General features: G+C 36.3%; 2 protein-coding genes across 5 annotated transcripts; both read left to right on the top strand.

The window, feature by feature from the left end:
* The first annotated feature begins 27858 nt into the window (after positions 1-27858).
* On the top strand, positions 27859-117404 carry PGAP1 (post-GPI attachment to proteins inositol deacylase 1). 4 transcript variants are annotated; one of them, XM_034654903.1, is made up of 27 exons: positions 27859-27962; positions 50060-50213; positions 56300-56475; positions 65844-66015; positions 68953-69110; positions 71755-71807; positions 72644-72710; positions 76069-76174; positions 76859-76914; positions 78471-78554; positions 82459-82505; positions 83340-83391; positions 86946-87023; positions 90303-90378; positions 92303-92376; positions 92483-92534; positions 93013-93079; positions 93485-93593; positions 95241-95279; positions 101008-101101; positions 102889-102979; positions 103624-103821; positions 105033-105168; positions 106433-106483; positions 107225-107412; positions 108667-108771; positions 109795-117404. In XM_034654903.1, exons 4-27 carry the CDS (start codon positions 65889-65891, stop codon positions 109931-109933), a joined length of 2247 nt encoding a protein of 748 aa, XP_034510794.1. In that variant the 5' UTR covers positions 27859-27962; positions 50060-50213; positions 56300-56475; positions 65844-65888; the 3' UTR covers positions 109934-117404. The 4 variants fall into 4 exon arrangements, with proteins under 4 accessions (XP_034510794.1, XP_002920074.1, XP_034510793.1 ...); XM_002920028.4 differs by lacking the exon at positions 27859-27962 and adding an exon at positions 43088-43266 and having other exon boundaries at positions 109795-109933; XM_034654902.1 differs by lacking the exons at positions 27859-27962; positions 50060-50213 and adding an exon at positions 63756-64031 and having other exon boundaries at positions 56358-56475.
* Positions 117405-136525: 19121 nt separating this feature from the next.
* Positions 136526-143406, top strand: C2H2orf66 (chromosome 2 C2orf66 homolog). Its single transcript, XM_034654892.1, has 4 exons — positions 136526-137394; positions 138252-138383; positions 140211-140409; positions 142466-143406. Exons 1-3 carry the CDS (start codon positions 137332-137334, stop codon positions 140388-140390), a joined length of 375 nt encoding a protein of 124 aa, XP_034510783.1. The 5' UTR covers positions 136526-137331; the 3' UTR covers positions 140391-140409; positions 142466-143406.
* Positions 143407-144179: the final 773 nt, after the last annotated feature.

Here is a 144179-nt window from a genome sequence, read left to right as displayed (position 1 = left end):
GCCCATATACTTCCCTGAACTACAAGTTGAATATTAGTCCTTCAGAAAAGCAGTGACATGAATGCCAAAATGTTTATTGCATTCTTTTAAGGTTTCATTTTTAACTACTTTCTGCACCCAATGTGGGGCTCAAACTAACAACCCCGAGATCAAGAGTCCCATGTCCTACTGATTGAGCCAGACAGGCGCCCCTGTTTATTGCATTTTTTGTTAGTGGGAAAGAAAAAAACTGGAGAAAATTTAAATGTCATTCTGTTATATCCCTACTATGGAATGGTATGAAGCTATTAAAAATAATAAATGTGGTTGAGTGATATTAAGTATGGTTAAAAAAAGGGCAAATTTCAATGAAATGTTTATAGTTACAATCCCAAACATCAACGAAAAATCCATATATATGCTTATAGGTATTTGTCTGCTGCATGATCATGGACAAAGATATGACAGGACTTACCCTATAATATTAAAGGAGGAGGGTGTGGGAGAGTGGTGAAATTGTAGTTAAATGGGAAAATGTGCCTGGCATAACGTTAAGTGAAAATATAAAATGTAGAATATAAAATTGTTTTATATCACAAAATTAGATAAAAATTTAATATGTTTATGAATAAAGACTAGAATGTAACAGATAAATTAAGACAGTGATTTAATTATGGAACAGAATTGTGGGCAACTTTTGTTCTGAATTTATGTTCATGTTTACGTTTATTGTTTTTGGAGTAAGGTTTTTAAAAAGAAAAGAGTCTGGAATGCATAAACAGGAGCTGGCAGGTAAATCAGTCATTCTGTTTAGTGGTAAGTTAATACTGTTCATTAGAACTAGCTCCAAACTCCATAGTTAGAGAGGAATGAGGAAAACTTGGAGATGCTCTGGTAAAAAGCCACAGATATATTAACGAATTGAAGAACACATCCTTTTTGGAAGAGTAAAAGGAACTCAACTTAAATAGCTTAAAGTTTCCTTGAACTGTAAAATAGGGAGATTCGAGTCAAGAATTTCTCATATCCTTTCAGCTCTAACAAATTTGTTCTTAGTCTAGATCTGTTAGTCAACAGAATAACTGCCAAGTGCCTGAAGCATCCAAAGGAAAGAACTAGGCATTTGCATATGTAGGAAATAAAAACATGGTTGGAGGCTGACTGCACTGTTAGTCCTTCCACCAGAAGAATTTTTCCCAAAGAGATTAAGATGTGCTCTTCCTCTTCTGAGCAAGAAAATAAATGGGATTTAACTGCAGCATGACAAATCCAACATCATGAAAAATTACTGGAGAAAATGTCGAGTTAATATAGAAGTGGTTGATACAAGACTGATTGTAAAGTCCCTTAAATGGAGACTTTCAAAATTAAAGTTAGTCACTCATCATTAGGGGATGGTGTTAAAGAGATGTCAGTTGGCCAATGTGCTCCATAGCTCAGAGCTCTTTCAGGAGCTATATATACAGCTATCTCTACCAGCTTGTTGTTTCATAGATACTCTCAACACATTTCTTCTCTCCCTTGAACAACCTAGGGTAGCTATTATATTCAGTAGCATCAAAATTCATCCTGTGTCTCCAGGCCGAAAAATGAGACAGACATTTCCACAGTTGCTCCCTCTCCTTTGCTATAATTATCCAATAGGTTATGAAGTCCTGTTTCTTCTGTGCCTTTTTTTTTCTTTCTTTTTAAGTAGACTCCATGCCCAGTGTGGAGGCCAATGTGGAGCCCAACGTAGGGCTTGAATTCACAACGCTGAGCTCAAGACCTGAGGAGAGATCAAGTCAGATGCTTAACTAACGGAGCCACCCAGGTACTCCTCCTTCTGTGTCTTTTAAATGTCTTTTGGATCAATGACCTCATTTCCTTATCCGCTACTCCTATTTCAGACCCTCATCTTAGGATACCTAGATTCCCGCGATAGCATGCTAATAATCTCCTTGCCTGCAGTCTTGCACTGCTTCAATCTTTTTTCAAAATCGGTGCCAAAACCTATATGTTTTAAAAGTCAAGCTCTTTGGCCTGCAAAACCTACCCCTCTCTTCATCTTCATTTCCCATGACTTGTACCACTCACCCACCCTAAACTACAGATAGTTTAGAAAGGACTGACGTCCCCCTCTCTCACATGTATTGCTGCCTTTAGATATGTCAGTCCTCCAATCTAGAACACACCTCCTCCCCTTTTATGTCTGTTGAACTCAACTCTCCAAACCTAGGTCAAATGTCACTTCTTCTCAAGTGTTTCCTGAAGTTCTACCTAAAAAAAAAAAGGCAGAAACAATTATTTCTTCCTCTATGTTTCCAAGGCACCATGCATATGCTAGTAGCAACAGTGATTGTATCACTTACCATTGTAATTATTTGATTATATGTGTGATGAAGATGAAATATTCTTGTGTCTATGCTCCTTAATCCCCATCTCCTCCCCATCACATGCCAGAGGACAGTTTGCATTGACCTAATTCTGGATCTTTTCTAGGTGGTTTAAAAACAGGCATGGAAAGGACTTGGGAGGATTAGCATACGGGAGCCTCTGGGTAATCAAAATCTCTAAATATGGGGAACTGAATTGAGACTCCTTTAGTAATCTTCAAGAAACATAAATAAATATGAAATATGTTTAATTACTTCTTGGAAATTAGACTGTGTTTCCCACACGGAGATAGGACTCATAGAGCCCTGGGATTTATTTAGGTTACACATGGATCTGTTGTCTCCTTTTCTGCTTCATGTATATTTCTCCAGTACCTCAGAGAGCGCCTGCATGACCTAATAGTGAATGTATGAATGTGTATGAGTACGTCGTGTTTGACCCCTTCCAATAAAATGTCCCAGTTTTCCAAATTAGCATTAATGAACATTTCCAGATGGTGTCACTTTGCTTATGCTCAGACACTAGTAGTCCTTGAGGCCAGGCCAACAGCTGAGAGGAGGGCCCACAGGTTGGAACATAAGCAGAGGGGCCTGTGCTCTGAATGGAAGGACAAATCAAAGTGAGGGAAATGTGGCAGTGGTCAAGAGAATAGCTATTTATGTGATGCCAAGAGAGAAGCAAGACAAAGGCTTAAGAGTAACACGAGCTGTGAGATCAGTGGCCAGGAGAGTCCAAAGAATGGTGTCCAATTCAAGGTGCCAAACAAATGACATATGTTCAGAGATCTGAGAAGGGGAAATTCATCAGAATGTGTCTTTGATTGGGACAGGTGCAGCTCTTTAAAGACATTGGAGGGGCGCCTGGCTGGCTCAGTCGTTTAAGCCTCTGCCTTCGGCTCAGGTCATGATCCCAGGGTCCTGGAATAGAGCCCCAAGTTGGGCTCCCTGTTCAGTGGGGAATCTACTTCTCTCTCTCCCTCTGCCCCTCACTCCCCCCCCATGCTCTCTCTCAAATAAATAAATAAAATTTTTAAAAACAATTAAAGACACTGGAACACGGGAGGCATCGTCCTCCTCAGACTCCTCCTCGCACACCGAGCAGCGTGGTCCACAGTACATCATTGGTAACACTGCTGGTGGCCTAGGATGCATCACGTTTTGTATCCTGCTATTGTGCGGGTGGTCACCGTGTTCACTGTCACACACTTGCAGAAGAAGATAATGATGCACCAGAAGCTATCTCTGAAGGAAGACACATGCTCCCTGGTTTTCCACTTTTCCAGCCACTGACCCTTTGTGGGACCAGTTCCTGGAACAATTGCAGTAGGAACCTTGAAGAAAATTAAATGTTCTCAGTCAACGAACTCCATTTCTCCATTTGGTCTTCTCTATTCTTCCATTGTCACTTTTGCTCTTGGGATAAGTCTTTTAAGCTGCTATTGACGTGACGTAAGAAACAACATAAAACTGTGAGAATTATTTTTCAGATTCCTTAATTTCAGCACTTATTATCTATTAAATTCTTTTTCAATGTAGATAATTCTCTTGTAGGATCAGCTTTTGTTGCCATTGCATAAAATTGAGTCCTATATTGTTTACTGCATATAATTATCTTTGTAGTTTTTAAAGATCTAATTTTTACCAATTTAAATCAGGCACTGGTAACCTATTTCAGCAATTTTTTTTTCCTAGAATACTCTCCATCCCCCACTTAGAGAAAATTAACATAATTGCACATTTTCTTTGTCTTTTCTTTCTCTTTTTGTAAACAGCAAGCCAGGCTGTTAACCCTTCAGGACCCGAGAACATAGGTCAGCTTCATCACAAGAGCCCCGAGGCAGTGGTTAGGAATCAGAACGTGCTTTATCCCAGCCACTGAATGCAAAGGGTTGCCTTCTGCTGGAAGCTACAAGGGCTGTGGTGGTGGTGGCAGTGGTAGCAGTGTGGAAGGGAGAGGTTTTCCTCACCCTACCTTAATATAGCTTCACTATATCTTCTTACTGGGAGCAAGGTACTGGAAATTCCCCTTCCACCTACAAATAGAAGAAAAGGGTGCTTGCTGTAGGAATGAGAACTAGATAGTATTTCTAGAGGTCTTGGAATTCTTTCAGGGAAAAGGTTATAAAAACACAAACTATTTCTTTTATTGTTAAATTAAGTTCCTATCACCAATAACTCTCCAAGGGGAGCTTTTTTTTTTAAATTAAAAGTCCCAATACTGTAAATCACTAAGTACCAAGAGAACTTTGCCGTGCAAAGAGGGAGGTGTCAAAATCATGCAAAATCAGCCTCTGAATCAATTACCACTGTCCCCCACTTCCTATCACATATTATGATCTAACTGCCTGCTAGACAAAAGTCAGAGGGGTGAGGGCGGATGGAAAGGTAGGAGAAAACATCCTAAATGTAAGCCCCAAAGTGCTCATTGAAAGGGAAGGGAGAAACCATGTGTGTTGTGGAGACAGAGAGACATCCCTGATGGAAGTGAAGTCTACTAATGTGGGAAGGAAAAATAAATCCTGTTCTGAGTTATAAGACAGGGAGGAAGTCAGGAAGTGGAAACTCAGGAATGAATGTGAAAAGAATTTAGTCATATTTTGAAATGAGCTCTGGGCTGTACAAAATTACAGTACCACTCTTTGCAGACCAATACCAAGGACATAGTGTTCTAGCTTTCTCTTGTTTCATTATCCAGTTTATGTCATCCGTAAAGAATTAGCTCTAGGAACCTTCCTATGTGGACTAATTTATACTATTCGGTTGTTCTTAAGCAAATAACTAATAGTCAGTTGTGGGGATATGATGATTGATACCTCCTTTAATTGCTACAACTACCTGCTTCCAAAGATAGATTCTATTTGGACCTCTCTGTGTCCCTCTAACCTAAGTGTGTGTGATAAACAGGACACTCACCAGTTTTCTCATCAATCTCAGTTAAAGACCCAGGTTCTGGGATTTTATCTTCTCCTGCCCACCCTCCCCCACCTTATTCTTTCTCTATACCAGCTTTTCTCAAAATATGGTCTACAGACCCTTGGCATCCCAGGCATCCTTTTGAGGACTTCATGAGTTAAAAACTTTTTCATAATAATTCTAAGATTACCTGCCTATTTCATTGATGGTACAAAGGCAAGTTTTATAGCTGGTAAAACTGTCGTTGCCGTAGCACAAATGTCAGTGAGCTGGAACTGTACTGGCTGGCGCTGTGCATACACTTGCAGTAAATAAAAAATTATGATGAAGTAAAAATTATCCATTTTATTAAACCTCAGTCCTTAAAGGTATGAAAATAGGCAGAGAGCACTTGTGCCACATGCTGAAATATGGTTAGAGCACTGTTGCATTGAGCTGCTAGCTGAATCAGCTTTTTTGTGGAATATCATTTTTACTTGAAAATACGACTGATGAGATGACTGTGATTACTCAGACTTGCCTATCTGGCAGTGATTTTCTTGAAAATAAATGAAGTAAGCCTGTCACTTCAAGGAAAACAACCGATGGTGTTTTTTTAAAGAATTTATTTATTTTTTTTTAAAGATTTTATTTATTTATTTAACAGAGATAGAGACAGCCAGCGAGAGAGGGAACACAAGCAGGGGGAGTGGGAGAGGAAGAAGCAGGCCCACAGCGGAGGAGCCTGACGTGGGGCTCGATCCCACAACTCCGGGATCACGCCCTGAGCCGAAGGCAGACGCCCAACCGCTGTGCCACCCAGGCGCCCCTAAAGAATTTATTTTTAAGTAATCTCTACACCCAGCGTGGGGCTCAAACTCACAACCCCAAGATCAAGAGTTGCCTGCTCCACTGAGTGAGCCAGCCAGGGGCCCTGATGGATGGTATTTTTAAATGAATTAGTGAATAAATGTTTTTTAAATCTCTCAAAGTTCATTTCCAATATGGTTAATATGGATGGATATAACCTATAAAACAAAAGCTCTTTGGGGTCCTCACTGATTTTTAAGAGTGTTAAGAGATACTGGGGTACCTGGCTGGCTCAGTCAGTGGAGCATGGGACTCTTGACCTTGGGGTTGTGAGTTCGAGCCCCACGTGGGGTGTAGAGATTACTTGAAAATAAAATCTTTTTTTTTAAGATTTTTATTTATGCATTTGAGAGAGAGAGACAGAGATAGAAAGAGAGAGCGTGAGTGGGAAGGAGAGGGAGGAGAGCTTAGCAGGGAGCCTGATGTGAGGCTCAATCCCAGGATGCTGGGATCATGACCTAAGCTGAAGGCAGACGCTTAACTGACTGAGCCACTCAGGTGCCCCCAAAATAAAATCTTTTTAAAAAAGTGTCAAGAGATCCTGAGACCAAAAGTTTGAAAAGGGTTGCTCTATATAAATGCTTCCTAGAGTACATTTGGAAGGCTGACCTTTGGGATGCTCTAATTCTGTGCTATCCAATATATCCAATATGGTAGCCAGGAGCCACATGTGGTTACTTAAATTTGTGTTAAATAAAATTAAAGCTTCAGTTCCTCAGCTGCATTAGCTACATTTTAGGGACTCAACAATCAAATGTGGCTAGCAGATTATAGAACATTCTCAGCATCACAGAAAGCATGCTCTAATCAGGGAGACTTGCATACACCTTATTGCTCCTGTTCATTCACCATGGTCATTAGCATCAAAGCCTCTGCAAAGTTCTGAAAAGAGGCATTACTGTTTCATTTTGTTAAAGCATTTCTCAAGCATATTCGAATACAAAACTTTATTTTTCACATGACACCTAGTCCCTTTCTGTGAAACACACTTTAAAAAATGCTATTCTGCCTTTCTCCAATATTTTTATTTTAACTCTTCCACTGATATGAGGTTTCATTATAAGCAATTGTTATAACTCGTTTGGAAGTAAGTGGATATAAATAACATATTACATTATAAAACCTGTCATCTAAATCTAAATTCCTTTCCTTTGCTAGTTCACAACTGGAATTTCCCTCTATTCAGGTGTATTCCAGTTCAGATCACTTTAATGATTATTTCTGAATTTTTAGTCTATGTCATATCTAGTCTATGTCATATTATAGTCTCAAAGCTCTGGAGATTTTTACATTGCTAATGCAGCATAAATTAGCTTACCCTGACTAACAGAAAAGATAAATAGATAACTGCATGTATGCGTATGTAAATGCAACTCTGTGTGTGTGTGTGTGTGTGTGCAAGTGCAGAAAGAAAAACCTACAAAAATATATGAAATTCATTTGCTACTATGAAAGTGGGTTTATAGTATATATCTATTTTATATATTCCTTTTTTGACTTAATGTAATATTATAAATATTTTCCCACCTTACCATATAGTTTTTGGAAATAAGATTTTAATGCAAGATGTTACATTATGATTTATTACAGTAATGGTTGTGTATTATTCCATTTCTTGGACTTATCATCATGTATTATGTAATTTATCTCCTGTGCGAGGACGTTTAGGTTGTTTCCAAATTTGATTCTTGTGAATTATCAATAAATGTATTTGTTCACAGCTCTGACCTAGGATAAATTTCATACTTAGGGTAAATACCAAAAAATGGGGTTACTGTTAATTCTAGAGCTGACTCCGACTCACCCTCCTGGCTTCCTATACCCACCCCATCTCCACAGGGTTCATGGAGGTCAACAAGGTGAAACGTTTCAGCTGCCAACCCACAGAGACAGAGGCACCAAGTCTCTTGCCAATTTTGATAGATGAGATCATAATCTCCTTATCTTTCCCAGCTTCCCTCGATTCAGCAAAGACAAGGTTGAGATTTTTTTTCACTCAAGAATTTTCATTTAAAAACTAAGAGTAAAGCAAAACTATATATATATGAAATGTACCTTTCTGCAGCTAACATAACTGCTAGTCGAAGATTACCCTCCAGGGTGCCCAGTCGCCAGCCTTTTCCTGACTTCCTCCCTGACTGGGTTAGTTATGATAGTTACCTGGGCCCTCCCAGAACCATATTCCTGGTCTTTTCTGCAGCCCTTACCTTCAGGTGTGTACTCACCCCACTCTATCACTCCTGGGGCGGCTTGCACTAACGTGAAAGAAGCACTTTTTCACTCGATTACACCTGTTGGTTTCCTTTTCTATTTTTTCATTAGGCTAGAGTGTGGTCTTCTTGAAGGCAGAGACTGTATTTCATTCCCATAGCCACAGTGATTAGCATAGTACCCAGAACTGAGAAGACTTAGAGTAAATATTGGGTGAATGCATGCTTGCAAGTAGGAACTAATGCATGGATTCGTGCATGCATGAGCAAATGAGCAGTTCATAAGGAGACATGGGGAATGTAATTTTCCATCTCTAGGGTCTGAAAGGGAGCATCTTCCTGCCTCAGGGTGGTTCCCTTTTGCATCTAGATGAGTGGTTTATCTGTAATATGTAGGTAATTATAAGATAGGTGTTCATAATTTGGAGAATGCCTGGATCTTTGAGGAACACCCTGAAAACCAAACAGGCATATTCTTTTTTTCCTGTCTTAGGACTAAACCTCAGTTATGAAAAGTAAAAAAGAAAATAAAAGAAAAGAAGAGCATGAGACAAGACCTTCGTCACCATTTCTTTTTGAAGCAAGAGACACGTTCTCTAGTTCGCCAGTCAATGCCTGGATACACTGTATGGAGAGCAGGTAGGGAAACAGGCACACTTCGTCATCATTGGTGGGAGTGTAAATTGATGCAAACATTTTATTTTATTTATTTTTAAAGATTTTATTTATTTATTTGAGATAGAGCGAGAGTGAGAGAGAGAGAGAGGACAAAAGCAGGGGGAGCAGCAGGCAGAGGGAGAAGCAGGCTCTCACTGAGCAGGGAGCCCGACGCGGGGCTCAATCCCAGGACTCCCGGATCATGACCTGAGCCGAAGGCAGACACCTAACTGACTGAGCCACTCAGGCGCCCCTGATGCAAACATTTTAGAGGTAATTTGGGGATATTTATCAAAATTCTAAATGCTGATACCATCTGACCAAGCAATTCTATTTCCAGGAATTTATCTCCCAAAATGCTTCCATAAGTATGTAGATATGAATGTATAAGGATGCTAACTGCAGCACTATTTATAATAATAAAAAATTGGAAATAATCCAAATGCCCATCAAAAGGGGATTAGATAAATAAATAATGTTACATCAATATAGTGGAATGTGATATATTTTTATCCTTTAAAAAAAAGGATATAGCCCTTTATTTACTGACATGCAAAGATATCCAATTTAAATTATTTAGTGATGAAAGCTGTTTATGTAGTATGAATCCATAGTCTGAAAGAAGATGTATGTGCAAAGGAGAAAGACAAGAAGGATATGCTCCAAATTTATCAATGCCTCCCTCTGCTAAGTGGGAATTGCTATAGGAGAGGAAGACACATTTTTTTTTAATTTTGTAAACTTACTTCTGTGTTTTAAAAAATTATTTATAAAAATACACATTACCTTTTAATGTAAACATTTTTAAAGTAAAAACAATAATTAATTGCTGCTTTTTCAAGTCCTAGGCTGAAAATTTACCCATTCTTGAGTCCTAGAAAACTTTAATAATTATAAACATTCCCTTCTGAGGTAATTTAAATGGTAGAAGGAACAACACCAAGCAAAATACCAGAAATTTGAAAATCTGAGCTACCTGATCCACACGCCAGTTTAAATAATACCTGGTGTCAGGTGTTATACATCCTACATCATTGCCCCCTGTTGGATTCTTTTTTAGAGTAGTTTAGAAACTTTTGAATAAGACCATTCTTAAAACATGCAAAGTGACAGTAGATACTCACCCACAAAGCAGGTCAGACTTGGTATTGATTGAATTTTATTTTAATTTATTCTTAGTAGTCCCAGGGCTGACCCCTCAGTAACAGTTTTGATTGGTCTAGTGTCTGCTTTTTTTGGTTGGTTGGTTGGTGGGTGGGTGAGTGGGTGGGTTGGTTGGTTTTATTTTGTTGTGTTTTGGTGGGTGGTTTTTTCTTTTTTTTTTTTGTCCTTAGAGGTTGTCATGCGTTCTCCCTGACAACATGATTTCTCAGTATTTCAGGGCTGAATCCTTTTCCCGACCACATTACCCACTTTGCTTTGGATCTTCTGGAGATAACTATACCAAACTCTCGTCAGTTCCTACAAGAACTGGTTGCCACTCTCAACCTAATAACACATCTAGCTCTAGATAAGTTGTTCACTGAAAAAAGGCATGTGTTTTTTTGCTGTAGCTCTGGGCAAAATCTTTAAGTGGTTACACTTTATGTGTTAGATTGCTGGCCAAGCATTTGAATTATGCTACGTAATGCAACAGGCCATTTCAGCTGGGGTCCAGACATTCCTAATATAAACACAACCACCGACACCTGGAAAATATTTGCTCTCATTGATGTGCCTGGGGGCCATAGTTCAGTAACTGGGTTTGGGGCAGGCAAGAGGGATGATGAAGATGAAAACATACACTGAGCCTCTTCAGGACAGGTTTTGAACCCCAAGAACTACAGAAAATTTTTTTCATGAAGAAGCAGCCCTGATTTGGAACCTAGACATCAAAGAGGAGCACAGAATTGAGGAGGCCCATTTTCTCCACCTCTGCATGGAATCCAGCATTGTTCCAGCACATAAGATTGAAGACTTCAGGAACATTGAAAGATAGCATTCTCGGTATATTCTTGTTCAAGTGTTTCACAGACTTCCTCAGCAGAGACAGTGATAAAAATTTCATCCAGCTGCTTGCTGGCAATAAATGTTGACAAATGATAACTGGAACTTTCCAGGAAAAATACTATGAATCCCCCAAGAGGGCCAGGACTGAGATATCTGTAAGACTCTGCCAAATCCCCTCACACAGTAAGCACTCAGTACATATTAACTGCATGAATGAATTAATTAATGGTACCATATAGTGATGAAAACTGAATGATTTGTGAGTATGGGGAAGGCACTTGTTTGGGGAATCCTAGAAATAACCAGGATCATTTTGGAACAACAGAGCTCCTGTTTAAAAAGGATAGAATTTGGATCCTTTGTAATTTATGAATAGCTATAGTATGATCTCCAGGCTGGTAAAGACAGGTGAAAATTGGGTTAGGATTATTTTCTGAACCACAACTGCTGAAATAACTTTTATTAAACAGATGATTATAGGCTTCCCCCCACCAGGAATAATATCATTTCTAAAATTGGGCAGTATCCATGATGGTAGTCCTGATTAGATTTTTTCATAGGCAGTAGGATCTGTGACTCCAAACTGAAATTACCCTGCTTTCAGAAATGTAAATATGCTTAAGCGACAGTTCTGTGGACACAATATAGCGTGCTTCATGTTTTTGTCCTCCCTCTGGATTAGTTGACACCGAAGTCAAATTCAGGACAACTTGTGAGTATGAGGGCTTAGATATAAAGTCTTGGATGAGTCACAGCATCTGTTAAACCCTAACAAGCTCCCTTCTAATTCTCAGACCTGATTTATCACAGAACTTGCTGTTTGCATTTTGAGATTTATTTCCAGACCAGGTCTCTGATAAGGAGGAGAAGGAAGGAAAGAAAGGTAAATCTGTTTGGCTTTTAAGGTTAGGCAGTCAATTTGCCAGCTGAGCTTAAATAACCTTTAACTTCTCCTAATTAGAAATTTTCAGAGAACCTGGCTCTCCCCAGGATGCCAATTTGCTAGAGAATCTGCTTACACCTTCCTTGTGAGAAGTCAATTTGAAGCCTTAACCACCAAAAACAACAAAATTTTCATCTCCATGAAATAAGTTATCCTCCATTGTTTGCCAGACTCATTGTGAGGTTGAAGTTTTCAATTTGACTTAATTTTAAACTCATTCATCTTAATTAATGGACACCTTTTTCAAACACATCTGTTCTCCTACAAATAGGTCAAACTTCCATATGCCCATAAGGAAAGACAGTCACAGAGATGTTTTTTTTTCTCTCACCAGTGTCAGAAGGTGACTCTTTTAACGCTAATTTCCAGATAAATGTTTTAAAAATATTTAAACTTTGCTACTCTCTTAGTATCTGGTAATGACCGTTATATTGAATTCAAGTTAACATTCCATTGAATATTGGTTGTAATAAACTAATTATGTATCTTCTAACAATAAAATGGAAAGCAAAGGGACATTTCAGCTAGTATTAAAAAACTTGAGAGTCTGGAGGTTAAGATGGCGGAGGAGTAGGGGACACCTTTTTCAGCCGGTCCCCTGAGTTGAGCTGGATAGGTACCAGACCAGCAGGAATATCCACGGAATCAGCCTGAGACGCAGGAAGATACATCTGGATCTCTACAAATGAACATCTCCAGCGCTGAGTATCGAGGTACGAAGCGGGGAGCCGTGAAACCGCGCACAGATATCGGAAGCTAAACAGAAGGGGGAGGGAGCCGCCGTGTCAGGGCGCCGGGAAGCGGTAGCCACCTGCAAGGGGGAGTGGACAGACCGCGGACCCGCACGCTTGAGACAGCAGGCTGAGAAGGGAGCTCCGGGAGCGTACGCGAGAAGGCTGGCGGTTGGCGGGCCACCTGCACGGGGGAGCAGGCAGACTCGCGGACGGCACCCGCGAGACAACAGACTTAGAACGCGAACTCCAGGAGCGCGCGCAGGGCGGCTGGCGGGCCACCTGCACCGGGGAGCGGGCGGACCGCGGACCCGCACTCTGGAAACGGCAGACTGAGTCCGTGAGCCGGGAGCGTGCACCACCAAGCATCTCACGGAGCTCCGGAGCTCCGGTGTGCTCACTGGATCGAGGCTGAGACCGGGAGCTCCGGGAGCGTCCGCGGGGCGGCTGGCGGCTGGAGGGCCACCTGCACGGGGGAGCAGGCGGACTCGCGGTCAGCACCCGTGAGACACCAGACTGAGACGGGGAGCTCCGGGAGCCCGCGCGGGGCGGCTGGCGGCGGGCGGGGTTGGAAACACAAAGGACAGAGACGTGCCGGCCCTGGAAGTGAGGGCTGGGACGCCGGGTGTGGGGCGCACAGCCCGGGATGCTGCAGGGTTGAGCAGCACCAACAGAAACAGAGTTAAAGTGGCCAGAACATCAGTGGAGAACGATCCGCGATCCCTCTGTTCTGAGACAGAGGCTGAATTTCAGCCGCTGCTGCTCTCTCAGAAGAGGCATAGCAAACCGCCAGGGAAAGCCGCCAGAGAACAAAAGCCCGGAAATACCGGCTCACAGGGTGCCCATCCCCATCCCCCCTCGCAAGGGACACAGAGACTCTACCCAAACAGGGTTTTCTGAGTACCTGCAGGCAGGCCCCTCCCCCAGAAGGCAGGCTGAAAAATCAAGAAGCCCACAACCCGGAGCGCCTGAGTGGCGCAGTCACCAAGCACCTGTCTTCGGATTAGGGTGTGATCACAACGCTCCGTAAGGAGTCCTTCATCGGGCTTCTCCACCGGGAACCTGCTTCTTCCTCTCCCACTCCTCTGCTTGGGTTCCCTTTCTTGCTGACTGTCTCTCTCTCTCTCAAATAAATAAATAAACTCTTTAAGGAAGAAGCCCACATCCCTAAGATCTCTATAAAACAAGGGCGCACGGCCTGGGTCCCAGTCAACACTTGGGCTCTGGACAACCCTGCAATCTCTCTTCATCAGAATGACGAGAAGGAGAAGTCCCCCCCAGCAAAGAAAAGATAATGAGTCTGTGGCCTCTGCCACAGAATTGGCCTCGGCCACAGAATTAATACATATGGATGTATCCCAATTATCAGAAATGGAATTCAGAGCAACAATGGTCAAGATGATGAGTAAACTTGAAAAAAGCATCAGAGAAAGCGTTGCTGAGAATATAGAATCCCTAAGGGCAGAAATGAGAGCGAATCTGACAGAAATTAAAAATTCTATGAGCCAAATGCAGTCAAAACTAGAGGCTCTGACGGCCAGGGTCACCGAGGCAGAGGAACGCGTTAGCGAATTGGAGGATGGGTTAGTAGAAGAAAAAACGAAAATAGAAGCTGGTCTTAAAAAAATCCACGCCCACGAATGTAGATTACGGGAGATTACTGACTCTATGAAACGATCCAATGTCAGAATCATCGGCATCCCTGAAGGGGTGGAGAAAAACAGAGGTCTAGAAGAGATATTTGAACAAATTGTAGCTGAAAACTTCCCTAATCTAGCAAGGGAAACAAGCATTCGTGTCCAAGAGGCAGAGAGGACCCCATCCAAGCTCAACCAGGACAAACCTACGCCACGGCATGTCATAGTGCAATTCGCAAATATTAGATCCAAGGATACAGTATTGAAAGCGGCCAGGGCAAAGAAATTTCTCACGTACCAAGGCAAAGGTATCAGGATTACGTCAGACCTGTCTACAGAGACCTGGAATGAGAGAAAGGCTTGGGGGGGCATTTTTAAAGCTCTTTCAGAGAAAAACATGCAGCCAAGGATCCTTTATCCAGCAAAGCTGTCATTCAGAATTGATGGAGAAATAAAGACGTTCCAAAATCGCCAATCATTAACCAATTTCGTAACCACGAAACCAGCCCTACAGGAGATATTAAGGGGGGCTCTATAAAGGTAAAAAGGCCCCAAGAGTGATACAGAGCAGCAAGTCACAACCGATACAAAGACTTTAAAGAGAAATGGCATCATTAAAATCATATCTGTCAATAATCTCTATCAATCTAAATGGCTTAAACTCTCCCATAAAACGCCACAGGGTTGCAGATTGGATAAAAAGACATGACCCATCCATTTGCTGTCTACAAGAGACTCATTTTGAACCCAAAGATGCATTCAGACTTAGAGTAAGGGGATGGAGTACCATCTTCCACGCAAATGGACCTCAAAAGAAAGCTGGAGTAGCAATTCTCATATCAGATAGACTGGATTTTAAACTAGAGGCCATAGAGAGAGATACAGAAGGGCACTATATTATTCTTAAAGGAAGTATTCAACAAGTGGATATGACAATTATTAATATATATGCCCCCAACAGGGGAGCAGCAAGATACACAAGCCAACTCTTAACCAAAATAAAGAGACATATAGATAAGAACACAGTAATAGTAGGGGACCTCAACACCCCACTATCAGAAATAGACAGAACACCCTGGCAAAAACTAAGCAAAGAATCAAAGGCTTTGAATGCCATACTCGACGAGTTGGACCTCATAGATATATATAGAACACTACACCCCAGAACCAAAGAATACTCATTCTATTCAAATGCCCATGGAACATTCTCAAGAATAGATCATGCTCTGGGACACAAAACAGGTCTCAGCCAATACCAAAAGATTGAAATTATCCCCTGCATATTCTCAGACCACAACGCTCTGAAATTGGAACTCAACCACAAGGAAAAACCTGGAAGAAACTCAAACACTTGGAGGCTAAGAACCATCCTGCTCAAGAATGACTCGATAAACCAGGAAATCAAAAAACAAATTAAACAATTTATGGAGACCAACGAGAATGAATACACAACGGTCCAAAACCTATGGGATACTGCAAAGGCAGTCCTAAGGGGGAAATACATAGCCATCCAAGCCTCACTCAAAAGAATAGAAAAATCTAAAATGCAGTTTCTATATTCTCACCTCAAGAAACTGGAACAGCAACAGAGGGACAGGCCTAACCCACTGACAAGGAAGGAGTTGACCAAGATTAGAGCAGAAATCAATGAATTAGAAACCAGAAGCACAGTAGAGCAGATCAACAGGACTAGAAGCTGGTTCTTTGAGAGAATCCATAAAATTGATAGACCACTGGCAAAACTTGTCCAAAAACAAAGAGAAAGGACTGAGATTATTAAAATTATGACTGAAAAGGGAGAGGTCACGACCAGCACCATTGAAATTGCAAGGATTATTAGAAACTTTTATCAACAGCTATATGCCAAAAAACTAAACAATCTGGAAGAGATGGAGGCCTTCCTGGAAACCTATAAACTACCAAGACTGAAACAGGAAGAAATAGATTTCTTAAATAGGCCAATTAACTATGAAGAAATTGAGTCAGTGATAAACAACCTTCCAAATAATAAAACTCCAGGCCCAGACGGTTTTCCTGGGGAATTCTACCAAACATTCAAAGAAGAAATAATACCTATTCTCCTAAAGCTATTTCAAAAAATAGAAACAGAAGGAAAGCTACCAAACTCATTCTATGAGGCTAATATTACCTTGATCCCCAAACCAGGCAAAGACCCCCTCAAAAAGGAGAATTACAGACCGATTTCTCTAATGAATATGGATGCCAAAATCCTCAACAAGATCCTTGCTAATAGAATCCAACAGTACATTAAAAGGATTATCCATCATGACCAAGTGGGATTCATACCTGGGATGCAAGCATGGTTCAACACTCGCAAATCAATCAATGTGATACATCATATCAACAAGAAAAGACTCAAGAACCATATGATCCTCTCAATTGATGCAGAAAAAGCATTTGACAAAATACAGCATCCTTTCCTGATTAAAACCCTTCAGAGTGTAGGAATAGAGGGTACATTTCTCAATCTCATAAAAGCCATCTATGAAAAGCCTACTGCAAGCATTATTCTCAATGGGGAAAAGCTGGAAGCCTTTCCCTTAAGATCAGGAACACGACAAGGATGCCCACTCTCGCCACTATTATTCAACATAGTACTAGAAGTCCTTGCAACAGCAATCAGAAGACAAAAAGGGATCAAAGGTATCCAAATCGGCAAAGAAGAAGTCAAACTGTCTCTCTTTGCAGATGACATGATACTCTATATGGAAAACCCAAAGGAATCCACTCCCAAACTATTAGAAGTTATAGAACAATTCAGTAAGGTGGCAGGATACAAAATCAATGCCCAGAAATCAGTTGCATTTCTATACACGAATAACGAGACTGAAGAAAGAGAAATTAGGGAATCCATCCCATTTACAATAACACCAAAAACCATACGTTACCTTGGAATTAACTTAACCAGAGACGTAAAGGACCTATATCCTAGAAACTATAGATCACTTTTGAAAGATATTGAGGAAGACATAAAAAGATGGAAAAATATTCCATGCTCATGGATTGGAAGAATTAACATAGTTAAAATGTCCATACTACCCAGAGCAATCTACACTTTCAATGCTATCCCGATCAAAATACCGAGGACATTTTTCAAAGAACTGGAACAAATAGTCCTTAAATTTGTATGGAACCAGAAAAGGCCCCGAATCTCCAAGGAACTGTTGAAAAGGAAAAACAAAGCTGGGGGCATCACAATGCCGGATTTCGAGCTGTACTACAAAGCTGTGATCACAAAGACAGCATGGTACTGGCACAAAAACAGACACATCGACCAATGGAACAGAATAGAGAACCCAGAAATGGACCCTCGGCTCTTTGGGCAACTAATCTTTGATAAAGCAGGAAAAAACATCCGGTGGAAAAAAGACAGTCTCTTCAATAAATGGTGCTGGGAAAATTGGACAGCTACATGCAAAAGAATGAAACTTGACCACTCTCTCACACCATACACAAAAATAAACTCCAAATGGATGAAAGACCTCAATGTGAGACAGGAATCCATCAAAATTCTAGAGGAGAACATAGGCAACAACTTCTATGACATCGGCCAGAGCAACCTTTTTCACGACACATCGCCAAAGGCAAGAGAAATAAAAGATAAAATGAACTTATGGGACTTTATCAGGATAAAGAGCTTCTGCACAGCCAAGGAAACAGTCAAAAAAACTAAGAGACAGCCCACGGAATGGGAGAATATATTTGCAAAGGACACCACAGATAAAGGACTGGTATCCAAGATCTACAAAGAACTTCTCAAACTCAATACACGAGAAACAAATAAACAAATCATAAAATGGGCAGAAGATATGAACAGACACTTTTCCAATGAAGACATACAAATGGCTAACAGACACATGAAAAAATGTTCAAAATCATTAGCCATCAGGGAAATTCAAATCAAAACCACACTGAGATACCACCTTACGCCAGTTAGAATGGCAAAGATAGACAAGGCAAGAAACAACAATTGTTGGAGAGGATGTGGAGAAAGGGGATCCCTCCTACATTGTTGGTGGGAATGCAAGTTGGTACAGCCACTCTGGAAAACAGTGTGGAGGTCCCTTAAAAAGTTAAAAATTGAACTACCCTATGACCCAGCCATTGCACTACTGGGTGTTTACCCCAAAGATACAGACGTAGTAAAGAGAAGGGCCATATGCACCCCAATGTTCATAGCTGCATTGTCCACAATAGCCAAATCATGGAAGGAGCCGAGATGCCCTTCAACAGATGACTGGATTAAGAAGCTGTGGTCCATATATACAATGGAATATTACTCAGCTATCAGAAAGAACGAATTCTCAACATTTGCTGCAACATGGACGGCACTGGAGGAGATAATGCTAAGTGAAATAAGTCAAGCAGAGAAAGACAATTATCATATGATTTCTCTCATCTATGGAACATAAGAACTAGGATGATCGGTAGGGGAAGAAAGGGATAAAGAAAAGGGGGGTAATCAGAAGGGGGAATGAAACATGAGAGACTATGGACTATGAGAAACAAACTGAAGACTTCAGAGGGGAGGGGGTGGGGGAATGGGATAGACTGGTGATGGGTAGTAAGGAGGGCACGTATTGCATGGTGCACTGGGTGTTATACGCAACTAATGAAGCATCAAACTTTACATCGGAATCTGGGGATGTACTGTATGGTGATTAACACAATATAATAAAATAAAATTAAAAAAAAAAAACTTGAAAACTCAAGTTCTTTCCATATAGAATTTCAGGATTATATGCAGGAAAATGAGTATACCCTTGATTCTACTTTATGAGCTTCTCTTTATCTTCTGTAACTTTATCGCCTTCCATAGCTTCAGTTACAATTTTACAGCCTGTCTGAAGCTGAACTCAGCAGCTTTCCTTCCAAAGCTATTCATCTTTCTCTACTTCTAGTATTAGTAAGTGGCACTATCATTCAGTCCCCTAGGTGAGATATTCAGGAATCATTGTATAGTAATCTTTCTTCTTAAAAAGAAAAAAAAAAAAGCTCTATTGAGATATAGTTCACATAACCTATTTAAAGTATAGAATTCAGTGATTTTTAGTATATTCACAGAATAAATGAGATTGGTCTATAATTTTCTTTTTGTGTGATCTTTGTTAGGTTTGGTATTAATATTACATTCAATTCTTGGAAGATTCATCATCCCCAAATCCTATAGTGGTTCCAAAATGCAAAATCCATGGGTGAGTGTCACTGGCAGTAGGTGTACGAGAAGAGGGCCCACACTCTGGGTCCCAAAATCTGTAGAACTAAGGTGGAGCTAAGGAATCTGATATTAAAAAAAAAAAAAAAAGATTCACGGGGGAATTCTATCAAACCATAGAAGATGAGATCATCCCAATGCTATTTAATCCAGTCCAGAGCACAGGAGAAGAAAGAAAACCAGTCCCACTTATGGAATGTTAAAAAAAAAAAAAAAAAAATCTTAAATGTTAGCACAGAGAACCAACAGCATATTTAAAAATAATATATATTTACAAAGTGCATTTCCAAGGATACAAGAGTTTTTCCATAATAGGACATCAGTTAATCTGACTTATCATATTAATAAAGATAGGGAGAAAAATCAGATTATTGCCTTCATAAATGCCAAAAAAGACATTTAATAAAATTTAATATTCATTCATATTAAAACTATTTGATTAACTAGGAATTGAGGGATAATTCAGTCTATTACCCAGCTTCTTATTGAATGGGAAAACATTACTAAAAGTAGAAAGAAGACAAAGATGACCACCATGTCCATTACTATTTATCATTGGAAACAGAGGTATTAGCCAATGCAATTAGATAAGAAAAAGCATTTAATTGTACAAGAATTGGAAGGAAGACAAAAAGAAACTACTTCTTTCTGCAGGTAACTTGAATATATATCTGGAAAACAAAAAAATGGAAAAATTAATAGAAATTATAAGAGAATTTAGTAAAGAAGTAGCATATAAAATTAGTATAAATAAGTCAATAGCTTTGTGTAAACAAACAATAAACAGAAGAAATAATGGAAGAGCAACCCTATATCAAAGAGCAAATATATAATACTGGGGCATAAATTTAATAAGAAATAGGAAAAACTATATAAGAAAAATGATGAAACACTCCTGCTGACACAAAAATAGATTTGAAAAAATTAAAAGATGCATTATATTCATGGACAGGAAGCTTTATGTCATAAAGATGTATATTTTCCCTAAGTTAATTTATAAATTTAATAAAATTACCATCAGATTTTTTTCTAAATCTAGACAAGTTGATTACAAAATTTGTCTGAAAATACAATTAAAAAGAATAGTCAGAAAAGCCCCAAGAAAAGAAATGAGGGTGGAAAAAGTACTACTAAGTATTAAAACATATAAATCTGCATAATTGAAACAATGTTGTATTGGTACATGATTAGATAGAAAGACCATGGAAATGAGAAGCAAATCCAGAAATAGATGCAAGTGAAGATACAGAATTAATAAATGATAGAAGTTGTGTCTCAAATCAATGCAATATGTAGATATTATTTGGATCCTAATCCAAACAAATCAAGGTAAAAGACATTTTTTAGTTAGTGGTAAAAATAATGCACACAGAATAAATATTATAATAAGTGTTAATTTTGCTATGTATGAGAGTGGTATTGTAAATGTATTTAAAATACTTATCTGTGAAAGATATGAGTTGAAGTCCTTATTAGCACTTATTATTTATCTGTAATAGATGTAAATTGAAGATTTAAATTGAAATCAGTGTTTAAAACTCCAGCAAAAAAAAGGGAGGTGTAGATTGTAGAATTAAGAAAGGAAAATATTACTAGTCATTGTAGCTGGATGATTAGAATTTAGAAGTTCCCTATATTATTATCTCCACTTTTGTATGGGTTTGAAAAATTCCACCGTCCATAATTGATAAATTACTTGTATGTATTATATGTACACAGAAAAAAGTTACCAGATTCCTGAAGATATAAGACAGATCTGTTTCTGATTTTCCAAATCTCAAATAAATTTTAAAGAAATAGTTAATACCCATATATCTTGGTATTGCTAAGATCTTATAATATATTCTACCAATGAAAAAAAACATGCCACAAGTTGAACAGGGCTCAGTTTAGGTATGAAGTTGGAGAGAGCAACTTTTGACTTTTTATCTTATAATCTTCTGTTTATTAACAATAAGTATATAAAGCTTTTTAGTAATAGGAGTTAGTAATAGGAGTAACAATAACTAAAAATGTGTGCGTGTGTGTTTTAAGATTTCAGAGGAGTGTTGATGGACAAGATAATATGCAAGGCATTTGCGTATGTAACTGGATGGTCTGGAGCCTCCTGGCTCACCTCATGCCACATTCCATCATACATCCCTTACGTCAGTGAAGCTCCACCTAATTGTAGCTCCCTGGCAAAGCTCTGTCCCTTTGCTCTGTGCATGACATGCTCTTTACAGGAAATAGAAGGTTGTTTTCCTTTCAAGTGCCACACTCACTGAAGTCTCCTGAGTGCCCTCCTCTTTGCAACCTCCACTCCCAGCTCCAGATAGAATTTGCTACTTCCTTCTTTGTATCACTTTGCGAACCTTGCTCATTTCCAGGTCTGCTTCATTCCACCAGACTATGTGACTGCTTTCTAAGCATATTCCCTGCCCTAATGTATCTGGTCAATGCACTGAGTGAGTGAGAAAAGAAAATGTTTGGCTTCATTACTTGACAGTTCTATCTCAATTTCTGGAGTAAGAGACTGTAAATATGTATACTCTGGATTTCCTAACCAAAACAGTTGTCTTACATCATGATGGTCAGTTGGTTTTGTAACATACTATAAAAGAAATAATCATACTTTGAAGTACGTAAAAAAAAATGAGTATGAAAAATATTTCCTTTTCAAGTTGTGTACATTAAAATTAAGAGGTAGGAAAGGAACCGTTTGTGTATGATTAAAAGATGGTCAATATTTTCCATTGTCTCTTTAAGATACTTATATGCATGACAGTGGTTGCTACTTCTGACCTGATACTCCAGAACAAAATTACAGCTTGTGGGACTCATGAGTGCTGTGTCTCCTGCCCCTGCAGTGCTATCAGTGACACTGTGGTCCAATTACCAAATCTTCATTTGGCAAGTGGTTCCCATGGTGTATATTGTTACCCGCCCAGAAGTTGCATTACTACCCTGTCCACCACCATACATACATCTTTTGCCCCCCACTTCCCAGAGGATTAGCTTGAAAGTTCTATCTAGTATAGAGAGTAGGAGAGAAGAGGGATGGTCTCTGCTGGGATTTTGGAGTAAGTCTCATTAGAACTTGGAACACAATTTCATATAGAAACCATGTGATTAAATGCATTAGGTGTTACAGTATTTCATGTTCTACATTTGAGGTGTAATTAAAAGCTAGTGAGCGTCCTTAAAGAAACTAGAAACAGAAATTTACTATGTAGTCTGAATTTTAAAAGCCTTGAAAGCAAATTATGCTCCAAAATTTCATTGAATTTTAAAAGCCTTGAAAGCAAATTATGCTCCAAAATTTCATTGCTCCAAAATTGAGGACTTTGTGTTCATCAAATCAAGAGGAAAGAGCAAATGAAATAAAACACATCTCTGATGATATATAATTAGAAAAACAACTTTTAAGAATAATTGCCAGGGCAGGGGAAAGATTTCACTGTACACACTTTATACCCTTTGAATTTTGTGCCACATGCATTGTGATAATTATTCCCCTAGTAAGATTTTCTAATTAAAAAATTATTAAAAGTAACTGCCAAATTATATATTTAGAATGGTTCTCTAAAGTGCAAGGGAATATATACTGTTTCTTTAAATTCTGGTGTCTCCTTAGTCTTTTGAACTTGATGGTACTTGGTTATGGTGCTGATAAACCTCAACTAATCAACTGTTGCTGTAGAATTACTCTACATGCTGGCTACCTATCCCTGTAAAAATAACTATACCATTGTGGGGGTAACTTGGGGTTTTTTGTTTTTGTTTTTTAAAGATTTTATTTATTTGAAGAGAGAGAGAGATCACAAGCAGGCAGAGCGGCAGGCAGGAGGAAAGGGAGAGGGGAAAGGAGAGGGAGGCTCCCCACTGAGCAGAGAGCCCGATGGAGGGCTCGATCTCAGGACTCTGGGATCATGACCTGAGCCAAAGGCAGCCACTTAACTGACAGAGCCACCCAGGTGTCCCAGGGGAAACTTGTTTTGCCTTAACAATAACATGGCTATCTTTAGTAGTAGCATTTATTCCCTAGCCCGGAGTTTTCTTCTAGTTGAAGGGGGGTCAATTAACATAATCCTCCTGACTCTTTTCTATCCCCGTACTCTACCATGGGAAAGAGAAGTGACCTACCTGATCATGAACTTAGGAGCAGAAACTGGGCAATCAGAGCCCTGGCCTTCCTCCTTTCTTCCTCTTAGGGGCCAGCCGGCCACAGGAAGAACCCATATCTCCAAATCACAGTGTTACATGTAGGCCACCAGTGGTGGTCCATGCCTGAGTGGGTCAGTCTAATTCTGGAGTTTGATATTGCTCACAGACATAAGCCACGTTTAGGAATATGGTAGATGTTCAGTGGTGTTTCATTGTGATTTCATCTTACATTTCCCAGATTTCTAAAAAGTTGAGTATCTTTAGATATATTTGCATTCCATTTGTGTTCTCACTTCTTATATTGTTTTTTTTTAAAATCCATGAGCATCATGTGTTATCATTCCATTTTACTTAGACGTTACTTAAGGTTTTTCAATAAAATTTCTTAATTTTCCCATGAAGGACTTGGACATCTATTATCAAGATTTACTCCTAGGGAAAGGGGAGCTCTCTTACACTGTTGGTGGGAATGCAAACTGGTGCAGCCACTCTGGAAGACAGTGTGGAGGTTCGCCAAAAAGGTAAAAATAAAGCTACTGTATGACCCAGCAATTGTACTATTAGGTATTTATCCAAAGGATACAAACATAGTGATTCAAAGGGGCACATGCACCCCAATGTTTCTAACAGCAATGTCCACAATAGCCAAAATATCGAAAGAGTCCAGATGTCCGTCAACAGATGAATGGATAAAGAAGATGCGGTATACATATACAATGAAATATTACTCAGCCATCAAGAAGAATGAAATCTTGCCATTTGCAGTGATGTGGATGGAACTGGAGGGTATTATGCTAAGCAAAATAAGTCAGTCAGAGAAAGACAAATATCATATGATTTCACTCATATGTAGAATTTAAGAAACAGAACAGATGAACATAGGGGAAAGGAAGGAAACAAGACAAAAACAGAGAGGTAGAGAACTGTAAGAGACTCAACTCTAAGAAACAAACTGAGGGTTACTGGAGGGGAGGTAGGTGGCGGGATGAGGTAACTGGGTGATGGGCATTAAGGAGGGCACTTGATGCAGTGAAAACTGGGTGTTATATGCAACTGATGAATCACTAAATTCTATCTCTGAAACTAATAATACACTATATGTTAATTAAATAGAATTTTAAAAAATAAATAAAAACTAAAAAAAAGATTTACTCCTAGGTATTTAGGTATTTTGTCTTATTGCTATTGTAAATGGTACTTTTAAAATTATTTTTTCTAACTTGTTTCTGATATTTAGAAATGCAATTCACTTTTGTTTGTTGATTTTTTAATCCAGAAACCTTATTAATTAAATCCAATAGTTTGTCTAGAGATCTTTTAAGTTATTCCATGTTGGAAATTATATTATCTTCAAACGAAAGTTTTGTTTTTTCCTTTTTAATGCTTATGCCATTTCTTTTATTTTCTTTTCTTTATTCATTTAATTCTTTTTTCGGGGGGTGGAGAGGGTATATATATATTTATTTATTTATTTATTTTCTTCCAAGTTTTTGTTTAAATCCCAGTTAGCATATGGTGTAATATCAGTTTCAGGTGTAGAATTTAGTGATTCAATACTTCCATATACCACTGGGTGCTCATCACAAGTGCACTCCTTAATCCCCGTCACCTATTTCATCCATCCCCATACCCACCTCCCCTCTGATAACCATCAGTTTTTCTCTACAATTAAGAGTCTGTTTCTTGGTTTTCCTCTCTCCCCTGCCCCCCACCATGTTCATTTGTTTTGTTTCTTAAATTCCACATTCGAGTAAAATCATACGGTATTTATCTTTCTCTGACTGACTTATTTCGCTTAGCAAATTACTCTCTAGCTCCATCCACATCATTACAAATGTCTCTGTTTTATTCTTATCACACTAGTTATGATCTCTCGTTCAATATTGAATAGTCATGATAGTGAATATCTTTGTCATAAAATAGAGAATATAATAAAAGTCATGGTAGTGGATATCCTTGTTCCTGATCTTACAGGGATTGTGTTTGACATTTTGGCATTAATTATATCATATGTATATATCTCTAAACAATATGTTATAATACATATGACGATGTTAGATCAAATTTTTATTTCTTTTTTTTTATGGTGAAAAAATTTAGATTGAGATTTAGCCAGCTAGACTCAGTTTTGATGATCCCAATTTTGTTGGCAACATCCAAAGCATCATAGTCAGGATCCAGTCAAACATACGCCTTTTTATCTCCATCAGGCCTGATCAGGGTATTGACTTTGGCCACATCAATGTTATTAGAGCTTCTTCACAGCCTGTTTGATCTGGTGCTTGTTGGCCTTGACATCCACAATGAAAACAAGTGTGTTGTTGTCTTCTATTTTCTTCATAGCTGACTCCATAGTCAGGGGGAACTTGATGATGGCATAGTGGTCACACTTGTTGCTCCTGGGGACACTCTTTCAAGAAAACTTGGGTTGCCTTTGAAGATGCAGTGTCTTGGACCCTCGGAATGTAGGTGACATCTGGATTTTTTTGTATGACTGTGGACACCTTTCAGCACTGCTTTCTTGGCCTTCAAAGCTTTTGCTTTGGCTTCACCTTTGGGAGGGGGAGGGGCTTCCTTCTTTACCTTAGTCACCATCTTCATGAGAGGGATTTCCTAGGCTCATTTCCAGGGGTGTATAGAGCCAAGTCTCCTCAATCTTTTATTTCTGAAAAAAAAATCCTAATAAATTTTATGCATTGACAGGTTTGTAGTCATTGTTGTTCAGGATTTTTGCATCTATGTCCATGGATGAGATTGATCTGGAATTTTTTCTTTTTTGTGACAGATCTCCTATCAAGGTATTTTAGCATCATCAAATGAGATGAGAGTTTTATTTCTATTTCCTGAAAATAGTTGTCTTAAGGATTGAAGTTATTGTTTAAGTCATCATTATCCTTATTGATTTTTTCTGCTTTATCTATCAATTATTGAGGTAATTATGATACTCTTCCACTAAGATTGGATTTTTTCCTCTTAATTGCTGAGTTAGTGTGTTTTATATATATAGTGAGTATTGAGTATATGGCTTTATTCTTAGTTTGTTATATTTTGCTTTTTATTTATTCTACTTTGAATATTGGCTAAAATATGGCTATAAAAATTTGGGGGGCACAGTACATTTTTTTGAGAGAGAGATAGAGAGGGAGTGGCGAGAGACATAGGGAGAAGGAGAGGATCCCAAGCAGGCCCCACACCCAGCAGGAGCCGGATTTGGGGCTGAATCTCACAACCCTGAAATCATGACCTGAGCAGAAATCAAGAGTCAGCCATTTAACTGACTGAGCCATCTAGGCACCCCAGCACTTTTCTTTTTGAAACAGTTCTTAAATTCTGCTTTACTTCTTTAAAGGATATAATCACAGTTTTCCTCCTTTTTCTTGAGTTGATTTTGTAAGTTACATATCTCTAGGAATTCATCTACTTCATATAAATTTTCAAATTTATTGTATAAAGTTATTTATATGAAAAAACTAATAAATATTTATTAAGGATATATTATGAACTATTACATGTACTATACTTTTGTGTTCTAGATTCCATTTTTAAAGTTTTTTAACAGCTTTTTTGAGATATAATTAACAGACAATAAACTGCACATATAAAAGTGTAAAATTTGTGTTTTTTTCAATTTGATAAGTTTTAACATTTGCAAACACCCCTGAGACCATCACCACAATCAAGATAGTGAACATTACCCATTATCCCCAGAAGTTTTCTCATTTTCCTTTGCAGTCCTTTCAGAGTATTCTACCCAGTGCCCGTGAATTATGAGATTTTTTTCTGAACCGGCTAGTGGTAACAGGCACTATGCCTTTGTGAGCTCCAGGCACTCTTCCCTTAAATGCCTTCAGATGTTCCTTTCTCTGGCCTCAGGTGGTTTCCTCCATGCATGTGCAGACACCCTAAGCTTTCTCTGTGAAACTCTCTTGAGTCAGACACTCCATCCTGCAAACTGTAGCTTCTTTGGTCTCCCAGGACTCTCAGTTCTGTATTCTTTTTTTTTTTTTTAAGATTTTTATTTATTTATTTGAGAGAGAGAGAGTGAGTGAGAGAGCACATGCCTAGGGAGAGGCAGAGGGAAAAGCAGACTCCTCGCTGAGCAGGGAGCCTGATGTGGGGCTCAATCTCAGGACCCTGGGATCATGACCTGAGCTGAAGGCAGACACTTAACTGACTGAGCCACCCAGGCACCCCTCAGCTCTTTATTCTTGAAGAATCAACTCAGCAACTTGAGGAATCTGCTGGACTCCACCTTGATTCCCCCTCCCTGCATCATGGCCTGGAAACTCTCAAGATAGTAAGTTGGGGCTATCACAGGGCTCTCCTCATTTCTGTATTTGTCATCTCTGTTCTGTCTCTTGTTTTCTGTCTCTTAGGAAACACTGCCCTTTTTCTTTGATGTCCAGTGTCTTGAAAACTGTTTTTTCATATGTTTTGTCTGGTTTTTTGCTTGTTTTAGGAAGGATCATAAATCTGGTCCCTGTTACTCCATCTTGGCCAGAGTGGATCATAATATCCTTTTATGTTTTTAATATCTACAGCATCTTGTTTCCTTTTTCAATTCTTTTATTTTTTCCTCTTTTCTCCCCTTGATTAAACTTGCCAGAGGTTTGTCTAATTAGTCATTTTAAGGAACCAACTCTTGCTTCCTGATTTTTCCTTTTATATGTATATTTTCCATTTCATTAATTTCTGTTTTTTCTAAGTTCGATTTTAAAATCAAGTCCTCATTTTCTTTTGTAAGCACTTAAGACAATAATCAGTGACACTTTAGCTGCATCTGATAAAGTTTGCTGTATACTGTTTTCATTGTTCAATTCTAAAGAATTTTAAAATTTTATCACAATTCTTTTCTTTGACTCATGAATTTTTAGAAATGTTTTAATGGGTTTTTCCTTTCTTTTTATTATAAATTTCTAACTTAATTGCATCGTAGCCAGAGAAATTTATCTTTGAGATATAGTTGATAGACAATCAACTGTGCATATTTAAAGAATATAATTTGACAAGTTGTAGCATATGTGAACACCCATGGCACCATTACCATAATCAAAATAATTAAGTTATCCATCACTCAGAAGATTCCTGTTGTTCCTTTGTTCTTTGATCAGGCTTCTAATAGATCAGGCTGAATAACAGAATTTTTTTCTTATTAAACTTTGTTTCAATGAGTCTCAAAATTCTGTGAAAGATTTTAGGTCAAGTTGTTTCCATTAAAAATTACTGATAGTTTTAAAATTGCCACACACACAGAGCACCTGGGTGGCTCAGTCGTTAAGCGTCTGCCTTCAGTCCAGGGCGTGATCCTGGGGTCCTGGGATTGAGCCCGCAATCGGGCTCCCTGCTCTGCTAGGAGCCTGCTTCTTCCTCTCCCACTCCCCCTGCTTGTGTTCCCTCTCTCGCTGGCTGTCTCTCTGTCAAATAAATAAATAAAATCTTTAAAAAAAAAAAAAAGATTCTTTCTCCCTCTGTCCCTCCCTCCTGTGAATTCTCTCTCTCTCTCTCAAATAAATAAATAAATCTTTTTTTTTTTAAGATTTTATTTATTTATTTGACAGAGAGACAGCCAGCGAGAGAGGGAACACAAGCAGGGGGGGTGGGAGAGGAAGAAGCAGGCTCCCAGCAGAGGAGCCTGATGTGGGGCTCGATCCCAGACCACCGGGATCACGCCCTGAGCTGAAGTCAGACGCTTAACAACTGAGCCACCCAGGCGCCCCTAAATAAATAAATCTTAAAAAAAAATTGCCACACACACACATACACACACACAAATGGCCCGCGAAACATTCTGATGCACACAGAAGTTGAAGCACTATTCTAGAGAGAGTACCTGTATGTTGGTTAGACTTCCTTTCTCCTACCGCAGATTACATAAACTCACAGGTCTAGGGTGGCTGTGTTTCAGTTTTTCTTTCTAATCCTGTTTTGTTCCACAGTGTCTTCTCCACTGAGCTCTTCAGCTGACAGATTATTGTTTCATAGTCCTCATTGCTAATGCTTTGCTAGGGATTCACTTTAGCAGAGAGCTATTGCTACATTTTCTTCTTTTTCCTCCAATTTTATGTTGCTTTCTACTTTTCACTCCTGTTATCTCCATTTCCCCCTTTTGTCATTTTTCTTTCCAGATTTTTCCTGAGTACACTGTGCTTTGCATGACACACTATCCTAACCTACCACCTTTTCCTCTCATAGCGGGACTGACTATTAATTACTCTCCAGGAAACTATAATTTCGGCACAAGAGTACTGGCTTCTTGGTGGTGTCAGAAGGAAGACACTTCCACTTGTGAGCAATTCATAAAAATACTTTTGTATACCTTCTTTTTCCTGAGAAGAATCATTGGATTTCTCACTAAATTAAAATGTTTGGGGAAGAGGAATTGTGCTATGAAAAGTGACAGTCCCCAAGGCAAACATCCGCTTTTTTAAAATTGTGGTAAAACGCATGTAACATAAAATTTACCATTTTAACCATTTTTTAGTGTACAGTTCAGTGGCACTAAGTTCATTCATATTGTTGTGCAACCATCACCACCATTCATCTCCAGAACGCTTCCTCCTGCAAAACAGAAACATAGTACTCATCAAAAAAATAATTCCCTACTCTTTCTTCCAGCCTCCATTCTATTTTCTGTCTCTACAAATTTGACTACTCTAGGTACCTCATGTAAATGGAATCATGTAGTATATATCTTTTTGTGACTGGGTTATTTCACTTAATGTCCTCAAGTTTCACCTATGCTGTAGCACATGTCAGAATTTCCTTCCTTTTTCAGGCTGAATAATATTCAACACTAATAAGTGGAATGCTCTATTATCAGACCTAACTACAAGTGTATTTTCAGTTTCCTTGTTCTTGTCTCTCTGCCAGCACCCACTAGAAATCATCTTCATTTTGTTCCTTAGACTCTTGTTCTTTTTCTTTTGCCCAGATGTAGAGTCTCTGTTGTTGTCTTAGTTCCTGATTTTATTCTGCTCCTCATTCTGCTTTCATTGACTAAACCCTGGCAACTTGTCGCCTCCTCATTTTTTTTTTAAGACTTTATTTATTTATTTGACAGAGAGAGAGACAGCCAGTGAGAGAGGGAACACAAGCAGTGGGAGAGGAAGAAGCAGGCTCCCAGCAGAGCAGGGAGCCTGATGCGGGGCTGGATCCCAGGACTCTGGCATCACGCCCTGAGCCAAAGGCAGACGCTTAATGACTGAACCACCCAGGAGCCCCGCCTCTTCAGTTTCTGACTTCAATCTAGTGACTACATTTTGGATTCTTTCACTGATTGCTCACCAGTTATGAGAAAGAAGGAAGATGCATCATCGTCCATCCCGCTAGGCAGCAGAGTAAGTCAGGAGCACTGCGGTAGGAGCTATTGTGTTAGACTGAACAGACATGGGCACCAGCACATACCCATGGCATGTGACCCCCCTACAAGATACAGGAAAAGAAATAATAGGTTGAAAATCAGGCTAACTCCTCTCAGACAGACTCTGCTGGCTCGCTGTCTCTCAAAGAACCAAATGAGTATTGTCACGCAGAACCACTCAATGGAGAGAGAGTTCCTAGAGCCTTTGTAGTGTGACTCAATAGATTGAGGGTTTTGAGACAGAGCCAGGGACCTTTCTGTGTACCCATCTTGACATTGGCCTGTGCAACATCCAGCAAGTGACCCTGAAATCTCCCCATCTGTTTCATTTCTTGGGGGCTTTGAAACAGTGCTTTAGCAGCATGCAACTGCCTAGAAGAGAGGCCTAAGAAGCATAACAGCAGCTGGAGGTTTGCAGTAGGCCTTGTGGTAGCAAAGGGAAGTGTCACACAGCTTTAGGAAGAGCCACTGAACAGAAAAACAGAAACATGCTGAAAAGCTGCATCAGACCATAAGAGTGACAGGGATTCAAATCAACTGTCCACAGAAACTCTTTGTCTTCACTGAAATGTGCTTCCCTTGGAGGGATTCCTTAGTTCCTAAAAACAGAAAACAAAAACAAGCAAAAACTTCCACCATCTTTCTGCTGGCTGTAAGTGTACTAATCTCTCCGCTTAAGAACTTCCTACATTAAGTCAGTATTTCTGAATGACAATTTTGGGCCATAAATCATGTTCGCTTCTTTGACAGATAGAAAGATGATGGTCCTTGTGTTCAATAAACTTTCATCTTTCCTTTTTCTTTCCCTTCTGGTACCAGGATAGGCTCTTCAACAGGAAGCAAGTGCTATGAAGCTCTTGGTAATAATAGCTACTTTTTTTTAAGTGCCTATTATATATCGGACACTTTACACAGATATTGATAATCTTCCCAGCGACCCCCAAGGTAGAATTATTCTTTCTATTTTGGAGATAAGGAAACCAAGACTCAAAGAAATTAAATAATTTCCCAAATCATAAAAATAGTGAGAGGTAAAACTGAAACAGGTCTTCTTATATTATGCTGTTAGTTGAGAAAAGTTCATTTTGGAGTTGGAACTCCTTGGAAACTCACTGTGCTTTTTACCAAGTCATAAGTAATTCAACATTAAAAAGCTAATTAAGGAATGAAAACAAGATGCCCATAACAATTCTTTTTAGAAATGTCAATTTGCTTTTACCATTATCCCCCTTTTACTGTGTTTTAAACAGGCATTTGTCCCTCTAATACAATAGAAACCCTCTGCTAACCTTGTTTTAGCATTAAAAAAGTTTAAACATAATTTGTTTTTTGTTTTTTGGGTTTTTTTTTTTTTTGGTGGCCTAGCACCAGGATTAGGGAAGACACACATTAATAATTTTGTAGGGGAGGCACTGATGTGATAATAAAGGCAACTTTAGAATATTGTGCAAGCTTGGCTTTCTGGTACTGCTTTATAAATGGACCCTGGGATCATGACCTGAGCCAAAGGCAGATGCTTAACCGACTGAGCTACCTGGGTGCCCATGTTAATCACATTACTTGACCGATGTCTGAGCTTAGAAAATCAGAAAAGCCAGGTGGGCTAATGTTAACGTTCACAGATATAAAATTTTGAGTCTGGAATATTGAATAAGGGATCTACTAGTACAGGGGTAAGCAGACTATGAATAACAGGTCAAATCTGGCCTGCTATCTGTTTACATAAATAATGTTTTATTGGAATACAACCGCACTTATTTGTTTACCTATTTTCTATAGTGCCTTTCATATTACAACAGCAGAGTTGAGTAGTTATAAGAGAGACCTTATGGTTCACAAGGCTGAAATATTTATTATCTGGTCTTTTACAAAAAGTCTGTTAACTCCCCATTTAGTCAATCTTCTCAATATGTAGATAAGCACCTCTTTCTTTCTTTCTTTCTTTCTTCTTTCTTCTTTCTTTCTTTCTTTCTTTTTTTCTTTCTTTCTTCTTTTTCTTTTTTTTTAGATTTATTTATTTGAGAGAGACAGAGACTGAGTGCGGGGAAGGGCAGAGGGAGAGAATCTTCAAGCAGACTCCCCCACACAGGGCTTGATCCTAGGACCCTGAGATCATGACCTGAGCTGAAATCAAGAGTGGGGCGCTCAACTGACTGAGCCATCCAGGTGCCCCAATAAGGACCTATTTCCAGATCGTTTGATAATATTTTCATAGATCTTAATAAGTGTCATGTTTTGTTAAATATATGAATGTGTTCTTTAAACAAAACTCACCATTTTTTCCTACATGCCTTACCATTCTCAAGACAAGTACATATTTGTCACACATATTATTGGTATTCTCTTTTAACAGAAAGTCTTTTGTGTTAGCTAATTTTCTGAATTAATATTTTATTCTCACATCTTTTTCAAAACCTTTTTCAAATATTAAGAGTTGTTTTACAATAAATAATCTATCTTGGCTATTAGTGTTTACAATGGAAATATGTTTAAATATCACAAGTTTTGCATTTCATAGTAAAAGACCCAAAGGTAGCTAAAACCTTTAATTAAAGAGTATTACAGGCATATCTCAAAGACATATTGAGGGTTTAGTTCCAAACCACCACAGTAAAGCAAATATTGCAATTAAGCAAGTCAAATGAATTTTTTGGCTTCTCAGTGCATATAAAAGTTATGTTTACAACATACTGTAGTATATTAAGTGTACAATAACATTATATCTAAAAAATGTGCATACCTTAATTTTAAAATATTGTTAAAAACGCTGAGCATCATCTGAACTTTCAGCGAGTCATCTTTTTGCTGGTGGAAGGTCTTGCCTTGATGTTGATGGCTGCTGACTGATCAGGGTGGTAGTTGCTGAAGGTTGGGGTGGCAGTGGCAGTTTCTTTAAGACAAAAATGAAGTTTATCACATCAATTGACTCTTCCTTTCATGAACGATTTCCTTATAGCATGCAATGCTATTTGATAGCATTTTACCCACTTCTCAAGTTTTATAATGAGATTGCAAATCAGTCCCATCTTCAGGCTCCACTGCTAATTCTTGTTCTCTTGCTATTTCCACCACATCTGCAGTAATTTTCCCCCTGAAGTTTTGAACCCCTTAAGGTCATCCATGAGGTTTGGAATCAACTTCTCCCAAACTCCTATGAATGTTGATACTTTGACCTCTTCCCATGAATCACGAATGTTGTTAATGACATCTAGGATGGTGAATCCTTTCCAGAAGGTTTTCCATTTATTTTGCCCAGATCCATCAGAGGAATCACTATCTATGGCAGCTATAGCCTTACGAAATGTATTTCCTTGACCCATGGGCTCCAGAATAGATGTATTAGTAGGTATGAAAACAATGTTAATCTTATTGTACATCTCTTTCAGAGCTCTTAGGAGACCAAGTACATTGCCAAGGAGCAGTAATATTTTGAAAGGAATCTTTTTTTCTGAATGGTAGTTCTCAACAGTGGGCTTAAAATATTCAGTAAACCATGTTATAAACAGATATACTGTCATTGGGCTTTGTTGTTCCATTTATAGAACACAGGCAGAGTAGATTTGGTGTTAATGTTAAAGACCCTCATTTTTTTCAAAATGCTCAATGAGCATTGGCTTCAACTTAAAATCACCAGTTGTATTAGGCTGTAACAAGAGAGTCAGCCTGTCCTTTGAAACTTTGAAGCTAGCATCTAGTTATGGAAGTCGCAGATGGCATCTTCTTCCTATGGAAGGCTGTTTTGTCTACATTGAAAATCTGTTGTTTAGTGTGGCCACCTTGATTAATTATTTTAGCTCGATCTTCTGGATAATTTGTGCAGTTCCTACATCAGCTTTTGCTGCTTCACTTTGTCCTTTTAGATACTAGAGATGGCTTCTTCCCTAAAACCTCGTGAAGTAATCTCTGCTAGCTTCAAATTTCTTATTCAGCTTCCTCACCTCTCTCAGCCTTCACAAAATTGAAGAGAATTAGGGTCTTGTCCTAGATTAGGCTTTGGCTTAAGGGAATGTTGTGGCTGGTTTTATCTTCTATCCAGACCACTAAAACTTTCTCCATATCAGCAATATGTCTATTTTGCTTATCATTCATGTGTTCACTGGAGTAGTACTTTTATTTTCCTTCAAGAACTTTTCCTTTGGGTTTGCAATTTGGCTAACCAGCACATGAAACTTAGCTTTTGGCCTCCCTCAGCTTTCAGCATGCCTTATTCACTAAGCTTAATCATTTCTAGCTTTTGATTTAAAGTGAATGATGTGTGACTCTTCCTTACACTTGAACAGTTAGAGGCCACTGTAGTGTTATTAGTGGGCCTAATTTCAATATTATTGTGTCTCAGGGAATAAGGAGGCCTGAGAGGGAACGGGACGGAAATTGCTGGTTGATAAAGCAGTCAAAACATGCATATTTATCTATTAAGTTTGCCATCTTATATGGGTGTAGTTTGTGGTGCCCCAAAACAATTGCAATAGTAACACTGAAGATTACTAATCACAGATCACTGTAACAAATATAGTAGTAATGAAAAAAGTTTGAAATATTGCAAGAATTACTGAAATGTGACACACAGGCATGAAGTGAGCAAATGTTTAGAAAAATAGTGCTGATAGACTTGCTTGATGCAGGGTTGCCGAAAACCTTTACTTTCCAAAAAATACAATGTCTGTGAAGCAAGATAAAGTGAAGCATAATAAAACAAGATATGCCTGTACTAAAGAAATAAAGAACATTTATTTAAGAACACTGATTGAGGGGCGCCTGGGTGGCACAGCGGTTAAGCGTCTGCCTTCGGCTCAGGGCGTGATCCCGGCGCTCTGGGATCGAGCCCCACATCAGGCTCTTCTGCTATGAGCCTGCTTCTTCCTCTCCCACTCCCCCTGCTTGTGTTGCCTCTCTCGCTGGCTGTCTCTATCTCTGTCAAATAAAAAAAAAAAAATCTTTAAAAGAAAAAAAAAAGAACACTGATTTAATACCTCCAATACAAGGTCCTATAGTGGACCTACATATTAAAAATGACTAAGACCTCTTTACAGCTTTTGCCTTTGAAAAGCTAGAATCCTGTGGGGGTAAACAGACATACAAGCAGGAAACTGATATAAGGAAGACCCCAAATAATGATTACATTAATTATTCTTTCCCATTAGAGTTATCTGAATTTCAGTATTCATTATCTGAACATATTAATATGCCATCTAAATCTTCAACTGTACTTCCATTAAAGCAAATTACTATTATGCACTTCACCCTGAAGAGAATCCTCTGGCTTTAACTACATTTTTAAAATATAGAAATACTGGCTTTTTCCCCAGCTTTACTGAAATATAATTGACACATAACATTTTGTAAGTTTAGGGTGTACAGCATGTTAATTTGAGAGGAATACTGCTTTTATAAAACATAGTATCACTAGGTAATATAATAATGCTAAAGCAAGCTTTTGTTGTCTGTAGCTGTTTTTATTGGGATAATGATTTTATTCATGGTAGATATAAATCTGTGGAACAAACCAACAATGTTTGATGGTATTTGCTCTCTTGAATGGTAATCCAATTATTTTCCCCTTGACTCCTACTCTTTTTTCATCCTGTTCCCTTTCCTTACTTCTTTAAATAAAACATTTCATTCTAGAAGTCTTTATCCTTTTCTTATAAATTCCCATTACTTTTTTATTATTCCCAAGAAATGTTAAATCTGAGATTCAGGAATTTAAATACTTGACAGTTCTAAGGTTAAAACATACTAGGTTATTCAGCAAATGTACATAGTACTTTATATTCAAAAGATATTCTTTATCCTTGTGGATAAGTTTAATTCTCTCTATAAGAAAACCAACATAACCCAAAAGATTTTTGCCTGGTTTTAATGGTGAGAGACAGCACAAACAGAACTGAAAATCTGGATTGCAAGGCCGAGGTTATGTTGCCTTTCATTTTGCAGTGATGGAGACTGAGCTGGTGAAAAAAGGGTAATCAGGTTGAAAATCCTTATTTTGTTTTTGATGATCTACTCTCTGTTTCCTTGGAAACAGAGCTGGCAGCCACAGAATTGCTGGCATTATGTTTTATTTTTAAGCTTTGAAACATCCAACAGAAGGTGAGGTTTTATGGCTATAATCTGTAGAATCTGACTTAATTTCAATAAATTAAAAACAAATATTTATTGAATGCCTACTACATATAAGGTACAGGAGGTAAAACTAACGAGTTTGAGAAGGAGCTTTAAACCAGTTGAGTGGAATAAACATTAGTTTCTTAGAGCCAGTTATTACATATTTGGGTTTTGGTTTGGTTTGGTTTTAAGAAAAAGGGGGAGGAAATAGACCTTATTTTTAAAAACCCTATAGTATTAGAGTAATACGCTGAGACTAGTGAAATTAATTTTAGAAAACAACTAGATTCCCATGCCAGACAGCATTATTCTGTCTTCCTGTGTACAAAAGCTGGGTAACATGAGGGTGGTTACTATGTGTTGAGAAAACAGTTTTTGCTTCCAGGAAATAAACAAAAATTAAAGGGAACTTAAATAAACCTAAAATGCTCTCTGAATAACTGATATATTAATGAATTTACTAAATATTCAGTTGAGGGGTGACTATCAAATGATTATAATATGGTCTTTTTCTTTATGAAAGTTTGTATTAAGTTTTAAAAGCCTTAATTCAATTAAAATACCATAAACTTTCAGAAATCGTTTGTCAAATATCTTCATTTTACATATGAAAAAACTGAAGCCTGAGGAGATGGAGACATTTGTCCTAAATCATACCTGGGTGGCAGAACTGGAAGTTCTAGAACTGAGATTTCTTGATTACCAGTGTTCTTTAGTGCTCCATTAATAATAAAGTTCATTGAGGTTTCATTTTGCAAGTATTTTAATTTTACACAATTCTTAGCAACTCATCTATTGTTTAAAAACAAGATACCCACCATAAGAAATAAAAATACTATATGAACATATAACCAAATGAAATAACCAACAAATGTGACCTCAGCAGCCACATTTAAGTTCTGAGTGAACTATGAAGCTGGATGTTTTTCAGAAAGTGTCAGAAGTAGGCTTTATCAGAATGACCTTATTACTTTGAATTGTGGGTATCCCACCTTCTTAATTATTCTAATCACAGCATCTAGCCATCTATTAACTCAATCACTAATATTGTGTATATAAATCATTTTTGTCTGGGATCCCTTTCTCCCTAAACAGTTAAGTATTTCCTCTTTTGCCCTCCAATACTCCATGTTCATATCCCTGTAACACTTACCATACTATAGTACAATTATATTATGTACTTACTTTTAGACTCCTTGATATTAGTGACTCATTTATCTCTTAAAAATCAGATTCAGTGGTCTCATTTAACTCCGCTTCCTAATCTCTGTTGTAGAGCTTGGCATATGATAGTCAATTTAATGTTTAATCACTATATAATATCTGTTTTTATTTTTCCCTTGATGAGAGAGATACAGGAAAGCAAGAGATCTATGTTAGCTGAGAAGACCAGAAAAATTGGAAGAGCAAGAGTTTGAAACACTAGGTCCTCACTATTGATCACCTCTTGCTGACTGCCAGGTTCAATTCTTTTTTTTCTTTTTAAGATTTTTAAAATTTATTTATGTTAGAGAGAGAGGAGGGGGAGGAGCAGAGGGACAGGGACAAGGAGACAACACACAGAGTCTGGTCCCATGACAATGACCTGAGCCGAAACCAAGAACTGACTGGGCTACCCAGGCTCCCCTGCCACGTTCATTTCTTAAAACAGTAATTCCCAAGTATTTCCACTCTCTTTAAGTATCACCGTGCTCCAATCCCCTATTTCAATCTAATGGATTTTGTTCTTACATAAAGATTAAGATCATCCAGTGAGAGGTCCCTCATCTTAACCCTCTCCATCTCAATATTTTCTTTCTTCTCATGTTTCTTCATATTTTCTTCTTCTCAAGGTATATTTCTCCTCCTTCTCCTCTTCATTTAAGATCATTATTTTTTTTTTCAGAGAGGGAAAAGGGCAAAGGGAGAGAGCAAGTATTAAGCAACTCCCATTGTGGAGTCCAACGTGGGTCTTGATCTCACAAATCTGAGATCATAACTTGAGCCAAAATCAAGAGTTGGATGAGCCACCCGGGAGCCCTAAGATCATTCTTTACCAGCTCTTATTTATCCACTTAAAAATGTATTTTTGGTGTCTTTCTAGCCTAAAAAAGTTTTAGTGAACATACTACTTAAACTATTTTCATATATATAAGAAAAGGCAGGGAGAACTGCCTGTATTTACAGTCTCTATTTTCTTCTAATTTTTTCTTAAAATACTTTAATCTGCTTTTTCTCCTCACTACTCAAGTGAAATAACATTCTTGAAGTGACTTTTCCTTTATGATTTAAAATTTGTACAAGGAGTGCTAGGTAAAATTACCCAAAAAACTAATTTAAAAGAAACTTGTCACCCACACCCTTTATCTGCCTTCATTCTAAACACACAGAAATTCTAGATATTTTACTACATTATTGAACCCTATAGAAAGAAATGAAAATCTTTAAATCCTATAGCAAGAAATCTAGAACAGTATGGAACCTCTGTAGCTCATAGTGATCACTGAATAGGATTAAAAATAATAATTAAAAAAAAAACAGCATCCCAGACCACATAATTTGTGGGGGTGATTCTAATTATTCATGCTGCTTTCATTATGCAGAAACTGGAAAAAAAAAAAAGCCAAGAATTAATGTAAGCAGGCCCAGCCTCAGAAATGTCTCTACAACCTAGGAGAGGCACAGGACACTAAAGTATATAATTGAGGCGAAGGATGAGTTTACAAACCAAAATTACAAAGCAGTTGAGGAAATCTGACGTGAGAGACAGCATATACTAAATATGGGAGAAATAAAAATGAGGGATTTTAGATAACACATAAATGGTCTTTAGAATGAGGATGTTTAAAATATGTTTAAAGAGATTTTTAAAATACAAATGAACTCCAGAAAAAGGACAGATGAGTTTGAATTAAAAAAATAGAAACTTTAGACATAAGAAATGTAATAATTGAAATAAGACACTTCTCAGTGTATAGGATAAATAAACATTTAAGACCATGAATTGGGCGAACTAGCAAGGGAGAAAGACTGAGAGGCCAGATGAGTGGGAGAAAACCCAGTGGAAAATAGTGTTAAGACAACAGAGAACAGTGTTTTAAGTAAATAGCAGAAAGATCAAGTATGACTGAAAAACGTCATTTGGATTTAGTAATTAGGTCAGTGGTTACCTTTGCAAAAGCAGTTGCCTTGGAGTAATGGTGAGGGAGACAAAAATTATGGTGTGTTGAGGCATGGATGCGAGGTGAAGAATTAGAGATAAGTAGGAACCATGACTGAAATAAGAAGGCAAGAGCTACAGGTGATAGTTGCAGGGAGGATTTTCTTTTTTGAAATTAATGAGATCTAAGCATATGTATATGCTTTGGGGAAGGGAGGATAGACTGGGAAAGACTGACAGAGATTTTAACTTGATAGAACTAATTTCCTGAAGAGAAAGGAGCAGGGGATGGGAACTAAAACACAACTAAAGGGATTTGCTTTTGATATCTTCTAAGGACAGCAAAGTACCATAATAATTCTTGCTTAGTGCCAGGTATTATTCCAAGCATCTTATGTATATTTTATTTTATTTTTTTGAAGATTTTATTTATTTATTTGAAAGAGAGCTAGAGAGAGTAAGGGAAGGGACAGAGGGAGAGGGAGAAGCAGATTTCCTGCTGAACAGGAAGCCTGATGCAGGGCTTGATCCCAGCACCCTGGGATCGTGACCTGAGCCAAAGGCAGACACTTAACCAATTGAGCCACCCAGGCGTCCCTGTTCCAAGCGTTTTAGATGTATTGACTGAACCGGATGAAGATAATGAACTTGAGAATGCAGAGTTGAAGGAATGTTCATCTGAAAATCAAAATGATCTTTATGAACATGAAGCTAAAATTATGTACTAATAATTTACTAAAAGAGATGGTGAAAGGAGCTTAAAAAGTGGCTGTTTGAAGAATAGGAGAGGAAGTTGACCAGAAACATATAAAAGTATTTCTGAACAGTAATTCAAATGATTGTGTCATTTTCTCCAGCAGTGCTCAGATATACTGGTGTCAGAGCTCAGAGACAGATTATATTGATCTGTGGTTGATAGTCTGTAAACAGACTAGGATGGAAAGACAAGAGTTCAGGAAGTTGACAGCACTGGCAGAGGGTGGTTAAGTAATGTTCACTAGGGTTAGGTTAGATATGAAAGGAAGTGAAGCCAGGAGGGGGAAAATGATGGATAGGTAAAAAAAAAATAAAAAAAGTAAAAAAAAGTAGAAATAGGAAGATTACAAACATAAAAAGTCCATTGACTATCCCACTCCTTTCTGAGGTTGCCACAACTCATGAAGGCCACCAGAAGAGTAAGTTCTGTCGTCTTCAAGTTCAGGGTTTTCTCCAGGCAGCAGTATAGTCTACTGACCAACATCACTGGCATCACCTAGGAGCTTGTTAGAAATGTAGAATCTGAAGCCCCAGTCCAGAAATACTGAATCAGAATCTGCTTCTTAAGAGAATCTCCAAGTGATTATCACATTAAATTTAAGAAGCGCTGGGATAGAGAGTATAGATTCACCCTTGGTTTATGTGTACTGGTCATGATATGCTAGGAGAAGCAAGGGGCAGACATTCTGAGTTCCCAGACTCAATGAATTTATTACTTTTTATGTATAACTTAAATCCTTTTCCAAATGATTTGTCATCCTGTACACTAAGTCGTCCCTAATTCCACCCCACGCCCCAGGTGCTCTTATATCTGGATATCATGGGATTGCACAAGAAACCATAAGCTTCCTTTCAGTTTTAAAATTCTTTCATATTATCATAGCCAAACCTCCTCTACACAGAAAAAAATACATGAAAATCAGTAAAACTGAAATGAAGTGAAATGAAATTTAGTCAGGGCGAAAATTCTAAGGAAAATTTTGCAATTAGCTACACACAAACACACACCCCATCTGTTCTTGGGTCAGCTTTAAAGTGATACACTTTCTTCTCATAACATTCTAGTGTTTTGAAGTCGCTATTTTCTCCTCTCCTTTGTGCAATACCAAACCGAAATTCTTTTAAATGTATTAAGTCACTTGACAGTCTGAGTGGAAGCTCGAGCGAAATTGCCTCCTCACATTAATGTGGAACCAGTTTCCGAAGAGGTAGTCTGGAGAGCAAGACAGGACAGCGTCAAACTGGTCACCGAGATAACTGTTGGAAGCCTTAGTGTTAAGGGAAATTTTAATATAGTTTTTTAAAGACTAGCAATGTTTTTTGTTACTCAGGCTTTTATCCTAGACGAAGAACTGAATGTTGTCGACCTCCTAGTGATTTTTTTATGTGCCGGTTCTTTTAAGCGCTGATACCTATTGGGCCAACTTCTGCAGTCAGAGAGGGGGGAAAACCCCATTTGTTCCCTCCTCAAACTGGTCCAGAGGGCTGTGGATGTGCTTTACTACTGCTGGGAGAACCAGAATTGCAGAGGCCTGAGGCGTTTCAAAAATGAACGGGAAGGGTTTTTAAACTGCGCAGGGAGAGATGTTTGCGACGTGACAGCTGATGGCCTCCCTCCCGCGCCGGGTCAGCTCCCCACCAGTAATCGCCTCTCCCTCCCCAGGTTAACCCATCACACGCCCACCCTCCTCCCGCCCTTCCCTCTCCTCGCTTCCAAGGCTCCCGCGCCCTCCTCTTCTTTCCTTCCGCCTGCCTTTCATTGACTTTCCCTCCCCCTTCCTCCTTTTCCTTCTCCTCGCCCCCTCCCTTTTCTCCCCTTTGTCTCTCGCGCAGCCCACCCCGCTTTGTCCCGTTCTCTTTTTCCTCAGACTCGCGCTCCCGCTGCAAACGCCGACTACTCTCTAAACGAGACGCCGGGCGGGAGGCGCAGCAAGCCGACTGCACGCAGGCGCACTGCGCGGCGGGCGCGCGGGCAGGCTGGGCGTCTGCGCAGGCGCGCGCTGCTCTGGCTTCGCTCCGGCGCTGGGCGCTAGGCGCTAGGCGTTCTTCGGCTCTTTCAGTCGGGGCTTGGGGTCGCGCGCCGACGGCGGCACCATGTTTCTTCAGTCGGTCAGTCTCTGGAACCTGGCGTTTTATGTCCTTATGGTTTTCATGGCGACCCTGGGGCTGTGGGACGTCTTCTTCGGCTTCGAGGAGAACAAGTGCAGTATGAGCTATATGTTTGAGTACCCGGAGTATCAGGTGAGGTTCGGGTGTCTCACCTGGGCGCTCCGGGACTCGGGCCCCTTCCGCCGGGTTTCTCCTGCTTTGGCTCCCGCGCCTCTCTAGTCCCCGTATGCCAACCTTGTCTCTCTGTTTTTTTCGCCCTGGAAGACTCTGCAGACACCCTCCCCCCTTGCTTCCCTCACTTACCCTTTGTGTCCTCTCAGCAGTGGGGTGTCAGGTACGATGGTTACCTGAAGCATCCTCCCGGCCCCCCTCGTAGTTGCTCCCCTGACCCTCCGCCCCTTCCCGGTCCCAAATCCCGGGTACAGATTCTTTTGACTGCCCGGGCCCACCCTCACCCTCACCCTCACCCTCCATTCTTAGAGACGCAACCTCAGACCCTCTCCCTAAACCCAAACCCCATTTTCCTTGCGTTCCTGCCTTACCAGGTGCCCCTGGAACCTTCTTTGCTTTTCACGCGCCTAAATTCTCACCACCCGCGCAGTGATTTGTACGTCAGCTTTCGCCTTTCTAGAAGGGGACTGGCTTCTGCAGAGTATGTATTGGCTGGATCCCAAGACTGCCTTTGCGACTCCAGGATTTTACTCTTGTGTTAAAGGCTAACCCGATAAGTAATTAAGTGGAAAACTATTGAATTTCCTTCCTGTAAAGTTTGCGGAGCCTCCCGTTTTGTAGGTTATGGGTCCATGCAAGTGCATACATGCCTGTGTTTATTCATGTCGTTTCTTACCAGTTGCATACAAAATCTGTTTCATAGTGTTTGTTTTCTCACTGTGTTTGCAATTTGAGAGAGACCCGGTCTTCGTGGCTCGCGCAGTCGCGCGCTGCCCCCACCTCTCAGTTCCATTTTGAGTATTTTCAATCACAATTGCTTTATCAGGTCAGCACAGTAGAATCTAGAATTTCATTCATGACCAGCTGTGGTGATAAGTTACACAACTGTCCAAAGAAATTTCTCCAGAATGATTCTTTTATTTCTAAACACATCTCCTAGTTATGGAATACATGTTATAATGGTAACTCCCTACCATAAAAAGTATATATACTGTATTACTGATAAAACGCATTTTAAGTATACTTTTAAAACCGTAGCAGATTTTTTTTTTTAGATTTTTTTTTTAAGGTGAAGAATGCAGGTCGTGATTGTCTCTGTATACAGGTCATTATGGAGGAGCATATTACTTTATCAATGCTATTATTTAGATTCTAAAACCACCTAAGGTTTATATTGCTGAAGAACATCTTTTCCCCGTGGGCAAAATTCTAGTTAAGATTTCATTTGCTTTGAGATCCTTATCTTGGTTCTGCATCAGTGGTTATGAGGGAGTGGAACTTGATATCAAATGCTATTGAAGGAGATTTTAACGTGTTACTGTTGTCTCCGTTTCTAAGCACATATGCTGGTTTATGTTTATCAGAAGCTATGCATAGTTAAGTATATGGGCTTTTAGTTTAGTTTTTTTTTAACTGAAAACAGAGCCCTTATAATCTTTTATTTTTCTGTGGTTTAATAATTGGGAAACTCTCAATAGGTTGAAGTAGGTCACTTTTGTATTGCATTGAAGAGTTTGATTAAAACGAAATTATCTGGAACAATACAGAACTAATTCCCATTTACTTTGAGATTGTCTACAGTTATTGAAGCTATTTTAATATCTGCAGTTGTGGGAATTGCTTAGTGTTGAAAACAAAGCATACGGACTCACAGATCCATTTCTTGCCTCATAAAGTTAACTGGAAGGACAGAAAATTAGCTAGTGCAAAAGAGCTATTTGGCTTTTTTTTTGGTCAAGTAGTCTGTAGTTACTTATTTTGACTTTGATTCCCTTTTTGAGGTTTTATACTTCCGTTACTGTTAATAATTTGTCAGTACAGTAATAATTACAGTGCTCAGAGTTTCTGATACACATTTTCAGTAGATTTTTATTTTATGATGTAAAAAGATGTGTTAATTCACTACAGAATTTATATTTGATGCTTAGACCTTTTATTGTGCACATCAGGTCGTGTTATTTTAGAAATACAGTTAAAACCTATCTATAGAAATGAGTCATTTTGAAATATAGTGAGATTTCTGGGTTACTGAGGTAATTCTATTAAGAACTAGTGGTTTTTAGTGAATATATATTCTTTTTTTTTTTTTTTAAGATTTTATTTATTTATTCGACAGAGATAGAGACAGCCAGCGAGAGAGGGAACACAAACAGGGGGAGAGGGAGAGGAAGAAGCAGGCTCATAGCAGAAGAGCCTGATGTGGGGCTCGATCCCAGAATGCCGGGATCACGCCCTGAGCCGAAGGCAGAGGCTTAACCGCTGTGCCACCCAGGCGCCCCGTTTAGTGAATATATATTCTAAATATATTTTATATTTATTGTTTATTTTTAGTTATATTTTATAGTAAGCTTTCTAATTGTTCACAGATTGATGTCCAGCATTTGAGATGACATAGCTGTTGGGTTTTCTCCTTCTTAATGTATTTTTCTTTTTTACTGCTAATTTTCATATTCTTTAGCCGAATTTTAGAGGAAATGAAAGGTAGTTGAAACACATTCAACTTTATTCTCCATTTTAAAAATTAAAGGCGGAACAGGAATTTGAACGTATTTGTAAAAATGAAGTGTTGAATTTAAAATTGAGCAGAGGCGCCTGAGTGGCTCAGTCTGTTAAGCGTCTGCCTTCGCCTCAGGTTGTGATTCCGGGGTCCTGGGATCAGAGCCCCTGCATTGGGCTTCCTGCTCAGCAGGGAGTTCTCTCTCTTTCTTTCTCTCTCAAATAAATAAATCTTAAAAAAATACGAAAAATTTGAGTATTCACTTTCTACCTTTGGTTTTCCAAAATTTCCTTATTCAGAGTTAAGTGAACATCTCACAAACCTACCAGACAAAATACACATTATCCTTTAAAGCTTCTTGCTTTATTATGATAGCAAGGCAGAGCTTTTATTTGATGGCAACTGTTTTAGGCAAATTGTATAATTGGAGAAGAACTGTGTTGTTTTCTCCCATACAGTAATTTATTTGGCTGTCCTCAGATATGTGACATAACAGTTGTCTGAAAAAAAATGTTGGTATTGGAAGATACGAATCATACTTTTGTTATTACGTGTGAGGTTTGCTTAGCAAATAATTTATTGAATAACTCTGTCAGGTATATTCTAGATACTAGATACTGGGTATGGGTGAGAGGGAATTAGAGATGAATCAGACCTCGTGCCTTTATGTCTTTATAATTTTTATGTCTTTATAATACAATGGGGGAGATAGGAATGTAATGGACAGTTAAAATATGTGCTAAATGATAATTTCACTATAAGAGTGCAAATGAGGCTCTTCACAGAAGAGAGCATTCAAGTTCATCTTCACTAGTCAAAGGTTGTAGACAAGTTGTGGCTAATTAGAGTGTATATATATAGTTCATGAAGTGCAGAAACAAGAAAACTGCAGGAATAAAGAATAGCATTTGTGAAGGTGGGAAGGCACCAGGACACATTGTATAAGCAGTATGGATAGTATATAAACTGCTAATATTGGTTGCCTTCTGGGTAGGGAATTAGATGGCTAACGGACTAAGGGTAGGAGAGAGCCTTTTCATTGTATATCCTTTGAGTCCTGAATTTTGAAGCATATTAAAAAATTTAAAACATGTCATGTATAAGTTATAAGAACGGTAAGAATAATTAGAGACAGATTTTGGAGGATCTCTTTCAGGCCTTTATCATCTATAAATGTAATCAGGAAACACAGGAGGTGTATGTTTTAACATGGTGTTTCTTATTTTATATTTTAACTTATTTTATTTTAGGGGTGGGGTGGGGTAGGGTGGGGTGGAGGGACAAGAGGGAAAGGGAGAGAGAGAATCTTTTTTATTTATATATTTTTTATTATATTAGTCACCATACAGTACATCCCTGGTGTTTTCTTTTGTTTGTTTTTTTTTTTTTTAAGATTTCATTTATTTATTCAACAGAGATAGAGACAGCCAGTGAGAGAGGGAACACAAGCAGGGGGAGAGGGAGAGGAAGAAGCAGGCTCATAGCAGAGGAACCTGACGTGGGGCTTGATCTCATAACGCCGGGATCACGCCCTGAGCCGAAGGCAGACGCCTAACTGCTGTGCCACCCAGGCGCCCCACATCCCTGGTTTTTGATGTAAAGTTCGATGATTCATTTGTTGCGTATAACACCCAGTGCACCATGCAATACGTGCCCTCCTTACTACCCATCACCAGCCTATCCCATTCCCCCACCCTCCTCCCCTCTGAAGCCCTCAGTTTGTTTCTCAGAGTCTATAGTCGGGAGAGAATCTTAAGCAGGGTCCACACCCAGCCTGGAGGTCGACTCAGGGCTCGGCTCTCCTGACCCTGAGATCCTGCCCAGAGTTGGATGCTTAACTGACTGAGCCACCCAGGTGCCCCACAAGGTATTTCTTGACAGCATTTTGGACTATGGATTGGAGCAGGGAGGTTATGACAGGAAGAAAGACCAGTCTGAAAGATTCACCTTTCCCTAGGTCTTTTTATTAAGCTGAAGTCCTTAGGGGTGGGATGGGCAAAGGGCTGAGAGCTCTTTGTAAGATCTTTAAAACTGTATTCATTTTGATAAAAATCTTTTTTCTTCTTTTTTACTAATTATGGAGCTCACATTTTAATTTTCCAGTTTTAAATCACAAGTAGAAGATATATATCATAAAATAAAGACATTAGTTTCTTTAATCAGTATTTTTCTAGCACTTGGGAACTTGTTAGAATTTTTGTCTTTTGAAGGGCTGTGGGTTAGAGATTAGAAGGACCTGTACTAAGGCAGAATCAAGAGAGGATGAGCAGCAGGGGCAGGATTGTGGAGATATTAAGTATAAAGGTAATTGATTTTGATTAAAGGTCTATATTGAGGAGAGGTGCTCATTTAAAATAATCTATATAGGTAATTTAAAATATATGGGAGTCTTGTTGCTATAAAAGTTTTCTTTTTAAATCCCTTGACCCTCTTCTTTTTCTTCATCATCCTTTTCATACACCTATACTTTTTCTATCTTCAATCTGGTCAAAAACCTCCTGTTTCTTCCTGCCACTCCCAACTTGTATTCTGGAATACAGTTTTGCCATTTGCTAATAGTTTCCTAGTCTTCTGAGTTAATTTTCAACTAGTTCAAAACTTTGTTTAGCTAATGTACTGAAAAGAATGATCTAATACTCATGTACTGTCATATCCAAAGGTGTACTAAATTGGGAGGAATTAAGAATAATGGTTTACCTGTTCTCACATGTTTTCTTTTTGCTTAATGTGTACTTAAAATATTGCATAATTTTCATTTTTGATTATATATTGTGCATAGTCAATATTGGGACAAATTTGAGTTGAAGTCCATATATATGATACATATATATATAGCAAATCGCGGGATTGGTATTTCTGCATTTTGAATATTTGAGGAGATAAAATTGCTAATATATATATATATTTTTTTTTTAAAGATTTTATTTATTTATTTGACAGAGACAGCCAGCGAGAGAGAGGGAACACAAGCAGGGGGAGTGGGAGAGGAAGAAGCAGGCTCCTAGTGGAGAAGCCTGATGTGGGGCTCGATCCCAGAACCCTGGGATCATGCCCTGAGCCGAAGGCAGATGCTTAACGACTGTGCCACCCAGGCGCCCCAAAATTGCTAATATATTAAACAATAAGCTCACAGCTTCTAAAGATGTTTTCAGTTGTTATTAACACAGATTGTTTATGGTAATATTTTTAAAAGAATATTCAGGAATATGCATGAATGATCAGAATTCTGCTTTTTAGAACAGTGAGGTTTTTCAGTGTTATTGCCATTTACATAAAGGCTTTAAAATTCTTTCAGTATTTAAAATTTTTATCAAGCCCATGTACAGTGCTGCTAGATCATTAAATCTATTTATGTCTACTTAAATAAAATCTGTTCAATGTAACTGGCTTCATTTTTAATGATTTTTATAGTTTAAAAAGGAGCAGAAGGTGGCCTTATACCACAGCTTTTATAGATGCCTACCTTTTGGGGATGACATTAAGACCTAATTTGTATTTTGTTGAAAAAAAGTGTATATGAATTACTGGCTCATTTGTTATAAAATAATATTAATTATAGAGTAGTCTAAGGCTTGCTGACAAACCATACACCTGGTCCATGAAAACCAAAACAGATGCTAACTCATTGGAATGTTTACAGTGAGGAGAGTGTACATGTCTTGACCCAAGACATGAGTGTAAGGTTCAGGTTAACTTGTGAAGCTCATTGAAGGTCAGAGCATATTGAGAGGTCAGAAAGTTGCATTGTAAAACAAGCTTAACTTTCCTTTGAATGATGTAACAACTGGACTATATAGTTGGGCCTAAGTAAAAGGAGAGGCATTACAAAACAGTTTAAAATAGCAAAAAAGAATTGATTTGATAATGGAAAGCATTTATCATTTCTAAGTATAATTGATACTGATACTATATTAAGTACATTTCCAATTATATTAACAAGTAATTTGATGACATACATACCCCAGTGTTTTTCTTTTGTCAGTGGCTATTTTGAGTAATTTGTATTCATTAGAATTTGAGGTAGTTTCCATTTTATGCATTACTGAAGACTGCATGGTTCAAAACTCACACAATTCAAGATGAATTCTACATATGAATAAACTAAAAGTAAAACTTATTTTGGGCATTAAGTGCAGTTTTATCATCAGTAATATTTTTATATTGTTTCAAATGTGTGTAATTCAGAATTGGGCACAGTGGACTGAATTGTATTAATACAACTGATTAAAGTGAAATTGCCTTTTTTTCTTCCTGCAGAAAATAGAACTTCCAAAGAAACTGGCAAAACGCTATCCTGCATATGAATTATATCTTTATGGAGAAGGCTCCTATGCTGAAGAACACAAAATTCTCCCTTTGACTGGTATCCCAGTTGTCTTTCTTCCTGGTAATGCTGGAAGTTATAAGCAAGGTAAGTCTTGGAAGTAAATTTTGAAAGCTATAAAATTCAATCAAAGAATTTATCAGATACATACTCTGTTAAATACTGTGCTAGGCATACTAGAAGACACAAATATGTGACATTTTTGTCTGAGAGGAAAAACAATGTGAGTACAAAGAATAATTGAAGACCACTTAGAAAAGAGGAAGACGGAGAAAAAGAACAGGATAGTGTAGGTAGGATAAATGATACAGGGATTCAGGAATCAGCAGAAGAAAGATTTATGTTGGAAATGGAACGTGTAGAAAACATAATCTAGAATACTGATAGAGAAGTAAATTGGCATATGTTTTGCTAATCAAGAGAGAAGATTGGTTTCCTTCTTTTGGAGCTATTTAAATTAGATCTAGAAATACTGATGGAAACACAAAGATGAAGGTAGGGAAGCTTTATGTATAGATCCAAATTGAATGTTGGGCTGGAGATAATATTTATTTCTGGCATAACAGTCAAGTGATCTGGAAGTAATTTCATTTCAGATGTGCTTTTGGGTTATTAACTGACATATTCTTTTATGAAATAAGAATAGAATTCTTTCAGGGACACCTGTGTGGCTCAGTCGTTAAGCATCTGCCTTGGGCTCCTGTCATGATCCCAGGGTCCTGGGATCGAGTCCCATATCGGGCTCCTTGCTCAGTGGGGAGCCTGCTTCTCCCTCAGCCTGCTGCTCCCCCGCTTGTGCATACACACGCTCCCTCTCTCAAAAAATAAATAAACTCTTAAAAAAAAAAATTCTTTCAACATTTGGTGTAATTATTTACATATTATGTATTTATCTAATGAATATTTGTATTTTAGGTATTAGGGATCCAAAACAGACCAAGATAGATAAAATCCCTCCCCCTCATTAAACTTATATTCGTGTTGGGAAGACAGTCATCAAATAAATATGTCAGTAATGTTAAAAGTTAGAAAAATAAAACAGAGGGATAGAGGAGCAATAGGGTCAGGAAGTGACTAATTTAATTGAAGTGGCCGGATAAGGCCAGGATAAGGAGGTAGCATTTGCGCAGAGGCTTGAATGTAGCAAGAGACTGGGTATGTGACTGTTTGAGGAAAGATCCTGAGGCAGGAACATGCTTGGTACATTCAAGGCCATGAAACCTAGAGAAAGTGACAAGAAATAAGGATGGAAATGTAGCCACAAGCTATATCATATAAGCTGTGGAAAAGACTGCATTTTGGTCCAAGTGTGATGAGAAACTTTTAGAGGGTTTAAGGTAGGAAATGATATAGTCCAATCTTTTTGTTAATTGTGAATTGTTTGAAATATAACATATACAGAGAAATGTATAGAATATAGATATTAATTAAAAATTATTATAAAGCAAATACCCATAGAACCAAAATCTAAGTCAAGAAGTAGAAGATTGCCAGTTCTGTGGAAATGCCCTGTGTGCTCCTTCCTGATAAAACTTTCTCCCCTCTTTCTAGATGTAACCACAATCCTAACTTAAAGGTAGTAAATTTCATTGACTTTTATTTTTTAAGTATCTAAATATGAATCTCTAATACAATCCACTTCTGGGGGGTTATTTTTAAATTTGTAACATAAACATAATCATTCAGTATGTATTCTTTTGTGTCTGCTTCTTCCACTCAATATTTGAAAAATTTATCAAAGTCTGGAACACCTAGATGACTCAGTTGGTTAAGCGTCTGCCTAAAGCTCGGGTCATGATACCAGGGTCCTGGGATTGGATCCCACATAGGGCTTCCTGCTTAGCGGGGATTGTGCTTCTCCCTCTGCCCCTCCCCCGCTCGTTCTTTTTCTCTCTCTCTAATAAATAAATAAATAAAATCTTTTTAAAAAATTATCCAAATTGTTGTATGACCTGTGATTCATTTATTTTCTTCACTCTGTATTATCCCATTATATGACTATGCCATAGTTTAAACATTGTCTTTGGACCCTTGTGTTGTTTATATTTATTGGCAACTACAAGTAAAGAACATTGTTCTTTCCTTGGATCACATAAGCCCATGTTTCTGTAAGATGTATGCCATAACGTAATTCCATGTCATAGGTTTTATGTATCCTTCTATTTTTACTGGTTGTGCTAACTTATACTCCCAGAAATACTGCGTTATACTTCCCTTGCTCCACATCCTTGACAACGTTGGAATTGTCAGATTTTTTAATTCTATGCAGTATGGTAGGTGTGATTTATTTTTAAAAAATGATTACTCTAGCTTTGCTGTGTAGAGAATATGCTGTAAAGGGGCAAGAGTGTAAGAAGGAAAGATAATATCATTAATTATCAGGGAAATGCAAATCAAAACCATAAGGATAGATGTAATTTCATACCCACTAGGGTAGCTATAATCTAAAAGATAATAGCAAGTGTCATTGAAGATATGAAGAAATTGAAACCCTCATCCGTCGCTGGTGGGAATATAAAATGTTAGAGCCACTTTGGAAAAACAGTTTGGCAGTTCTACAGAATGTTAAACGCAGAGTTTATGCTTAGCCATTCCACTATAGGTATCTACCTAAAAAAAAAGAAAATGAACATTCACACAAAAACTTGTTTACAGGGGCGCCTGGGTGGCACAGCGGTTAAGCGTCTGCCTTCGGCTCAGGGCGTGATCCCGGCGTTACGGGATCGAGCCCCACATCAGGCTCCTCTGCTGTGAGCCTGCTTCTTCCTCTCCACTCCCCCTGCTTGTGTTCCCTCTCTCACTGGCTGTCTCTATCTCTGTCAAATAAATAAATAAAATCTTTAAAAAAAAAAAAAAAAACCTTGTTTACAAGTTATAGCAACACTATTCAGAATATCTAAAATGTAGAAACAACTCAGTATCAACTACAGAATGGGTAAATAAAATATATCCATATAATGGAATAGTATTCAGCAATAAAAAGGAATGAACCATAAAAGAAGAAAATTACAGGCCAATATCTTGATGAACATAGATGCAGAAATCCTTAGCAAAATATTATCAAACCAAATCCAACAGTACATGATCAAGTGGGATTTATTCCAGAGATGCAAAGAGGTTCGGCATCCACAAATCAATCAACACAATACAACTGCATTAATACAATGAAAGATAAAAGTCATATGATCATCTCAATAGATGTAGCAAAAGCATTCAAAAACATTCAGTATTTATGATAAAAATTCAACAAAGTGGGTATAGAGGGGATATACCTCAACATAACAAAGGCCATATATGACAGTCTTATAGCTAAAATCATGCTGAATGGTGAAAAGCTGGAAGCTTTTCCTCTCATTTCAGGAACAAGACAAGGATGCCCACTCTCACCACTTTTATTCAACATGGTATTGGAAGTCCTAGCCACAGCAATAATGCAAGAAAAATTTTAAAAAGCCATCCAAATTGGAAAGGAAGAAGTAAAATAGTCACTATTTGCAGATGACATATGTAGAAGACCCTTAAGACTCCACAAAAAGCTGTTAGAATTAATAAATGAATTCAGTAAAATGCAGGGTACAAAATCAGTATACAGAAATCTGTGGTGTTTATGTATATTAATAAATAACAAGAAATTAGGAAAGCAATCCCATTTACAATTGCATTGAAAAAGAGTAAAATACCTCGGAATGAATTTAACAAAGGGGGGAAAGATCTCTACACTGAAAACTATAAGACATTGATGAAAGAAATTTAAAAAAAAACATAAATGGAAAGATATTCTGTGCTTATGGATTGGAAGCATTAATATTGTTAAAATGTCCATACTGCAAAAAGCAATCTACAGATTCTGTGTAATACCTATCAAAATTCCAATGGTGTACTTCATAGAATTAGAACAAATAATTCTAAAATTTATATGGAACCACAGAAGATCCCAAGTAGCCAGAGCAATCTTGAGAAAGAACAGGCTGGAAGTATTACACTTCCTGATTTCAAACTGTACTACAGAGCTGTAGTAATCAAAACAGTACAGTGTTGAAAAAAAAAAAAAAAGAAGAAAACAACCCCACACATAGACCAGTGGAAGAGAATTGAGAGCCCAGAAGTAAACCCACACATATATGGTCAATTTATTTTTGATAAAAGAGTCAAGAACATACAGTGGTGAAAGGAGAGTCTCTACAGTAAATAGTGTTGGGAAAACTGGACAGTCGCAAGCAAAAGAATGAAACTAGGCCACTATCTTCCACCATACACAAAAATTAAAACAAGATGGATTAAAGACTTGTGTATATAAGACCTGAGTCCTTAAAACTGCTGAAAGAAAATATTGGCAGTAAGCTCCTTGACCTCGGTCTTAGCAACATCGTTGTGAATCTCGCTCCAAAGTAAGGGTCCCACATAGGGCTAAATAAAACTAAAAATAAATAAATAAATAAAAATAAATAAATGGGACTACATCAAACTGAAAAGCTTCTGCACAGCAAAGGAAACTATTAAAGTGAAAAGGTAGCTTACTCAATGGAAGAAGAGACTTGTAAACCATAGATTAAATAGGTTAATATCCAAAATATATTAAGAACCAGTATAACTCAACAAAAAACAACCCGATTGAAAAATGGATGTAGGATCTGAATAGACATTGCTCCAAAGAAGACATAAAGGTTGCTAACAGGCACATGAAAAGATACTCAATATCACTATTAGGGAAATGCAAATCAAAACTACATATCATCTCATACTTGTCAGAATGGCTACTATCAGACAAGAAATAACAGGAGTGAAATCTTGCCATTTGCAATAAGATGGATGGACCTTGAGGGTATTATGCGAAATGAAATAAATCAGACTAGAAAAGACAAATACCATACCATTTGATTTCACTGAAATGTGGAATTTAAAATATATAAATAAATAAAAAATCAACAAGACAAACTCAGAGATAAAGAGAACAGACTGGTGATTACCGGAAGGCAAGGGGGTTGGGAGTGAGCAAAATGAGTGAAGGGAGCCAGTTGTATGGTGATGGATGGTAAGTAGATCTGTGGTGATGATCACTTTGTAGTGTATACAGGTGTTGAATTATAAAACTGCACACCTGAAGCTTATATAATAAAAAGGAATTAACTGATAACATGAATTACATGTTACAATGTGGATAAACCTTGAAAACATTTTAAGTGAAAGAAGCCAGTCATAAAAACCTGTATTTATGATCTCATTTATAGAAATGTCCAGAGTAGGCAAATCTGTAGGGACAGAAAGTAAATTAGTACTTATCAGGATTGGGAGGGGAAGAGGAATGAGAAATAACTGCTCATGAGTACAGGGTTTTCTTTTTGGGGTAATTAAAAAATACCTAAAGTTAGATGAGTAGAATTTTGTGAATATTCTAAAAATCATTGAATTGTACTTTTTACATAAGTTGTATGTGAATTGTGTATGTTAAAAAATGGAATGGCAAATAGGTATTTTGTTTGCTAACCCATACACTGTGACTTTTAATGCCAATTAATGCAATCAATTCACAAATTCTATGGAAGGGTTTACAGAGCAAAACCTAAAACTGGAAGCAGGTAGACCAGTGAAGAAACTATTAGAGTAGTTAAGGCAAGAGGTGATGGTGCTTAGATTAGGAAGACAGTGGTGGAAATGGTGAGAAGTGTTGATTGGGCATATATTTAGAAAGTAAAGGATGATACGATTTACTGATGGATTGGATGTCATGTGTAAGAAAAAGACAAATCAAGCATAAGTATCTAAACCAAGTGAGGCGCATACATTTCTTGTAGGAATTTTCTCATTCTTAAAATCCTCAAGCGTGACTTATTCATACAGATGGCTAACATTTCTTATTCAAAGAATTCCCCCCCCCCTTTAGCTGTTTTCCCTAATCAAGTAGAAGCAGGTAAAGAATGTTTACTTTTTATTTATTTATTTTACCTGTTTACTTTTTATTTAATTTAAATTTAAAAAACATTTAGGGCACAAGACATACAATACAAACAATGGTTTGTTCTTCTAAATTGATACTATTGAAGGATGTCATCCTGAAGTAGGTTGTTTATATTCAGAGTGTAGGTTAAAGTTATTTGTTAAGAGACTTTGAAGCAAGAATGGTTGCAACTTTTAAAAATTTTGCTTAATGTACACTTTGCATTTTTCCTCTGCAGTTCGTTCTGTTGGTTCTATTGCACTTAGAAAAGCAGAAGACATTGACTTCAGGTACCACTTTGACTTCTTTAGTGTGAATTTCAATGAAGAACTGGTGGCACTGTATGGTGGAAGTCTTCAGAAACAGACCAAGTTTGTACATGAATGCATTAAAACAATTCTCAAACTCTATAAGGTAAGGGATAGGCATGCAAATCAATAGTGATCACCTGCTAGCATTTTTTTAAGGGATTCAGCATATTTTAAATCATTTTATTTGTTTATATGGAAGTTGAAGTGAAGATGGCACAAAGGGTTTGAGGTTTTTTTGTTCTTTTTGTGTGTTTGGGGGGGGAGTCTGTTGTTTTGAATTCAGTGGTTTTTGAAGTTTAAATTGAATTTACAAGAAACCTCTCATTTAGGGGAAATTTTTTTTTAACTTTATAAAATTAGAAGTGCATTGAATTTCTTAAAGACCATTAGTATGGATTTCTGCTTCTAGTTGTGAATAACTGGTATTAGGGTAGACTACTTCCATATGTAAGCAACTGTAAAACTAGTCAAAATATCTGAAGCACATGTTTTCAGGTATTGGACAACCAAGTAGTAAAGGACCATGATCCCTGAAAGAAGGAAAACATGTGAGATGAGCTTCATGATTGTTCTGATTTTCTGCCTGAAAGCATTTCCCAGTCCATAGGATAAGTAGGTGGAGGTCAAGCAGAATACATTGATATAACTGAGCTGAAGAAGGCAGAGATCAGAATTTGGGGCTACTGAAGTGGTTAGATTTGTGGGCAGGGTATGAGAAAAAGGAGAACTAGGCAGAGATAGAAGCTCTAGAAATTTGCATCTTTCAGCTTTGAATGAAGTGCTGCATATACACAGGGCAAGAAGCTACAAGGCAATAGCACACCAGGGAAGAGGTGATGGGGTGTATGCACCTCAGGTGCAAGGAATAAAGGGCAATAAATATCTTTAGAGAAATTTAAAAGAGTGGTAAAACAGTCTAAAAATCATTCTGTGCCAACAATTCTAAGCAGTATCAGGGATAAAATACTACTATACTACCTACTGAGGTGACCTACTGCCTCCCACAATATGCTGCAGTGAAACTCCTGGCAAAAGAAAGCTATGGGGTATTATGACCTGAATTGAGATTCCGGAGGTCACATGTGTTGGGAAATAGCAGTTCTGATCAGCTAGAACAGAAAGACCTATCCAAACACACTGGACATTTATTTGAGATCCCAGAAAAGATGCAATTTACGTATAAGACTACTCTAGCTCTCAAGAGCTAGAGCTCTTCTGGGATCCACCTTCATATTTAACTATAAGCCTCAAAAATACTAAAGTTATAGATTTAAAGTAAAAGATGCGCATAACAAGAGAACAGATGGAGAATCCCAGCAGAGACATGGAAACTAGTAAAAGAACAAAAGAAAAATCTAGAACTGAAACAATATATATCAGAAATGGAAGATTCGGGGGGTACATAGGTAGCTCCGTCAGTTAAGCATCCGACTCTTGGTTTCTGCTCAGGTCGTGATCTCAGGGTTGTGAGAGTGAGCCCCGTGTCGGGATCAGTGCTGGGTGTGGAGCCTGCTTAAGATTCTCTCTCTGCCTTTCCCCCCTCAAAAGTAAAAAATTCAGTAGATAGGCTTCAAGCAGATTGAATACTACAGAATAAGAGATCAGTGAATTTGAGATAGGACAATAGAAACTATTTGATATAAAACATAGGACAAAAGGATGAAAAGGAAAGAGCCTCGATAATCAAGAAGTCTAACATTAATGTAATTGGAACTCTATGAGAAGAGAAAGAAATTGGGGAGAAAAAAATATTTAACTAATGGCCCCCAATTGTCCAATTTTGATTCAAAATTTTCAGCCTTAAAGCAGCCAAAGGAGAAAGATCCTTTATCTACATAACAGGGTAAACAATAAAAATTACCACTGCATTTACATCAGAAATAGTGAAAGCCAAAAACAACAGTACAGACCTTAAAGGTCTCGGGGATGGGGTTAGGAAGGGTACTCTCAACCTAAAATTACATATCCAGCAAAAATACCCTTCCAAAATGAGGGTGAAATAAAGATATTGTCAGCGTTAGAAAAACTGGCAGTTTGTCATTAGTAGACAGAGGGAAATAGAAGAATACTACTAGGTGAACAGCACAGTAATAATTGCTGCAGGCAAGATTGATCTGTGGATGCTAAAATTAGTTGGTGAAAGTTTGAGGAGGACAGGGATATTTACATGGTCTCGAAGTATCTTTTCTAAAATATTCATTAGCTGCGAAGGAAAGGAGTAACTTCATAGTAGAGAAACTTGGCAGATAACATCTTAAAGAAGATTAACATTACTAGTAAGAAGACATATTGGCATAAACCTCCTTGACATGATGCACTGAGGATGCAGCATAATTTCTGTGGCATTGTGGCATGCCGCAATAATGCCACAGAAATATATACACACACACACACACACACACACACACACACACCACATCTCTTTATCCATTTATTCAGTCAATGGACATTTGGGCTCTTTCCGTAGTTTGGCTATTGTTGATAAGGCTGCTATAAACATTGGGATGCATGTGCCCCTTCAAATCAGGATTTTTGTATCCTTTGGGTAAATACCTAATAGTGCAATTGCTGGGTCATAGGATAGTTCTATTTTTAACTTTTTCAGGAACCTCTATACTGTTTTCCAGAGTTGCTGCACCAGTTTGCATTCCTGCCAACATTGTGTAAGAGGTTTCCCCTTTCTCTGTGTCCTTGCCAACATTCATTGTTTATGGTGTTAATTTTATCCATTCTCACAGGTGTGAGGTGGTAGCTCATTGTGGTTTTGATTTGTATTTCCCTTATGATGAGTGATGTTGAGCATCTTTTTATGTGTCTGTCGGCCGTCTATATGTCTTCTTTGGAAAAATGTCTGGTTCATGTCTTCTGCCCACTCTTAACTGGATTATTTTTTTGGGTATTGAGTTTGTTAAGTTCTTTATAGATTTTGGATCCTAACCCTTTATCACATATGTCATTTGCAAATATCGTCTCTTATTCCATAGGTTGCCTTTTAGTTTTGTTGTTTCCTTTGCTGTGCAGAAGCTTTTTATCTTGATGACATTCAAGTAGTTCATTTTTGTCATTAGTAGAGGGAAATAAAAGAGCATTGGTATTATATGTAAGTGATAAATCACTAGATTCTACTCCTGAAACCAATATCGTTCTGTATGTTAACTAGAATTTAAATAAAAACTTCAAACAAACAAACAAACAAAAAACAAAATAGAAAACACATCATCAGAGTTTGTAAGATGAAAGTAGTGGTTAGAAGAAATACTGTAATCTTACATGCTTACATTAGAAAAGAACAAGATTTAAAAACAATGATCAAACCTTTCTTTTTTTTTTTTTTTAAGATTTTATTTATTTGAGGGGCGCCTGGGTGGCGCAGCCGTTAAGCGTCTGCCTTCGGCTCAGGGCGTGATCCCGGCGTTATGGGATCGAGCCCCACATCAGGCTCCTCCACTATGAGCCTGCTTCTTCCTGTCCCACTCCCCCTGCTTGTGTTCCCTCTCTTGCTGGCTGTCTCTGTCAAATAAATAAAATCTTAAAAAAAAAAAAGATTTTATTTATTTGAGAGAGAGCTTGAGCGGGGGGAGGGGCAAAAGGAGAGGGAGAAGCAGGCTCCCCACTGATCAGGGAGCCCGATGTGGGACTCAGTCCCAGGACCCTGGGATCATGACCCGAGCCGAAGGCGGATGCTTAACCAACTGAACCACTCAAGCACCCCTGATCCCAATCTTTCAAGATAAGAAGCTTAGAGAAAGAAGAACAAAGTAAACGCAGAGTAGATGTAAGGACACAATAAAGATGAGAATGGAAATCAAGGAAACAGAAAATAGACAAACAGTAGAGGGGAAAAAGTGATACCAATGACTGATTCCTCTTAGATATCTAAAAATTGGTAAACCCATATCTAGATTGATTAAGGAAAAAGGGGAAATATAAATCAGCAATAATAGGAATGAAAGAAGGGACATCTCTACAGAGCCTACAGATACTAAGAGGCTATTAAAGGATTATTATGAACAACATTATGCCAATAAATGTGACAACTCAGATGAAATTCTCAAATCCCTTGAAACATAAATTACAAAACAGACACAAGAAGAAATAATGTCTAGTCCTATATCTGTTTAAGATTTTTTGAGTTTGTAACTAAAAATCTTACTGCCAGGAAAACTCTACACCTAAATGAGTTCAGTGGTGAATTCTGTGACACATTTAAGGAAGAAATAATACCCATCTTATACAAACTCAGAAGGTAGAGGAAAAGACAATATGTATAGTTCATTTTAAGAAACCTGCAAACCAAGATTATCAAAATCAGACGTTGACATTGTTTGAAAAGAAAATAGAGATCTAGTACTCCTCATGAACATAGATGTAAGATTCTCAACAAAAAATTAGGCTGTCAAATCCAGCAATATTTTAAAGTATAATATGACCTGATAGAATCTATCCCAAGAATGGAAAGTTGGTTTAATACTCAAGTATCAGTCAATGTAATTCATTATAGGATCATCTCAATGGATGAAGGAAACTCATTCGGCTACATTCAGCACTCACTCATGATTTAAGATAAAAACACAAAACTCAGTGCATTAGCAATAGAAACAAAGGTTAAGAACTATTTCTGTATCTGATAAGATACTTATTGGATAAGATAGATGTGATCACAAAGTGAAATTTCCATGTTATTCACAATAAATGCCTTTAATGTTTTATACCAGGTAGTTTTTTTCTTTCTCCATTTTTCAACTTCTTTCTATTTCTATCATCCCTAGGACAGAGGGTCCTAGTTGGTGCAATAAGGCCAGGAAAAGAAATAAAATTAATAAAGATCAAAAAGGAAGAATTAAAACTGTCTATATTTACAAATTACATAAATATACAGAAACATTTAAAGGAATTTACAGAAAATTATTAGAATTCATGAGTGAATTTAGCCAGATCACAGGGAAAATGGTCAATATTCAAAAATCAGTGAACAAATGGAAAGTGAAATTTTAAAATGTATTTACAATATTATAAAAAATGCAATTCTTATGGATAAATTTAATGAAAGATGTGCAAGATCTGTATACTGAAAAATGAAAAACTTGCTGAGAGAAAGGAATCCAAATAAATGGACCAACTTTATGGATTAGAAGACTTAAAATTAAGATGTAAATTCTCACCAAATTGACCAATAGGGTTAATGTACTACAAATCAAAATACCAGCAGGTGTTTTTGTAAAAGTTGACAAGCTTATGTGGAAATGCAAAGCACCTAAAAAAGCCAAACTATCTTGAAAAAGAATAAAATTGGAGGACCTGCACTGCCTGGTTTGAAGACTTAGCTGTGTAGCTATAGTAATCCAGGGAGTGTGATATTCCTATGCATCTTGAAAATGAAATTTAGACACGATTCTTTGCATTAGCCAGCATTTAAGTTATTTCAATAGCAAGTATTTTTTGAGCTTAAGTGTACGAAATATTATAGGAGGAGACAAGCCAAATTAGATACAGGACCTTTTATGTATCTGATATTTATTGGATAAGATAAATATGATGTGATTACAAAGTGAGATTTAACTCCATCAATGTCATTCACAGTAAATAATTGTGTCTTTAATGTGTTATGCTGGGTAGTTTTTTCCCTTTTGTATTTTTTGTTTTCATATTTTCCCTAATGACTACATATTCAATTTATAATAGAACTAATAAACTTTCTCTTAAATTGAGTCTTTTAGAAAGTAAGAGTCCTGTTATAACTAGGTAGAGTAGGAGTTCAATACAACTTGAATCTTGTTGAATGGACAGGATTTGAGTATGGGAAAGTGAGAGGACATAGATGGAGAAAAACTTCACTTACTCATCGCATGAATCTGCATGAAGTTTTAGCAGTGAATAAAACAGAAATCCAACCCCTCATGAACCTTATGTTCTGGTTGGGAGAGGCAGAGAGTAAACAGCATAAATAAATATACTGTTTTATATAGTGACAAATACTAGGAAGAAAAAATAAGAAAAGGGCATAAGGAGCAAAGGGTAGAAGACTACAATTATAAATAAGGATGCCCAGTGAAGACCTCTTTTGAGAAGCAGACAATTTAATATAAATTAAAGGACATGAGGGTATCTAGGAAAAGAATACTCCAAACAGAGGAAACATATGAAACAAGCACACATGTGCTATATTGGAAAAAAAACAAGGACACTAGTATGGCTGAAGCAGACACAATAAGTTAGTAAAGGAAAAGTTGGGGAGGGCAAATTATAGAGCCTTGTAGGCAATTTTAAGAATTTTCCCTTTTATTTGAAATGATATGGAAAGCCACTGCTGATTTTTGAGCAAATGAGTGACATGTTCTGATTTAGGTTTTAATGATATTGTTCTTTGGCTGGTTTCGAGAATAAACTGAAGGGACGTGAAAGTGGAATTTAAAGAGACCAGTTAGGCTATTGCAGTAATTCAGGCAAGAAATAATGGTGGTTTAGATCAAGTTGGTAGCATTGGAGGTGTTAAGAAATGGTAAGATTGGTATAAATCTTTTTTTTTTTTTGCCTTTTTTTTTTTAATGATTTTTTTTATATTATGTTAATCACCATACAGTACATCCCCGGATTGCGATGTAAAGTTCGATGCTTCATTAGTTGCGTATAACACCCAGTGCACCATGCAATACGTGCCCTCCTTACTACCCATCACCAGACTATCCCATTCCCCCACCCCCCTCCCCTCTGAAGTCTTCAGTTTGTTTCTCATAGTCTATAGTCTCTCATGTTTCATTCCCCCTTCTGATTACCCCCCTTTTCTTTATCCCTTTCTTCCCCTACCGATCATCCTAGTTCTTATGTTCCATAGATGAGAGAAATCATATGATAATTGTCTTTCTCTGCTTGACTTATTTCACTTAGCATTATCTCCTCCAGTGCCGTCCATGTTGCAGCAAATGTTGAGAATTCGTTCTTTCTGATAGCTGAGTAATATTCCATTGTATATATGGACCACAGCTTCTTAATCCAGTCATCTGTTGAAGGGCATCTCGGCTCCTTCCACGATTTAGCTATTGTGGACAATGCAGCTATGAACATTGGGGTGCATATGGCCCTTTGGTATAAATCTTAAAGGCAAGAAGATTTGCTGGCAGATCAGATATGGAGAGACAATGTGAAACAAAAAGTTGAGGATGACCCAGAGTTTTTGGCTGAACAACTAGAAGGATTGAAATGCCATTAACTAAGTTGGGGGAAAATGTAGGAGGAACAGATTTGGAGGAGTTTAAGAGTTTTGTTTTAGGGGTGCCTGGCTGGCTCAGTAGGTAGAGCATGCCACTCTAGATCTCAGGGTTATGAATTCAAGCCCCACACTGGATGTGGAGTCTACTTAAAAAAAAAAAGTTTTATTTTTGACAGGTTTGATTTGAGATGCACTTTGGACATCCCAGGTGTAGTTGGTATGCAGTTGGAGTTTAAGGTAAGAGTTTAAGAGAAGAGGTCCAGTCTGGAGATGATAATATGAGGGTTGACAGGATATGGATATATTTAAAGCCACAAGACTGGATGTGATCGTTATGGAGTCAAGATATGAAAGAAGAGACCAAAGGACTGAGGCCTGAGTCATTCCCATATTAAGAGATGAGGAGAGATGAGAAGGAAACAGCAAGAAACTAAGAAGGAGCAGCCAGTGAGGTAAGAGGAGAACCAGGAGAATTAAGGAAACCAAATAAATAATTTCAAAGAAGAAGAAGTAATCTATGTCAAATCCTGCTGATAGTTCAAGTAAGATGAGGATTGAGAATTGGCAGTTAGATACCTTGGTGACTTGATAACAGTTTCAAAGGAGTGTTGAGATGAAAGCCTGATTGGAATGAGTTTAAGAGTATGGAAGTTGAGAAATTGAAGACAGCAAGTACTGTATATGCAGCTTTTTTGTTGAGTTATGCTATAGGTATATAGAGAAAGATGTGGTCACTAAGGACAAAGTGGGAGTAGAGTTTCTTTTTTAAGTGAGAATGGTATTATATTTATATACTAGCATGAATGATCTGGTAGAGAGGGAGAAATAACAAAGCAAGAAAAAAGTGAGAAGAATTGCTGGAGTGATATACTTGAGAAGGGCAAAGGGGATGGGTTTTAGAGCACATGGAGAGTTTGGCTTTTTCTAAAATCAGGTCTGTGTTGGGGATCACCAGGACCATTCCCAGGCTTGATGATTGTCCGGAGAGACTCATAGGACTCAGCATATAGTTGTACTCATGGTTATGATTTATTACAGTGAAAGGCTATAAAGCAAAATCAGCAAAGAAAAGGTGCATGGGGTGGGGTGCCTGACTGACTTGGTTGGTGGAGCATGTGACTCTTGATCTCTGGTTGTGAGTTCAAGCCCCACATTGGGTGTAGGGATTACTCAAAAATAAAATCTTTAAAAAAGAAAAAAGAAAAGCTAGATGGGTGAAGTCCAGAGGAAACCAGGTGCAAGCTTCTAAATGTCCTTCCAGGGGAGTCACACCAGATGCATTTAATTCCGATAGCAATGAATGGTGATGTGTGAAGTGTTGTCTACAAGAGAAGCTCATGAGTGCCCAAATTTTTTATTGGGGGCAGGTCACGTAGACACCGTGTGCCTAGCATGTATCAAAATCCCAACCAGAAGGACAGCAGGTGTTCAGCGTAAGCCATATTGTTTGCAAAAAGAGACTCAACATAGTGATCTATTTTTACCATTTAGGAAATGATGGGAATATCCCAGAATCTAAGTTCCCAGCCTACAGCCCTGAGCCAAAGTATACGCAGTCCATTATAAGGATAGCAGTTTCAGGCTTACTGTGTTAACTCTTTTCTGCATAAGGTCCAATTTGTTCATAGTAATAGGAGAGAGAGCATAGATGAAGGATCAATGTGGAGGACGATAAGCAAAAGTTTGGTAGTGGAACTGAGGATACTACATGGAGACAAAAGATTTTTTAAAAAGCAATGCTTATTTTAAGAATATGTTATTGTCAGTGAATAAATGTTATGGAATGCTGGTTTCTTTCTAAACCCAGGGGCACAATAGAGAAGTAACTTGGTAAGATATATCAATATGATGAGGTACTGTATTGCTATGGTAACTGTAATTGTTCTGAGTTTTTGTGATGATTTCAATTTCAAATGATCTTACTTATATCCTATAAAATCTAATATTCTGGTATACACCAAATATAATTACACCTCTAATATCCAATATAGCAAATGGTAAGGCATGATATACTAAACCAACTGTTCTGATTTGGGTTTAGAAAACCAAAGTGTAGCTATTAAAAGTATTTGGCAGAATACAAAATAGTGTGTATATACTAATTACAAGTAAATGAAAATGTATTTCTGTATCTTATGCAGAGTTATATAATAGTTAAATTTTCTTTTTCCTATAAAATTGCTTATATGTAGAGGGAAGTGTTTAGAATTTTTGTTATGATACCAAGACTTCATTATGCCTGTTGATTTTTTTTTTTTTAATAGGGTCAAGAATTTGCTCCAAAAAGTGTGGCAATAATTGGTCATTCTATGGGTGGCCTTGTTGCAAGAGCATTGCTTACATTGAAAAATTTTAAACAAGATCTGATAAATCTTCTTATCACACAAGCCACCCCTCATGTTGCTCCTGTGATGCCATTAGATCGTTTCATAACCGGTAAGTACTATTGCATAAACACTAACTGACCTCCCCATTGTTGTTTAAGATTAAACAGATTCTTGCATCTACTTCCTTTAAGAATATGCTGCAGATTTATCCATGTATGAAGCAGCTCAGTTTCAAATTAACACCTCCATTTCTGAGCATCTTTCTTTGTGACTTTCAACTTAGGCTAATAATTGAAACTGCTGTTAGTTTTCTCTGTCCATAGCGTCTTACCATGGAGAACGTGTGTCTTATAATCCCTACATACTTGGGAATCAGTTTAATTACTCTTGGGATGACTTTCTGTCTCTTAAAGTATGTTTAAACTTCTGTGTTTTGTTAACTCTTCCAGTACTCTATTCAAAATAAGCTTATATTTAAGTAAAGCGGTAGAAATGCCTTGTTTTTAAATAAATAAATCTGCTAACACTTTCTATGGTGAGATAGAATTGGTAATATTTATTACTGTATTTTGGTGTTGTATTAAAAACTTTACATAATGTATTATTATTTCACTTGTTGTTTAGAGCAGTCCTTTGAGATAGGTACCATTATTACTTGCATCTTTAAAGAAAGTCAGGTATTACCTTCACTGTTCATTGAAATATTGTATGATAGAAGAAAGTCTTTGAAAACAAAGAATTATTTCCTGATTAGTAAATTTACACCACTTCTTACCCTATCAAAATTTGCATTATCTTAATTTTGATGAAAATGAGAAATATACCTTATTGACTCCAAAGCACCCATTTTAACATAACATTGTCAAGGAGTAGTTTATTTGCTGGGATATCTGGTACAATAGTACCAACAGTGAAGTTTAATTTTTTTCCTTACTACATTTAAAACTTTGCCTGTAGAAATTTTTCAGTAAAAATTTAATTTTAGTCAAGTTGCTTAAATTTGCTTTACTAATTCTAATAATTACAAATGACCTGTAGGTTTAGAAAAAAAATCAAAGGCATAGACAAGTCATAATACTTGTCATGATAATCAAGAACTGTTTTTATTACATTTTATATGGATGAGTTATGTATGTTAAATTAGAATTGCTCAGAATATATCTTTAAGAACTCTTTGAGAAAAGAGCTCTCAGGAGAGTCTGATTTTATTGTTTTTGAAAGGTAGTGATGGTCTGTCTCTAAAATGCTCGGGCGAAAAGTAATTCTTAGGGTCGGGTGCCTTTCTGGTAATTAGCAAGCCTCTTTTTTTTCTTTCTTTTTTTTTTTTTTTTTAAAGATTTTTTACTTATTTATTTGACAGAGAGAGAGACCGTGAGAGAGGGAACACAGGCAAGGGGAGTGTGAGAGGGAGAAGCAGGCTTCCCACCAAGCAGGGAGCCCGATGCGGGGCTCGATCCCAGGACCCCACTGGGATCATGACCTGAGCCGAAGGCAGATGCTCAATGGCTGAGCTACCCAGGCACCCCCTTATTTATTCTGTATTTATTTCAGATTTCATTAAGCCAGAATTAGAATAAAAAAACAAAAGTTCAAGGTGTGGAAGATCTTAGGTTTTTAGGAGAACTAAAAACCTTCAGCAGTACATTCCCTGTTTATACTTGATGGAAATGCTGCCCTTACATAGGGGGAAGGAAGCTGTGCACTGGGCTCCTCACTTTAGAGGGCTCTGCTCTGGCACTGCCATTCTCCACAAGGTGAGGAGTATATAGGCCAAGCAGCCTTCCCACTTGCAGGCTGTGCCTTTACTTCCAGGTGATGATCTAGGTAACCAGGACTTCAGACTTTTCTTCCATGGCCTGTGTGGGCTTCTTACCTGAATCTGTCCCGAGGGCAGGTTTGTAAGTAAGGTTGAGTTGTGGCTAAGGAATGTCTGTGCATGAGGTACACATAGAGCTTTGATATCCTGCATCCTTATAATGCAGGATGGAATTAGGATGGGAAGAAACGACAATAGTTCAATGATGGGTTAGAGATCTTCCCTTCCTATGCTGCCATAATCTAGTGTCCATCTCTGAGGTATCCTGGAATTTGTAATTTGAACTTTGCCTTCCAGGTTATTTCAATGATATATTTGTCAAGGTAGGCAGAGAAAATATGTTTAACAGTTTGTTAGCTGGAATTTTTACTTTTAAATATTTAGACATAAGGCCATGTGTACCCCATTGGTACTCTTGTCTCAGGACCTGCAGATGTTAGGATTGGGTCTCCTTAATCACATTCTAAGTAAATACTGCTGAGATCTTCAGTGGGAGGAGTTTCCTGTTCCAAAATGTTTGAAGCTCTCAATGGGATCAAATGCCAGAATGAAAGTACATTAAGTTTTGATAATCAGAAAAGGAAATGAAAACTCCTCTGCCCTCTCCTCAAATTTTGATACTCTTTTTCTCATCTTCCATAGATAAAGTAGAAAAATTGCAGATTCTTCCTGTTGAGTTACCTGTTAATTACTCTAAATGGGTAGAATCTTCTTAACCCTAAGATTTTCCACAACAGCATTGAGTCCTAAGACTAAAGTGATTGTTGTTCTAATTGTATTTTAAGAACTTAAATAGTACTTTGTGTGGTGTGGCTGGCCATAGTAGAGAGCTGCTAAGCTCTCACACTGCCATTATTAGGAAGATCTACAATTATTTAGCATAGTGAACATGTTTCTTTGGAAGAATTTTAGGGTTTCTACTTGCTACACTGCGTGGCTCATGATCTAGCAGCATCCTGTGGGATGTAGAGAACTGTTTGTGTATGGACTTATCAAAGCTATTAAAGTTTGGTATTGATAACTTCAGTAACTCTTAGTATTTATAGTCTTATTTAATGGGACAACAGACTCGGTAAAGATGTTGATTTTACTCAGAATAGAGAAATGTGAATAACATTGTAGACAGTTCAGTATGGCTTAAACAGAAATTCCATTTAATATTAGTATCATAGATACCTTATTGTTGCAGGGAATGACTAATTTTTAATGTGTGTCTTTATTTCCTACCAGATTTTTATATGACTGTAAACAACTATTGGATTCTAAATGCTAGACACATAAATTTAACCACACTTTCTGTAGCTGGAGGATTCCGGGATTACCAAGTTCGTTCAGGACTGACTTTTCTACCAAAATTAAGCCATCATACCAGTGCCTTATCCGTTGTGGTAATCTTTTTAAGATTCTACTGAAATATTAACAGAATGGATATAGTAGGGTATGAAAGGAGAAATATGTAGTTGCTTGAAAATGACTACTGAGTTATTGTAGTACTGCTGTGTGTGTATGTGCACGTGTGTGAGAGAGATTTTATGAAAGAATGAATATGAATATGTTGGGAAGGCAGAGGCATGGGTCCACAGAAAGTGAAAAGGATCTTAGAAACTTTGTGAAAATGACTTATTTGTGAAAGTGACTCTTATGAATAGTTGTTCCTTGTTTAAAATAAGTACCTACCCATTCATGAGAGTTTTAACTATAAGAAAGTGTGGACTGAACTCCAAGGGCCCCTTGTTATATCTGAGTGGTATATAGAATAGAAATGGAATATCAAACTCGAGTGCTGAACTTGAATAAAGGTTTACCAATTTTGAAATTTAAAAATTAGCTTTGATAATATAACAAAACCCTGATTGATTAATCTGCTAATTATTCTTCCCTGCTAGGACATCAAGTATTTGGTCTTTAACTGGGATACATAGCCTCTGTAAAGTGAGTTCATGTTTCCTTTTAGGACTTACATTATTTCTTATATTTTTAACCTTGAAGTCTTCAGTTAAGATCTGAACTTTTTAACTCTACACAGTATGTAGATATTGTATATAGTATGTATACATGTGTATACTGCACATCATCTCCAAATATAACTTAATTTCTAAAAAAAAATCCGAAGTTCCTTTTGCTTTTTAGGAGACAGTGCTTTATTTCATGGTTATTCTTTTCCTAAATACTCCCTTGCTCAGTTCATCTATTGCCCCACCTTAGATTACTATTCATTTATTAAACAAGTATTATTAAATGCTTGCCACACATAGAACAAAAATTGTTGAGCCATTCTGCTATTACCCACTATTTTCTTGTTATTGGAGGAGTTGTGATATAACCGTAATAGTTTTGAAACTAAATTGATAAATCTCTCAAACCTCATTATTGGTATGAATCATTTTATTTGATGTTGAATATTTGGGGCAGATATTTGTTGGAAGTCCTCAAAACACTAAAGATCAATTCTTTAGTAAACACAGATATTTTAGTCATATAAAATTGGATGTAATTATTTCTAGACTTGGCCTGGAGCTTGTTGCTATATTGATGCCCCTTCCTGCAGCTTATCTCTTAAAGAACTTTGGTTTCTTTAAGTGTGTGTGTGTGTGTGTGTGTGTGTGTGTGTGTGTATGCGTGTGCGCACGCGTCTGCGTGCTCAACCTGTGCACATGCGTCTGTGTCCCTCTTTCCTAATCCATTTGATAATTTGTTGCCTTCAAGGCAGCTTGTATTTCTGTATCTCTGATGAAAATATTTTACCTCTTAATGGAATTTTCTCAAAGCTGGTTATTGTCTGAATTTTATTTAGTATTTTAGCCCCCAAATAGCTTATTGCTTTTCATATATCTACATATGATTACTTTAAGAAAGTATTAAGAAGTAACAATTTTTTGATAATTCTCAAGAATAGTTAATTGACATTTAGATACATTCGGACTAGAAAAGTTAAGAGACCTCGGTTGTATTAGTATTAGTAAAGTAGGCAGAACTGCTGTAATATATTATACTCATATAGATAATGGCACTTAAACATTTTGCTCCTATACCTGCCCTAGGTATGTACTTAAATTGGTGGGTAGTTTTTGAAGGAGTCCCATTAAGGGACCCAGGCTCACAGTAAGCAACCCTTTCTTGAATGCAAAGAGAGGCGCTGTGAAAAATAATATCAGATTTACTTAACGTTTTCTGTTGTATGTAAGATGCTATTCACAGGAAAGTCATTGCCTGGTGTGAAAACTAGTCTCTAGTTCTTGCAGGGTGCTGGGCCGTTGTAAGGAAGCCTTCTTCAAACAGTTACATTTTTTAGGAGCCTTTGCTGTTATGTCTCTAACTAGTAGTTTATATCCTAATCTAGGTATTTTTTTCAAAATCAGTAACCCTGGACCATACTTGTAAGAGTCTGATTTGGGGGCACCTGGGTGGATCAAGCATCTTACTCTTGATTTTGGCTCATGTCATGATCTCAGGGTCGTGAGATCCAGCCCTGCATTGGACTCTGTGCTGAGGTTGGGGCCTGCTTAAGATTCTCTGTGTCCCTCTCTTTAAAAAAAAAAGAGAGAGAGAGTCTGATTTGATAGCTTTGGAATTGTGATCAGGCATATTTATTTTGAAAAAGATCCCTAAGGCTGGGTATTTCTCAGGGGCACCAGATTATAGAAGTAACATCTTAAAATTTATCAAAGGGTAAACTAAAATTATTAAAATAATTGTGATTTATTTAAAGAGTCATAAACTCATCCTCTTAAAAGAGTAATAAAGAGTTAGATATTAAACTTCAGTAAGGAATCTGTAGATGCTTTAATAATTTTCAAAGGGTAATTTAAGCTTGACTAAGCAGTGATGATACTGATTTTATGCAGGAACTACCTTAATATTTTTGGATCACCTTTCTAAGAATGCATCATTTAAATATGTCTATGTATCATAAAATAGTGAAACTAAAGTTACATGTTTCTAAGTATTAGCTTATGAGAATTTCAAACCTTTGGGAGAATAACAAATGTGCTTTTCTTAAGTTGGATTTTTTTTCTTTTCTTGTCCTTTTAGAGTTCAGCAGTGCCTAAGACCTGGGTCTCAACAGACCACCTTTCCATTGTATGGTAAGTTAATATATAATAGGCTTATTTTGGTGGTTTGTGTGGTCCTCTTTTCTTATCAGTGCATTGATTGGTTTGTTAGCTTTGTTAGCACTTTATCCATAAATGAATAAAGATTTGGGAGATTGACTTAAGGGCTTAGAACTCTTAACCTTGGTTTTTGTCTCAATTTGACGAAGGTTCCCTTGATAACTTATAAAATCATCTCTTGAAGAACCACTAGCATGAGTCTCAAATGAAGCTAGAGTCAAATATCAAAATTTTAGAGTTTGTCATAGTTAGGTAGAATCAAAGGTACCTGTGATAGGACCTTCTGAGTTCTTGGCCAGTCACCGAACTCAGGGACTTGATTAATATAGCATTAAATATTGTAGAACAGCACATGAAAAACCAAGTAGGAGTTAGATTTACCCTTAATATAAATAGATTAAATAAGGGTCAAGAAATACATAGACCTTGTATCTTATTGCTATATATTTTGGCTTAAAGATTCTTTTTTCACTTTCCTCTAGCTGTGCAGTCAGTGGTTGCAAAAAGCACAAGTTTAGGCATATAAAGATGGGGCAAACAGTTGTCTATAGCTGGGGTGGACAAGGAGACTTAGAACAGAAGGACCCTGATAGTTCCATTGTTAAACGTCCAGGAAGATTTAATTTGCTTTATTTTTATATGTTTCAACTCTAAGATATATGCTTAATAATAATAATGATTCCTTAAATACTTTTAGAGTTTAGAGCAGTAAAGAAAACACACATATTCCATTAAGTAATAGAATTGTGCAGGTTTATATCAAAAGTATATTTTAAATAAAGTTTCATTTGTAACATTTTATTCTTTAGGTGTAAACAATTGCAGTTGACTACAATTCGAGCATTCTTTGATCTTATTGATGCTGATACTAAACAAGTATGTATTTTTAAGCTAAAAATTACTTCAGTAAAGTAAAAGCTTTTGTTATGGCAGGGATGGATTTAGTACCTTTTTTTTTTTTACTGTCATAAAAGTAGAAGACATGTTATATCAACTGGAATTAGTTTCAAAATAGAAATATATTTTTATCTGATAATACTTTGATCACAATTAATAGAATGCAATGAAAATGAAAAAGTGAAAAGATGCTTTAAATCTTCCCCCAATTCTTCCCCTTTACTTGTTTAAAATTCGATATATATCCTTTTAATTTTTTTTTAACTTAAGGAAAATACTACAAGCTATTTTATTCTTTTTTTAGTAATATGTTGTAAACTTCATGATGTAACTTAATAGACATTTTTGCTTAAAGCACCTTTATCTTTCTGGTAGGATCAAAATATCTTCATTCATTGACTAACACAAGCTTACCAGAAACTTACATTATGTACTTTTAGTAGTTGAATGTTTTTTGCAATGAGATTTCACTTATAAACTCTACAAACTAGTGATTTTCCAAGTTATTCAATTAGCGGGACACTTGGAAATTTCTAGTGCCATTTATAGAACATCATATTACTCTTTCGTTTCTTTCATGTCTGCCAGCAGATATATAGTAGTGAGCACCAAGGGTTTCAGCAAAATGCAGGGCATTTTATCCATGAATTTACATTTTTTTTCTGTGAATTGGGAACAGATTGCTATTTTTCATCTTAAGTAGCCTTTTTTTTTTTTAACCTCAGGTCATCTTGTAGTCCTTCACTGTTTCATAGAAACATGTTTTGAGAACTGTGGCTGTAGTTTCTCCTTTTGGAGAAAAAGTTCCTTGTGTATTAGGTAATTTTCTTCATTATGACAAAGTGTTTAGCTTAGATATTTTTGGATTCTTTTTCTTGAAGGCCCCAATTTCTTTGAGAGACTAGTATGTGTGGCCTCTTTCTCAATAGATCTCTAGGTAATGCTTTCCTTATTTTGTCTTAGAACTTAGAAAAGCCTCTTATAAGGCTTTTCACTCTTGGAAGTGGGATAGTGTTTGTGTTTTTTTCCTTAACCCTTCAGAAATCTGCAGAACTACTATTAGAATCATAGATACTTTCCTCTCTACTGAAGAATAAGATAAAGGAGAGACCCCCCCAAAAAGAGAGAGAGACCCAAATTGTGTTTTACCACATTTTAAGCCACAAGATGCCATTTTTAAGTTAGTATATTTATTAAAGTAAATCAGCTTTATAGAGTTAACACTATGAATTGGTCATGGAATGCAAACGTTTTTCAGTTTTTCAATCTTGTTTCAATTGTGAGTCTTAACTATGGCAAATGTTTTTTAGTCAGTTTGAGAGAGTGCAACTAGATGCAAGAGTAGAATCAATTAAAATTGTAAGACCATTGTATTTGGAATGACATTTGGTGGGCTTAGTAAAAAACCCCATTTCAACCCATGAAGAACAGTTGTATCACAGACAGGTATATTCTTTAAAAATTGTACAGAAAGCTAATTTTTTTTATTGAGGTATAGTTGACACACTACATAAAACTAATTTTAATAAATCTTGTTTTTCCATTAAATCCTGAGATGAGAAAATTTGTAATACTAGTATATAATAAATTATAATTCTGGATAGATAAGTAATTTATAGACACATTTTAAGGGACAAATGAGAAATTTTGGTAACTAATATTGCTAAGAATCAAAATATGAAACTGAGTTCTGTTTTACAAACTCACTAATATAATTAACTAGACTAAATATTAGACAATAAAATGTTAGTATGTGATTGGTATCCCTCAAGAAGATATTAGGAAGAGAAGCGAACATATATACAGGGAAACTATAACTCAAAGCATAATTAGTCCCAAATATGTGGTACAGAGGAATCAGAATTAGAGAATAATTTCTGATGGTTATCAGCATAAAAGACGTAGCTGAGAAACTTATGAGTGGATGGATTCCCTAGAGTAAGGATGGGAGAGTCCTGAGTTAACTAAAATTTTTGGCAAAAAGGCCTATGACTTTTAATTGATTGTGAACAGATGTGACTGCTTTTTTAAAAAAAAAAGGTCAAAAATAGTTTTATATCAGATTGAGTTGATTGAAGTATTGAGTTTGCATCAATGAAGATAAAATTTTCCCTGCCTTCTATAGTTACACGATATCTAAGGAACTATATTCTGTTTCATATGTTGTATTATAAGGAGGACATTAACAAACTTGAGTTTATCCAGGGAAGGCAGTCAGGGTGATAAAGGATTTGAAACAGTTCTATGAAAAACAGTTAATGTTTTTGAAGTTGTTTAGTCTGTAAAGAAATGTTTTATTGGATGGAGGATGTAACAGTCTTCAGTTCCTTAAAGGGCTAGCCCCTAACTTAATATATCAAAGTAACAGGGAGTCAGGTATTTGCTCTAAATATGGCAGGGCATTCTCCTCATAAGAACTGTTAAAACTGGAATGTATTATCTTCCACAATAGCAAGTTAGAAATAAATGTTCAAGCAAATTTTGGGTGACTTCCTAAGGAATTGAAAAGATTTACTAGACCTGGGTCCTCACTGTCATTTCTTTGTCATTCTCTCATTATGTTGTTGAGAAAATCACTTAGCTGTCAGGGCCTCAGTGCTTAAACTAGAGAGTTGAATAGTGGTAGATTTTGAATGGATTTTAGACCCAAGTCCTTTTTTTTTTCTTTAAGGGAGGAACTGATATAAAGTTGCAGACATTTATTGTGCTAGGGTATTTTAAAACAGACAACAAAAAATCCTGTTGTCTGCTCTCATTTTCATTTCATGAAAGAAAGGATGTTTAGACACAATGCAAGTAAGTAAAACAGGGTAAAGCAAAGTAGTTTCCAAGGAAGGGCAGTTGGCAATTCATATTTTCTCTAACGACCAGCGAATTCTTTGTTGTTAGACTGGTATTGGTCTGAGTTTGTAAAGTAGTGTGTTGGAATCACTAGACTGGAGGATCTCTTAAGTTCTCGTCTGACTCTATACACCTTTGTATGTTTTATTCTTAACTGTTACTTGAGAGGCACTAGTTGAATAATAATTAAAAGCATGGGCTCTGGAGCCAGACTGCCTGAGTTTGAATCCTGGCCCAGACTGTAAATAGGAGTATGACCTTGGGCAAGTTCCTTAATTTCTCTGTTCTTTAGTTTCTTAGTAAAAATGCAGATGAAAGGATTATTATCTCCTAGAGCTCTTGTGATGGTTAAATGGGTTAATAACATGTTAAGTACGCAGAGCAGTGCCTGGCCCAGAGTAACTGTTGGCTCTTATCATTATTACTTGATGCAGAGTTTCATTGAACTATCACAATGGATATAAAAAGATACAAAATGTATCATTATTCTTTCTAGATAACTCAAAATCCCAAGAAGAAATTGTCAGTTTTGAATCACCACTTTATAAGACACCCAGCAAAACACTTTGAGGAAAATCCAGCAATAATTTCTGACTTAACAGGTTGGTGGTAATAACATGTTTTTATTTTAAATTGAGTTCTATTTTTAGGTAAATTTTTATTAGCGAAGTCTTTGAAACTATGGTACTTAGCTACTATAATCCTATTATGTTTTATTAATTTCTCTGTGATGGTTTCTTATGATGTTCTTGATTAAGGAAGGGAAAAAGGAGAAAAACAGTTTATAAGATGTTGCTGATAAAAATTTTGTTCTGAAAATAACATGAGAAGTACAAAGTTTTAAAGATAGAGTTAAATGTCTATTACCTGACAGTCATGTAAAATACTATAATTATTTTTTACTTCAGTTTTCAGTATCAGTCATTTTTCAGTCTTCTTTTGGTTTAACAGTATATCATTTGCTGTTAATGTACCATTTTCATGTTAATATAATAACATTTTCAGTTTGGAAAATAAAATAATCCATTTGTTTTTTATTGATACTTCCTTAGAGGAAAGATACCAAATAAATTTAAAATACTTTACTTGATACAAACGCTAGTTGAGCACAGATGATGAGCACAGATAGCATCTTACTAGATTTCTTATTTTAAATAGCCATTGTTCAGGAAACCACTTCTTTTTCAATTCCTGTTGTAATTGAGAAGTATTTCGTGAACATTAAGTAAAAGGAATGGTTTAATATTTAAAAAGCAAGCCAAACAAATTAATTTCCTTTACTTTAGGGACATCTATGTGGGTTCCAGTGAAAGTGTCCAAGTGGACCTATGTGGCTTACAATGTAAGTATACCATCAATGGATTTTTTTTTACTTTTTTTCAAAAACATTTTGGTATTTATCCTTAAAAGTTAAAGACTCTTGGGGCACCTGGGTAGCTCAGTTGGTTGAGCGTCTGACTTTTGATCTCAACTCAGGTCTTGATTTCGGGGTTGTGAGTTCAAGCCCTGCACTGGGCTCCACACTGGGCATAGAGCCTACTTTAAAAATATAAAATAAAATAAAAATAAATAAAATAAAAGTTAAAGACGCTTTTAAAAAGATAACTACGTATATTTTCCCATATTAAAACAATTTAATGATAATTCCTTAATAATATCTAGTTAGTATTCAATTTTCCTGTTTTATCATAACTTAAATTTTGTTTCTTTCTCAGTTTGAGAATACAAATAATGTCCATATATTTGTTGATATGTCTCTTATTCCTCTTTTGATCTCTCATACTTCCTCTACTTCTTTTCTTTCCTTATAGCTTATTTGTTGAAAAAACAAGTCATTTGTCCTATAGTTTCATACAGTCTTGATTTTGCTGATTGCAGTCCTTCAGTGCCATTTAGTATATTCCTTTGTTTACTCTTTTCCTGGAACTTAGTACTTGGATCAGATGCAGTTGTTGATCAGATTCAGTTTTTGTTTTGGCTAGACTATCTGTGATGTTAGCAGCTGTTGAAGCATGCCTAGAGTCATTAATTCATTTAGGGGGATGCAAAAATGTGGTGGTACTATAATTCAGTTATTTTTTTCTTTATTAACTGGAACACTGTATTGGGAAATTTCTTATCTACTAAATTTATCAAAAGTGGAACATATCAGAAAAGGAGAAAATTAATAGTTGCTTTGGATCTTTGGATCTTATATTTACTGGTTTTCAGAAATAGCGAGTTGGCTCACGGACCTCCTCCAATCAGTGATCCATAAGTGGTTTTGGGGGATTTTTCTTCTAGTATTATTATGAACTCGTCTTTTAAACATATTTGTATTTCCATCTAAAATATTAAAATTCTTCTGTCTTTGACCAGTGGAAGTCATTTCAAGTTAGGCTCCTGAATCTTTTTGGTAAAGCTACTCTTCAGTTGTCTTTCTTTGATAGTTTCTTTACTACCTAGTATGAGAAGATGTTTGAGCTCATTTTGTACATTTCCTGCTGCAGACCTTGAATCAGCTTTTTCTCTAAGGAGCTCTTCCTGTTATTTGGGAAATGGTGTCTAAAAAGCATAATTTGGGCACTAGAGATGTTTATGGCTAGGGGGTTAGCATTTCTAGGCCTTTTCAGTGGACAGAGCTAAGGAATGTATTTTATGTTGATCATTAGGCCAAAACTCAAACCCAAACAAAAAACATGTATTTATAATGCTATTTCTAAGACATATTCGGGACTGTAGGGTACCTAATATCCCTGACTTACATCTGTATCTTCTTCCCACTCCTAGAATATTGGTTCTCAACAACACCAAGAATGATGAAATTAGAATAATTTTTGCTTTATCTGGATATTTAAATGATGAAATTATCCACTCTCTTAATTGTTTTATTATGTTTTCCCTCTTTTTTTTTTTTAGGAATCTGATAAGATATATTTTACATTTCCTCTTGCAAATCATAGAAAAATCTACACTCATGTCTATTGTCAGAGCACCATGCTGGTAAGATAATTGGTACATTTTATATAAATCTAAAAGTCTACTTTATTTTTAAGATTCAACTAATATCTAATCTCTTCTTTAGCTGTGAACTATTATTAAATCTAATAAGTTGAAAAATATTTGACACAGAGTTTTGATTGAAAAGTATTAGTCAAAATGTTTCTATAACTGATAATTTACTATTAAATTATACTTTTGGCTCTAGTTCAGGTCTTTCACCCTGTTTTTTTTACCTTACTTAAAATGTGTTTAGGATGAAGGAATTTAGTTCTTATATCCTTTAATTCTAAAATTCTGTTAGTACTTTTAAGAACAGATATATTTAAACAAAGCTATTCTGTAGGAATTTTATGAAGTAAATACTGTTTTTCTGTTGGTTTCTATACTAAAATTTGCAGGGCTTTTTATGCCAAACATTCTCTAAAATAGTAACTTTTTGTTACAGTGTTATCTAGACTCAGAGTTACCAAAGTGATGATTTTACATATTTCTTTCTTTTTTTTTTTAAAGATTTTATTTATTTATTCGTCAGAGATAGAGACAGCCAGCGAGAGAGGGAACACAAGCAGGGGAGTGGGAGAGGAAGAAGCAGGCTCATAGCAGAGGAGCCTGATGTGGGGCTCGATCCCATAACGCCGGGATCATGCCCTGAGCCGAAGGCAGACGCTTAACTGCTGTGCCACCCAGGCGCCCCTACATATTTCTTTTTAATGAATACCTACTATCAGGCATTGTCAAAAAATGTGTTACATGCTATAGCATGTAAATTATTAAATTATTAATAAAAAATAATTTAATAATTTGTCACTTCTTACTTTCAGGAACTTGTTTCCCAATTTGGGTTCTTTTCCCTCTTTTTGGATTTTTTTTTCCTGCATTTCCCGAGCTTCTTCACTTTATATTTGCATTTTTCATAATTTCTTTCCTCTTCTCCGTTTTGTTAGGTTATTTGTATTTAGAACTGGAATCTAATATGTCACTTAGTTGGTAGATACTGCCATTTGATATATAGTACAGTCTTCAGAAATGATAGGCAGGCATTGTGGGCTAGGTGCTAATGAATACTAATTTTAGTGGTCTGACCAGAGTTTTGCATCTCTCACAGAGACTAGCATCTCTCAGCTTAAAATCTGGATGGGCAGTTTATCTCAGAATCTGGCTCTACACTGCTGGCTTAAAATATTCAAACTCACTTAATACTAAATTCCAAATCAGAATGTCAGTATTATAGTGAGATAAGTCCTTGCCAAAGTTCAAATTCTCCATTTGGCTAATTGGAGGATCCCTTTTCTGTAATGAAGGTCCATGGGTATTAATTAGCATAAAGTTATGCAGTAAATTTTTAAACTCTTTTCAATTTGTATTATAGAAGTGTTCAGTCATATAAAAGTAGAATATAATAATGAAATCTCACATAGCTATCACATAGCTTTAACAGTTATCAACACTGCCATTTTTATTTATCCCTTTTTCACTTTTTTTTTGACTGAAGCATTTTTAAAGCAAATTCTAGGCATTTTATCATTTCATCCTTAAATACTTCAATATGTTTTCTAGCAGATAAGAATTGTGCATGTTAACTATAATATCATTATTTCACCCAACAAAAATTAATTATTAATTCCTTAATATCATGTGATATCCAATGTTCAGTTGCCTTTCTTCAAATTCTAAGTTGGTTTATTTGAATCAGAACCCAAAAAGTATACATGTTATATTTGATTCATGGATCCTAAGTTTCTTTTATAATGGCCCCTCCACTTCCCACCCCCCATGCCATTTATTTGTTCAAGCAACTGGATTATATGTTCTACAGAATTTCCCACATTCTAGGTTTAGGTGACTATTCTCATGGTATCTTTTTTTTTTCTTTTTAAGATTTATTTATTAGAGCATGTGCGAGAGAGAGACAGAAAGAGAGAGCATGGGGGTGGGGAGGGGCAGAGGGAGAGGGAGAAGCAGGCTCCCCACTGAGCAGGGGGCCTGACAGCGCTCTATCCCAGGACCCCAGGTTCAGGACCTGAGCCAGAGGCAGATACTTAACTGACTAAGCCACCTACATGCCCCTCTTGTGGTGTCTCTTAACATGTATTTCCTTTATGTTTTCTGTAAACTGGTTGTTAGGTTTAGAATCTTGATTAATTTTTAATTAATTACCATTAATTTTTTGCAGCAAGAATGTTTTATAAGTAGAACTGTGTACTTAACCAGAAGATATACAGTATCTGGTTGTCCCACTTTAGTGACCTAAATAAAGACTTATAAGTAGACTCAGGTGGTATTACCATGGTCTATCCTATATAGAGTTCCTAATCAGTTCCTAACAATTTTAGCAGCCATTGAGAGCATCATTTTTTACTCTATATAGGTTTCTCTTTAGATCTATTATATAAATTTCATGATCAAGTAGCATTTTCTTTTCTGTATACTTTAGGAATTATTATTATTATTACTTTAGGAATTAGTTGGCAATTCTTGAGTAACTTTTTCTAAGATTTTCAGTACAGTTTTTATAATTAGTTAGGGATGCTTGCTAGATGACCTGAAATTGTTCCTTTGACACCTTATAGATTATATCAACATGGTGTTTTAGGGTGGGCTTGAATAATATTTTTTCAATTTGTTGATGAATAAGTCAGAATTCCCTATACACAGAAGTAAGTAGTATAAAATATTGGCAACTTTCATGTTAAGGCCTATCTTTGAAAATAGCTTCTGTTAATAGCTGTAAAAACCCATTACAAAAGTAGGGTGAATCTTGAGAGCTCAGTAGATTTTCCTTGTCTAAGCTATGCAGATCTTTTCTTTTGCCTTGCTTTATAATGTCATGTTATTCTGGGAAACACAGTTAACTGATAGAAGTCACGTAAGTATTTTGCCAGCAGTAAAGAGCAGACATATTCCACACTATTTTTGTTTGTTTCCTTTCAGCTTTCTTTTCTGTATTCTTGGAAAATGTCTTCAAATTGTATTTAAGCTCCATGAGGGCAAAGACCATGTCTGCCTCATTCATCATTTTTTCCTTGAAGGCTTAGCATAATTACATGGCCCTAGAATAGACTTTATAAATATTAGTTGGATGAAAGGATTGATTTCTTTTTCATTATCCTCTCTATTAAGGAAAATTTTTTGTAGCTATCTGAGGAGTGTTTCTTACCCTCTTATAAATTGGTGGAGAATTTTAGTAGTTGGATCATCAGGTCTTGGAACATCGCTTTTACTACTTCCTTAAAAGTTTCAGTGAAGGTCTTTGGTCATACTGCTCCTAAATGACTGGAGATAAATACATAATATTGTTAAAATATCCCTACCATCTCTGTGGCGTTCCAGTGGTACCCTGATAAAGTAAAACTAGCTTTTGTCTTGAGCCCTTGCAATTGTGCTTCAATCCAAACACATTCTCAGAAGTTTTGCCTGATAATCAAATGAGAACTCAAATGATAAACTAACAAGCTATACTTAGATTATTGGTATTTTTAATTACTTGGCTCTAGATTTTTTTTTCTGTTTGTATAAAAGTTGACCTCTAAGTATTCATTCTTCTATATTTACTTAAAATGTAGTTACTTATTATGTAACTACCTAATTAAAGCATGGGCGTTGCTGAACTCTGAAAGCATTGGTTCAGAAATTAAAATTGCTTACACAGTATGCTGTGGAGAGGTCACTCTTTCTCTTGCTGCTCTAGGTTACTTGCTATCTATATTGATATTAGACTTCTTTACCTTCCCTTGACCTCTATGACTTTTGAGAACAGCTTGGAAATGTTTCTAAATAACAGGTTGCTATTTTATGTTTCTATCATGCCTACTAACCCTATCATACAACAGTAAAATGTTAAGCTGCCTATTTTATGTAATTATATTCTATAATATTTAGTGTGCTTTGTGTTATTAATCAACAGGATACAAATAGTTGGATTTTTGGCTGCATAAACAGCACTTCTATGTGGTAAGTTTTTTGAACCTAAGGGCCTCAGTGGTTCATTTTTCTCAATATAAATAATATAAATCATACTTATTAAACATTTATTTATTTTAGGGGCACCTGGGTAGTGCAGTCGTTAAGCGTCTGCCTTCGGCTCAGGGTGTGATCCTGGAGTTCCAAGATCGAGTCCCACATTGGGCTCCTCCGCTGGGAGCCTGCTTCTTCCTCTCCCACTCCCCTGCTGTGTTCCCTCTCTCGCTGGCTGTCTGTCACATAAATAAATAAAATCTTTAAAAAAAAAAAAGATTTATTTATTTTAGAGAGAGAGAGAAAGAGGGAGCCAGGGGTACTGGGGAGGGGCAAAGAGAGAAGGAGAGGGAGAGAATCTCAAGCAGACTCCTTGCTGTGCGTGGAACATGATGTGGGGCTCGATCCCATGACCCGGAGATCATGACCTGAGCCAAAATCAAGACCTGATTTTGGCTCAAGACTCATATGCTTAAATGACTGAGTCACCCAGGCACTCTCACATCACACTTTTTAGAATAGCTTCATACATTCTTAAGCTCATTGTGCTGCTACATTACATTGTAGTATTGATTTTAAAATGAAAAATAGAGGAAATTAACGTATCAGCAGTATTTGCAAACATTGAAATGGTTGCTAGGAAATACAATTTTTTTGTACCCAAAGTACTGTTTGGATAAGAGTATATTGGATTAGACTTACTGGACTTGTTTCATTAGAACTTTCTCTGATAGATCGGTAACTGGCTTCTTTTTCCTCTGAAGCTTATTTATAATTTATTATATTTTAATATATTTGTCCTTTAATTATATTTTCATATTCATTTCAAAGCCGGCAGGGAATTGATTTATCATGGAAAGCTGAACTACTGCCAACAATTAAGGTAAATTATGATTTTAGAATTTTAATATCCAGGTGAAAAAATACTAAAAATTTCTTGAGTCTATAGGCATTTTAGAATATGATCTTTTATTAATTCATCTAAGTATTAAATGAATTTGAGATTTGCTAATATACAGTTTAGAAATATTTTCTCTGGAAATACATTTTAATGGAGAATAACATGCAATTTTTTTTTTTAATTTGCAGAGATTAAAACTGTAAGTTAACAATCCTCTAAATAAAATTAAATCTATATATTATAGCATCATACCAAGAGCTGGATAAATTTTTAAAAGTTAATTTGAGGCTATGTTTGGGATGGTGTATCTTAAAATGGAAGCTGAGTAGTAGTTTGAGTTTTTGGGAGAGGACCTACAGTAGGAAAGTGAGCATCTCAGAGATGCAAAGTGATTTTCCAGATCTACTTCAGTATCACTTTGTGGTCAAGCACTTGGGTAACTCTACTTTATGTAGTACTCCATGGAATTTATTTAATAATTGTTTGTGATTTCCTTAAATAACTCTGATAGGTCAGCAAGTCTTTTTACAAAAGGTTAATATTGTTGAGAAGAATAAAACAGTTCTAAAATTTGATGAAAATACCTGTTCTAATTTCTAAATTGTGTTTATTTTAACTCATAATCTTATACCAGGAGTAACAATTTTCAGTCTTCAAGTATTTTTTCATAATGAATACTAGCCTCATAAACTTGAAAGTGAAGCCATCTCGGTGATCCCAATCATCTCCCAGTGCAGTTCAGTTATTTGTTATTTATCTGTATAGTTAACTCTGTACTATACTAATAGAGAGGAATGATGATAGAATGAATAATTGCAAGTTACTTCACACTTGACTTTGGAACGGTTGCAGTTATTTTTTTCTGTCACCTCAGTCATCCTTATTTTGTGTATATTCATTCCTATGGTGTTGTATTCAAGAGTTAAATATTGTAGGAAAGTGAATAGACTCATATGAACATTTTTAATGTCTTTCACTGGTTCTATCCTAGCCTTTTAGGCAGGAGCAAAACAAACAAAAGTAGTAGGATATACTTAATGATAATCATTGATAAATCTTTCCTTGAATTTCCAATTTTGATAGTATATCCTATCTAACCTGTAATTTAAGAGTTAGGAAGAAATAAGTGATTGAAATCCTGATAGAATGTTACTTTGCTCCTATTTTTAAAAAGTTACTTCTAAAATAATAAAATCCTTATATATATTTTTAATCTCGAAGATTCAACAATGTATTCATCTAGTTCTAGACCCTGTGTTGTTTCTTCTAAATTTAAGAAACAGCGGGCAGAAGAGCAGGAGAACAAGCCTTTTTTTTTTCAAGATTTATTTATTTCAGAGAGAGAGTCTCAAGTAGGTTCCCCACTGAGTGGGAGCCTGATACAGGGCTCTATCTCACAACCCTGCAATCATGACCTGAGCCAAAACCAACAGTCGTATGTTCAGATCATGACCTGAGCCAAAAGCAAAAGTTGGACGTTCAACTGACTGAGCCACCCAGGCACCCCAGACTGCTTGCTTGCTTTTTATAGTTGAATGCTAAAGGAAATTGCCAGATAGCATTAAATGCCTACTGAAATTTAAAGAGGGAAAATGGGAGAAAGAGGTTTAGAATTCTCTTCTAAATAATTCTTCTAAATCCTTATCGGATAACAGTATTCTGCAACTTTAGGTGTTCTCAGTTGAAGAGGATTATAATTATTAAACATAAATAAACTTATCTATTGTAATGAAAATCAAAATTATATGTTAGCCACTTCTAAAAAGGACACAAAGTCATTTTGCCATCAAGTTGAAAAGAAAGAAAAGATTAAAGTGAAAAGATTTCATGAATTTTATTCCTATTTATATCATTTTAACAATAAGTAATGTCAGATGAGAATCATATCACTTTCAGCATTGCTGCTAGCTAAACTGTTAATAAATAGAAGACTCCAGCAAAGCACCTGTAAATTCAGTTTTTAAATACCAGTCATATGGAATTTTTCTGTCATGGGTACAATGAAGAAGTTTCTAAAAACAAAAAGCACAGCAGACAGCAGGCCAAGAATTTGGTAAGCCAAAATGGATCTATTGTTAAAAACAAACAAAAAGCTAACTTTCTAAAGATAACTAACTTGTATGAGAAAACTACCTTGTTACCATTTTGCCTTAATCATACTTTAGCACCATAGCTTTGCTCTGCACATCAAACCCTGGTGTTTGATTTCCTGTGTGTGTTGTTTCACCATTAAGGGCATTTTACCCTTAAAACACTGAAAAATTTCCAAACTTCATATTAATCTTACCTGTCAACCTAACAATTTCATGAATATGATTATATTGTCAAGTTCCTACTGACATTATAACTATATAGGAACTTTATAAGGAAATTTTTTTTGACACTGTTACCTTTTGAAAGTATTCTGATCCAAAAAAAAAAAATTCTTGAGAAAAAAATTATTCTTGAGAATAAGTAGCAAAGGATAGCCACACAGAATAGCCATGATTCTTTCTAATTATCTTTCATACTGTCTACCATCTATTTGGTTGGTCTCAATTGTATGTCAGTATGGTTTGTGAGGCCCTTTTAAGGCCTTTTCATTTACATTAGAACGGATTAAGTCTATTGCTGAGACTTTGGCAAGTAAGTTGAGGTTAAAAAACACACTCACAGGTGAATCTGGTCAGGTTGTTAGCCACTTATTCACAGTTCTTCAGCTTCAGAGCGTCTGTTCAACTTGCCCACGTAAGTGCTTCTGAAGAAAACTGGAGAAAGTTAATTGTCTGCAGATATTTCTTAATACATATGAATTGTTACCACATATACTTCCAGAAAAAAACCTGGATTTAAAAACTGTATTTGGTGCTGTAGATTTTCATTAAATAGACCAGTCTCTTATCTATTTATTCCTCAAAATACAGACTATAGGATCTGGTCTTAATTTTGAAAATAGATGTTCATGTGATAAGGTGCATTATTAGTCTTATTGTGTCTCCATGTCATTTACTGAATAAGTTCCAGAGGATGATATTCATATGTATCATTAGACTGAGACTCTTTACTGCTTGACTACATCAGAATCATTTGAGATTAAGTTGCAACTCTTCCATTTTTTTTAGCATTCATTCATTTATCAGCTATTGAATGCTCTTGTCATATGCTAGCTACCAAAATAAATCTAGAATTCATATTGTAATGTTATAAAAAACAAATGGACAAATTATAAAAGATACCAAATCTGGAAATAATTATGTAAAATAATTACATTTAGTATTAAATGTCATTTGTTTTACATGAAGGGATACAGTTCAAGTAATATTTTTGGCAGTTCATATTTACAAAATATTTGGAATTTGAGTTCAGGATTATTGACCTGAAAATGTAAACATGGGTGTTTTATGAGGTACTGGATGTAAAGTTTGGAATCAGTTTTTTATAACCAATTAAGTAAGAAATAAGTGTTTATAATTTCTTGTAACATGTTTTAAGTTCTGTATACCCTCAAAAAGAAAATCAGCTTTTTATGTTTATTTTTTGTTTTTTTTTTTTTTTAGTCTCTGATGTTAAGACTTCAAGACTATCCATCTTTGTCTCATCTTGTTGTTTATGTACCATCTATTCATGGAAGTAAGGTAACAAATGGATTAAGGTTGTTATGAGAATGTTTAGTGGATACTCATGCTAAATATTTAAGTTATTTTTTGATGAATTCTTCGGCATGGTGCTTATCTAAAACAATGACCAGTTTGGTGATCCACCTAAGACTGTTAAATCATTAGGATCATCTACTCTAACTTGAACTAAGCAGAATAAACCCAAGTCTCTGTGTTCAAAGTGGGAACGTACTTTATGTATTAGTCTTTCAAAATCTATTTGTTATTGGTACCCTTTTATGTGAAAGGCTCTGTGCCAGGAATTATAGGAGGCACACAAATGAGGAAGACATGAATCCAATTCTCAGAAAGCTACCTACTGTTGGATAGGGGGAGAGAAATATTTGGAAACAGAGGGAAGAGTGAGAGTAGAAGAGGTACCCAAAAATATAATACAAATCAGAATATAGCAAATAAATGAAAGGTATAAGAAGGGGAGATATCTCTGATGATGGAATGAGGAAAGGCTTTATTATGAGGTGATATATAAAATTTCCTTAAAGGATAGTTCATGTTTTTATGGGTAGCATGAACATTGTAGACCTGTGCTGTCCCATATGGCACATGTGGCTATTTAAATTAAAAACAATTAAAACTAATAAAAATTCAGTTCCTTGGTTATACTAGCCATATTCCAGATGCTCAATAGTAACATCATTGCAGAAAGTTAAAATAAACAGCACTGCTGGGACAAAGAAACGATGAGATCCAAACATGGAAGTGTGAAAGTGTGAGATATGTTTGGAAACAGTGAATACGTAAGTAGTAATTTTGAAAAGTTGGCCACCATGGGTAGGATAGTAGTGGAAGAAAAGTCTGGGAAAGTAGTTTGTGGCCAAACTCTAGAGGACCTCGATTGGAAAATTCAGGACTTCATAGAATTCAGGAGTTAGTAGGCAGCTGAAAGATTTTCACTGTACTAGAAATGGGATCAGAGCCATTTTGGAGGATGAATCTGTTTATGGTGTGCATGGATTAGAAACAGACGAGCTGCTGCATAAGGGGTTATGAGGGCTCGAACTAGGGAAGTGGGAGTAGACATAAAAGGATGATGATTTTTGAAGAAGTTGGGGGAGGAGGAAGCAAGAAGATAGAGGTAAAAGACCCTCTGCTTCCCTTTCCCCATTTCACCCAATAAGCTTATCCTTCAGTATCCATCCTAAGTGTTCCTAGTCTCCTTTTCATGACTCATCCAGATAACTTCTTTCTTCTGTGACACTTTGTTTATAACTTCTTTGAGAAATTATGCTGAATTATAATTGATTTGTTTATCTCTGTTACCATCACCATGTCGTGAATTCTTTGGGAGTAAGATCAGATAGATTTTATCCTACTTTGCATCCTTATCCTTTAGCAACTCACTACCATATATATGCTCAAGAAAATAGTTCTTTAATGAGAAAATTGTTGAGATTTGAGGCCAAAATCATTAGGAAAATTTTAAAGACAAAAAAGGGGATGTAGTTGGGAGTTAACTCAAAGACTGAGTCTCACAAGTACCTTATAATGAATTCATTGTTTTGTTTTGCTTAGCTCAGGTGAGAGGTAATTCAACATCTTCAATTCTAAAAGCTTTCTTTAGGGGTTTTTCTGTCAGGTAAGTTGGTTTTGAATGCATTTAAACATCTTTCCCAAACTTGAAAAGGCCCTGGCTGGTTATTCCAAGAAATTAATGAGCCCTTCACAAATAACCAGCCTTAGCAGCCTAATGAATATTTAATATATCTTAATGCTCTTTGGAAAGTAACACTTGCTGACTCTTCTGTTGCATACCCAGTCTCATAAGGATGTTAATTTAGGCCTTTTATAATTTCTACATATCTGTTATAACCCATCATCAGAATATATATATTTAAATAGCTTGAAAATTTTTTGCGGTCAACTGATAATATAGTTTTCAAAATGCCAATGTGGAATTACATGCATTTTTTGATGACAGAAAACAAAATAATTCCATTAGAAAGAGGCCCTCGAATTCTTTTCTTGGGTATGGGTTTATTTCATAAAGGGAATAGCCAGATTTTTAAGGCAATAATAAAAATTGTATCATTTTAAATACCTGTACAAAGTGATTTAAAATAGATTCTGTCTCAGGCAATGTCTCACCCAAAAGTGCTTTGTAAAAATATAATGAATAATCTTGTTCAGTAGATGATTGTTCTAACCTTGTAACAGTTGTTTTCTTTAAGGAAAATGTCTGTTGGTATAGTTGGCCTTATAAGTAAAGAAGGGGGGAAAAAGCAAAGCCCCTTAACAAGTTTTTCCTTTTATTCCTAACATGTGTACTGTAGTCAGATAGCTTTTCCCACATCTATTTTTAACTTTCAGAAACAAAATAACATTGCTTCAAGTACAGTCCAAGGTGTACTTCTTAGAAAAGCCTAGGATAGACCTCACTGGTTTTCTGCTTCCTATAGACAGCAAACTACTTGCTAGCTACAATTAGGCATCAGATTAATTTGTTCTTCAGCTCCTTTAGATCAAAGTAATTTGGTTTCTTTGTGGAGATTATTTTAATGAAACCATTCTTATTGCAGACAGCTTAGGGCAAAGTTCCTTATGTCATTGTAGAAATGTTATTACATACGAAATGTCATTACAAAACATTGTAATTATACAGATGTCACATTTTAGTTTTACTTTTTTTGAGATAGCGTTTCTTTTTCTTGCTTCATACATAGTAAACCTTTTTTTTCCATTTAATCGAATCACTGTTCAGCTTGAAATAATTGTATACAAATAAATTTAGCCATCTGTAGATGAATGGCAGTATGTCCATCTCCAAGTCTTTTGTAGTCTAATTAGAGTGTTGGAGATACATAATTAATATGGGATTTTTAAAAGTAAATGTAACAAAATTGTATTTCTTTTTGACTGTAAAAGTATTGAGAGATTTTAAATCTCTAATCTTGAGTTAACTTTGATTCTTAATGCTTTGATCCATCCTTTAAGGTTCCTCTTCTACAAACACCTAAAACTAGCTGGAAGGAAATTGGACTGTGCATCAGCTGTTGTACAAACAATCCTCCAATAATTTGTCTATTAGGTTAAGCCCTTTCATCAAATTTTCTTAGCTTAGCATCTCTCTTTGAGTAATTGCCATCTAAGTATAGCCAGAGTTAGAATATGATAGGTAATAACTTCTGCAAGGCTGAAGTTTGTTTATAGACTTTTATTTTCCACTCAGACATCAAGTGAAGATATTTTACTATAAATGTAATTCTATTTTTTCCTAAAAATCAATGTTTTATATTTTAGTTTGTTGTAGATTGTGAATTCTTTAAAAAAGAGACAAGATCCATTCAGCTTCCTGTAACTCATCTTTTTTCCTTTGGTAAGTGCTTTGATTTTGGAAGTCTTAAGAATTCCTTTTCTTCTTTTTTTTTTTTTTTCCTTTCTTTTCTTTTTTTTTAAAGTAAGCTCCACACCAAGTGCAGAGCCCAGAACAGGGCTTGAACTCAGGACCCAGAAATTAAGACCTGAGCTGAGATCAACAGTCGGACAGTCAATTGACAGAGCCACCCAGGAATCCCAAGAATTGCTTTTATTTTTAATAGAGTGCTTATTTATTTTGCCAGTCAGTTGCATTAATGAAAAGCCTATAACATTAAAAATTGTGTATTTCAAGTATAGTTCTTAGAATAACCATATAATGTAGTCCAGTGGTTTAATTGTTATTTAATACTGGGCCAGATGTCACTTTCTGAGAAGTGAACTTTAACTTTCTCCCTGGTCATATACATTTGCAAGTAATTGTGTGTGTGTGTGTGTGTGTGTGTGTGTGTGTGTGGTGTGTTCTTCCATGAATTTATACTACATGTTGGCCCTTTCAATAAAATGTTTATTATAAGGTATAAATTGCTGTCTGCCCCATGGAAATTTCAAGATTTCTCTAAATATTTTTCCCATTTTTTTATTGTGGTAAAATACATGTAACTAAATATGCCTTTACATTTTATTTTGAAATATTTTTGAGCACTCAGAACAGTTACAGAAAGAGCACAGGGTTCTATATCCTTCACTCACCTTAACATAACCAATGCAGTGTCAAAACTAAGAAATTAGTATTCATACAACACTATTAAGTAAATTACAGGCTTTATTTGGTTTTCACCAGTTTTTCCACCAGTGTTCCCCAGGTTCCCACATTGCATTCAGTTGTCATGTCATCTCCTCTAATCATTGATAGTTCCTCAGTTTTTCCTTGTCTTTCATAACTTTGGCATCTTTGGAAAGTACTTGTCAGTTATTTTGTAGAATATCAAATACTGGATATGTCTTATGCTTTCTTATGATTTGATTAATGTTGTACATTTTTAGCAAGAATATTGCCAGAATTATGCATACTTCTCATTGTATCCTGTGGTTGGACACATGATATCACTATGTCTAATCACTACCAGTGTGAACTTGATTACTTGGTTAAGGTAGTGTCTTCTAGGTTTCTCCACTGTAAATTTATTTGTTTCCTTTTTGTATTTAATAAATGTCTTGGGAGAGCTACTTTGAGAATGTTTAAGTATCCTTTTATCTTCAAAATAACCCACTAATGTTATCATCCATTGGTTCCTCTAGTCTGAGGCAGTTATTACTGGTATTCTGTATTTATTGGAATTCTTGTGAAAGGAAAGTTGTCCCTTCTCCATTTATTTACTTAATTTTTATTTATGTCAGTATGACTCATGGATATTTATTTTATTCATTGGATTATAATTTAATATCATTACACTTTTTTTCTTAAGTTGTTCCAGCTTTGGATATTGGGAGCTCATTTTAGGTTGGCTCCTTGACCTTTTGACATGGCCTATCATTAAAATATGCATTTTTTAATATTCTGTTTGTGAAAAGAATCTGTTTCTTGAGAGCAGAAACTTTTAGATTTTTATCCCTCACCCACTTTTTAGGGGGCGGGGTGGTAAGAAAGATACTCAGAACAAAACAGAAATGACACGTCTGAATCACCCATCTCATTAAAGATAGCAGACTTATAAAGTGAAAGATCTACCAAGAAAGCATACCTGTTTGAAATTGAAAATATGTACTTGACTTTTTAAAATACATACATTATAAATGTTGTCCAGAGTTTATTGAGAGGATAGGATTTTTAGGAGTTCACTCTTCCATACCAGAAATGAAAACCTATAAATTCTTTTTTAATATTAAAATGTATTAGCATTAGTTAAACATTGTTAAGCAATTAGTAATTCTTAAAAAAAACATTTGGTATTCTAAGTAATACAGTACTTTCAATTCAACAGGACTGTCTTCAAGGAAAGTGATATTAAATACAAGTGGCCTGTTTTATAATATAGAACTTCTAAACTTTGGACAGGTAATTATCGTGATTATAACAAGGATTTGATTTTACTGTTTAGTTAAGCAAACAAATAAACTTTTGTTTTCTTGTCTGTTTGTTTTTGTGGTCAAACTCTTACTAGATATACCAGGCTTTTAAAATCAACGTAGTAAGCAAGTGCTCAGGAGTCAAAGGTAAGTGTATTTTCTGAGAAGAATAGTATTGTCATTTGAAGAATCAGTAGGTCTTCACTTGAATTTTCTATATTTATTTTATGTGAATCAAAATTAAATATATGATAATAGAAAAGCTGTCTGTATTTCCAAGATATTTAACATAGACCCTTTCTTAACACTAAGCATCTTCAACTGTATAAGTTTATCCACATTTAAAAAATACTCTATATATTTTTTATCTCATTATAGTAGTAATTCAGATTTAGCTGTTTTACCAATTTCTTAATACTTTCCATGTGCTCTAATATCTCTTGTAAGTCTAATTAAACATTATTATTTAATAATTCTCTAATTTTTTATGTGATCTTACTCTTGCTGGTCATTTTTTATGAAATGGGTAACTGTGTAGTTAATTAGGTATTAGTATTATAGTAGCTTATGTAACATTTAGTGTTACATAACGGTAATAACACATATTTCCTTTATGTTTCCACAGAAGAAATAACTAGTATCTATAAACTTCATATTCCTTGGTCTTACGAAGATTCACTAACTATTGCACAGTAAGTATATGAAAAAATTTATCTTAAACTTTGGTCATTTTGAATAAACATATTCTACTTAGTTTATTTAAATCATAGTGAAATTTTAATGAAACTATTTAAGTGCCTCTTAATAAAATGTAACTATCTTTTAGGTAGCACTGTGCTCATAAGATAATATTATAAGATAATGTGTATTCTTACCTAAATGATCTAGAACTTAAACATTACTTGCTTGGAGCATCAACCCTTCCTAGACTGTCCTCCAGCAACTGTGATGCAATTGGAAAAGTGTCCACCTATAATAATGTCTCTGACATCTGTCTTCCTCTCCATTATTTCATTGTATTGTGCGAAGATTGCCTTAGCATTTGTTATTTAACAACATTTTGTATTCGAGAATTAATATTTAAGTTATCTTTTCAGGGTACCATCTTCCACAGAAATTTCTCTGAAACTCCATATTGCTCAACCAGAAAATGACAGCCATGTAGCATTATTAAAAATGTATACATCTTCAGACTGTCAGTATGAAGTAAGTTGCAGTTTGCTTAATTTTTAAGATTTAGTTATAGAATAAACAGGAAATATATTTTTATATTAGCCTTAGATACATGGCAATGTGGAGGCCAATAAATATATGAAATAGATATTTATGATGCTTTAAATATTCTCCATTTTGCCTGTTAGTACCACCTCATTATTTCCTCAGCAGGACCATTGAAAGTATACATCTTAATAAGTAATAGAAAATAAAATTGAGACTATAGATTAACCTTCTAAGTTTGGAAGCCCAAAGTCCAAAATTCTCTATAAATTGAAGAACGTCATGCAGTGAGCTGACGTGGCTTTATTGCAATAATTGACATGATGTATATTGGTTTCCAGCTCCACTGGATAAGCGTAAGAATCTTCTTTCCTTTTCACTAGCTTTTTAAATCTCTGTTAGTCATTAATATGTGCAGTGTAGTATGCCTGCTGTTTGTTTTACAATCACAGTACACCTCTGTTCCAAGAGAAAGGAAATAGACTTGGGTAACATTTATTCTTATGGATTCATGAACTACAAGAGCCCCTCTGTATCAGAACATCCCAGGTTCTAAGGATTCCAGATTTAAGAGATTATACATTTTAATGGCAGTTTCTGATTTATGTGAAATATCTTTTCTATTCAATTCCCTTAAAAACCTTAAATATTTGGATTCTTCATTAGAACTAACTTTCTTGGGGTGGACTAAAATTGGTAGGTCAGACTGTTAGCAACAAGTTTCAGTTGGACCTTAATTATAAGTTATTTTGGATTTCATTGTATTTATTAATGCTTTGATATCTTGCTTTCTGTTTCTAACACTGAAGGACTTTGTAGGGCTGAAATGGTTTTTAACATGTGCCTTCATATTTCTAATAATGATAGCAAGAATTGCATTAACAACTTGGCTCCAAATACTGCACACTCTCAAAAATGTCCATGTTTTTATAAGTACTTTCTGTTTTTAAAAAGTATTTTGAAGAGTTGTTTTGTAATTTCTGTATGAAATATGTATTTCCTTTTCCCAGACTTACTAATATCAAAAAAGATGTATTTATATTAAAGATAATTAAAGATAAATTTCTTTTTAAACTGTTGTTTTGGCTTAAATTTTACCAAATATGCTCTGTTTGTTCCTGGTCTTATCTCCTTTGAAACTTGTTCTTATGAAATTTACTCAGAAGTGCGTTAGCTTGACTATACTTAGTGCTATACAGTTGTAGGTTTGAGATTTTCAAATACTAGTTATATAGTAGGTTTATTTGTCTTTAATTGTTCAGCAAACATATGTATTGCTTCTGAACTCAGGCATTCAATCAATTCCTTTAGCTTATGTGACCTGGTACTAAGATATTCTGGTTAATCAGATATTCTAGTTAGTAAATGGTTACCACATGTACCATAGCATTCATCCAGTTGTCAAAGAATTAGAATCCAGGAAAATATACTGAACAATAAAACTACACTTAATACAAATTAAAATTTGTGGTTCAGAGGATTCTTATAGGACCACAAATGCGTTTAGGTTGATCACTGTTAAAAAATTAATGATTATGCTTAGAGATGTTGCAGAAGTGCTCTGTTTAGTAAAATGTAAACTAGAAGGCTTTAGGGGAAATAACCTTTTTTTTTTTAATGATTCTTTTAAACTAGGTGACAGTTAAGACTTCCTTTTCACAAATACTTGGACAGGTAAGTGATTCCTGATTATTGGTTGCCTTGTGAATAGATACTATAAAGCAAGGGTTGCAAACTTTTTTCTGGAAAGGGCCAGCTAATAAAATATTTTAACAAACCACATATGGTCTTTTGCTGCTGCTACTGCTGCAGCTTCTGCTTTCTTTTTCAACTTCTCCTTTTCCTTTTTTTTCCCCACTTTAATAAAATCCAAAAACCATTCTTGGCAGACAAATCATAGTTGGCCATGCCTGGCTTTAAGGTGATACTTCATTCCTAGAAATGAGTGCTGATCCCTGATTCTTAAGTTAGTGTTTTTGGCTAAATGAATGTCATATTAAGATTTCATGTTGCTCATACTATGCTATAATTCATAGTCCAGTAAAATTTGTAGGCTCTGTCATATAAATGAACATTTTCAAATAACTTTTTATATTGTATGTGCTTAGTTTGTAAAAATAAAAAGTAAATTATATTAAAAATAAACAAGTTGTGGGGCGCCTGGGTGGCACAGCGGTTAAGCGTCTGCCTTCGGCTCAGGGCGTGATCCCGGAGTTCTGGGATCGAGCCCCACATCAGGCTCCTCTGCGATGAGCCTGCTTCTTCCTCTCCCGCTCCCCCTGCTTGTGTTCCCTTTCTCGCTGGCTGTCTCTATCTCTGTTGAATAAATAAATAAAATCTTTAAAAAAATAAAAAAATAAACAAGTTGAAATACTTTAAATGCTTTTGGGGAGTATCTTTCTGTAGTTCATAAGCAAATTGTGTTACAAAAATAATTTATCAAGTAGTAGAAATACTAAAGTATTACTCAAAATCATTATAATTTGCAGAATTGTATAACCTGGGCATAAATAATAATATTGATTAGTCAGAAAAATTATATACTAGTTTTAAAATTCTATACTATACTAATTTAAAATTTTTGTTGTGGCATTACATAGCAGAATTTTTAAAATTTAAGATTTTATTTATTATTTATGCGACAGAGATAGAGACAGCCAGCGAGAGAGGGAACACAAGCAGGGGGAGTGGGAGAGGAAGAAGCAGGCTCATAGCGGAAGAGCCCAATGTGGGGCTCGATCCCATAACGCTGGGATCACGCCCGGAGCCGAAGGCAGACGCTTAACTGCCGTGCCACCCAGGCGCCCCAGAATTTTTAAAATTTAATTCCTTTAATTCTGTAATTACAAAATGCACAAATCAAAATTAAATCAGAAATGTTTTATATGCATTATCTCACTTGATTTTTACAACAACCTGGTGAGAACTAGATTGTGATTATTATTAAATTTGTGAACATAAGAAATTCTAAGTTCATGTGTAAAATGTGCTACATTAGAAAGAGAAGATTAAATGTTGGTATAAATTGGAAAAGTAGCACCATGGGTAGTTACAATAAATCTCTAGCTTGTTAAGGAACCTTTTTAAAGAAAAATTGCAAGGGGGTGGGTGAAAAAAAAAGAAAAATTATGTCTTGGAATGTAGGGGAAGAATTGATGCTATTGTATTTTTAGTATGTCCAAAAGGCAGGTTACTGTACACAGTGGTATGGGCTGAAGATATAAAATATGACTTATCCGTATCATCCCTGGGGCTCATAATTCAGATCAGTGACAAGAAAAGTCAAGTTAGCTTGATACTTGATACCCAAGCGTAATTATATGTCCACCAAAGCAGGCCATACTAATATTCTTGTTTACGCATGGCAATTTATCTAAAAAAACAAGATATGTAGGTGTTATAGGATTAAAGGTGGGTACTTTCTTAAATTTCAAAGAATTTGTGGTAATTAAGTTCTTCCCAATTGCTAAAAAGATATGATGCTCTTCCTTCATGTTTGTTTAAAAATTTAGCTTGAGAACAGAATGAATTGAAGTTGTATATATTATTCATCTTTTAAAAATAATACATATTTTCAGTGTTGATGATTCAGTCAAAGAAGACTGAGAAGAGGAATAAAGAGAAACCACTTCAGAGAATCTTTAGCCTTCGGTTAGATAATTTTCCATCAAATTAGTTTTTCTTTTCTTTTTTTTTTTTCAGAAAAAGAAAATAATATTTACATATTCTTTAGTCTACTCTAATGGAAGAGGGCAAAGAATAAACCAGAAGTTACTTTCTCAAGAGAATAATATAAACTAGTAAATTCTTTTTATGTAGAAATGAAGTCTAATATTGCCAGATCTTTAGATTTTAAGAGAAACTGGAAGCCTAGATTTTTAGATAAAAATTTTTAAATTTTTTAATGTCGGCATCTGATTTGAAATGTAAAGAAATACTGTGCCAAATACTAAACCAAATCAAGCATGTCTACAATTTGAATATGTTCCGTAGTGACCAGTTTATGACTGTTGATTTAGTTCTATGTTAGCTGTATCTGTGGCCCAGTAGAATACTTAATACTCATAACAGTGACAGTCATTACAAGGAACTGTCACATTCAGAACACTGTATAGGAACTCTTAGAAGGTCTCCAAAGACAGTGAAGAAGAGCATTAAAGGTTAATAATAACAGCTAATATTTTCTGATCACCTACCTGTGCCAGTTACTATTCCAAATGCTTTATATAACTGAACACATTTAAGCCTCAAACTTCCTGTGAGATAAGTGCTATTTATCTCCATTTTATAGATAAAGGCACAGGGAGAAGGAAGGGTAGAGTAACTTGTCCAAGGACACAGAGCTAGCTAGGGAGAGGCAGAGCTGTAGTCTAAATCCAGGAGTCTGACTCTAAGCCTGCTATGCTGCTTAACTTAACTTCTGTACTTTTTTTTTTTTTTTAAGATTTATTTATTTGAGAGAGAGCGCGAGTACGTGCACACACACACGCATAGGAGAGAGCTCAAGCAGACTACCGCTGAGTGCAGAGCCCCATGGGGACTCCATCTCAGGCTTAACCCCACGACCTAAGAGATTATGACCTGAGCCAAAATCAGACAGATGCTTAACCAGCTGAGCCACCCAGGCGCCCCTCTTTCTGTACTCTTGATGATTAAAGTATGCTATATATTTTCTACCATGTCATTAGCAGGCATTGAGTATCATGTAGTAATAGGTAGAAAAATGACCATTTCCCTTTCACTCAACTCCTCTCCCTCCACTCAAAACTGTAATTATAAACAATGAGTATGGGCTATAAGCTTGAGTCTTTCTAATCAGTTTTAACCCGGAAATCAGTGAAGGAACTTCAAGGAGATTTTGGACTTGAAATTTTACACGCCATTTTGTGTAAATATGTATTTCCATTGCTTTAATCAGATTGCCAGGAGAGTCCATACGTTTTCTTAAAAATTCTGTGGAATGTAGAACATGGTTTAAAGTAAATTTCCTTTTAAAATTTTAACATTAAAAGTTGATTACAGAGCAAAATAAATCTTTGTTAAAATTTTAACATTAAAGGAAGAGTTTAACACCTTTTTGTTATATATTTTTATACAAATTGGATCAGCTGAGGAGTGCCTGGGTGGCGCAGTTGGTTGAGCATCTGACTCTTGGTTTTGACTCAGGTTATAATCTCAGAGTCTTGGAATCAAACCCTGCTTGGGATTCCTCTCCCTCTTCCTCTGCCCCTCCCCCCCAAATAAATAATTTAAAAAAAAAGAAATTGGATCAGCTGATAGAATGACTAAGGCACTATAACATAAAGGTTGTAAATTTAGTCTCTGGGTTAAATCCCATTCCACAAGATTCCGAAGACAGTGAAGGACTTAAAAGCTTAATACTGGCATACCTTGGGAAAGGGGTCCATAGAGCTTTGGTACTTTTTTGGTAGATGCAAGCGAAAGATTAGAAGTGAGTACAAGAAGAGGAGAAATAGTACAGCCCTTGAGAAGTTTAGCTCTGAGAGAGAGGGGGAAAAAGTGGTAACTAGAGAGGTAAGTGGAGTGGAGGGAAGGGAAGATGTTGTCATTGTTTTCAGGGTGAGAGACTTGAATTTGTCAGTGGCTAGGTGAGTAAATGAATGCCCTGGAATTTCATTATGTCATGTCTCCTTAAAACTGGAGTTTGAAGTTAAAGCACCTGATGATACCAAAGTATGAAATTGTTAATGAGATTACAGCAGAGTTACTACATTATAAACTCCTTAGACAGTGCTCACTCTTATATTCCCAGTGCCAAGCACATTGAGCCCAAGAGTAGATGATACTTTTTCTAAATTGGGAAAGATGGAGTAAATTTATATTTTCATAGTCATCTATGAATAATTTTTTAACTTTAGTTCCATTTACATAAAAACACAACTTAGCCCTGTTTAAGAAATATTGACACAGTTATACCTTGGAATTGTGAGTTTAGTTCCAGACCACCACAATAAAGCAAATATTGTAATAAAGCAAGTCAAATGATATAAAAGTACGTATAAAAGTTATGTTTACACTATACTGTAGTCTCTTAAGTGTGCAATGGTATTATGTCTAAAAAAACAATGCATACCTTAATTTTTAGAACTTCATTGCTAAAAAATGCTAACCATTATTTGAGCTTTCTGTGAGTCATAATCAGTCATCATAGATCATCATAGCAAATACAATAATGAAAACGTTTGAAATATTGGGAGAATTCTCAAAATGTGACACAAAGTGAGCAAATGCTGTTGGAAAAGTGGCACCAATAGACTTGCCCAATGCCAGTTGCCACAAACCTTCGATTTGTAAGATATTTAATTATCTGCAAAGTGCAATGAAGCAAAACAATAAAATGATGTATGTCTGTAATAGCAGCTAGTATTTTTTGATAGCTTCTCATGTTTGAGTTAATACTCTAAATGCTTTACACAAGTGAACATCCTTAAACTTTAAAACCATCTATAAGGTAAGTACTGTTATTGCCCCCATTTTACTGATGAGGACAGTAAGAGTTAACAAGTAACCTGCTTGTCTATTAACTTTTTTTTTTAAGATTGTATTTATTTATTTTAGAGAGTGTGCACGTGTGCAAGGGGCCAAGGGAAAGAGAGAATCTCAAGCAGACTTCGTGCCAAGCGCAGAGCCTGACAGGGGGCTTGATCGTACCACCCAGAGATTATGACCTGAGTCAAAATTGAAAGTCGGTTGCTTAACCAACTGAGCCACCCAGGCTCCCCTACTGTCTATTAGATTTTTAATTGTGTAAGTTAGTTGGGCTCCCTGTGCCTGAATTTCTTCATCTGTAAAATAGGGATAAGAATTACCTCAAAGAGGAATGCCTGGGTGGCACAGAGGTTCAGCATCTGCCTTCGGCTCAGGGCGTGATCCCGGCATTATGGGATCGAGCCCCACATCAGACTCCTCCGCTGGAAGCCTGCTTCTTCCTCTCCCACTCCCCCTGCTTGTGTTCCCTCTCGTGCTGGCTGTCTCTATCTCTGTTGAATAAATAAATAAAATCTTTAAAAAAAAGAGTTACCTCAAAGGATATTTGAGAGGAGAGCGTGAGATAATTCATATAAAATGTTTGATATCATGCCTGGACCATATTAAATGTTCAGTAAATGTGCCTTGTAAAAAATTTTGTTGTATATGCTACTCAATTGTATATTTTTTTTGTTGCGCCTTTATGAAAAATTCTGATTATGTGTTTCTAATGTATTGTATATTCTTAATATTTCTTTTACTTAGAGTTTTGATACCCATTACTGGAAGTACCTCTGTGGCCATGTCAGGAAAGCTATAAAGTGAAGAACGACACTTTTATTTCATGTCAAAGTACATTTATTTCATTAACATGAATATTCAGAAGTTGCCCTTTGATTTGCCTGTTTTCTAGGTAGTTAGATTTCATGGTGGAGCTCTTCCTGCTTATGTTACATCTAGTATCCTTCTTGCTTATGGAGGACAGTTATACTCTCTTTTCTCAACAGGTAAGAATGTTTCTATTCCTTTTCTCTCTCTTCGTCCCTTCCCTCCTCAGTGCTTCATTACTATTTATTTATCCCTTGTGTGGCTAAATTCATGACCCATCTCTCAAGTTCATAGGTGTTTCAGATCCTCTGGTTTTAGGAGATCCCCAAGAAGTTTCCTACTTGGCTTTTCCATTGCACACTTTTGTGCCTGACGTTTTTTCCCTCTACTCTGAGGATATCCTAAGAGGTAGGGTCTCCCTGATGGCGATCTTGTTCCCCATTCCATTCCTGGTACCGAACATAGTGTCAAGCACATAGTAGGCATTCAGTGTAATGTTTGGGCTGTATCCACTGTATCAGTTAGGTCCTGGCACACTGAATGGAATAATTGAGAGTTTATTTTAATGGAGGAACTATTTCAAAGATATGCGTAGAGTTAAGGGAAACCAACAAGAAATGATTAAGTGCCAGATTAGCAGTAGAGCCATCTGATGCTTCTCAGTACCAGGGCAAGGGAGTGAGCAAGCCTAGAGAGCTATAGTAGAGGGCAGCATTACTACAGCTGCAGCCACTGTCAGCCTGTGGCTCAGCTGGGTGGAAAGGCGGTGGTGGTGGAGCGAATACATACATTAACCTTATTTCCTCTTATCAGTTCCTATCATTTATTGCACCTAAGTCAGCCTCTCAGAATTCAGAACAAAGTAAGGGTGGAGAATGGATCTGGAGAGGCAAATACAGAATATACACTGCATTGGACAAAACCTTCCCTAGAGTATAGCAATGAAAATAGTTTCCCAGGAGCCTACTTCATAAAGCCCTCACACATACTTGTTGGGTTTGGGTTGTAATCAAGAGAGACAAGAAATAGGAAAAGACAGTGGATCAAAATATATAAAAGTAGTCCGAAAATATCTTCTGCCGTTCCATCTTGCCAAATGCTTCTGCAGCTACTCATTTCCTTTCCATGACTTACAATTTCAAATCTGCTTTTAGTATTCATTTTGACCTTCATATACTGCTGTTGGGAATGTAAAATGGTATAGATGCTTTGGAAAGTAGTCTGGCAGATACCAAGAAAAATATAGACATACACCCACACTGAACTTGTGCACACATATTCACAGAAGCCCTATTCGTAATATCCAAAAAGCAGAAACAACCCAAGTATCCATCAGCTGATAAACAGATAAATAAAATGTGCTGATACATGCTACAACATGGATGAATCTTGGAAACATGCCAAATGAAAGGAGCCAGTCACAAAGGACTGTATATTATATGATTTCGTTTATAGAAAATGTTTGGAATAGGCCAGTCTGTAGAAACAGAAAGTAGATTAGTTGTTGCCTGGGAATAGGGAGACATTGCACGTGACAGTTAAAGGGAACAGAGTTTGTTTTGGGAGTAATGAAAATGTTCTGAGACTGGTTGTGGTGATGAAGGCATGATTGTGAATATACTTAAAACCACTGAATTGTGTATACTTTGAATGAATTGTGTAGTATGAGAATTATATCTCAGTGAGGTTGTTTTTTAAAAAAATCACCTTTGGAGCTTTGTGAAAATACAAATGGTGAAACCCCAGCTTTGGCTTCCTGAAGTTGTTTCACAAGTGATTTGTGTACTCTTATGTAAGATCTATTAAATTACAGTAATTTTTAATCTGTGAAGAGAGTCTTTATGATAATAATGACCCTTGCTTTCTCTGACATGAAATATGTTGCTCTTACAATGCAGTCAGTATATGATATGACTCATAGTTACTATGAATTCTTTACTACACATAATTTTTTTTTAATCACCAGGTCATTGCTTAGAATATACTATTATGTTGGATAAAGAAGCCAAGCCATACAAAGTTGATCCTTTTGTAATTATGATTAAGTTTCTGTTGGGGTAAGTTTTATTATCTGTGATAATGATTTTAATTATTTTACATATATGAAACATGTTTGGCCCCAAATGAAATATAAATATTTATACAAATATGGCAATTGTCTTGTTTTATTAAATGGGACTTTTCTCTTAGGCAGAGGTCTAATAGGTGTATCAACACTTACTTTAATACTATAACCATTTCAAAAGTAATTATAGAAATTTTATATATGTATCAATTATAGAACCTTAGTCTGTAAATACACCAAACTTCTAACATTTGCAAAGGGATGCATATGGTCCGTAATCTTTGAGTATCCCAGATTCATGAGCGCAAACTGTTATAGGGTATTGGTGAAACGGTTACAACTAGCTGTTGGTTTTCTAACTTAAAAAAAAGACGCCTTATTTATTGCAAGGATCAATAGAGAGGGATGGAACTGCTTTAAGACTCAGGACTCATCAGCAGCCTCACTTGGAAGATAAATGACTTGTTCTCTACAAGAAATTGAAATTTGTTTTTCGGTATAATTACGAATTGAGTTATCATGGAACTTTGGGGACTCTAGTGAATGGTCAGACACCTCAGATATTAAATCCTTGAATGTCAGTTGTTGATTTGTTTTTTTTTTTTGCTTTTATTGTATGTTTTCTTTTATCCACAGATATAACTGGTTTAAGGAATTATGGGATGTGTTAATGTTACCAGAATTAGATGCCATCGTTTTAACTAGTCAGAGTATGTGTTTCCCCCTTGTATCCTTGATTCTCTTTCTGTTTGGAACATGTACTGCCTACTGGGGTGGCCTACTTTCTTCTACATCTGTGAGACTCCTTTCTTCATTGTGGCTAGCTTTGAAAAGGTAAAGAATGACTGAAAGCTTTCTTACTGTTCTTAAGGAAAAAACTATATTTTGATAGGGAACCTCAAAATTAATTGGCTTTCACTAAACTCTAATTTCTAAGGAAAGATGTATAACTAGAAAAATATGGGTTAGTGTTCAAAGTTTTGTCTTTGTTAAAGATAATCATTTAGGAGCACCTGGCTGGCTCAGTCAGAAGAGCATGCAACTCTTGATCTAAGGGATCATGAGTTTGAGCCCCACATTGGTGTAGAGATTACTGAAATAAATAAAAACTTTTATTTAAAAAAATAATTTATTGCAAATTAAATGCTACATTTGAGTTTGAATTTAATGCCAAGAGTTAATCAAAAAAGTTTGACAGAGGGGTGCCTTCCTGTCTCAGTTGGTAGAGCATGAGACTATTGAACTCAGGGTCATGAGTTCGAGCCCAGCACTGGGAGTAGACATTACTTTAAAAAGTGACAGATTACAGAAGTATTTTTAATTTTTATGATTGTAAATCTTTTGAAGGAGGAAGTGTTTCTCTGGCAATGCTTTTATATGTTGACTTTCAGTCAAACCTGAGAGCACGAGAATTCCAATGAAGATACTTAAGATCAGATTAGATGAAATGCATAAAAATTCCAAAAACATTGCCTAGAGTTTTATTTTGGACCAAAAGACAAAGTTTAAAGTTACTGGTAGGCTTTTTCTGGTAAACCACTGACCTTCTATTGCCTCTGCTCCTCACCAGACATGTTATGTGATTTACTGTCACAGAGGGGATTATGGTGTGATGCTTTTTCCTTCACCTTTCTGAGGTGCTTCTGACACTAATAGCATCATAAGTCTGAGTGATCTCGAGACTTTAAGAAATAGAAAACTGTTTTTCCTCCTGTCAAGATTGGAAATATATGGCACAGGGCCTATAATTAATGATTATTTTTAGCAACATTTTTTCTGCGTGCAAATATCAGCCATAGTGTATCTAAATGGAAGAGGAGCTATCACAATGTATTACAGAATATACAAATATGTCATCCCTTGCGTTTATGAAAAAATATTTTACTGCTTACCTTATGGTACTTGCATATTAATAAGCAGGACGGCCTGGCACAGTACTGTATTGTTTTCTTCCTTTTTTTTTTAATGTATTCTTTTCTTTTTAAATGTGACTATGTAAATAACTGATAATATACTTTTAAAAGCTTTATTCTTGTTTTTTCCAGGCCCTCTGAACTTCCTAAAGATATCAAGATGATATCAGTAGATTTGCCCTTTCTGACAATTGTTTTGATCATCGTTAGTTGGACAACTTGTGGAGCATTTGCCATACTGCTTACTTATCTTTATTATGTGTTTAAGGTATGTCACATTGCTGAAGTCAGAACGGCTGGGCTTTGTGTCAGGGAGACATAGAATTTCCGCAGGTGTTTTTAACAAAAATTTTAATTGTAGCTGCAGTAACCTGTTATTTAAGGTTTAAGTGTAGAAGGTTGTTTTTTTTTTAACATCTTAGTTATTTAAAATACATGGTTAAACTATAGAGCTGAAATTACTAATTTGAGTTCAGTTAGTTTATTTTTTAAAAAATTAAAAGATGGGGAGAATATATAATCTATTTCACAATGCTTCTTGCTCTTGCAAGTAATGTTAACTTTTTAAAAAACATTTTACTAGAGCAGTTTTTATTCATACCTCCCTTTGAACATGGGTAATAGACAAAAAGTTATGTCAGTGGGATCAAACTATCAATTGTGCTGACATAATGTAAAATGTTACAGATGTTGCTGGAGAATCAGAAGACAAAAATAATTAGGCTGATAATTTTACTGAGGAAGTAAAAAACCTTTCCAAGAAGGCTGATAGCTTTGCAGGAAAATCTAGGTTATACAACTGGATACTCTCCACCTTAAACTTAGGTAGAGACAGTTGATACCAGAATGGATAATCATTTTTTTCTTTTTTAAACAAAGGTTTATTTACATCTGCTTTTAACACTTATATATGCACGTTATAGATTATTTTCAATTTTCCAAGGGAAATTTATGTCCATCAGAAAAATCTGTTTACTACTTTGATTTATAAATATATTTTTAGCTTTTTAAATTGGATATTTCAAATAATTGACTCAATAAGTAAAACTTTCTCAAATACTTAGCTTAAGCAAACCTAACAAATTAAACCTAAAGATTTTCTGAGGTTCTTGTAAACATTTCACTACCATATAATTGAGTTCAGATTTTCAAAAATTGAGAATAGATAAGACATGTTAAATTCTTTATACTGTACTGAAGATAATCAAATATTTTACAGGACACTAAGTTGCTAGAGCAAAGAATTATTCAAACATAGATTCTCAGAATATAGAAGATATAGCAATATATCCTGGACCCCATCATACTCTGGAAGTTTGTATTATTTTGTTTCTGTTTTTTAATCCATAATAGCAAGCATGTGTAGTTACTATTTACCTTTTCTGAAGAATATTTATAAATGTTTAAATGTGCTTTTAGTTATTTAGATTTCCTTAAATTTCAGATTACAGTGTTTCTCAGTTGTAATAAAAGTGGTTGTTTTTTTGTTTCAAAATAAAAGTGAAATTAAGCAGTTTTTTCTTTTTTTCTAGATTGTTCATCTGCAAGCCAGCCTAACAGCTTACAAAAATAGCCAGACCGTGGTAAGTTTTATTCTTGAAACTCTACATCACTTTAATATAAAAGAATATGGAAATGAAAAAAATTTTTTAAGTTAGGATTTTACAGTGTTTATGAAGCATCAAACTTTACATCGGAATCTGGGGTTGTACTGTATGGTGATTAACATAATATAATAAAATTAAAAAAAAAATAAATACAGTGTTTAAAAAAGGTGTCATGAATTTAAGTAACTTTAAGAAAAGTGAACCTAATAGACTTAGATTGTCTAATTTTATTTATTTATTTATTTTTTTTTGAGAGTATGCACTTGGAGGGGCGGGGAGTAACAGGGAGGTGCAGAGGGAGAGGGGGAGAATATCTAGCCCCCAATGCAGGGCTTGATTTCACAACCCAGAGATCATGACCTGAGCCAAAATAAATAGTCGAACACTTAACTGACTGAGCCACCCAGACACCCCTGTCTAATTTTAATTTGATCTTTATCAGTGCTTATGTCATTTTTATTGTTATAAATTATGTTTTAAATTTTAAGTAATTACTTAGAGGATATGGTCTCAGCAATGGAAATAGCAAGTCAAGGAATAAAAATTTTATAACTAATAACTGCTTTAAATTACATTGAGCAAGGTAGTTTCAATATTTTATATCAGTTTGGCAATAGAAAAATGTGGTTATTTAGCTATTGAATAATTGAGTATGATTCTGAGTAAAATAATAAAGTCAAATTTTAATCTTAGTATTTTTATTTTATTGCTTTATAGAATCCTAAACACTCTAGAAGAAGTGAAAAAAAATCAAATCACCATAAAGACTCTACAGTACACCATCTTCGTTTATCTGCCAGTGATGCTGAAGATAGTCTTCGCATGCACAGTACTGTGATTAACTTAATAACGTGGATTGTATTACTCAGCATGCCGTCTTTAATTTATTGGTTAAAGAATCTCAGGTGTGTTTTATTTATATAATTATAACTTTTGTGCTTCAAACATTAAATATCTGTAGGTAGAGACTTACCAGATTCCTAATTATCCATAAAACTTCTTCAAGAGTAGGAAGCTATATATCACCTGAAATTTATTTTTAATACATTGACATTTTTTCCCTTACTATGAGAATATAAACTTCCTCAAAATCTGCCCAAAAGAGGGAAGTGTATTTTATTTATTTTACCTTTAACCTTCTATGAGTTTAGATATTATGTGAAAATGTGCTTTATTTTGTTGACTTAAGGTATTCATGATGTTACTGCTTTAAGTAATTTTCAATTCATGATCAACTTTATGTTTTCTTAAATTTGGAAGGAAGAAAATGCTTACATTTAAAAAGATTAGAAATAAGGAAAAAAACGTATAGTTTTCTAATTATCAAACATTGAACTAAAATAAATGACCAGCTGTTTTACTATTGAAAACCATTTTTTCTTTGCCACGTGATAATTGTTCTAGTTTAAACAGAGTGTGAAAATGCCCTCTAAGATAATTTCTAGAATATTTAATTACTGGTAAATATTAAAAAAAAATAGGCCACCTCATCCAAATAATAATTGATCCCCTATCAATATAGTTTTCAGAAATAATATAAAAATTTCAAATTATCTAAATACTGGAAGTATTTTTTTTAAAAAGCCAAGTAAGTTCAATTAAATTAGATCAACAGATGATGAGACGTTAATATACTTCCTTTGTCCCTCATTTTAGTCAAGATCCAGATTTTTGTTCACAGGTTTAGGGAGAAATTATTTGAGGAACATGAATTTATGATTCTGAAAGGCTAGAGATGCCTCACCATAAATGCCAGAGATGAGAACTTGGATTTTTAAAAATAGGGACAATTGCTTTATATCAGCCTCATTTTCTTCATCTTTTTTTTTTTTCCTAGAGCAGACTTAATGTATTTTAAATAGTTTGTTTTATGAAAACATTTCTATATGAGCTTTTAGGCATATACTTATTATTAAAAGGAAGTGCTTCTATATTGGATATTTTCACTTCCTTTAGTAGTTTCTGAACATAATTCTCCATATAAAACCTTAGGTGTAAAGATGATATAACAAAAATTATTTATCAAAGATTTCATGAGCTGTTTAGAGCTCTCATCATATCTATGGACTATTTTGAAATTAATTTATTTGATTCTGATTATTTAAAATGATTGGGTGTGCTTTGTTGATTTATGGGGGGTTTTTTTCTCTTTGATATAGGTATTACTTTAAACTTAATCCTGATCCGTGTAAACCTTTGGCATTTATCCTTATTCCAACTATGGCAATTCTTGGAAATACTCATACTGTTTCAATAAAATCCAGGTATAATAGTTTAATCTTTCTTTTTCTCACATCTTTTCCTAGTCTTAATCACTTTCCTTTATGTCTGAAATATGTTCTTTATGTCTCAATATTTTAGCTATATCTAAATATTTGACTAAATATTATGACTAAATATTTTGAAATATATTCCTAAAGCTAACGCTGTCATCGTACAGAAATTATGGTTTGTATGCAGGTATCATTTATATGTAAATATATTTTATTTGTTTTCTTAATTACGAGTTTTACTCATTAGGATATAATAATGTTTTTTCTTTAATTTAGCTCTTAAAAGATATGATGTCTAATAAAATTTGTTTCCAAAAAGTACAGAAGAAGTGATGTGGATAGGATTATAGATGAAGTAAGATTGGCCATGACTTGATTCCTTTTGAAGTTGGGTGATGGGTACATGAAGTTCATTATACTGTTAGTTCACTTATATATATGTTTAAAGTCCTCTATAATAATATTTGACTTTTCATTGATTGATTTGGTTGTTTGCTCTAGGAGACTGTTTTCAGTTGATTTTGGCAGATGTTTACAGATACTCTAGAATGGAAGCAGACCTGAGGTTTAAATCGGCCATTTAATACCTCTGTGTCCTTAGATAAATTTCTTAACCCCTCTTATCCTCAATTTCTTTGTTTTCTGAGTAAAAAGGTAATAGTCTTTTCTGATGGTATTTTTCTTTTGAAAGATTTAGTGTCTTAATATTGTTCCTGTTAGGAATTAAGGGTTCCTTTTTCATTTGGATAAGTTTCTTTTTTGCTATTACAAGTAAAGTTAAGATATTTCTGACTAAACAAAACTAGTTATTTACTTAATAGGAATATTTTTCTCTAGCTAAAATGTGGCTTGTATTGATCTTTTTAAAAATTAGGGACTGTTAAATTCATTATATGAAAAATTACTTCATCTAACGTCATTTAGAACACTTTCTCAAAACTGTGTAGAAGATCAGCATATTCTGGTTTTCCTACAGTGTAGTTTAGTAATGTATATTTCTTTGTTTCTTTACAGTAAATTGTTGAAGATTACTTCACAGTTTCCACTTCCTCTGGCTGTTGGTGTAATTGCTTTTGGGTCAGCACATTTATACAGGGTTCCATGCTTCGTTTTCATTCCTCTTTTATTCCATGCATTATGCAACTTTATGTAAGACTGGATTTAAGGAATGATAAAAATAATTTATACCTTTTAGGGTCAGTAATAAGAGGGAATGCACAGATTCATCAATGTGGACAGCAAGATCCTTTGGAGAAGACCAGTCTATTTTTACAATATTGAAAATGGGAAATTAGTTTTATAATGCTTGAGAAAAGTAGTTGAAGCATGGTTTTGTTTTGTGGTATGGCATCTATGTATTAGTCATTTTTGAAAAATTAGTAAAAGGGTCTGGTGGCCACTGTGTTTGAGGACTTCTGCATATCAGCTATTCTGCTTGATTGGCCATACTGGAGATCTTCTAAATACTCAGTAAATGTAGCGTTGCTTGTAATCTCAACTCAAGCATTCTGCTCATTTCATCAAACTTTCTTCTGATAAGTCGGTTACTTTGTATTTGCTACAGCATGCATATTGAGAAATCAGTCTTAAAAGATGAATGAAAAAGAAAAAGATCAATGAAATTCACAACTGTTTGGTTTCTCAAAAATTAAAGAATCTCAAAGAGTCTTTGGTCAGTTTTTGGCAGCCACAGTGAACAAGGCGGATCTTTTGTTTTACATCTATGAAAATACAACTTTTAATTTTAAGGAGACATGTTTTCTTGATAACCAATGGAAAATTGAACATAATTTAAACTCAAAACTCAAAATTTTCTCACTACTTTTCAAATACAGATCTTATTTTGTATTCTTGGTGAATATCAGGAGACTATTAAAGAAATCTCTTGTTAAATTTAAAGAAAATTGTCCCAGATATTTACTTACTGGTGTTGGAGAAGTACAGTTGTTCAATATATACCATTTTATTTAATTCATTGACCCCATGGTTGCCAAAAGTGCCTCAGATCATGATGGATTTTTAAAATAACTAAATTCCAGTGGTCAGCAAAAACTCTAGGTTTGCACAGTTTTTGTCTACTGTAGAAAAAAATGTCAGCATGATCAAGTGGTGTACCACATTTGATATGTAAAATTATGCTATTAATAGAATAACCGTTACCCATTAATAGCATAAGTATAAACAGTATATTTAAATAAATTGGAGGTTTTCGCCACTAGTTTTAACAATGGCATCTTAATTTGCCAAAGTGATTACCTTGGTTTGACAGAAAAGAATAATACTTCTATTTCATTTCAGACTTCAGCTCACTTTTAGCTACAGAAGAGTAGGTAATGGAGCTAGGTATCTTTGCCTTAAGATAGAATAAACTCAGGCTGAGGTATACTTGGCTCATGGAGCCCTTCCTTTAGATGTGTATGCTCCATATACCCAAAACCGTTCAAGTAAAGCCTTTAAATCCCAGTAATACTTGTGAACTTTTGTCCTTGTTAGTACCTAGGAATGTCCTAGAGTACCTAATTCATTTTGTCAGCAATTGCATCTGGATTCCATTTCAACCTCTCAGCTGTTACTGCCTGTGGAGGGTTACCTCACTTCACTTCTCAGTTATTCCTCAGGTCCTTGCTGTTTTGGCATCAGTTGAACAGGATCTCAGTATCTTCTGTGAGGGTTATAAGTTTGTATGATTCCATTGTTGTCTCTCCCAACTTCATGCCTATTGTTCAGTATTTATATTTCACTTATGGAGATCATTAAAGGGAAGCATAACCTCATAGTAGACATGGCTGACATTTCAGGCTCTCATTTGAGAGAGGTAGCACAAGGATAAAATACAAAATGCTTGTTTGTTCAGTATCTGAAAGGAAAGAGAGTTTATTATACACTTATCCCATGGCATACCACGTGTATATTTAAATAAGGACATAACTGCTTATGTTTACCTATTCATATATTCATAAATAAGTTTTATATACATTTGTATTGTTATTTTTTTCTCTGATATTATCATATTTTTACATTACAGGTTAAACGTGTCATTTAACTATTTCTGAATTTAAACTTATGTTTATATACAGAAAGAACTTTAGAAAATTCATTAATTTGTATCTTCAGTTGACAGCCACAGTCATTGAGTTTATATGATTTAAAGTCTTCTTGTTCAGTCAGTACTGCTCATGAATAAAATGTAAGAAGGTTAAATTTCTCATTTGTGAGTAGGAGATTAACTTTTTAAACAGCAGACTAGGCACACTAATTCTCACTAAACAATTTTCATGTGAGTGTAGTTATCAAGTCCTAAAGTCTTATTTATTCCAACAGAATATTTCATTTTAGGGCTATAAAAAGGATTCTGATTATTTTTATAAACAACAGTAGGTTGGGTCTTTAGCCATTACACACACAGACACACAAACACGCACACACACACTTTGACAGGGTGTTTATCAAATCCTGATGCATGTTAACCCCAAATAACTACCAGAGATAAGTGGGCTCTGTCTGAAGATAAGGGAAATTGATGTTTCTGTCACTTGGGGAACAAATCTTTAAATTATACATTGTTTCTACCATGCTTACAACCTATATTATTAGCTGGTAAAACAGTACAGCTTTTTTAGAAATGTTACTAAAAATGAAATTGTTTATTGGCAGTTACAGATTATTCAATTCAGGAAACTTCTGAGCTTGAGTGCTATAACATTTTTATTTAGAATTTGAATTTATAAGTTTTGTGTTACAAAAGTTACTCTTGGACTCTATAACTAAATCAAACATATAGATCAAACAGAAAAAATACTGAGTACTTTTAGTGTTTCTAAAGCCCCAGTTGGAGTTATTAGTATAATTTGGAACTGATAATATGGTAGAAAACATTAACCTCTTTTTTCTGGAACTTTTTCATACCAAAAATTAAACAGGTTCTACTAACTCTTTTCTTGGTTGTCACCACAATGAAAATATTTAAAATAGTGGTCCCAAAAAGCCATTCTTGCCTGGTTCACATTGATTTTGAGTTTCTTCAGTATATATTGATCATGTATTGATTAATCTTTAATTTTTTTTTCATATTTTGGTCAGATGAATTCACATGTGTCTAATGGAATACCTTTTCTTGATTGAACTACACTATGGTATCTACATGATTATACAGTAAAGAAAAATAAAGAACTATACTAGGCCTAGTAAATGTTTGTTGTTGATTATCCTATCACTCGTGCAGACGGTACACATTTCCACCACACACACATACTTAAATGAAGCAAATTATATGATTTGTTCATTATCTAGTGCTACACTTCTCCTAATGCTTCAGCCTTGTCATTCATAGCATAGTATATTTATTTTACCTCACTGCTTAGTAGCTCCTCTTACACGTAGTGGCCAGGGGAAATAAAAGGAGGGAAAATGGAAGAAACACAAAGATTATGGGATAAACTAGGACTTGATTCCTGAATCCCCAGATAGTTAGCTGACCTGTATTTTCCTTTTAGGCATTAAGTCTAAATTAGTGTAATGTCTTCTTTATTAGGAGGTTTAGTATAAATCTTTACAGTGCTGCACTTGCAAATTTAGTAAACTATTATTAAAATCAGTTGGGAATTTTTTTTTAAATATGTTGTGACTTTATATGACTAGGCATCTGTTATTTTTTCATCATTACTTTTTGTTTTCTCAGTGTTACCTATCATAGGAAACTAGATACCTTGTGAGGTTTTTCAGGGGGGAGTCAATTTGAAGAACATGACGCACTCCCAGGAAGTATTAGTATCTTTGTATTATGCGGGTCGCCTGGCTGGCTCAGTTGGTGGAGCATGTGACTCTTGATCTTGGAGTTGTGAGTTCAAGCCCCACACTGGGTGTGGAGATTACTCAAAAATAAAATCTTAAAAAAAAAAAAAAAAAGGAAAGAAAAGACAAAAAGCTTCCTTGCCACACAAGGTAAATATAGAAGATACTTTTACGAAATAGATGATTAGGAGCTAAAATTTTATCTCACTCTTTTTGAACAAAGGACAGCATTTCAATGTTTGTGATGAGCTTTTATTTATGCATAACACACATGCATTCTTTCACAATAAGTTTCAACAGCCTGAGGAAATAGGAAGTCTGTGAGGCTACTTGTGTTCTTTACTTTTAATAAGGATGATAGGAAAGAAAAGTCAGGTCAGTAATCCCAATCTGAATATGTGTACTGTAAATGTTTAAGAATTCACATTTTTGTGATAAATTATATTATGAATATAGAAGACTGAATTTTGTATATTAGCATTTTTAAGAACAGAATAAAGTTTGGAAATAGTGAGAATAGACTAATTTATTTCATTAATAGTTTAAATGTAACAGTACACCTGAATCAATAATATATGTCTTTCAAAAGTTAAATGATATTCTAAGCTACATCTTGATTACATTGTCTGTGGTTGAAAATTTTAAGTCAAGTACAGGACTTTCTAAAAGTGTTTGGCATGTTATGCTGCCAAAAATGACTATGGTTTGAAATGTCAAGTAACCAGTCAATTTCTGATGACTTTGTATAGTACTTGATATATATGAATCAAAATTATTCTGTATCGATTCTATACATTGTAACTTAGAATACTTGTAAAAAACTGTATTTTTTATTGTATTTTGGTTAGTGTAAATTTGTTTGCATATTTGAATTTTAATCTTAATTTAGGAAGGCTAAAAAGTAGCCAGTTTTGTAAAGTTCATATACTATTTTTTAATGTTATTTTTGTTTTTAGTATTTGTATTCAAGTAATGTTATTAGTAAAAGATTTATAGACAAAGCATAGAACTGTTAACTGTTCATAAGCCGAAATTATAGGCATATTTTGTATTTCATGTTGCACTTGTTTCATATTGGACTTTTTACATCCCTTTTACAGGGGAAAAAAACACATTTAAATTTGTTTAGCATAAACCTCTGCATTGAAAACTATAACTGTATTCATATGGTTAGCAAAACACACTTTGCCACCAAAGCTAAATGAAACTGTAAAATACCTCGAGATATTTGTGCCAATGAATTTTTCTTAACATATTGAGATTAAAGTAAGAAATATTTTCAGTATTTTTCATCTGGGGCTTAGTATTAAATATATAAATCATCAAAACTTAAATTCCATACCCAAATTTTTCTTTGAATATATATAATATACCATAGTATATTCTATTTTATCTGAATTATGGAATAATAATGTTCTCTGATTTTATTGGGTTTAAAAGTTAATTTACTCAATAATGATCTTTGTTAATTAAGTAATCTTTCATTCATCACAGATTCATTCTGTTGTGTAAAACTTTAAATTTTGTTGTACAGATTATTTTTAGTACAGGTGTCTCTCATTTACTATGGAATTTGTTTTGTTTTCTATGTATTTCCATTCAGTCCCTTTATAAATCACGTTTCAAAGGGGAAAAATATCTGCTGGATCCTAACAGTACAATGAAATACATTTTAAAATGCATATTTTAACAGAAAACATAAACAATGGTGTTAATGCTGAAGTGTTAACATTGATGGGTGGTATACTCATGATAGAGAAGTAGAAAAATGATAGACTCGCAAACATATTTATCTGATTGGAATTCTTTAATTTCTCCCCTATAGAAATTCTCAAAGGGAATTTCAGTCCCTCATATAGTTTTCCCCATCAGTTAATGTCACTTATTGTTTCTCTGTCTAGTAAAGTTGATGCAGTTTGCAAAAGTAGCCTTCCAAATAAAGAGGCAAGAAAAAACCAAATATTAAACTGTTTGGCCTTGATTTAGTGATAGTTCATCCAGTTAACTGGTAGTGACTGGAAATTAGTAAAAAGATAATGTACAAGACCTAAAAAGTCAGTTAACATTGTTTTTTGGAATGAGTTTTTCCTTTGTGTTAAATAATTTTATCCTACATAGGAGGTACCTGTATTTTAATATAACCATGTTGTCTATATAAATATGTATTTGTTGAAATGTTCGTAGAAATAACCTCTTCCTCCACTATAGAGGGGAAAAAATATCTCCCAATTTTTAGTGTATGTGATTTAGGAAATTGTATTGTGTACTTACGCTTTTTAAAATGTAAAAATGACTTTATATATTATTTTGAAGTGATTGTATTAGTTTCTTAAACTTATGACTAAATGTAGCAACATACCCATGAGAAACCAGACCAAAATTGAATGCATATGATCACTGTGACCTTGAACTTATAATAGTTGTTAGGATAAAACAGACTGTGCCTTAAAATGAAGGAATGCCCTGCAGTTTTATAACTGTATATTTTAATATGGGTGGTCTTCTCAAATGGCCCCCAATTTTTTTCTCTGAGGTTGATGAAGTAAAATTTTTAAAGTTGACCAGTATTTCTTTTTTTTGCTCTAGAGGCTTCCCTTAATTTCTGGAGTTCTCATTTTGAGTTAAAATTGACTTCTACTTCGTAGATGTAGAAAAGTAAGTTTGGCTAAAGTTTCTGAAAATAAATTTATTTTAGGAAAAGGTGGTGGCACTTCTGTTTTGCACTTATTTACACATGGAAAAATCTTCAAATATCATTTTTTGTCTTTTAATAATCTGTCAAAGACATGAATTCTTCCCTAAGACCTATACTTATTTTTCCTCAGATTATTGAGGCTCGTATTTGAATATCAAAGTTAGTTTACCCAATAATGATTTTTCAGTAATTAAACTCAGATTTTAAACATTATTTTCCCCTTTTTCTCTTTTTCCTTCCCAGTAATTATTTTTAAGATAGCAGAGAACTGGTTTCAGTTGTTATTGGGGTTTTTTTGATGTAAAGACTTGTATTTTTACTGTGCTTATTTAAAAATAATATAATTTCTTTTAAGACAAATTATTCAAATCATAGGACATCATGGTCTCTGCTAAAGGTGCCCACATCTCTGTGTACTCAGAATTTGTTGTATATTTTTCAGTTTTGAACATAAACCCAACATATTTCTTCTTCCCATTTCACCTCCACTACCTCCCCTCAAAGACAAAAATCTTGGTTTCTCTAAAAATAAGTAGAAAGAAAACATGTCTTTCCTTAAAACATGTGAAAATTGAGATGGAAATAGTTTAGGCAAGGAAATGTAATAAAATACATGCTGTCAACCTGCATCCATTTTCATAGTTAAAAGTTTATAAAGGACAAACTATGTATTATGCTGAAATAAACTCAGTAATCCTTTATTTGCAAATTGATATTTTTGTTCAGATCCAGAAAATGCAGTGCATAGTAACAATACTTAGTGCAAGGGAGCTTGTCCTGTAGCATATACTGAAAAATGATTGTCACCTTGCAGATTTTTCCATTTAAATATGCATGATTTTCCTCCAGTACTTTGTATAATATATAGTGTATGAAATACACATGTGTGATTTTGTGTGAATTTTTTATGTAAGTAACATTATTACGTTTAACTGGTTGTAATTCACAGAAAGTGCTATTATACTCTAGAGTGTTGTGTATGTTTTTATCTGTTTCAGCGTTTTGGGGTGGGGTTTCAAAAATGAATATTTGCCTTCAGTCTTTGCTCAGGTATTAATGTGTAGCGATTTTTGGTGCTTTCTTTTTGATCTGTCGTAATCCGGTGTTCTGAATGTTCAACAATAAATGGTGAACAAGAGCATGTGGTGCAGAGATTGCTTGCTTACCAGTTGACAATACCATCTCAGGAAAAAATCCTTCAAAATTATTTCTTTACAGCACATCTGGATTTCAAAAACTTGAATGCCTACTAAGCATAGCACATAATAAAATGACACATCTCGTGTAAATATTGGAAGCAAGATAAATTCTAGTATTTCCCGACTTGGTATTTTGTAGCGTATGTACGGACATCTCATGGTTCTATTTTTAAGGAATTGTAGTTATCTTTCCCAAATACAGGTCTCTCCCAAAGATCATGTTTCCCACTTTTCTTATGCTAACTTGGTATATATTCTTAGGTGCCCAGTTTCTCAAATTACATGAAAATGAGAAGAATTTAAACAGTTTGTAAACAGATATCCAGGTCACCCAGAACTACTAAATTTGATTAGTAGGGAAGAAACCTGGGATTCTGTTTTGACAAATGCCTCAAATAGTAATTCTCAAACTTTGCTTTAGTCAATAAAATTAATTTGCTAGAGCCCTTAGAAGCATCCGGAAAGACCTTAGGATTGCATGATGCCAAAGGAGACACTGCATAATTTGAGAATTGAGTATAGATCTAGACTTCATTTAGAATGTGTAAAAGGAGTAAAAGTGGGGCAGGACATCTTTTGAGGGACAAGTGTCCCTCTAAACTATTTTAATCAGCATCTCTAAGTATAGCAACGTTTACAGATCATCTACATATATTAACATTGTATATGTTATTCCTGAATATACCCCAGAAGTAAATTTTTAAAAATGAGAAATATACAGCTAGAATTTTTAGTAGTTTTATTGGATACTTAAAAGATTATCCTGAAAACACCCCAATATGGAGGCCACTGCAGTATACAAAATGAAAGCCTCATAGATCATTCCCACTAGTTTTTCTTCCTTTTTTCAATTCCCACTTCATCTTCACTCCCTTCCCATTTTATATATATAATTGCTGCATAGCAAATTAAAAATTTAACAGCTTTAAACACACCTATTTATTTGCTCACGGTTTTGTAGGTCGGAAGTCTGAGCATAGACCAACCGGGTTTTCTGCTCAGAATCACATTTCTAAAATCAAGGTATCAGCCGGGACTACTGGCCTATCCTAGACATTCAGGTCGTTAGGTACTAACGTTCCTTTTTTTGCTGGCTGTTGATGGGACTGTTTTCTGAGCTCCCCAGTCTCCTGTTACGTGGCCTTCCACAAAATGGCAGTCTGCTCCTTCAACAGAATTACTTTCACATTTTGAATCTTAAATTTCTTCTCTGGCAGGCCCAGAATTTTTTTTTTCTTTTTTTTAGACCCAGATTTAGAGGGCTCATGTGAGTAGCTCAGATCCACTGAGATAATTTCCCTTTTGTGTTTTTTTGGTGTGTGTGTGTGTGTGTTTTGTTTTTTGTGGGTTGTTTGGTTTTGGTTTTGGTGCAAAAAAAGGTCATTTTATTAAAACACAGAGACAAAACCCATGGGCAGAAAAAGATGCCTCCCTTTTGATTAACTAGAGGCCAACTTTAATTACATCTGCAGAATCCCATTTGCCTCATAAGATAACATAATCATGTTCCAGTCATACAAATTTGATACAAGGTGGGTACACTAGTGGGTGAGAATCTTCTGGCCATTTTAGAAGTCTGCCTTTCATGGGTATCACAAACTAAAGCCTTTTTCATAATTGTTATACTTAAGTAATATTTTTCATAGTTCTAATTGAAGGAGCTGATAAATACAAAATGTTTCAATGAAAGTAAAGCCCCTCAATTATTTGAATGAACTTTTTTTTTAAGATTTATTTTAGAGGGATGCCTGGGTGACTCAGTTGTTTAAGCATCTGCCTTTGGTTCAGGTCATGATTCCAGGGTCCTGGGGTCAGTCCCATATCAGGCTCCTTGCTCAGTGGAGAGCCTGCTTCTCCTTCTGCCTGCAGTTCCCCCTGCTTGTTCTCACTCTCTCTCTCTCTCAGACAAATAAATAAAAAAATAAAAAAAAAAAAAGATTTATTTTAGAGCATTCATGCCTGTGCTATTTACTTTAGATGGAAAGGGAGAGAGAATTTCAAGCAGACTCCCTGTTGAGCACAGAGCCGGACTTGGGGCTTGATCTCACGACCCTGAGATCATGACCTGAGCTGAACTCAAGAGTCGGATGGTTAACTGAGCCACCCAGGCACCCTGATTGAATATTTTTTTAAAAATGTATGTATTTACAAAAGAGAGAGCACCTGCCGGATGAGTGGGGGAGGGGCAGAGGGAGAATCTTCAAGCGGACTCCCTGCTGAGCATGGAGCCCCAACACTGAGCTTTATTTCACGGCCCATTAGATCATGACCTGACCTGAGCCAAAACTGAGTCCAATGCTAACCGGTTGAGCCACCCAGGTGTCCCTGATTGAATTTTAGAAGAGAGCAGTCTCCCATCCCTGGGTTACTTCACATGCACACACACACACACACACACACACACACACACACACACACACAATTTGTGTGTGAGAGAGATCTTGATTAGAGATGGTTTTTTATTTTTACTTTTTTAAAAACAGGCTCCATGCCCAGCATGGAACCCAACATGAGGCTTAAACTCATGACTCTGAGATTAAGGAAAAATAGATAAATAAATAGGAACATTTTCTTGTACTTAATAGATAACAGTTTTATATGGGGTATGGATAAAGAGTAATGAGACTAAAGGAAAATTCTATAAAATCAAATTGAGCTTTTAGAAATGCTTCTAGTTAATTTGCTTCTCTTGACTATATTCAGAATAAGAGTTAAGTTTTATAAACTTTCTAAGTGTGCTTAAATGATAGTACACTATCTAAATGATTGCATCTGGTTTTGTAGAGCTATTTGGTCATTTGAATATTCATATATGTATACCAGCTTATCCTTCAGTATCAGTTCTGTAAGGATGTTCATACTAACACAGGCTGCACAAAACAGGCTCCATGCGTGTGGTTATCACATCTCTATCCATTCATCTATCAGTAGACATTTAGGCTGCTTCCATATCCTGGCTATTGCGAATAATACTGTAATGAACATAGGGGTGCATATATCTTTTCGAATTTGTGTCTTTGTTTTCTTTGAATATCTGGAAGTAGAATTGCTGGATCATATGGTAGTTCTATTTTTAGTTTTTTTAAGAACCTCCATACTGTCTTTACATAATGGTTGAACCAATTTACATTCCCACCAAGAGAGCACAAGGGTTCCCTTTAACTCCACATCCTTACTAACACTTGTTATTTCTTGTCTTTTTGATAATAACCGTTCTGACAGGTGTGAGGTGGTATCTCACTGTGATTTTAATTTGCATTTTCCTGATGGTTAGTAATGTTGACCATCTTCTCATGTACCTGTTGGCAATCTGTATATCTTCTTTGGGAAAATGTCTATTCCAGTCCTCTGCCCATTTTTTAGTTGGATTTTTTTTTTTTAGATTTTTTATTTATTTATTCAACAGAGATAGAGACAGCCAGCGAGAGAGGGAACACAAGCAGGGGGAGTGGGAGAGGAAGAAGCAGGCTCATAGGGGAGGAGCCTGATGTGGGGCTCGATCCCGTAATGCCGGGATCACGCCCTGAGCCGAAGGCAGACGCTCAACCGCTGTGCCACCCAGGCGCCCCTAGTTGGATTTTTTTTTTTTAAGACTTATTTATTTTAGAGACCGAGAGAAATACACAAGCAGGGGCGCCTGGGTGGCACAGCGGTTAAGCGTCTGCCTTCGGCTCAGGGCGTGATCCCGGCGTTATGGGATCGAGCCCCACATCAGGCTCTTCCACTATGAGCCTGCTTCTTCCTCTCCCACTCCCCCTGCTTGTGTTCCCTCTCTCGCTGGCTGTCTCTATCTCTGTTGAATAAATAAATAAAATCTTTAAAAAAGAAAATACACAAGCAGGGAGAGAGCAAAGGGGGAGGGAGAGAAGAAGATTCCCCACTGATCATAGAGCCTGATGCAGAGCTCAATCTTAGGACCCTGAAATCATGACCTGAGCTGAAACCAAGAGTCAGACGCTCAACTGACTGAGCTACCCAGACGCCCCATGGATTGTTTGTTTTTTTGATACTGAATTGTATGAAGTTTTTGAGTATTTTGGATGTTAACTTCTTATTGAATGAATATATCATTTGCAAGTATCTCTTTCTGTTCAGTAGGTTGCCTTTTCATTTTGTTGATAGTTTACTTCATTGTGCAAAAGCTTTTCAGTTTGATGTAGTTCCATTTGTTTATTTTTGCTTTTGTGGTCCTTGCCTGAGGAGACAGATCCAAGAAAATATTTTTAAGACTGACGTCAAAGAGCTTACTGCCTCTGTTTTCTTCTAGGAATTTTATGGTTTTCAGGTCTTAAGTTTTCAATTCATTTCAGCTTATTTTTGTATATCATGCAAGAAAATGGTCCAGTGTCATTCTTTTGCATGTAGCTGTATAGTTTTCCCCATTGCATATCCTTGTGCCTCTTTGTCATAGATTAACTGACCATATAAATATGGGTTTATTTCTGGGCTCTCTATTCTGCTCTATTAATCTATGTGTTTGTTTTTGTGCCAGTACCATACTATTTTGATTACTATAGCTTTATAGTATAGTTTGAAATCCAGGTGCAGGGTAACTCCAGCTTTTTTCTTTTTCAAGATTGCCTTGAGTATTTGGTGTCTTTTATAGAAAGGAGTAACTTCTTGTCAAATCTTATTTAATTATTGTGTTTAATTCCTAATGAGCCTGTTAAGAGGGTAGAAGTGTTAGCACTGATATTTTCTTTTGTTGGTTTGTGCTCACATTGCCAGTATTATTTTTCAACTTTTTGTTCTAAGTAGTAGTTTCTTATAAGAAGTATTTTTAAACTCCTTATTTGTGATAGTTAAAACTAGATAATATAACAAATATTTCATAACATAACCCATGAATCCTTTAACTGGCTCACATATCCTGCAATGTTACAAAATGCTTAAAGTGAACAAACAAAACAACTGTTATTGTGCCCTGTCATCTTCCTACATGCCATAGAATTCCCCCAGATTGTATCCCACACAGATTGTGTAATCAGCTCTGATAAAGACTGAGTGTGTGAGGGGTTGTTATCAATCCATGTGTAAAATGTTTGTGTATAAATCTGTTACATTAAAAGCATGAAAATGAATTGTGTTTTCCTCACACCTCCTAATATGTTGTCTTGCACACCACTTAGAATGTGCACAACCCCCTTTGGAGAAACTTCATTTAGAATATATTTTGTAACTCTTCGGGGTTGTCTTTGAAAAGTTTTAACATCTGTATTTATTTATATTATCCTGAAAACAAAAATAGGATTTCTGGATCAGGAACAGATTATTACTACATAAAGCAGTATACTCATTGGTTCCCCTTGCCCCATTTGTTCTCCATCAGGGCAGTGTGAGGAGAGCCAGGTTAACCCTGCATGTGCAAAAGGGTTTTTGTTTTGTTTTGTTTTGAACCATGGGAGAGGAGCCCTGAAATTATGAATCCGGGAGTTTATATAAACTACATGCTGCCCTCTTCACTTCCTGAGAGAGGGAAAGAAGCCTTTACTCCCAAATGTTTTATAATTCTTTGGAATGTAAACAGATGGCTCCAGGTCTTATTTACCCATAAAATGTAAAGGTGTGGCTCCACTAATAGAACACAGGAGGAAATAGAGCACTGAAGAATAGATGTTTCTGGGAAAAGGAGACATTATCTTTATAGCATGTTATTTTACTTTGCTCAGGAAACCAAATCATGCAGAAACATGAAAATATTCATGAAGCATTGTTGTGTCAATAGCCTTAATGGGGTACAGAAATAATGCCTCCCTCACTCCTGGCATTACTCTTAGGAACATTTAATGACCAGATGAATTGAGTAGGGCAACTTAAATGTCATGACATTGTTGTGCTCTCTTGGGTAGGGTAGGCACGAAAGAAACTGGCAGAGCCAGCATTAAGGAGTTCTTCTAATACCGAAGTTTATAAAGATCTTTGATTAGAAAAAAAAAAAGATTAATGGTAATATGTGCACGATAGAAGGGAAGTAGATGAGACAAGGAGAGGGAGATCGTTTATGAAGCTCCTATAAAATTTGGAATGTCAGTTGGTAGGGCACGCGCTCTTGATATTAGGGTTGTGAGTTCAAGCCCTAAGTTGGGTGTAGAGATTGCTTAATAAAAATATATATATTTTAAAAAGTTTAAAAATTTAGAATGCTAGGAATAGTGGTCTAAGCTAGGGTGTGAGCCAGAAAGGAGGGTACCAATGTGAAGATGACCCTAAAGTGGTGGACTTTTTTTAAGGCTTAGCAACTAATTAGATGTGGTAGGCAAGCTTCTTTTTGTGTTAGATTTGACATGGGACCTTGCCTGAGTCCCATGATGTGAAGGATATCATTAACACGATTAAAATTTAAGATGCTGCCAGTCAGTGGCTTGGTCAGTTAAGCGTCCTTCTCTTGATTTTGGCTCAGGTCATGATTTCAGGGTTTTGAGATCAAGCCACATGTGCTCAAGATTCTGTCTCTCCCCTCTCTGTCCCTACCCCCCCTTTCTCCTCTCTAAAAATAAAAATAATAATAATTATTTCTTTTTTTAAAAGATTTTATTTATTTATTTGACAGAGTGCACAAGCAGGGGGAGCAGCAGATGAAGAGGGAGAAGCAGGCTCTCCACTGAGCAGGGAGCACCGACATGGGGCTCAATCCCAGGACTTTGGGATCACGACCTGAGCTGAAGGCAGACACTTAACTGACTGAGCTACCCAGGTGCCCCAATAATAATAATTTCTGTTCCTCAAAATACCATGTTAAGGAAATGAAAAGACAATTCACAAGTGAGAAAAAAAACATATACCCTGATAAAGAACTTGTATCCAAAATATATAAAGAACTCTCAAAATGCAACAATAAGAAAACAAACCAATTTAAACTTAGCAAAATACTTAAGCAGACTTCACAGGAAAAATATATGGATAGCAAAGTAAGCACATGAAAAGATGCTCAACACAGTCATGGGAAAAATGCAAGTTATAATCACAATAAAATACAAAGTTTCAAAAACTGACAATACCAATTACTAGTGAAGATTTGAAACAACTGGAATTCTTATACATTGCTGGTGGGAATGCAAAATGTTATGCCACTTTGGAAAAACAATTTGGCAATTTCTTTTTTAAAATATTTTATTTATTAATTTTATTTATTGTAGTAATAATATAAATCTATATAATATATTATAATTAATATCATAACATAATGGTATTTATTATATTAATATTATAATATTAATAATATTTATTAATATTTTGTTTATTCATTTGAGAGAGAGAGCATGAGTGGGGGGGAGAGGCAGAGGGAGAGGGAGAAGCAGCTCCTTCCCACTGAGCAGTACGTCTGACGTGGAGCTCAATCCCACCTCGACCTGAGCTGAAGGCAGACAGTTAACCATCTGAGCCACCCAGGCACCCCAATTTGGTGATTTCTTATAAAGTTAAACATGCATTTACCATATGAACCAGCAATACCATTCCTATCTATTTGCTCAAAAGTAATGAAAATCCGTGTCCATGTGAAGATCTGTATGCAGATATTTATAGCAGCTTTGTTATAATTTCCTCAGACTGGGAACAACCAAGGTATCTGTCAACTGGTGCATGGGTAGAAAAACTGTGGCACGTCCATTAAAATGGAATATTACTTGCCAAAAAAAAGAGTAAGTAAACAGCTGACACATGAAATAATGTTGATGAATCTCAAACACATTATGCTAAGTAAAAAGATCCCATACTGTATGATTCCACTTTTATGACAGTAAAAGGAAAACTGTAGAAACAGAAAACAGATGAGTGGTTATAGTGGGACTCACTCCAAAGGGGCTTGAGGGAATTTTGGGAAGAGATGGAAATGTTCTAAATCTCAATTGTGATGGTGGTTACATAACCATAAACGTTTGTTAAAATTCATGGAACTGTTCACTAAAAATGATATTTAAGTTACATATTAGTAAACCTGACTAAAAAAACGAAAACTTCCCACAAAGAAAACTCTAGGACTAGATTATTTCAATGGTAAATTATATTGAACTTTCAATTCTATTGAACTTTGAATAGCACCAATGTTGTGCAACTGTTTCAGAAAATGAAAGAGAAGGGGCCACTTTTCAAGTCATTTTATGAGGCAATCATATCCTGATACCAAAGCATGACAAAGAAATTACTGATCAGCATCCCTGTTAACATAGATGTGACAGTCCTTAACATAATACTACCAAATCAGGGGCGCCTGGGTGGCTCAGTCATTAAGCGTCTGCCTTCGGCTCAGGGTGTGATCCCAGAGTCCTGGGATCGAGCCCCACATCAGGCTTCTCCTCTGGGAGCCTACTTCTTCCTCTCCCACTTCCCCTGCCTGTGTTCCCTCTCTTGCCGGCTGTCTCTCTCTCTCTCTGTCAAATAAATAAAATCTTTTAAAAAATATAATACTACCAAATCAAATCCAGAAATATATAAGAAGTCCTCAGGAATGTACAAATCAACTACTAGGACTAATAATTTAATATAGCAAGGTCACAGAATACAAGGTCAATATACAAAAAAAATTTCTGAAAGCATCAGGGGTGCCTGGCTGGCTCAGTCAGCAGAGCACACAACTCTTGATCTTGGGATTGTGAGTTCAAGCCCCACATTGGGTGTAGAGAGTACTTTAAAAAGTAAAATCTTTTAAAAAAATTGTAAATACCAATTATAAAATAATTTTTATAAAATGCCATTTATATATCACAAAAATAAGATACATAGGAATAAATTAAAATATGTAAAAGACCTCTACACCAACAGCTACACAATACTGCTTTAGAGAAAATTTTAAAGCCCCAATATAAAGAGAAATATAATTTTCATTGATGGGAGCACTCGCTATTTTTAAGGTGTCATTTTCTCCAAAATGATCTGTAGATTAAATGCAATCTCAATCAAAATCCCACTGGGCTATTTTTTGGTTTCGGGGTTGTTGTTGTTGTTTTTAATCTACAAGCTGATTCTAAAATTTACATGGAAAAACAAACAATTTTGAAAAAGCTTCACACTACTAGTTCAAGACTTACTGTAAAGCTACACTAATCAAGGCAGTTTGGCACTGGCAAAAGGATAAATATGTGCATCGATGGAATAGAACAGAGTGTTCAAAAAGAAACATTTTTATTGCCAATTGATTTTGACAAAGGTGTCAAAACACTCCAATGGGGGTAAAAAGTCTTTTCAACATATAGCACTGGAATAAATGGACAGTCACATGGGGAAAAAAACCTGGACCCTTCCTCACATCAAACACAAAACTAATCTGAGATGAATCATAAATCTTAACATAAAAACTAAACTGTAAATCTTCTAGAAGAAAATATAAGAGAATATTTTGTGATATGATGGTAAGCAAAGGTGCTTAGCACCATGATTTAAAATTTGGTAAATTATACTTCATTACAATTAAAGACCTCTCCTCATCCAAAGACATCATTAAGAAAATATACAGGCAAACCAGTATGTCAGAAACATACTTTTGACAATGGGTTTGTTTTCAGAATATGTAAAATACTTTTATAACTCAATCATAGAACCTCAGTAACCCAATTTTTATAAGTGGAATTTTTTTAAAGGTCAGCAGGTGATATTTTTAGCAGAAACTTAAAATGTCCCCTCTGCCACTTGGGAGCACATTATTGTTGGAGGATTAAGGTGAAATCATCTCTGCTGACAGGATTTCTTGTGGATTCTCCCAGGGCCAGACTTACCAAATATACTTTTGAAGGAAGAAGGTAAAGGTCTGCTATTCAATTTTTTTTTTCAGTAATAGGATAACACTTTCTTCATCTAGAGTACAAAGAGCTTCTGGAATACTAGGAACTAAGCATTGTTTTGGGGGAGCTGTTTTGGTTTTGTTTGGGGGAGGGGAGTTTGTTGATTTTTTTTTTTTTGATAGAATAGAAGCTCACTGGTTCTATTTCAGAGCTCGCAATTGATGAATAACACCAAGAAAGAAAATCATTTGCCCATTATGCCCAAAAACATCCAAAGAAATGCCTGTCTGAATTGTCCTCAATTTTTCCCTTCTCTGAAACTACTCCCTTTATCATATGAAATATATGCCTGGAAATTTAGGTAATATTTTAAGAATGGTGTTTCTTCCAAATACTTACATAATTTTATTAATGGACTAAAATATGTGGTCCATTACAAAATTATGTGACTCATGGATTAGGGTCTTATCTAATTTAATAGTCTAAAGTGGAAACTTTTTTCATCCCTTTTGTATCAAAAAATAAAAAACATTTTAAAGTATAGTTTTATTCACACAAAACCTCAGGTTCTATTGTAATAGACCTTTCAACCCAAATCCATTTTGTATTGTGGATTGGATGACAAGAAGCTCCCCCTTTCTCAAAAGGGAATAGAGAATGTGGAGCCCACTTCTTGGTCTGTCTGTGGTTCATTAAATTCAGTAGAAGCTAGAGCAGTTACAGAGAGTTCTGGGGCTTCCTTCTTCATGATTGGGCCGACATTTTAACACCTCTTTTGTTCGTTTCCTGTGGCTTCTGCAACAAATTGCCAAGAAGTGGGTGGCTTAAAACAGCAAAATTTTTTCTCTCACAGCTCTAGAGGCATGAAGTTTGGAAATCAGTATCACTGAACCAAAATCAATGTGTGGACAGGACTGCACTTCCTCTGGAGACTCTAGGGAAGAGTCTGTTCCTTTCTTTGAGCTTCTGGCGGCTGCCCACATTCCTTGGATTGTGGTCTCAACTCCAGAACAACTAAATAGAATGGTGTGTGTGGTTATAAAAGTGCCACACTCTGCCTGTTTCCTTTTTCTTTTTCTTTTTGCAACAGCTAGAGCGAATAGTAATTTACACTTTACTGGTCCATTGAATATTCAAGTCAAATCAACAAATCTTTATTGGCCACCTATAGTTATGTCTTCTCTTCTTATTAAAATATGACAGGATGTAAATCTTAAAGATTTTATTTGAGAGAGAGTGAGCGAGAGAGAGAGCAGATCAGGGGCAGGGGCAGAGGGAGAGGGAGAAGCAGACCCCCGCTCAACAGGGAGCCCAGTGCAGGGCTCAATCCCAGGACCCTGGGATCATGACCTGAGCCAAATGGCAGACACTTAACCAGCTGAGCGTCCCAGGTGCCCCAACAGGATGTAAATCTTTAGATTAACAATATAAAATAGTAGGGGCGCCTGGGTGGCACAGCGGTTAAGCGTCTGCCTTTGGCTCAGGGCGTGATCCTGGCATTGTGGGATCGAGCCCCACATCAGGCTCTTCCGCTATGAGCCTGCTTCTTCCTCTCCCACTCCCCCTGCTTGTGTTCCCTCTCTCGCTGGCTGTCTCTATCTCTGTTGAATAAATAAATAAAATCTTCAAAAATATATATATATAAAATAGTAATGTAACAAGGCTCAAATTTCAAGAGCATTATGAGAATCTAAGCTCAACTTTTACCTAAAGAATTATTAATTCCATAAATATTTGTGATATGCTTGCCTACTGTATACCAGGCATTGTGCCAGTGATTAAAAAAGAAAAGAAAAGAAAAAAGAAACCCCAAAGAAGCAGTACTGAAAAGGATATGGTGCTCAAGGAGCTTACCTTGGGAACAATAAGACATGTGGAAGCAAATAGAGTCATTCTAATTCGACAAGGTAAGAGCTGTTGAAGTGACTAAATGGTTTCTTTTTCTGAGAAGTGACATTTGAGGGGAGCCCTGAAGGACAGGGCTCACAAGGGTTAGAGAAGGCATTCCAGGCAGAAGCAACAACCAAATGCAAAGGCACCTAAGTAGAAATAAGGGCGATGTTCACTGAGGAGGTCAAATGGCTGGAATGGTAGGATCCGGTTATATTGAGGGCCTTTGTGTCATGCTCAAGAGCCTAGACTTTTTCTTATGGGCATCAAGAAGCCACTAGAGGTAGACGTGATCTTGTAAGGTTTTCTTCGTCAGTGTGACCTTATTTTTTTGTTGCCTCTGCTCCAGGGTCAGTTGCAAAGCTAAAGGTGTTGCCAACCACCTCAGACTCTCTGCTACAAAATTAGACTGACTACAGAGAAGCTGTTTGCAAAGCCCTAAGGAATTGTTTAGCTTGCCATATATTAGGAAAAATCCTTTACTCCTTTATTATGACTTTGGGGATACCGGGATGGCCTGGGATGACAGGGAACTGGGAACCTGGTTCTCAAATTCATGTTGAGAGAGTGTGGCTTCTATCTCAGTCACTGTGTGGACCGAGAGATCTGTTTTCTTGCTGTTTTTCCAAGCTGGCTTCAGATCAAGCATCATTATCATGATTTTTACCTTGTGTTGCCTCCCCTCCTTCATCTTAGTTGTAGGAGAAATAGCTTGAACTTAGGGCAGTATTGAAAAGTATGTGCTGCCTGGCCCTGTGTGACTAGCATTGGTTTCTCAGGAAGGCTGGTGGTAAGGAGGAAGATGGCCAGAGGGGGGACCCTTGGACAAAGGAAGGCTGCTGCTGAGGCCCCAGCTGGTGACCAAGAACACCTGATGAAAGGAGGCCCTGAGGCCAGGTAGTGAGAGCAAATGCTCTTCAGGAAAGATGGTCAGCCCACTTGGCCTTTGTCCTCCTTCCTTTATAGATTCAGGCTTCTAGAATTGGCTCATACTCTGGCCCTTCAGCAGTATAAACAGCAGTAAAATGTTTTAAACTGAGGAAGATCTTTTTTTCTTCTTTAATATACCCCTTCAACGTTTTAAAAACACTCAAAACAAAACAGAGGACAGCAAAGAATTGAGGAGATTTCTGCATGGTGAATGACTAGAGAATTCTGAGGGTCAACTCCATAGAATCAGAGATACTTTATGCAGAATCAGTATTGCCAAAAGTGACGAAAGGTAAACCGTATTGTGGTGGTGTTCGAGAATGTCATGGATTTTTTTTTTTTAACTAGTTTCGTTGCCCCCATCTGAATGGGAGAGGAAAGGAATCCAGTTTCATGGTTTCTGGGCCTTCCCACACCTCTCCTAGTTTTCACCGGATCCGGAAACTTTACGTGGCCCCAGGACACAAGGAGTGACCCTCTACTCTCCCATGCATCATGGTCACTGTAAGTCCCCTGATCCACGGCTCTTGGCTTCTGTTCTGTGCCTGGCAAGAGGCCTGTGCCTCTTCTTCCCTATTCTCTTTATTCTATCTTCAAACTGAAATCTGCCCACAGTCATGATTGCCATGAGCAGAAAGCTGCCTGGCTTACTCTGTTAATCATATAAGCCATCTTTCCACTGGTTTTGAAGTTCTCGTTGTTACTGAGGAAGCAGTCAATAGACAATAATTTTCCCTTTCCCTCATTCAGAGCAGGGAACAGAAAAAGGAGATTAAATTCTTGTCCCTGTTCACGATACAGGTAAATAGCTATCATCAGCTCTGTCTTTTTCTGCCTAATAGAGACAGGAAGGACTTGAAGAAGGTGTATAGTCTGACAGAGATCGTCTTAAAACCTCTCTCTGCCTCTCACAATACCTCTTCATTTAGCATCCTTTCCTCACCGTTATCATCACGCTGAATTTATTATCTAATTAAGTTTATAATTCAACTAGCACGTTTATTGGGTTTCTTTTATGTGTGTAGCCCTGTGCTGAGTACTCTATTTTCTTCTCAATTTCTGATTGAGAAATGCCAGTAAAGACCTTCATTCAGGAGTGTGAAAGAGCCTTTTTGCCTGGAATATCCCGACTGTTACTTTAACAAATGCTTTGTTTGATGAAGAGCCCAAACAGGATCGTTTAAACCTGAAACTAATGGTTTGGGAATCTAAACTATCTGGTTGGTTTTTTTTTTCTTCTTCTCCCGGTTGAATTAACCAAATACTTGCAAAATACTTACTACTTCCTGCTGTGCTGATACATTCTGAAGAAAATGTCATCATCGCTTTATCAACAATACGTTCAGCTCTTCAAAACAGAAATTTAAAATTAATAAATAATTAAAAGAATTTAAAACACTTGTTTTATTTAAATATGTAATTACTTTTAATAGGGAACTGCAGTCTTAGTGAACAAGATGGTAAAATGTGTGTTACTGTTAGTCCATGGCTCTATGGAGAAACAGGCATACTTTGTTTTACTGTACGTCACTTTATTGCACTTAGCAGATATTTCGTTTTTTAGAAATTAAAGGTGTGTGGCAACCCTACATCTAACAAGTCTATTGACACCATTTTCCCAACACATTTATTCACTTCATGTCTCTGAGTCACATTTTGGTAATTTTCACAATATTTCAAAACTTTTTTTCATCATTACTATATTTTTATGGTGATCTGTGATCAGTGACCTTTGATGTTACTGTGTAATTGTTTCAGGGCACCATGAACCACACCCACATAAGACAGAAAACTCAGTCAATGTTGTATGTGTTATGACTGCTCCACCAACTGGCTGTTGTCCTGTCTCTCTCCTTTTCCTTAGACCTCCCTATTCCGAGACACAACTATATTGAAATTAATTACCTACAATGGCCTCTAAGTGGTCAGTGAAAGAAAGAGTTGCATGTCTCTCACTTTAAATCAAAAGGCTGTGTGGCTCAGTCAGGTGACCTACTCTTGATTTTAGCTCAGGTCATGATCTCAGAGTTGTGAGATCAAGCCCCATATTGGGCTCTGCATCAGGCTCTGCACTGGACTTGGAGGCTGCTTAAGATTCTCTGTCTCCCCTCTTTTTACCCACTCTCACTCTTGCTCTAGAAAGAAAGAAAAGAAGGAAAGAAGAAAGAAAGAAAGAAAAGAAAGAAAGAAAGAAAGAAAGAAAGAAAGAAAGAAGAAAGAAAGAGGAAGGAAGGAAGGAAGAAGGAAGGAAGGAAAGAAAGAAAAAGAAAGAAAAAGAAAGAAAGAAAAGAAAGAAAGAGAAAGAAAAGAAGGAAAGAAAGAAGAAAGAAAGAAAGAAAGAAAGAAAGAAAGAAAGAAAGAAAGAAAGAAAAAGAAATCAAAAGCTAAAAATGATTAAGCTTAGTGAAGAAGGCACTGCATGGTGAATGACTAGAGAATTCTGAGGGTCAACTCCATAGAATCAGAGATACTTTATGCGGAATCAGTATTGCCAAAAGTGACGAAACGTAAACCGTATTGTGGTTTGAAAGCTGAGATAGGCCAAAAGCTAGGTTTCCTGTGTCAGTTAGCCACGTTGTGAAAGCAAAGGAAAAGTTCCTGAAGGAAATTAAAACTATTATCCAGTGAACACACAAATGATAAGAAAGCAAAATAGCCTTATAACTGATATGGAGAAACTTTTAGTGGTCTGGATAGAAGATCAAACCAGTCACAACATTCCCTTAAGCCAAAGCCTAATCCAGAGCAAGGCCCTAACTCTCTTCAGTTCTATGAAGGCTGAGGAAGCTGAATAAGAAATTTGAAGCTAGTAGAGGTTACTTCATGAAGTTTTAGGAAAGAAGCCATCTCTAATACTTAAAAGTGCAAGGTAAAGGTGATGTAGTCGGTTAAGTGTCTGACTCTTGATTTCAGCTCTGGTCATGATCTCAGGGTCATGGGATCGAGCCCCACATCTGGCTCCAAGGTCACTGTGAAGTCTGCTTGTCCCTCTCCCTCTGATCCCCCTTCCCCAGCTCCTGCACGCTCTCTCGCTCTCTCTCTTTCAAGTAAATCAATAAATAAAAAAATTTCAAGTGCAAGGTAAAGTAGCAACAGCTGTTGTAGAAACTGTGCAAATTGTCCAGAAGATCCAGCAAAGATAATTAATGAAGGTGCTATGCTAAACAACAGATTTTCAACGTAGACAAAACAGCCTTCCATAGGAAGCAGATGCCATCTGAGATTTTCATAACTAGATAACAGCTTCAAAGTTTCAAAGAACAGGCTGACTCTCCTGTTAGGGACTAATGCAGCTGGTGACTTTAAATGGAAGCCAATGCTCATTGGCCATTCTGAAAATCCCAGGGCCTTTAAAAATTATGCTAAATCTACTCTGCCTGTGCTCTATAAATGGAACAACGAAGACTGATGACAGCACATCTGTTTACAACATGGCTTACTGAATATTTTAAGCTCACTGTTGAGACCTGCTCAGAAAAAAAAAAAGATTCCTTTCAAAATATTACAGCTCCTTGGCAATGTATGTGGTCTCCCAAGAGCTCTGATAGAGATGTACAATGAGATTAATGTTGTTTTCATACCTACTGACACAACATCCATTCTGCAGCCATGGGTCAAGAAAATACATTTCATAAGGCCATAGCTGCCATAGATAGTGATTCCTTTGATGGATCTGGGCAAAATAAATGGAAAACATTCTGGAAAGGATTCACCATCCTAGATGCTGTTAAGAACATTCGTGATTCATGGGAAGAGGTCAAAATATCAACATTCACAGGAGTTTGGAAGAAGTTGATTCCAACTCTCATGGATGACTGAGGGGTTCAAGACTTTAGTGGAGGAAATTACTGCCGATGTGATGGAAATAGCAGGAGAACTAGAATTAGCAGCGGAGCCTGAAGATGGGACTGAGTTGCTGTGATCTCGTGACAAAACTTGAGAAGGGGGCAAAATGCTATCATATAGTGTCACATGCTTAGAGAAATCGTTCATGAGAGGAAGAGTCAATTGATATGATAAACTTCACTCTTATTTTAAGAAACTGCCACTGCCACCCCAACCTTCAGTAACTCCACCCTCCTCAGTCAGTAGCCATCAATATCACGGCAAGACCTTCCACCAGCAAAAAGATGAAGATTCGCTGAAAGCTCAGGGACGGTTAGCTAAATTAAGGTATGTACATTGTTTTTCTAGACATAATGATCGTCCATGCTTAATATACTGTAGTATAGTGTAACCATAACTTTTATATGCAATGGAAAACTGAAAAATTCATTTGACTCTCTTTTTTTGTGGTATTCACTTTATTGTGGTGGTCTGGAACCTAACCCACAAAATCTCTGAGGTATGCCTATAAATATTTCTTAAATGGGGAGCTCTTAAGTGGAGGAAAATGAGCTGTGTTTTTATATAAATGGGGATAAAGTTAGAAAATATTCACAGATAAAGGCTGTGAAAATCTATTCTAATTTACTCCATCTTTCCCAGTGTAGAAAGTGTATCATCTATGTGTTCGACTCAGTGTGCTCAGCCCTGGGAATATAAGGGTGAGCACTGTCTAAGGAGTTTATAATGCAGTAACTCTGCGTAATCTCATTAACAATTTCATGCTTCGGTATCATTAGGTGCTTTAACTTCAAACTCCAGGAGTTTTAAGGAGAGATAATGTAATGAAATTCCAGGGTATTCATTTCCTCACCTAGCCACTGACAAATTCAAGTCTCTCACCCTGGAAACAATGACAACACCTTCCCTCCCTCCAGTCCACTTCCCTCTCCAGTTACTCTTTCCCCCTCTCTCAGAGCTAAACTTCTCAAGAGCTTGATGTACTATTTCTCCTCTTCTTGTACTTACTTCTTTTTTTTTTTTTAAAGATTTTTTATTATTTATTTGACAGAGATAGAGACAGCCAGCGAGAGAGGGAACACAAGCAGGGGGAGTGGGAGAGGAAGAAGCAGGCTCATAGCAGAGGAGCCTGATGTGGGGCTCGATCCCATAACACCGGGATCACGCCCTGAGCCGAAGGCAGACGCTTAACCGCTGTACCACCCAGGCGCCCCTCTTGTACTTAATTCTAATCTTCCACTTGCATCTACCAAAACAGCACTGACGCTCCATTGATCCTTTTCAGTCCTCATTTTACCCAATTTGTCCCTTCTTGAAACATTTTCTTCTCTCGCTTCAGTGCTGTCCTGGTTTCTGCCTTACCTCCAGGGTCTCCTCAGGGCAGATTCCTGCATTTGGCTGTTACATGTAAAAACTTCTCAAAGCTCAGGTCCTAGGCCACCTTTTCTTCTCATTTTCTAATCTTTGCTGAGGTAATCTCATCCACTTCCATGCTAACAACTCCCATATTTACATCCCCCCCCCCAAGACCTCCCCTCTGAGCTCCAGAAACTATATCCAACAGTGTCCTCTCCACCTCTTGAAGATCTTAAAGACTCTTCAAACACAACATGTCCGGAATGGAACTCATGATCTTTGTCTCTCTATGTCTGAAATCTCAGCAAATGGCCCTGTCATCCACTCAGATGCATAAACCTAACACCTAGGGATTGTCCTTGAAATTCTCTTCCCCTTGAGCTCTGCCTTCCATAGCATTTAGTCTGTTGCCAATACCTTGTAAATACCTCTCAGACCCACCCACATCTCTACATCTGTGTTACCGTCCTAATCCAATTTACCATCTTCCTGCCTGGATTACTGTAGTAGACACCTAACTGGTCTCCTACATCCCTCTTTTCTAGCTCAATCTGTCCTTACTGCAACCAGAAAAATCTTTTAAAACTGCAAGTCTGATCAAGCTGTTTGGATACTTAAAACCCTTCAATCAGCATTGCTTGCAGTGGAAAGATCATAATCTGACTACCTCTCCAGCCCCATCTCACAGCAGACTCCCTTGCTCTTCTCGTCATACTAATTTATCTTCAGTTGTTCCAGTGTGCCATATTGCTTTCAGCCAAAGAGTTTAGCACAGCTGTCAACCTTGTTTGAAACTCTTGCCCTCTGTCTCCCTAGGTTGCCTAGTAACTCCTACTTACCCACCAGAGGTAAGGTCACTTCTTCATAGAAGCCTTCCCTGATTCCTGAGACTGAATCAAACCCCCCTCTTCCACATTCTCACAGCAACCAGCTTCTCTTCTTAGATATTCTCATCATTTGTATTTATACATTTTGTTGTATAATGATTTGATTGATCTCTGTCTTGCCCATTAATCTATTAGTTTAATGAAGGCAGAACCTATTATTCCTACCATTTTATCCTCAAAGCAGTGCATGGCACATAGTAGGCACTCAATAAGTTTGTTGCATGGGGGAGCCTGGCTGGCTCATTCGGTTAAGCGTCCAACTCTTGATTTCAGCTCAGGCCATGCATGATCTCAGGGTCTTGAGGTTAAGCCTCCCCTCAGGCTCTGCGCTCAGCTCAGTGGGGAGTCTGCTTGAGATTCTCTCTCCCTCTCTCTCTGCCCCTCCCCCTCCCCACCCTCACACTCTCTCCCTCTAATAAATAAATAAATCTTTAAAAAAAAATGTTTGCTGCATGAATGAAGAAAAGAATGAACAAGTGAAGGTCATAGTGACTTGCCTAGGGTCAATACGGCAAGACAGACCATAGCCAGGTATGCTAATTTCTAGTCCAGATTATTAGCCTTCTCACAAAGTCCTTGTCCAGAATTGTTCTGAATTATTGCCACCAAAGCAGCTTCACAACACAAGTCCCATTTCTTCACAGTACCATTTTCTTTGGATGGCATTTATGCACCAAGGAGATGCGATAGCTATAGCAACTTTTCTTTTTTCCAAGAAACACATGCTATCTTTTTGCTCTATTTTGAAGGGGTTTTTATGATAAACCATGCTGCTATTTAAAACCTGTAAAGCTTTTTGAGATTCTCAGAAGAAATATAAGGTGTAGGTCACAAAGAACAATTTTATCTCTTGCAATAGAATTTCCTGTTCAAAAAAATGATGTTAATTTGAAAAGCTGATATCTCCAAAGGAGCGTTCTATTAGGTGGGTAATCATCATATTGCCAGCCGCTGTGTATACCCTTCTCTTAAGAGTGAAAAAGTAAAAAGCCACTTTGCTGTGTAGAAGTGCCTTCCTTATGTGCTTCATAAAAACCACATAAAATGTTCAGAGGTTAGAGGAGCGAGCGGCTGCTGTATTTATAAGACAAATAAGTTCACTATCACCCCCGAGGAAGCTTGAAGATGTGATTCTCAAGGGTCTTTGGTACCATGCCTGAAAATGGAATCATTATTTTTTGATTCCCCCTGCTCACGTCATTGACTCCCACCTCCAGCCGGTCCACTGGTTATAAGTAACCATGAATTGCCCTGCAGATTGTAAACAGGGTAGCCAACGAGGGCCAGCCAAAGCCCAACTCCAGGTAAGCTTTATTAGCCCTTCCTGTGTGTTTCATTTCCACTTCACACATTGGGGTAGGAGACAATCTATGCTTATGCTGGTGTGTTCTGTGCCTGTCTCAGATGTGTGTGTACAGTATATTTCTCAGTTTGGGTATATTTTTTCTTTTCTTTCTTTTCCTCCACCTCCTCCTCCTCGTTGTCCTTTTTCATTTATCAAGACTGCTCTCTTAACACTTAAGTAATTCAAGGTTTTTTGTTTTTAAAAATTGGGCTTTCTTTGGTGACAACAAAGTGCATTTTTTAAAAGATGAAAAGTCATCCTCGGACTTTCTAGGTGGTATTCATAATTGCTTTGCTTATCACTGTATAATGTTCTCATCATCATGGACTCCTTTGAGGTAATCAACTGGATTTGGGGGGTTTTCATTTGCAAATGAATGTGGAAAAAAAAAGAGGGCTGCAAAATTTAAGGGAACCAGTATACTATTTCTTCCAGCTTGTCTCTCTTTAAAAATACTTCCTCTCTTGGGGCACCTGGGTGGCGCAGTCGTTAAGCGTCTGCTTTCAGCTCAGGGCCTGATCCCAGCATTATGGGATCAAGCCCCATATCAGGCTTCTCCACTATGAGACTGCCGTTTCCTCTCCCACTCCCCCTGCTTGTGTTCCCTCTCTCGCTGGCTGTCTCTATCTCTGTCAAATAAATAAATAAATAAAATCTTAAAAAAAAAAACTTCCTCTCTTTTCCACTTTTGCCCTCCCTTCTCTCCTCCCTTCCCCACTTTCACCTTCTCTGTCTCCTTCCTCCTTTTTCTTTTCTTTCTCTTTCTCTCTTCTCTCTCTAACCATCGACATCTCCCCAATACTTCCTTCTACTCAGTTTCATCCTACCATGCCGAAAGCATTCCTGCTGCTATGTGTTGCCCTGGTTCTGTTTGGGCTTGTGCATGGAGCCACACTGAGAAACAAAGAGAACTGGAAGTCACTCAACAACCCCAGAAACCGAGATCTGGTAAGCACATACACTGGGATGGATATGCTGGGCTACAGGGTGAAGCTGGCTTCTCTCTGGACCTGTGCACACTACACTGGGCTAGTGGAGCACGGTGGAGAGGAGGCTGCCAAGTGCCAAGAAGATTCCTTAACACGACTGGTCAAGGGCTTTGCTAGCCTAGTGGCTGGGATCCTATTGCTCTTCTGGCTAATTTACATCTGTTTCTGTAAGGAGAAACAAATTTATATTTAGAGGTGATTTTATACACATACAACACATTACATTTGTAAATGATCTTACATACACATTGACTTTATAGCCTAGATTTTTCACAGATATACAAAATCAAGGGCATAGCAGGGAATTGATTTTTGTTCAGATTGAACTGATGATAAAACAGATTCTCATATGACCAGCACATGCAAAGCTCAATTGCAAAAACTGAAAATTGACCTTATCAATTTATCAGGCATTATTTTCTTTCTTTCTTTTTTTTTAAGATTTATTTTTAAGTAATCTCTACATCCAACATGGGGCTCAAACCCACAACCCCAAGACCAAGAGTTGCACCTTCCACTGACTGAACCAGCCAGGTGCCCCCCTACCCAAGGCATTATTTTCAATATAATGTTATCTAGGAAATAGAATTCAAAACATCAGCAAAAATTCTCTTAAAATATGCCAAATATAATAAACATGCTGACGTTACTATTTAAAAATAGTTTCCATTTCAAAATAGTTTCCATAAGGAAACTAATGTGAAATATAACAATATAGGGTTAAAACAACTAAGTAGTCCTTTCAAGCTTTTGTGTATCCATTTCCTAAAGGAAAGCTGAAAAATGCACTCTAAGGTGTAGAAAACAATGCCTGGGAGCTCACCTTCAGTCAGAGAGGAGGCAAGGAGCTCTGATCACTGTGAAATTCAATTTAATCTCTCACCTAAGTGGTTCAGAGGTGGTTTACAACAAACCCTCAGACCGTGATGCTGTTAAATAATTGATATTCCTCTCTCAATCTCCACCAAGAATGTTGAATTATCTTGTGTAGGGTTGAAATGTCAGAAAGAAGGCGGGTAAATTTAGGAGAGTGGAGGGTGATGTAGGAAAGAACGTTAGGGTTCGAAGCCAACAGCCAAGAATTCTTGAGATGTCTTTGGTGCAAAAAGGTGATTTTCTTAAAGCACGGGAACAGGACCCATGGGGAGAAAAGCTGCACCAGGGTCATGAGGAGTGCCCCATTATATACTTTCAAGGTGAGAGGAGGGTAGGGATAGGGTAAATCTCTAAGGAATTTTAGAAGCAAGCCTTCCAAGATCTTGAGGGGGCTAGCTATTGTTGGGAAAAGGTCATTTATTACTGTCTAATAAAACCTGAGTCACGAGACCCTTCAGATGTATATCGGTGGTCAAATGCTAGGGGGATGGTTGCCAACATGAATCTTGGGGGGTTGAGATAAAGGAAGTTTCCAAAGAAATTTTTATATGTTAAAGTAGACTTATAGAATCCTGGGGGTTGGGCTAAAATTGCCTTTTGCCCTCAGCAAAGTATCAACATTGAGGCAGCTGAGTCCCTAGAGGAATGTCACTCTGCCTGTTTCAAGGACTTGTTAATGGGTTGTAAGTAGTAAGGAAATTTAATAATTTTTCTTCTGCCTTTGATTCCCACATCAGAGGGGAAGGAGGAGAAGTAGTGAAAACTATTTCTGGGTTTTCCACATCCTGTCTCCTAGATTAGCCCTCAAGTCAATTCACAGAGGGAAAAAGAGAGGGGAAAAATATCTCTGTTTGAGTATTTTTGATGTTTAATTTACATATGGCATCGAACACTTTCTTTCTCTCTTCAGTTTTTCAGAACCCTTCAGGCATATTTTAAGGGAAGAGGTCTTGATCTCGGGAGGTTTCCGAACACTTTCTTCATGAATGAGAATCCTAGACCTCTCTCTTTCCAATCAGAACTCCTTGCTTCTGCATTTGCAGATTATGAAGAGCAGAAAAACTCCTTTTCTAATTACCTCAAAGGCTGAATGTTTCCTCTGAACACAGGTAAGATACCCCTTTATCCCCAGGATCTGTCCAGTTATACAACTCAGTCATAAAGAGATTTTGAAAGTATTTATTTGAAAAATGATTTTATTTTCTCATAGAAATATGTGCTCACTTCTGATAATACTCATCACTATTAATATTTGGATTTGGTTCATGTATTTCATGGTCTGGTTTTAAAAAGAAATAATAGTTGGGGCACCCTGGTGACTCAGTTGATTAGGTGTCTGACTCATGATCTCAGCTCAGGTCTTGATCTCAGGGTCATGAGTTCAAGCCCCACATTGGGACTTAAGAAAAAAAAAAAAAGAAATGACAGCTTTTGATTTTTGAAGCATAGTTTTCTGGGAAGAGATATATTAAAAGAATTATCACTCTTTTTTTTTTCTTTAAAGGAATCTCTATGCTCAACATGGGGCTTGAACTCAATCCTGATGTTAAGAGTTACCTGCTCTACCAACTGAGCCAAACTGGTGACCTAAAATTATCACTCTTAATAGGATCAGTAAATACAGCGGAATACTACACACTTTTACCTATCTTTTTTTCATACCAGGTCATATAGCTAAGTTATGTGGAAAATCACATGTAAAGAGAAATATCAAATAATGCAGTTGGAACTTAATAGAAAGAAAAGTTTTAAAAAATGGTTCTACTGGAAAAAAGGTAATAAACATATATTTGAACTTAAAATTCCTCACCCAGAGCAAAAAAAAAAAAAAAAGTAAAATTCTATTAAAGATGGCATTTTCCTCATAGGAAAAAAAGCCCAGAAATTTATTTATGTTTAAGATTTGAGTTTTATTGTTCTTATTACCTTAGCATGCCTATCAAATAAATATTTACCATTAAAAAAAAAACAGGTATGGTGCATTCCAAGAAAATACATAGCGACTCTAGTCTCTTAGCTTTTTGTTTGGCTGAATAATAAAGAGAACTGAATCATAATTAAAATCTATTCCCAAGGGCACCTGGGTGGCTCAGCCGGTGAAGTGTCTACCTTCAGTTCAGGTCATGATCCCAGGGTGCTGGGATCGAGTCCTGCATTGGTCTCCCTGCTCAGCAGGGCACCTGCATCTCTCCCTCTCCCCCTGATGTTCCCCCTGCTTGTGCTTTCTTGCTCTCTCTCTCAAATAAATAAATGAATATTTAAAAAATTAAAAAAAGAAAAAAGAAAATCTACTCCCATTCTTCCACAAGCTAGGGATGAAATTGTGAGGAAGTATATCACTGTTGCACTTTACTGTGCATGTGAAAGGGTTTTGATTATTAGTTCCTTTTTAAATGTGATGATTTTTTAAAATGATGATTGTTATTCTAACAGGAAGATGCAATTTACCATGTGGCATATGCACTTGACAGCTCCTACAATGAGAAATAAAACAGAATACACAGAAAGATGTGAATGAAGGGTCCCTTGACTATTATTCACACTTAGGCCCTAGGCTATTAGACACTAAAACAGAATAGTTGTTAATACCACAGTACCCGCTTCATTATGAGACAGAATTGCATACAAGTTGGTTGTAAGCCTTGGCTTCTTCATTTATAAATTGCAGAAACTGATCTCAAACTCACAGAAAGTATCAGAGAAAATATCAAATAAATAACATCACGTGAGCATATAATGGGGTAATGTTTAAGGGCAGGAAACAGAGAAAGCACCCAGCTGGTAGTATTGTAATGTAATAGGAATTGTTCAACTTTGTGAGAGAAGCTAAGCTTCTATTTGGAGAATATTTCATAATTACATGCACTCCTTTCCTAACATCTCTCATTAGAAAAGAAAAACAGAGGCGCCTGGGGGGCTTAGTCAGTTGAGCAGCCGCTCAGGTCGTGATCTCAGCGTCATGGAATCAAGCCCCAGGTCGGGCTTTGCACTCAGCAAAGAGTCTGCTTAAGATTCCCTCTCCCTTTTCCTTTGCCCCCCTCCCTGCATTCTCTTTCTCTCTCTCAAATAAATAAATCTTAAAAAAAAAAAAAGATAAAAGGGTCGTTGTGTTGCCTGCATAGTCTTCACTTTCTACTTTGTGATAACATTTTCTTGTTCTTTCAGGTGTCTGGCTATTTTAAAACTACAGATGAAGCTTCTCATTAGAAAAATTCAGTCATGGGCATGGGTAAACCTTTCCCTCCTCTACTTACTTGTCAATTTACAATGATTTTATTCTACATTTCCAGATTTACATATATATATCTAGATTGACCTTTGGGACATATGCAACTTATGTGCATAGTTTTGGAGTCTTTTTTCCACTCTATAAACCATAAACACTGTTAGAGCACTGCCCCTATTTGTAAGAGTGACATGAACAGAGAGTCAGAAGAGATGGTGATCTTGTAAATTACATTTCTTTTAAGCTTCCCTTTAAAACTTGATGCTGATTACCGTTTATTAATGTTTTTATTTGAAAGAGACTGTGCTCCTTTTTACTATAGTTCATTATATATAATAGAGATTTGGGCTTAACATTGTCTTTTTCTTGAAAAGCAGATACATTCCCGCTTTCAGCATATGTTATTGAGAAACCTCACAGTTTCATACCAAGGGAGAAGAAGTGATAAATATCCACAATTAAGTCTAAATGGAAAGAAAAAAACACTTGGATTCTAGGAGTTGCTAAGGTCTCTAGGAGATATTCCCTGCCACTATATTCAGATGTGGACATTGTGCTACATGAGATATCCTAGCCACACTCCAGCTCTGGTTTTTCTCCAGACGCGCCCTTTAGAAGGAAGAGTAGAAATGGGTGGAATTTCCTTCTTTTACGACCAATCTTCTCCTCTCCCCACCAGCTCAGGCTGAATTATTCAATTCTCATATTTTCATTTGGAATAGCTACTGTTCCTGTATCATTATGGAGAGCTGCATCATTTTCTCTGTGATCCTACAAAAAGAACATTGTACTAGAATGCAAACATCGGTGTCCTAGTAATGTTAGTCTGTACATTCCACAATAGTCTTCTTTGGCTTTTTTGTGGATCATTGATACTCAATATCAATAATAAAATATTTATGCAAAAATAGATTTCTGCATCTGGTTTCATTTGTTCTGTTTTTTTTTTTTAAGATTTTATTCATTCATTTGAGGGAGAGAGAGAGAGGGACAGCATGCACCAGCAAGGGGGAGAGTCACAGGTAGAGGGAGAAACAAACTCCCGTTGAGCAGGGAGCCCAACGCTGGGGCACGATCCCAGGACCCCAGGATCAGGACCTGAGCCAAAGGCAGACTATTAACTGACCGAGCCACCCAGGCAACTCTAATTTGTTCTGTTATAAGTAGTTGTATATGTGCCTGTTTTCCCTGGAGTGTTGTGAGGTCTTTGTGATCAGAGATCATATCTAAGCCATTTTTATTTTCCAGCACCTAGCACAATGCTTTGCATGTTGCACGTGTTCAATGGATATGTCTTGAAGTGAAGTAAAGGTGTGCTATTCTGCTATTATTCACACAGTAATAGAAGTTGCTTCTAGTTAATGTCAAGATTATGTTTCTACCATTTAAAAGATATAAGTGATTACTGATGATGAGCTATTCCTCATAAAAATATAAGCTATTCAGATAAAGGGTAGAGTGGTAAGGAGTGTTTTATCACTGTCCAGTTCTATTCAAGTACTGCTTTTGCCTTTCTCTTTCACCACCCCCACCTTGGGTGTCAATACCTCCACAAAGGGAATGCTTATGTTTGGGACCTTTGAAAAGGAAGAGCGTCCACATGGACTTTTAGCTAGGAGCTTACAAAGTCTCAAGGCAGGAGCATGCATCCTT

The sequence above is a fragment of the Ailuropoda melanoleuca genome, chromosome 2, assembly GCF_002007445.2.
Source record: "Ailuropoda melanoleuca isolate Jingjing chromosome 2, ASM200744v2, whole genome shotgun sequence".
In the NCBI taxonomy this organism is placed as follows: domain Eukaryota; kingdom Metazoa; phylum Chordata; class Mammalia; order Carnivora; family Ursidae; genus Ailuropoda; species Ailuropoda melanoleuca.
This window is presented reverse-complemented; position numbering and strand designations above follow the sequence as displayed.

What these genes read in the sequence shown, in the direction of transcription:
- C2H2orf66 (XM_034654892.1), top strand. Translation starts at nt 137,332, where the DNA reads ATGAATTGCCCTGCAGATTGTAAACAGGGTAGCCAACGAGGGCCAGCC. An exon ending in CAGCCAAAGCCCAACTCCAG is followed by an intron (nt 137,395 to 138,251) that starts GTAAGCTTTATT and finishes CCTTCTACTCAG; the next exon opens with TTTCATCCTACCATGCCGAA. An exon ending in ACCCCAGAAACCGAGATCTG is followed by an intron (nt 138,384 to 140,210) that starts GTAAGCACATAC and finishes TTCTCTCTTCAG; the next exon opens with TTTTTCAGAACCCTTCAGGC.
- PGAP1 (XM_002920028.4), top strand. Translation starts at nt 43,120, where the DNA reads ATGTTTCTTCAGTCGGTCAGTCTCTGGAACCTGGCGTTTTATGTCCTT. An exon ending in TGCTGGAAGTTATAAGCAAG is followed by an intron (nt 50,214 to 56,299) that starts GTAAGTCTTGGA and finishes TTTCCTCTGCAG; the next exon opens with TTCGTTCTGTTGGTTCTATT. An exon ending in AACTACTGCCAACAATTAAG is followed by an intron (nt 83,392 to 86,945) that starts GTAAATTATGAT and finishes TTTTTTTTTTAG; the next exon opens with TCTCTGATGTTAAGACTTCA.